At 42.6% G+C, this 144,179-nt stretch overlaps 1 protein-coding gene and 1 long non-coding RNA gene across 5 annotated transcripts; both read right to left on the reverse strand.

Annotated features, from left to right (window-relative positions):
- Nucleotides 1-28,122: 28,122 nt before the first annotated feature.
- GPAM (glycerol-3-phosphate acyltransferase, mitochondrial) lies at nt 28,123-91,738 on the reverse strand. Of its 4 annotated transcripts, none has more exons than XM_005566424.4 (22): nt 91,512-91,738; nt 60,943-61,040; nt 59,822-59,952; nt 58,609-58,731; nt 56,145-56,218; nt 53,771-53,884; nt 51,859-52,005; nt 51,135-51,231; nt 50,351-50,487; nt 47,029-47,128; nt 46,492-46,704; nt 44,570-44,683; nt 42,704-42,789; nt 41,902-42,017; nt 39,876-39,946; nt 38,809-39,073; nt 38,113-38,255; nt 36,547-36,624; nt 35,475-35,615; nt 34,079-34,268; nt 32,857-32,915; nt 28,123-31,917 (listed from the first exon to the last, which is right to left on the reverse strand). In XM_005566424.4, the coding sequence occupies exons 3-22, from the start codon at nt 59,921-59,923 to the stop codon at nt 31,801-31,803; spliced, it is 2,487 nt and encodes an 828-aa protein (XP_005566481.1). In that variant the 5' UTR covers nt 59,924-59,952; nt 60,943-61,040; nt 91,512-91,738; the 3' UTR covers nt 28,123-31,800. The 4 variants fall into 4 exon arrangements, with proteins under 4 accessions (XP_005566481.1, XP_005566482.1, XP_005566483.1 ...); XM_005566425.4 differs by lacking the exon at nt 91,512-91,738 and adding an exon at nt 61,795-61,866; XM_005566426.4 differs by lacking the exon at nt 91,512-91,738 and adding an exon at nt 61,751-61,866.
- A 1,987-nt stretch (nt 91,739-93,725) lies between these two features.
- On the reverse strand, nt 93,726-104,412 carry LOC135965191 (uncharacterized). The gene is made up of 2 exons (XR_010578094.2): nt 104,219-104,412; nt 93,726-94,307 (listed from the first exon to the last, which is right to left on the reverse strand). It is a non-coding gene; the product is annotated as an uncharacterized lncRNA (long non-coding RNA).
- Between the last annotated feature and the right edge of the window lie 39,767 nt (nt 104,413-144,179).

Genomic DNA, 144,179 nt, shown 5'->3' on the forward strand with positions numbered 1-144,179 from the left:
AGGGATGCACATTTTGGAACAGAAGCCCCCAACCAACTAAGTTAGACTCTCCGGGGCTCCCTGTTGATTCTCAGGAGGACCAGGGTTTAATAGGATTCCTGCAGGTCTCACCTAGAAGCCTGAGAACTTGAACTGCGCTTTGGGAAGCAGCCTTCATGGGACCTCCCCAGACCATCTTGCTGTTGCCCTGACCGACTTTTGAGATCGCAGAGGATTAACACCGGAAGCTGCTTTAGGTGCTGACACATCTCTTCACCAAGTTCCAGAAATGTGCACAAATGAATTTGGGGGTGGGGAGGAGAGGCACTGTAATTGATTTAAAAGCTGGAAGAGATCTGTGAGATCACCCAGTCCAACACCTTCTGTTTGCAGTGGAGGAAACTGACATTGCTTAGGAAAGAAAAAAAAAAAAATCCATGCTTGGTAAAATTTCAGCATCAGTTACTACTGTTTCCTTTTTCTTTTTTCCTATCTTAATCAAAATCATATCAAAAGAGAAGTCGGCAGGGGGAAGCTGTGTCTAAGGTGGTAGGAAGGTGAGGGATCTGAGAGCTGGACAGTTGAGACCAAGGCACATTCTTCCATCACTGGGGGCTGAAAGGGAAGTGGCAAGAGGGGAGATTTTAGGCTCCAAGCCCCCAGCCAGTGAATGAGCCAGTGACCCCTTCCCCCACCGTCAGAAAGCATCTGTGGCTCCTGCACAGTTCACAGGCCTGAGGGGACTGCAGCTGGCAGGGCTGTCAGCTATGAGCAACCAGGAAAATATCATTGGCTGTATTTTTCCATCCTTCATTTTGAGAAGAAAAAGCAAAACTGTTATTAACTTTGGGTTGTTACATAAAAGGGCAGATACTCTTTTTTCTTTTCTTACTCTGTCGCCCAGGCTGGAGTGCGGCGGCACAATCTTGGCTCACTGCAGCCTCTGCCTCCCAAGTTCCAGCAATTTTCCTGCCTCAGCCTCCTGGGTAGCTGGGATTACAGGCGCACGCCACCACGTCCGGCTAGTTTTTGTATTTTTAGTAGAGACGGGGTTTCACCATGTTGGCCAGGCTGGTCTCAAACTCCTGACCTCAGGCGATCAGTCCACCTCAGCCTCCCAAAGTGCTGGGATTACAGGTGTGAGTCACCGCACCCAGCCAAGAGCAGATATCTTTTATATTTCTTTTACTCATCAAGACTACCATCCAGGCAAAAAGAGCTTATGTTATACACACACACACACGCACACAAACACATTTGTACATACAGAGACCTGCAAAGACACTATATATGCACACACACGACACACATGCAAACATTCACACACACACACACTATCCAGGTAAAGACAACACACAGAAAGAGACGGACGTGTGCTTTTCTCCCCCCCCCCCCCAGGCCTACCTGCCCAAGGTACTTTTAGAATGGCATCTTAAAAGCAACCCATATCGCTTGCCAGGAATAGGAATCAGCCTCTGCCCTCATGGGATTTTAAATCTGGGAAGACAGGAAGGCAGCGTTTTTCATGCGGCTTTGTCCATATGTTTATGGAATACATGAGAATGCCGTATGTGTCCCATAAACATATGGACAAAGCCACATGAAGTAAAGTTGGATCAGCTGTTATCTGGGTTGGGTGTGTGCGCGTGAGGACTACCCTTTATTTCTATTCACCACTCTCTGCCTTCCTGACCCAGGTCTGGACTTCAAGTGAGTCCCAGAGCTCCCCACCCAAGGGCAAGGTAAGGAGATACTAACAGGCTGTTAACCTCAATCAAGAGGGATTCCCTCATCCTGTGCCCTCCTCTCCTCCGCACTGATGCCCCAAATTCCTTCAACAGAGACGACGTTCCTTGCAAAGCTACGGCTACAGCCAGGATTAGACTGTCATCATCCCTGAGGAAAGGAAGCTTTAGACTGTAATTTGTTCCCCTTAAGGAGAAGAAGGCACATTTTACTCCACATGAGTGCTCTGCAAAAATGGAGCTGGTTGATGGAGGTGGCAGAGTCGCCTCCCTGTTGCTGGAGGAACCCCCACAACAACAGATATCAACCAGAGAGAACCCACCACTGGGAGGAAGGACCAGGGTTGGCAATGCTTTGCCAATGCTCTTAGTGTTCAATGTGAAAGGCTGAGTCCTCACCCCAGTCTGGAAACCCATGGAGATCTGGCTCCTGCCTACGCTCTGCCACATCTCCTGCCCAGCCCCCTCCATCACCATGACCCCAACCCACTGACCTCCCAGCAACTCCTGGAACATGCCGGTTTCATGACCTCCTCATGCACAGGTGCACATGCCTTTCCCTCTGTTCAATGTGCTCTTCACATGAAGCTCCTTTCCTGTTTTCAGGTCTCAACTTTGATGGCCAGTCCTTAGAGGGGCCTTCAGGATCACTCTATTGAAAGCAAGCCCCCTCATTATTGCCCCTCGCAGCTTCCTACTTGACATCTCCTCCTCCTCCTCCTCTCCCCCATGCCCTCTTCTTCCTCTTCCCCTTGTTTCTTCTCCTCTTCCTCCTCCTTCTCCCCCATCATTAACCTAGCTAACATTGATTGGTTGTTTCCTACAAGTTGGGTAGAACTCTAAGCTTTCTATATGGATTATCTCATTTAATCTATTAACAACTCAATTGTCTGACTGATATGTCCCCATTGGGATTCTTGATTCCACACAACAGAAAGCAAGACTCTTTATGAAGAAACATTTACTGAAGAATATTGAATAGCTTGCAAAATCAATGAAACACCTGAAACTAATCAAGACTGGATGCCCAGAATCCCAGCCCAGGTCCATCCATAGGCAGGGCCTGGCAAAGAGCAAATGCCACTGCTGGATTTGGGTCACTATTGTCACCACTACCCCTGTGCCTAGAGACACTCACCGCTGCCTGCATCAACTCTGTCATTGCACCTTTGAGGCTCTACTTTCTCAAGTCAAGGTCCTCAGTGGAAGCACTCAGTGGCCTTAGCTAAGGCCAAAGGCCCTTCCTAGTCTGCCATGGGACTGAGATGTCATCTGGCATGAGGGCTGCTGCTGACATGGGTATATTGGAGACAGGATGTTCAAGTCACAATTTAAAAAAATCCTTCCCAAAACTGATGCCACTCCCACTAAAGAAATGTTGAATAAGTACTTTAAGACTCTCCCTTTGAAGAGGGGCCAAATTCTCAGGTGGGGCACCTGACTAGGGCACTGCACTTCTCAGTCTCATTCTGCTGATGAGGGTGGGCAGAGAAGTTTCCCAGAGGGACGTCTGCAGCCTGCATTCTCATGGACTTGTAGTTTCTGACAGCAGAGTCACATGGCTGAGCCTTCCAACTATTGCCACACAGTGTGATCTGGAAACCAGTGGCAGCATCCGCTGGAAGCTCGTTAGACATTCCGAGTCTCAGGCCCCACTGCAGCCCTCTCAAATCAGAATCTGCATTTTCACAAGATCCCCAGTCATTTACGGGCTCACAAAAGTTTGAAATGTACAGTTCTAGCGCTATGGTTCTCCCCCTCATCCGCACACTGAAATCACATGGGCAATTTTCACAAAGCATGGAGGCCCACCCTACTCCCAGAAATTCTGTTGTAATTGTTCTAAGGTGTAGCCTGGGCATGAAAATTTTGAAAAGCTCCCCAGAAACCCTGATGAGAAGCCAAAGTCAAGGACTACCTAGACGGACATGATCAAATCCAAACCAGGATAGCCTTGAAATGAAAAAAATATTCTTAGGAAAATTCTGTCAATCCAGGGAGTCATTTCTCAACATGCTCCCTCTGAGAGGGTCACAGAGCATCACCACTCACTAAAGGTCCATTCCCAGAGAAGTAATTTCATAAACTAAAGGGCGTTGATTGGCCATTGCCTCTCTGAGCTGCTTACTCTAGACCTTAGTGGTTTAATTTTTTCCTACAAGCATTCAAGTTCAATAAAGCAGCAAAAGGAGCCTCAGAGGCCATAGGGTCTAACCCTCTCATTTTACAGATAAGGAAACAGGCAGAGAGAGGAGCTGATTTTTCAAGCGTAATCAAGGAGCTCACCTCCAACATTTAGACCACACACAGCCTCTCAAGCAGAGCGTTCATGAGGAAAAGATGCTGGATGAGTGCGTGGTCAAAAGTCCATCGCCAAAATGTTTATTATTAATAACGAGGTTAAGCTTCAAAGCCAATCCAGCAGTGCCGGTGGCTCCCATGAAAGCCATTTTTTCAGTTTGTTCTCATCTAATTACGGGTAGGTACAGTAATTGGAAACAGGCTATCTCCAACGGGCAGGGTTTCAGGAAATGGAAATCTCTAATACAATTCTGCCTGGGTAGAGTCAGCATCCACCATTGCATGCAGCTGGAAGGAGGAAAAGAAAGCCCATTTCAGGATGGGTGGGGAAAACAGGCTGAAAAGACAAGATCGCCGAGGTCTGGGAAAATTATGCCCCCACCTCCCTGGATGGTTGAGCACTGGGCTCTGGATCCCCTCTGCCATGTGCCAGTGCTCCACGAGTTGTTACTACAATGGTTATTATGCAAGATCCCCATGGTTATGGTCTTGAAGTGACCTCATTGAGTAGGCACTGGATACTAGGTGCCAGGTACTGCACTAAATATGCTGTTCACATTATACTATTTAATCCTCAAAAATCTTTCTGTGAGGTAGGTACTCTCTTTTGACAGAGGAGGAAACTAAGGCTTAAAGAGGTTTAAGTTACTTGCCTGTAGTCCCACAGATAGGGGTGGATCCAGGATTGGGGCCCAAGTCCATCTGGGCACAGAGCTCTCCCCTCCACCATGCTACTCTGTCTACCTCTTCCCATTGCAACAGCCTCAATTCCTAATCAGGACCAGCCTGATCCTGGCAGGTGGAGGTCAGCAGAAGCACCAGGCTCCATTGGAGCAGAAGGGCAGGTGTCAGCCAGAGGAAGGTGGACATGGAAGGAAGGAAATGGAACACACAGAATAAACAGATGCCCCTCTCAACTGCTCAGGGAGTGCCAACAACTTGAGTTCAGCTGGCCCAGGAGCTGTGAGCCCAGGCATCTGCTTCAGTGTGTGTTCCCTGCACTGGGACCCCAGGTTCACCACCACTATTTGCACCATCTGGCCTTTGAGTGGCAGAGATTCCACCACCACTTGCAGCTGGGCATGAGCTGAGCTCCAGCAGATACCGTTTAACAGGTTCATGGCTCAATGGTTCCCGAGATGGATTACTCCAAGCCCCGTGTTCTGGTGCCAGATTTTCTGAGAAGTCAGCTGCAGGTGGCGTCTTATGGTTGCCATCAGCCTTGTAAACCAGACCTGATGTGTAGATCAACCTTTTCCCATCTGCTGCCCATCAGCTGGAGGATTGATTTCACAATATCTCTCCTCTCTCTCTTTCTTTCTCTCTCTTTCTCTGTCTTTCTTTCTCTTTCTCTCTCTCTCTCTCTCTCCTTCCTTTTTACTCCTTCTACACCTGTGCAGTTTTATTCTAAACAATCTCTCATCAGTTCAAAAGCCCATACCCCCTTTGATCAGTTTTCAAAGCCAACCTCACACATGTTCTGCCCTGTATTACATACAAACGTCAACCCAGAGTGACAATACTCTTTCTTGTCTGATCAGGGTGGTGGAATTTACATCAGCCAATTCAGATCCACCCGCCCTTTCCCCTGAAGTTGCCCAGAAGGCTCAAGAAGGTCAATTCAATGCCCAGGATTGATGGGGGCAGGGAGAAGGGACCACCTGGGCTGTGATGGCCTAGGCCCATGCAGGTCACCGCCAAGCCACCCCTAGTCCTGCCTGTGAGGGCCCTTTTGGCCTCATGGCCCCTGTGGAATCATCTGCTGTGCCTTTTCCATGTCAGGTGGTGGATACATGAAGCTGTTCAGGGCATGCTTTGTCATGACCCGGGAGGAAGCCGTTTCTTCTCTGAGGTCCTTTGCCTCCCTGGAAAACAGACAGCCTGCTCCGCCCTCAGCTCCCACAGATACACCTGGTGACGTTGCTACTTGCCCAGAGCTCAGCCTTGGGGACAGGAAGCCAAGCCCCTCTGGGGTCTCTCCATGTCGATACCTTCCCTGCCCCCCTCCAACTCCCATTCCTGCCTGCAGCCCTGAAAATCCTTTTCTGGTCAGCGATAGGGATGGGAGGAGGGTCTTCCTCTCATGCATTTCATGTCCTTCAAAATAATTTTTTGCAGACAGGAGTGCTCTTTGTCTGCCTGAAGATCTGGGCTACTGAAACTCTGAGGCCAGCAAGAATGTTCCTTTTTCATCCCCTTTCTGCCATCACAGAGAGGGGTAGGAAGACGGGAAGGTAGGAAGAAGGGGTAGGAAGACGGGAATGGAAGGAAGAGTTCTATGAGGGAAAAAGAAATAGCGATAATAACAACAATCAGATCACATTTTAAAAATATGATCCTGCCACAGGTTAAGAGGCTGGGGCTCAGAGACGTGAGGCGTCCTGCCCAAAGACACAGAGCAAATGCTTGTGGGAAAATTTGAACTGGAAATTAGCCTCAGGAATATGAACTATGGGAGATAATTTTGTTTGGTGGGTTCAGCTGTGAGTGAGAATCACCTGACCTCACACGGGAAATCCAACTTCAAGGAGAGCCTCAGGAAACTGGGAAGCAGTAAGTCTATACTCTTTGGAAACCATGTTGCAGGATGAAGACGCTAAGCTCAGAGGGGGTCTGCTCTCTCAGTTATCATTTATAGTCCACTTACTTCCAAAGAAATTGAGGTCACCCTTCACAAGGTCATGGCATCAAGACTAGAACCGATGCCCAGCTCAAGGTTCCTTCCTCCAGAAACCAGCCTGTGGTCTGTCCTCCACCCTGTTCACTCTGTTAAGGGAAAAGTTTTATCGTTTTCTTTTTTTTGGAAAGGGGGCGGGGGGAAAAGAGTCTCGCTCTGTCTCCAGGCTGGAGTGCAGTGGTGCGATCTCGGCTCACTGCAACCTCCGCCTCCCAGGTTCAAGCGATTCCCCTGCCTCAGCCTCCTGAGTAGCTGAGACTACAGGTGTGCACCACCACACCTGGCTAATTTTTTGTATTTTAGTAGAGATGGGATTTCACCATGTTGGCCAGGATGGTCTCGATCTCTTCACCTCATGATCCACCCACCTCAGCCTCCCAAAGTGCTTTTATCCATTTTTTAAAAAATCATTTGTAGCCAATTCATTCATGCTCCAAAAGTTATCCAAGAAGCCAATATGGTTGAGAGATAAATAAAAGAGGAGCCTGTGCCCAGGTGTGACTGCATGAGCAAGAAGTAATGTACTGGCCGCAGACCAGTACCAGTCCATAGCCTGTTAGGAACCGGGCCGCATATCAGGAGGTGAGCAGTGGGCGGGCAGGCATTACCTCCCAAGCTCTGCCTCCTGTCAGATCAGTGGGGCATTAGATTCTCATAGGAGCACAAACCCTACTGTGAACTGTGAATGAGAGGGATCTAGGCTGCACACTTCCTATGAGTCTAACTAATGCCTGATCATCTGAGGTGGAACAGTTTCATCCTGAAACTATCCCCACCCAACTCCCGTCCATAGAAAAATTGTCCTCCACGAAACTGATCCCCAGTGCCAAAAAGGTCGAGGACCACCAATGTAAATAAATACAGGGTCAACACTCATCTGGTCTAGCATGTGTGTGTGTGTGTTTGGAACCAATAGGCCAAGCAGAGATGAACCAAAGATACCAACCAATCTGACCAGTAGTTACTCTATTAGTCCTAGGAAAGTATTGGACAATATTATAAATTTTATTTTTGTCAACAACTGGAGGTACTGGAGATACGCTTAAGAATGTCATATAAGGTCCTACCCTCAGAAAATTCACATTTTTATGGAAAGATTGGCAAAAAACTAAGGGAAAAAACATGAAAATATATATAATAATTACATGTGAAAGATGGCACTGAAGAAAGCCAATGAGAGGCTGAGCTAGAACGGGTTGGCAAACTTTTCTACAGAGGGCCAGATCGTAAAGATTTTAGGCTTCGTGTGCCATGCGGTCTCTGTTGCAACTACTCAGCTCTGCCAATGTAACCTGAGAGCACCCAAGCCCACAGCTAGGGGAATGGGCATGGTCGTGTCCCAATCAACTTTATTTACAAACTCAGGTTGTGGTCAGATTTGGCCCTGTAGTTTACAGACCCCTGGGCTACAGCATAATGTTTGTGGGGTGAAATGGGGGCAGAGACCTATGTTACATGGATGGTCACAGAGGATGTCCCCCGAGGAGGTGACGTGTAAGTTGAGACTTGAAGGATAAGGAAGTGCAGCCGTGGGGACAGAGAGCCCCTGGTAGGGACGAGCTTAGCAGAGTGGGGCATCTGGTGGCAGAACAGAGGTCAGGGGCTGGCAAGGGAGGGGGTGGCAGGTAGTGGGCATGGTTCATGGGCCCTGCAAATTGGAATTTTCTTCCAAGTGCAACAGAAAGCTATGGACAGTTTCACGTAAGGAATCAGCAGAACTTGCGTGACTTTCATCTTAAAAATCTCACCTCCTTGAAGCTGCTTTGTAACATATAGACTACCTGGGAGACAAGGACGGCTGCCAGGGCCAGTCATGGGCTTCATGCAGCAACTGGGTGGGTAGCAGGGCTGCGGTGGCAGCAGGGATGCTGGCCAGAAGTGGGGCCTTTGAGATGTGGTAGGAATCAAGACTGCGGCTTGTGAAGGGGACATTCCTGGGCCATCTCCAGATTTCCTGGCTGAACAGGTGGGCAGAGCTGGGGATGCATCATTGCTGAGTGAGGAAGATTCCGATGCCTTAGAGGATGGAGCAGGTCACAGAAAGAGGGGGCTGGACCCCGTCACTCAAACCATCCATGGCTGTTCATTGTGTCAGTCAGTCTTAATTGGGCACCACTGTGTGCCCAGCACAAAGCTTCCTTGTAAGGCCTCACTTGGATGGAGTCGGACAGGTGAATGAGGTCACACACCTGCTATCTGTCCACGCTGCTACACCTTCCCACCCCCGAGTTCTCGTCTCAGGCTCCCAGACACCAAAGATTCATGACGGCAGCAAGAACAGAAGCGGGGGCTGCAGAAAAAGCAGTGACCTGTCCGGCACTGGCAAAGGTGTTGAAGAAGCTAGAAAGTTTTTTACAGTTTACGTTTTCCATAAAGCCGTGCAGTCAGCTCTGTGAGCTTTAAGGAAAAGCTGAGCCAGACGGACTGATGTAAGTGCCAGCCTCCCAGAGAGCGGAAGGTGAGGTTCTTGGCTTGCTTTTTGCTGTTTTTCTGAAAGAAAAGGCTCGAGGGAAGCAGGAACAGCACAAGGAGACATGGATCCAGGCCTGCGATGCCACAGGGGGACGCCCAGGGTGGGCTCTGGCAAGTCACGTGCCGCCGAAGGCCTCGGTGGACTATCTGTGAACTTGGAGTTGGAGCAGACGCTCGGCAGGCCTTTCTCACTCACCCTGACACCTGGCATCATGCCTGTGCAGTAAATTCCCTTTGTTGGGTGACGTCATTCACCACAGTTGTGGCCCAAAGGGTCTGTGGCCCTTGTAAATTGTGACCACCTGCCCTCTGTCTGGGAGCCGTAAATCACAGCACAGGGAGCTGAACAACCTTTCCTGCTCAAACTCAGGGCCTCCTTGCCAGCAAGCAGAGCCACTTCTGTCCACTGGCAGAGTCGTCCGGCACACAGTGATGAGCATCCAGTGCTTCCAAGTTTACAATGATAGCCATGGCCCTCCCTCATCAATATGATACGTCTGACCCCTGGAGACATGGCCTGAGTCTTTTTTTTTTTTTTTTTTTTTTTTTTTTTTTTTTTTTTGAGACAGAGTCTGGCTGTGCTGCCCAGGCTGGAGTGCAGTAGCCGGATCTCAGCTCACTGCAAGCTCCGCCTCCCGGGTTTACGCCATTCTCCCGCCTCAGCCTCCCGAGTAGCTGGGACTACAGGTGCCCACATGGGTTTCACTGTGTTAGCCAGGATGGTCTCAATCTCCTGACCTTGTGATCCGCCCGTCTCGGCCTCCCAAAGTGCTGGGATTACAGGCTTGAGCCACCGCGCCCGGCCTGCCTGAGTCATTTCTGATCTCCCTCCTCTTCTCTGCCAACCTCGCATTTGACCCTCTCTACAGCCTCTTCCCATGGGGCATTTTCGTTTATGTGTATATTGGGTATATTTATTCAGCAGTCATTTATTAAACACCTACTATGTGCCAGATGTGTAATTAAGGGCTGGGTATACAGGACAGACAAGACAGATAGGTGTGCCCACAAAGAGACCACAATCTGGTGAGGAAACGTGCCTCACAATTTATTCAAAATTACTACTTGGAGTAAGTGCCATGAGGAAGTTAAAACCAGATGGATGTGACAGAGAAGCATAGGCGGACCTGGTTTTGATTAGAGCAGGGTCAGAGAAGGAAAGGCCAGGAAAGGTCTCTCTGGGGAACTGGCATGTCGAGTGATTAGGAGGAGGACAGATGAAACGTGAGGGGTGGACAGGGCACAGGCACAGGCAGCAGGGGAGAAGGACCGGCACATGCCAGGCCTGGCAGGCCGTGTGAGTGGTTTGGGATTTCATTCTAGGTACAATGTTTCAATGTGGAATGCCATTTACGAAGGGTTTTATTAGATTCCTAGGGCTGCCATGCGAAGTAGCACAAACTGAGTGCTGGAAACAACAGAAATGTATTCTCCCACAGTCCCGGAGGGTGACAGTCTGAAATCAAGGTGCTGGCAGGGCCGTGTCCCCTCTGAAAGCTCCAGGGAAATCCAGGAAAAAATTCCCTCATGCCTCTTCCTAACTTTCAGCAGCTGCCCACAGTCCCTGGCATTCTTTGGCTTATAGCAGCACGATATGGTTTGGAGGTCTGTCTACTCCAAATCGCATGCTGAAATGTGATTCCTAATGGTGGAGGTGGGGCCCGGTGGGAAGTGATTGGATCAGGAGGATGAATGGTTTAGTAACGTCCCCTTGGTGAGGAGTGAGTTCTTGCTCAGTGAGTTCACGCAGGGTTTGGGTTTGGTTGTTTAAGACAGTCTGGGACCTCCCCAATTTTCTCTCTCTCTCTCTCTCTTGCTCCCACTCTCTCTGTCTGTCTCTCTTGCTCTCTGTCTCTCTCTCTTGCTCTCTCTCTCTCTCTTGTTCCTCTCTCTCGCTCCCACCCTCTCTCTCTCTTTTGCTCCCACTCTCACAAGGTGACCTGCCTACTCCCCCTTCACCTTCCGCCATGACTGGAAGCTTCCTGAGGCCCCTCACCAGGAGCAGATGCCAGCACTCAAGTTCCTGTCCCCCCTGCAGAACAGTGAGCCAATTAAACCTCTTTTCTCTATCAATTCCTCAGTTTCAGGTGTACCTTGACAGTCATGCAACTGGACTAATACATCACTCCAATCTCTGCCTGTCATTGTGTGTCGTCTCCTCATCTTATAAGAACATCCGTCATTGGATTTAAAGCCCACCTTCATGCAGGATAACTTCAACTTACTTACAACTGCAAGGACTCTTACTTCCAAATAAGGTCCCAGTCTGATGTTCTGGGAAGACATGAACTTGTAGGGGCGGGAAATCCCTATTCAACCTACTATGAGATTTTAGGCAGGGTGGGTATAATGAGATTAATGTTTCAAAAACAGAGTTCTGGTTGGACAGTGAGGAATGGATTCGAGTGAGGAAGAGAGGAAGCAGGAGTGAGCCAGGGCACTTGGGGGATGATGGGGGCCAGGCTGGGCTGGGGGAGGTGGAGAGAAGGGATAGACTTGAAATCTGTTTTGGAGGTCGAGGGGACATGATAGGCCCCAGATGGATGTGAAGGGTAAAGGAGAGGGGTAAAGATCGCCACCCAGTTGCCTGGACACCATACATACTTTGAGAGCATGAGACAAGCCCCTTCTTCCCCCAGCACAGACGAGGTGCTCACTAAGTACCTGCACGGTGATGGATGGCTCAGGGCAAACATCTCCGGTGCCAAAGCAGGTATCTGAGTAGTGGGGCACATGGCCTCTTTCTCCACTTTGCAGGCAACACCTCCAGGCTCAGTCTCTGACTCGGACAGGGGCTTCCACACAGCCAGAGAGGCAGAAGCTGACTTGTCCTCCCAGGTCCTCCCCCAGATCTCCTTCCTCTGTTTTCAGAGCACCCCTAGGAATCGCTGGCTGGCAGGTGGGTGAACTGTGGTTGTTGCCATTTCCATGGCAGCCTGCCCCCCTCAGACCACAGGACCTTCGAGGTAGAAGCCCAAGTTTATGTCTAACTTCACTGGAGCAGAGCTGATATGTGCTAAGTTATTCATAAATAGGGGCTGAACAACAGAAGGGAGAGGGAGGAGAATGCTGAATCCTCAGACCTGTTAAGGATCCTGACAGGAAAGACCCCACAGTCAAAATATGGGCAACAAAAGGAGGCAGCAGCAGGAAATTGAAGTGCAGACATTAAAAGAAATTCTGTCCATGCTGAAGGCTTCTTTGAAGCTTTGACAAGGAGAAACACTTGCTCTTTCCTCCTTGCCTGCTCTTTGACAAGCAGCCTTGAAGCAGTTTTGTAACCTTAAGAGGAGCCTGTGACCACCAGAGAGTGGAAAGCAGTGGTTTCTGAGAAGTGGCCCAGGGAGAAAAGCCTAAAGGCACATACACATGTGTGCACACACACAGGAACACTGGCACACGCGCGCGCGCACACACACACACACACACACAGAGCTCAGCAGGCTGCCTGTGATCTGTGCTTCAAGACACTGGCACTACAAAAACTCAAACCTAAATCAGCTCAAGCCTCCTGATTCAAGTTCTAGGTTATAGGAAATACAGGGGACAGAGGAACATGCTAAACAGGGCCCCAGGGATACAAACAGCAAATGTGAGGTATAGAAACCATAGAAAAGATGACCAGATTGTGTAAACAATTACATTGTAACGAAAGAAAGAGGGAGAGAAACTACAGCTCAAATGAAACTGCATGCAATGTGTGGATTTTATTTGGATCCTGAGTTGAACAAACCATCTGGTAAAAAAAAAAAAAAAAAAAAATGAGGCAATTGATGATTGAACACTGACTGGAATTACTGTTGATGGGTTTAGGTGTGATAATGGGATTATGATTGTGTGTTTTTTTTTAAGGAGTCATTATCCTTTAGAGCTGCCTGCTGAAATACTTATGGATGAAATGAGATGATGTCAGAGATTTACTATGAAATAATCCAGTGGTGGGGTAGTGGAGAGGGTATGGATAGAATGAAATTGGCCCTAAGTTGAAGATGGATGTTGGGATCATGGTACTTTGTTGTTCTCTCCACTTGTGTATATGTTTGGAATTTTCCGTGATGAACAGAAATTAAAAACAAAACAAAACAAAACAAAAAAAAACAAAATTCTACCCAACGGACTCCCAGCTCCACCACTGACCAGCTGGGGCCCTCCCAACAATTCCTGGCTTCCCTGAGCCTCGGTGTCCCCAGGGGTAGGGACTCCTGCCTTGCAGGGAGTAGTGTCTAGCAAGAACTCCATCCCTGTTCATTATTTCTGCTATTTGTTTATTAGTGTTTACTCTCTTGTTTCTCTCGGGACAGTCTCAAAGGAGCATCAGATTAATGGATTATCCGCCAACAGGGCGCAGGTATTTTTTTGCTTCCTCCAAGAAGCCTGCTTGAAACCTGACTCGGCTGAAGTGGGCGTCTCCCCAGGATCATCCTGACACTCTGCAGGGGCATCCCCCATTAGACTGAGCTGTCCTTGGCACCTAGCATGCCGTAAGCACTCAGTAAGTTCTATTTGACCAACCAAATGAATAAACTTTGCATCTCTGGCTTTTCAGGGTCCCACTTTGCTGAAAGAACTCCCAAAGATACGATGCAGAAATCTGCCTTCTCAGCATTCCTCTGCCTCTGCTTCGCTGTGTGGCCCTGAGCAAGAATCTCAACCTCTCTGAGCCTCTCAAGTCACCCTTCCTGATGGTCGTGCTGTGATAGGGAATGGATGGAAATCTGACCGTTGCCCATTGCCTCCCAGTTTCAGGTGAACCTGTCTTTGTAACACAACATTGCTTAGGGGTGTGGCCTGTACTGAAGCGAACTGCCCAAATGCCCAGCCTGAAGCAGCTCCCATGGCCTCAGTTTGAAAGGTGATGCCATATCCAACCCGCCCACTTCCCCTCTCTGCTAGATTCCCTTGTGGTCCACAAAGACTTTGCACGAAGTCCCCGGGCTCTCAACAACTTTCATCAATGAGGCTCTCATTGTGATAAAAATCATCCACCGATGACATTTAAGAACAAATAGGTTAACATTTTAGATAAGCCCATAACAAACGAACCCAATGAGGGACCCTTTTCAGACAGGGGAATTGGCTGCTGGAAACCACCAAGTAAGCAACGTCCTCTGGCTGCCAGAATTGCAGCTTTACCGGCTAGGAGAAGAAAACACAGCCTGCCAATGTGATTTTACCAATAGTCCAGCATGTCTATAACCCATGTCAGTATGGCTGAAAACCCACATAAGAACTTTGGGCAGCTCCATACCCAGGTGAGCAATATTCAGAGATGCTGGCGGTGACAATCACACGAACTGCAACCTATGCAGAATATGACACCTGCACCTGCAGCTGTGGAGACCTTCATGGATCTTGAGGGGCACACAGGCCCCAGCAGCTCTGGGTCCTCGACCCAGGGCACAGAAGAAAGGCCCAGCCCGAGGCTGCAGCTGAACAGTGTCTGCACAGAAGGGCACAGATGTTGGGGGGATTTGATGGCCAGTCCCCCTGGATCCTCCAGAGAGCTTGGCAGGCGACACCACAGCTAAAGGCCAGAGTGGAATAAGGAAAACATTTCCCCTCCCTTCCCTGGCCCAGAACAGCCTAGAGGAAAGGGCTTTGAGGGCCAGGAACAGAGCCAGCTTCCTGGGTTGGTTTCCTAGTTCTAGAACACTGGCAGCCCAGGTGGCTGCCAGCCCTTGTTTAATGTGGCTCTTCTGTGCCTGTCTGAATCCTTCCCCAAGCTTCCAAGACCAGCTCACTACCCTCTCCTTCCTCTTCCTCTCCTTCCTCCACACTCAGCATCTCCAGCCTCCCAGCCCTGCTCTGATCCCATTTTGCACACCAGCTGAGCCTTCTCACCCACTCACTGTTCCCGGGGCTCTGCTCCCACTCTGCAGAGCAGCTGCCAGGCCCAGTGCCCAGCACGCACACAGGTGCCGTCGATTTGGGGAGTGCCGACTCAGTGCACGGTCCAGTGAGGCCCTAAGGAAATAGGGAATAAATGAAATATGCAAAGACAAGCTCTCTTTCCCCAGCAAACTCTCCCTCCAGGGAGGAGGCCATAGGAACTGGAGGCTCCTGAGCAGGCAGACCCAGCTGCACATACCAGCTCAGGGGTCCCTCTGGTGCTCATCACAGCTGCCTGAAGTTCCCAGGTCTAGCTGGAGGTCCCACAACCCAGGACTCATGCTGGCAAACGTGGGGCCAGAGTTGGGTTGGGAAATACCCAAGGAAATGCAGCCCTATTGGAGCAGCAGAGGGGAGCAGGGAGCTCAGGGGATGCAAGGCAGGAGATTCCAGGTACATGGTGCTTGAGGTCCTGAGATGCCCCAAAACCTCTTCCATTCTCAGCGGTCTTTCCAGCCAGGTCCCAAAACTCCAGGCTGGATTGCAGGGTGCTGGTGCCCTCTACTGGATGAAATGGCAGGTGGCCTCACCTTGCTCCACCTGGAGCCCCCGGCTCCTCTACTGAGGAAGGATTCAAGTTCCCAGGCAGGCGCCAGCCCAGGGGATGACTGTGCAGAGCAGGACACTTCCTTCCAGCCCCAGCGTCCCTCCCCTCGTCCCTGCTCAACATTCCCCCCTCTTCCCACAGACCTCAGACATGAAGCCACACATTCTCCCTCCCACTCTCCCCCAGTTTGCTTTGCCAATCTGTCTACCAACGTGTGAAATTTACACTGTAAATGAATAATAAGGGATAATATGGTGGTCTTTTTAGGTGCAGCTGGCACAGTCTCTGTTAGGAGTGAAGTTCCAATACGGTGATTTGGGCATGAAAGAGGTGTTTCTAGGCAGAACGGGAGGCACCGCTTTCCCCTTCTGAGAGGAAGTCGGCCTCTATCCTACATGACTTGAAATCAGGAGCATTCCACTTTTCAAAGGCCACAGTGTAACCAGTGGACCCTAAAGGGGAGTGAGGGGGATCCTGAGCTCACTGCCTAAGCAACATGCGGGAGGACCAAGTTGGCTTGGAGTCCCCTAGGCACAGCAATGGAGAACGGAGGAGAAAAGCAATGAGCCGCCCTCACCCTCACTCTGCAGCCACTGGAGGCATCCCTAGGTGCTTCCAAGTACGCGGCAAGAGAAGCCCATCCAGACCCATTGGCATCCATTTCTCCAACAGTATCAAATCCCCGTGCTTGTCAGAGAGGTCACTTCCCCCTATCCCAGGAAATGCTTTTTTAGAGACACAACAGTGAATCAAGCACAGTTCCTGCCGTCGAGGAGTTGGGAGGCCATTCATCGAATATCAGATCCAACTGCCCATCTCACACTGCCCCTCCGGTGCTGTGCTGCCTGAGAGCTGTCAAACACATCACACTTTACCTCCCAGACTGCACATGGCCTCAGAACCCCTCCCTCACTGTGCTCTGGAGGCAGCCATCCTCCACCCCACCCCACCCCAAGCCACTGGAGTTTACCTCGACAGTGCACCCTCTCCCTGTATGGTGGAGAAGGCCTGCTCAGCTGGTCTCCAGAATGCCCAAATTCACCCACTTCTCTGCATCCGCACCCCAGCTACCAGCATCTCTTTCTGGACTATGGTTTCCTTTCCTCTCCTTCCGCTCAGGACACTATATACAGATCAGCGAAGGAAAAAAAAATGCTCTTTAAAGAGTCTTCATTACTTCCCTTCAATAGCTTCCCTACCTGGCCCTCTGGCACCCCTCTCAGCTCAGATGCTGCCTTCAGCCTTGATATGGTTTGGCTGTGTCTCCACCCAAATCTCATCGTGAATTATAGCTCCCATAATTCCCACCTGTTGTGGGAGGGACCCGGTAGAAAATAATTGAATCATGGGGGCGGTTCCCCATACTGTTCTCATGGTAGTGAATAAGTCTCATGAAATCTGATGGTTTTATAAGGAGTTTCCTCTATCGCTTGGCTCTCTCTCATCTGCTGCCATTTAAGATGTGCCTTTTGCCTTGATTGTGAGGCCTTCCCAGCCACGTGGAACTGTGAGTTCATTAAACCTCTTTTTCTTTAGAAGTTACCCAGTTTCAGGTGTGTCTTTATCAGAGGCATGAAAACGGACTAATACAAGCCTTCTCTGAGCTTCTCCACCAGCCCAGTCTCTTCCCACCTTAGGGTCCTATGCATGCCATCCCCTCTGCCGGGGCAGCCCACTCCCACCCCACTAGCCCCTTGCCAACCTGGCTCTTTCTCAGTCTTGAGGCTTGGCTGAAACACCACCTTGCTCAGATAAGGCTCCCCAGCTGGCACCCCACAACACACTACCACAGCACCCATGGGTTCCCTAAACCGCCCTCGTGGCAGACTGTGATTGTTTTCCTTACACTGTTTACTTTTAGGCCCATCTTGCCAGCTGGAACCGAAGCTCAAGGACAGCTGAGATGTTGACTTCATTCACCATCGTATCCCTGACATCTTGCCACACATAGTAGGTGTTCAGCAAATATTAGAATGAAGGAATAAATGAAAGGGCGCAGCACCATAGAAGCGATGCAGTGAGGGTTCAGAGCAGGAAGCAATCACTTCTGGGTTGGGGTGGAGAGTAAGATTTGAATATGCAGAAGTGAGGGATAAGAAACTGCAGAAGCAAAGGTACGGGATGGGGTGCGCCTGAGGAAGCACAGAGTGCAGTGAACAGGGAGGGCCAGGGAAAAGCAGGTGGTCTTGGAGGGCTCTGACAGTGATGGATGGAGGAACAGAAAGGCTCAGGGAAGACAGGCTGCAAGGCAGAGGTGGGCAGAGAAACTGGAGAGAAGGCAATAAAATCAGCAGAGACAATTTGACAGAGAGTGACCAGAGCCTGGACCAGCACAGGGGACGGGCGGGTGTGAAACCCAGGCAGAGGTGACAGGGCCTGTCTCCTGGCAGGAGATGGGCTGCCTCGGGTCCCCATCAATCCACATCCCTGTGCCTCTAGGCTGCAGACAGGAAACGGAGGCTAGATGGAGACCTTGGGTTCCCTGAGCCATGCCCATTGCTGCCATTTTTACCCCACTTCCCACCCCATCTGCATTTCTCTCTCTCCTTTCCTTTCCTCCACTTGAAGGATCCATCCTGAGGTCTCATTTCTGGCAGTCAGTGATAAGCTGCAGTTGCTAAGAAGCACCCCAGGAGGCGTCCACCTGGTCCCAGGGTCTGGGTGGAGGCCACACCTTTTTTCCAGGCCTGGGTCTGGTACCCCTTGATGAAATCCGACCGCCATCTAGTGGACAGAGTTGGAATGCGCAGTGTGGCCACACCCTGCATCCTGGTCCATCCAGGTGGGGCCTGATGCAAGCAAATTAGCATCGGAAAATTCATGACCAACAGGAAGGTTGAGAAGGCTGGTGAACCCCAAACCACTAGTCCTGCACACGGATGCCCCTGTTTAAGTCCAGGTGAGGCTTAAAGCAAGCAAATTAGCATCTGAAAATTCATGACCATTAGAAAGGCTCACAAGGGTGGTGAACCCCAAAGCACTACCCCTGCACACGGACGCCCCTGTTTACGCGGTGGTTTCAATACGCTGGCCAAAGAAGCCAGTGGACAAGTAGGGGTAGAAAAGCAGTGGCTTCTGCAGAAAGTGTGCAGACTCATCTCGAAAAGGGTAGGCCTCTTAGCAGAGCTAATGTGTATAAAGCGTTTACCGTGTGCCACGCTGGTGCTAAATGCCTCATGCATGTTCATTACTTCATTTGATCTCCTATCAGTGGAAGTGACTAAGCAAAATGCAGGCACAAGGTTCAAGTGGCTGGTAAGTGCAGAGCAGGGATTTGAACCCAGGCACCCTGAGCCAGATTCTGAATCATAAAGCTACAAGCCCCTGGACAGCAGTAATATGCGAAGGCAGTTAAGCCAGAAGGCATTTAGGTAGGAAGCTGCCCCCAGACCATGCACCAGACTCTAGCTGCTCGAAACTCTCGTCTGTTGGTAGTTCAGAGCTCTGTACTGGAAGAAGGCTATGAAAATGGACTTGCCCATGACCTTCTGGGTTGTGGCTTTCTATTATCCTGAGGCCCCTGATATAAGATTGGCCCACCCATCACATTCAACAGCAGTGTGTGCCTCCCCGCTTCAAATAGTTATAGCCCCTTTATGGTGGAACGGGTGGGTTTAATTCCTAAGGCAGATACACGGGTCCTGGGAAGTGGGCTTTACTTTTTTCTGGTAAAGTCCCACATTCTAGTGCATTACCTTCCTTCTCCTTCCCCTCATCTCAAAACCCATATCCAAATGTATTGGTGGGGTCGTGGGGTGGGTACTTAGTACACCCATATCATGAAATCCAGACATCCAGGAAGGAAATCAAGGTCAAGGAAACTTGAGATTCAGTGGAAAGAGCTGGAGTCTGAGTGCCCACTGACCAAGCTTCCCCTAAGAGCTTGAGGAGTTTCCAGAGACCCATTCTGCTTCTTTATCTGTAAAAAGGGAAGTGGCTAGTCTTGCCTGTAAAGCTGTTAGCCCAATGACTGGCAATTAGTTCTTGCTCAATATGTATTACTTTACCTTTACCCTGAAAAAAAACAAATTGTCCATCTGCTTTCTTTTTTTCCATTTTAAATAAACATAGGCATTTGGAGACACTGCTTTCTGTTTTGCAAAAGAAAACAGTGTACGGACGTCCAATAATTAACAACCCCTGACCTTTGGCCTGAGAACCAGGGGACAATTCGGTAGGGGGAGTGTGGCACATGAAAAGACACATGCCCCATCCAAATGCTCTCTGTTCACTGGCAACCCCTTACTCCACGCCAGGGCACAGACACCGGGCCGCCAGGTCTTCTTACAGATTTAACAAAAGCTAGAATTTTACAGAAAACTTTTCTGACATCTGAAGCATTGACTTCATTTCTTTGAAAATTTAAAGTTATCAAAGTAGCTTTAAATAACTAAAGCTACTTTAATTATTTACAGTAGTTTTAGGGATGTGATGTGATGGGTGGGCCATCTGTCCGGAGCTCACAGGTCACCACTATGTGTGGCCATGCACAGTCCTCGCATATTATCACTTAAGAGTTTTGTTAAATTTCACTGTTGGGGCCATGCACAATGGCTCATGCCTGTAATCCCAGCACTTTGGGAGCTGAGGCAGTCAGATCACTTGAGGTCAGGAGTTCGAGACCAGCCTGGACAACATGAGGCAACCCCATCTCTACTAAAAATACAAAAATTGGTCAGGCATGGTGGCACTCACCTGTAATCCCAGCTACTCGGGAGGCTGAGGCAGGAGAATCGCTTGAACCCAGTAGGTGGAAGTTGCAGTGAGATGAGATCATACCACGGCAATCCAGCCTGAGCGACAGAGTGAGATTCTGTCTCAAAGAAACAAAAAGCAAAAAACAAAACCATCTGGTGAACTGTTAAAGGGATTCCTGTCCCCACTCTCTGGTTCTTGCCCTTCCTTCAAGGCTCAATTAAAAACTCACTCTGATGTGAGACCTCCCTCAATCACCATCCAAATCTCCAACTACAAACATTGTTAGGTAACTTTTCTTGGGTAAAGTCTTGTGTCCCCTGAGAGCCTGAGAGCCAGAGGGCTGCCCCAGGTAGGCTGGCCCTTTGTATCTTCTGCCTTCTCTAGGCTCTGTGAATGAGAGTTGATGATGGTAATAACCCTCCCTGAATATTTCCCACCCTGAATCCTATTCTCTCTAACCACAGAAGTTGATCATTTTTCTTCCTGGCAACCAGCAAAGGAACCAGGGCAGTATTTCCAGATCATTCCTCATCACCAACTTCTGGCAGGGACCTCAAACCCGGAACTAGAAACGTCAGCTTCCCTCTCTCTCCCTTTAATTGTTCCGCAACCTGGAGGGACACTGCATTGGTTAGTGCAACTTAACAGTCTTTGGAAACACTAGCTGTTGACGTGGCTTTGTGGCTCGGCATCTTTTTCTGTTTTTGTTTTTGCTTTTTTTGAGATGAAGTCTCTGTTGCCCAGGCTGGAGTGCAGTGGCACGATCTCGGCTCACTACAGTCTCCGCCTACCATGCTCAAGCGATTCTTCTGCCTCAGCTTCATGAGTAGCTTAAATTACAGGCATGCGCCACCACGCCTGGCTAATTCTCATACGTTTATAGCGGAAATGGGGTTTCTCCATGTTGGCCAGGCTGGTCTTGAACTCCTGAACTCAAGTGATCCACCTGCCTCAGCCTCCCAAAGTGCTGGAATTAAAGGCGTGAGCCACTGTGCCCAGCTGGTACAGCATCTGGTGTGATGAATAGTCATGAGGCCTGTCTTAGCTTGCATCTCCCTAAAAGCTGCTAGAAAGACAAGTTTGCCTGCAAGTCATTTATGTGCAAGCTGATGCCAGGAAGGTCCAGTTAGGGATGGGACAGGGAGACACAGGGGGAAAAGCCAAGAAAGGGGTGCTCATGAGTAGGTCACCGATGAGGGCAACTGGAGCACCATCCCACCCACAGGGGCCCTCCAAAGCACGCCCCTGAGAGACAGAAACGGCGGGCTGTTTATCCCACAGCTCTCTGGGGTGTTGGCTCCCAAGCACCAGAGGCAGAAAGCAAGAACACCCCCTACAGAGAGACCCAGGAAGAGAGTGGGTGCGGGAACATCTGCGACTGTCCTCCAGGGTGGCTGAGGGGAGAGAGGTAGGGCCTACAGAATCTACTGCAAAACTCTGCCTCGAGAAAGTCCAATTCGGCCGGGCGCGGTGGCTCAAACCTGTAATCCCAGCACTTTGGGAGGCCGAGGCGGGCGGATCACGAGGTCAGAAGATCGAGACCATCCTGGCTAACACGGTGAAACCCCATCTCTAATAAAAATTCAAAAAAAATAGCCGGGTGTGGTGGCAGGTGCCTGTAGTCCCAGTTACTTGGGAGGCTGAGGCAGGAGAATGGGGTGAACCCAGGAGGCGGAGCTTGCAGTGAGCAGAGATCATGCCACTGCACTCCAGCCTGGGCGACAGAGCAAGACTCCATCTCAAAAAAAAAAAAGAAAGTCCAATTCCGTGACCGAAGCCCATCTTTACACCTAAATTACACTGCAAAGCACCTCACACTGGCTCAGCAGGTTTTGCTAGACATGAGGTCAGTCATTATTATTGGCCCTAATTAACAAACGGGAGAGATCAAGTGTGTGCCCGAAGTCATAAAACCAATTACTAATTCTACTTTGCAGACTCAGTGACCTTCATATGACTAAAGACCTTGCCAGGGGGCCTACTTTAAATAGCAAAGCATTTAATCCTTTAAAATCATGTTGTAATTTTTAAAGTTGATTTCCTTGGAGCTTTTTGGGAATTCACCTGGTGTTGGGTATCTCCTGTCTCTGTATGCCTGGCCTGGCTACAGTAACTCCATATTCAGTATCTACCAAGTCCTAGCCCCTCACAGTGCCATGAGACCCAAATGCCTGACAGTTGTTCTTTCAATCTCTACATTTCACCATTATGTAAAATTATTTTCTGGGCCCTGACAAGATTTTATCTTTAATAAAACTGAATTAAAACAGCAAGCACAGGCACACCATTTCAGCTGACCCTCCTGGTTCAAAAGATTAGAATAAAGAAGAGCAATGAATTGTCACGAAGAGAAAGAACTAAATGCAAGGTTGTTGCCAACAAAACTTAGGTTTCATACTGACCAGAAACAATGATTGTGTTCCATTGCCCATTTTAGATATACTCTCCAAATTTAATTTCCTGCTTTGTGTCTGCAGTGAGAGGGAACTTCTATGGGGGAATGTTAAGGAGGCTAGAAGGCTCCTACAAAACAGATTGTACGAAAATTCCTGGCTGGGTGTGGTGGCTCACGCCTGTAATCCCAGCACTTTGGGAGGCCAGGGTGGCTGGATCACGAGGTCAAGAGATCGAGACCATCCTAGCCAACATGGGGAAACCCCGTCTCTACTAAAAATACAAAAATTAGCTGGGCATGGTGGCGGGTGCCTGTAAGCCCAACTACTCAGGAGGCTGAGGCAGGAGAATCGCTTGAACTCGGGAGGAGGAGGTTGCAGTGAGCCAAGATTGGGCCACTGCACTCCAGCCTGGCAACAGAGCAAGACTCCATCTCAAAAATAACAACAAAAAAAATCCTGACCCGGAGGCAGAAAGACACTTTGTCTAAAAACAAACAAACAAACAAATGAAAAAACAGCTTGTAGTTTAGAGCCGTAAAGCATTAAGTAGCTTTGGCCCTGTTAATATCATTGCTGTCCCAGGACTGCAGGTTTGGAAGTGATCCATTTGGTGTCTTGGAGGGGAGAGGTCTCTCCTGACTGCAGAGGGAGGGGCCAGGACCATAGCCTGCACAGTGAGGGAGGACAGGGTGGAACCTCTTCCCTCAGCCACAACAGACAAGTGAGTTTTCCAACCCAGTGAACACAGTGGGAGACTTCAAAGTGAACCTGACTAAAGCTCGCTTTGTGCTCAAACCACTTCCCAAATAAGTGCCATCTCCAGATTCTGTTTCAAAGTTAGTTGTTCTCTCTTCCAGACATGGACCCGCCAGGGATGCTAAGTGATTCCACTGAGCATTTGTAAAACACAATGTTGAAGATCAAGTTGGAAAACCAGCCAACCGCTTGCCAACACGATGACCCTGAGAAATTGCTCACATTCAGGTTACTATCAGGGTTGTTTAGGACCATGAACAGCATGGTTTCTGGAGCACACAATAAAAATACTACCCTCTGCTAAGTTGCTGAGTGTGGCTCTGTGCCATAACAGATTTGTAATAAGCAGTAGCACATTCTGGCTATTCTCAACCTCAAAGGCTCTCCTCCCGCTCAACTCTGCGGAAGAACAGTCTAAGAGAGCTTCTGCGAAGCCCTTTGCTCACTCTCTTCCCCCATCCTAAGGATGTTTTCCCAAGCACTGCTTTTCCTGTGCTTTTGTCAACTGCTCCTAGATGAAGGTTCCTTGGGTTTGCAAACTCCAGAAAGAAGCACGTCACAATGATCAAGAGAAATGTGAACTCCGTCTGACCAGTCTTCAGCAAACTACTTCACCCGAGTTTCAGTTTCATCGCTGGTAGGATGGGGCTCACAGTACCCACCCCAGAGGACTGATGATACATACAAAGTGCTTAGCCCAGTGCCTAACAATAGAAGCACAAGTCAGTCCTAGATATGTTTGCCACACTGTTTTGCTGGAGCCAATTAACTTCCGTCCAGTCCACATCATTATGCCATTTGCCAAGCTTCACATCAAACACATGCATGGTTCGACTTTGGTGCAGGAAAACTGGGTCATTTTACTGACTTGTCCATGTTCCATTTGGCTGGTGTTGACTGGACTGTGTCAAACAATGTTGCTTCTGGTCTAGATTCTATCAACTTACTGTGTGAGCACTGGTAATTTTCTCTTCTGTAAAACTTGGAGGCACAATATCCTTAATTTCCCTCTGAAGGACCCATAAGCTTCCTCAGAGCTAAACTTTCTGTCCTATGATTCTTTGACATCCTAAAAAGACTGTCTGGCTAGGGAGAGACTGCCCCTCCTGGCACTAGCCAATTCTTAGAGATAGCAAAGGACTCAGCCAGGAGCCTACTTTGATATACACACTAATTAATCCAGAGTCATGCCTTCTCAATCTGGCCCATATACCCTCGTAAGCAGTATTCCTCTACCTAACTCATCCCAGGGACTGATACCAGCAAACTAGGGACCACTCCTATAGTTTAGAGCCTAATGAAATTATCCAGACTATTCAATTGTCAGTCCTAAACAGTTCACCCTGCTCTGCCCTGCCCTTCCCTCAGAAGCATCAATAAAGGCTCTGACCTAAGCCCCGCCCCTCGCTCCTGTCTTCTGCCTCCTGACCACCCGTGTCTTTCCCATGTGGCCCTGTGTGGTGTGTCCCATGCCTCCTGCCTCTACAACCTGTGAGGCAGGTTGTAGCAATAAATTGTGTCTCTTCTGTGGCCACACCTGACTGGCCATCACATGAAAGCATACAAAACACACAGTGGCTTCACACTTGCCAGCCTACAAAACACTTCCGCCTTCATTAAACCTAATTTCATCTTCAAACATCCACTGTGCATTTGCCCCTGTGCCATATGGAGAACCACCATGTCCACAGAAGTGATGTGACCAGCTCAGAGTCTGCACGCGCACAAGCAAGCCAGCTCTCAGTCCTAGGTTTACTGACCAAGGGATCAGTTTAAAGGACTGTGTAAAGCTCATACACAGAATTCAATTCGGGCAAGCCTCCTTTTCATAGACTGAGGGCTGAGAAGTACCTCGATGCCAAACTTTGTGGTGTAAGTCACCCAACTGCACAGGAGCTATGCCAGCATCTACAGAGATGGCTAGGCAGTGACAAGGTTCGAGGCAGCCATTTCCCATTGTAGAAACATCTCCAGGTACATAGAGGATTTAAGCACGGTTACCTGAAAGCCCAGTTCTGTCCCGTTTACTAGATCACTTTAATACGTCCTGGAGGAAAAGCCATTTTAGAAGGGCGTTTATCACCCATGCCCTCTCCCTCGTTTTTACTTCCAGAGTATACTGTGTAGAACTGTGAAATGCCAGATTTTGCCAAGGTAAAGTGTCTAGAGCAAGGGTGCTCAAACTTCATGTGTATCACAATCACCTGAGGACTTGTTAAAATACATATTGCTGGTCTCTGGGTTGGGGCTCAAAGTAGTTGCATTTCCAACAAATTGCCCAGGTGATACTGATGCTGCTTGTCTGGTAACCACACTTGACAATCACTGGTCTAGACAGAGCCACCGTATTCCATGGCTCCTTAAAATCCTCACTGTGGACCCCACACTGTTCTACTTTTCCCTCGTTAGGTGAAGGGAGTCAGCGCTCTCTTCACTACCACGCACACCTAGCATCGTGTAATAGAAGCAGGATGTTTGCCCACCATTTCAACAATGGGGAAATAATAAAGCAGGCAAATTGGGCCTCAAACCCTCCAAAAGTAGGAGAAGAAATGGGCTTTGTGGGATTCTGTCTCCAAGAGAGATTACTTGGGGACAATTGGGCTATTTCTGAGCTCTCCCCAACAAGTGCCAAGACTGGTTCAAGAAGCAGAAGTTAGACGTTTTATAGTGCATAAACATTTCCTTACAAGTAAACTCAAAGACTGTTAAAATTCTCAGGTGATAACAACCTGAATATATATTCTTAAGGTAGCCTCTTTCTCAATTCCAGCCAGATTCTTTGTCACTAGCAGCGGCATAGCCCAGGGATACGCAACAATATAGTCTATTATGCACACCTAGACTCTTCTAAGAGTCAGAGAGGGCATTAATAATTACAAAGAAAAAGGAGGGTATGGACGTAGGATTAGCCCACCAGTAAGGAAGTAAGGAACAAGGTGAAAAGCACACTCAGACATGCTACCTCTGCTCTTGCCTGAGGGAGTCACCTCACTTCTACTAAGTCCTGTGTGATGTATCTCGGCCATGTAGGTTGGGAACTTTCAGCAGGTAGTTGAGGGTGTGTCCACTTGTGTTCTTTCCTTTCTGATTGTCCACCAACCTGCAAGACAAAAGAGGCAAGACGTTTTCCCAGAGGGCTGGAAATTGCATTTGCCCAATCATTTACTCTAATCACCTGTCATAGGTAGCCCATTGCCAGCAGCAAATGCTAGCTCGATTTGATACACACTTTCTTTGACATGGGCACAGGAGTGAGTCAGATGTCAAAGGCTGACCCAGATGTTCTCATTGCCTAGTTAAACATCACCGGTCTTCATCAGATACTTGCCTCAAGCTCTAGTCCTGCCTAAGTCAGGTGACCAAGGTTAGCTTTCTCTCCCCTGGGATTGCCTACTAGCTCCTCCTGGAAGGGGCACCTAGAAACTCATCCTTTCATCCTCCTTTTTCCTAGGCCAAAAGATACGAACTGGCAGTTGCCAAGACAGAAATGGCCTGGAAATGCAATTTACTTGATCCATACATGTTGTCGGACCATCGTGTAAAAATTAGATGCTTTCACATAAAAATAGCAAATTCCAGATTATATTGAAAAAAATTTTTTTTCAAATCAGAGAACCAGGAAACACCACCAGGACCATCTGGTAAGGGATGGGAGGCAAGGAGTTGGAGAAGAACGGAGTCGTGATGGTAGACAGGAGACAACAGGGCCATGGAAACTGAAGGGGCAAGAGAAGCCAGGTGGGGGTGTCAACACCACAAGTGCCCTTGCACATGTCAAGGAGGTATGTTGGAATTTTACTCGCTAGGTGTGTAGAAGACAGCAAGAGCTTAAAAAGGAAAATAATAGGACTACAATTAGAGCGTAGACTAAACAAGAGATGAGACTTCAAAATTAACATCCACTTACCTAGTGGCTGTAAAAGTTAGAATTTAGCTACAATAAAAGGAAGGTAACCTTTGGCAGCAGCAAGAGAGTGCTAATGCAAAGAATGAATGTGCCAGAGTAGGGGCACAGTCACGGCAACATCACAAAGGAAATCAGAAGGGTTCAAGTAGAAAGTTTAGGGAGAGAGGCTGGCTGGAGAACGGATGGGATGGTCTTGGGCGTCAGTCAGTTTCACAGCCGCATCATGCATCCAAAGGACATGGACGTCATCAGCAGGCACACGTTTACCACTGTTCCCAGAAGGCACACTCTGGATATCAGGCCGTATTTGAGAACTTTCAAAGAATCCACAAAATCTGTGCTCTGATAAAAGAAATAATTTTCTTGTCAAAAAAGTAAACTAACATTGTTTGAGCAACTGTGATAAACTAGTGGAGAAAACACTTTTTATTAACTTAAATATGTAAAAATATAACAAAAAGCACCAAGCTTAAAGAAATATTTACAAAAACCCAAAGAATCTCTCTAGAATATGAATATTTACTAAATAAAAGGAGAGCAACAGCTAAGAAGCAGACCTACATCTCCAAATGCTTGATCAAATTTGGAAAGCTGTGGGTCAATAATAAAAGCATGTACTGTAGGTTCATACATTTATGTAAGATATCGTTAAGCATTTTAATAAGTTGCTATATAAAGTCAGAAAAGACTGATTGTTCGTATAGTGAATTATGTAGGAAACTGTCTTAAATACAAATCCAACACATCAAGAATATGTTCATTTTTTGGTTTATTAAAACAAAATTACATTTTCTGTGTTTCTTGCAATACATTAACAAGCATAAAAATCAATTCAGTATTTCCAAGTATGTTTCGCTCACAAAAATCACAGTCATTTCACAGTACCTTACAGTAATTCTTTTCACAACAGTCTTAACATTTCTTTATACAACAGGCAAATAGTTTAATACCTTCCATCAAGACATTTCAGAGCTTTAGATGTTCAGAAATAAGGTCAAGAATCTCTTTCAAATGCAATCATTAGTTTGTATTAAACTAAAATGCCAGATGACAAGTCTCAGGTTTCTAAAAAGAGTTTTAAAAAATAGGTTTACAGCCCATAGTAAGTCTTATAAACCTCAACGATAGGTCCTGTCACGTCTAAACACTACAACTGTCTGTGGGTAAAAATCTGCATTCAATTGTACAATACTTTCTTCTACATCTGAATGAAAACCTTATTAACCCCAACTCATCCATGTATTCTGATATGTTCAGTGAAAAAGCCAGGATCATTGGGGCTGTTCTTTCTATCAAAGGAAAGAGCTCCGATCACCTACAATATAATTTTCTGTGCTTATTTTCTTTAGGGGAGGAAATACACATCTATTCCATGCCACACTGGATGTTACAAAATGCATGTGAATTCTGCCCCAGTGCCATGTGTTCATTACCGTTTTGTCTCCTTAAAGAACTATCTAACAGTGTTTCCCAAAATGTTCTCCACAGGACAGTAGTGAGAGGTTCACAGGTATCCCAAAGGAGAAAAAGGTCCTGATGTCAAAATAGTTTGGGCAATGCTGGGTTGAACAGTTTTTCACTGCCAGATGCCAAGCCCTTACTGCACTAAAGTGAATTGTAAGTCTCCATGTGCAAACTTAGTTCCCAGCAACACCATTTCTATAAAACACTGATGAACATCTCACAGAGCACTCATATTACATGGAGTACTAAGGGAAATGCTTTTCCCGGTCCAGGTTACTGGAAATTCCACAATCTGGGCTTACATTCATTGTAATCCCAGAAATGTTTTCTCCATATACCCTCATGACTTTGTGAGATTTAACAGATTTCAGAAGGAAGACTCAATGCCGTCTCAGTTAACAGTTCTACACATTTCACACTAGTTTTTGCCTTGTTTTTCATGCAATTTTAAGAGTACATAAATTCCTTCCTCTCTTCTGAATCACTTAGGACATTCTCATTTTTAAAAACAGAGAGCAGTTGCATATTGCTTAATATTTTTTTTTAACTTGACTCACAGTCTTCCCCTGAAGGGCATGCATTTCATGTTATAGAAATGCAATAGAGTAAACTGTAATAAAATTATTTACAAGCACCTAGTTTGTTTAACCTTACATGGAAGCCATCACTGTTGGAAAACAATGAGAACGTATCTTTTAGCAAAACGGTGCTATCTGGAAGCTTTATTGTGAAGATGCTTTCTTTTTTGTTTTTTGTTTTTCGGTCATGAGGCACTGAAGAATGAGTTGTGCTGAAATTAACTCAAAGGTCAGCTTGTCTGGATGAGCATAACTTTGGTTGAGATTTTTCTCCCTTAAAAAAGATTTTCAAAGCACCAGTTAATTACAAAATGCATGCATATTTATCCTCACAGTGACTTAAGTGGTAAGAGAGCTAGCAAATCATACATTGCATTCCTCAAAGCATCTGATCAAACTTCTAGAAAACAAACCAACCAAAAGGGAAAATAATGCAAGAGAAGCCATATTTTCTCTGCTTAGGCTGGCGAAGCAGCAGCTCTTTGCAGCAGTGACAGGCAGGGCAGAGTATCCACTGGGAAGTGAGTCCCAACCTTGAATAATGGTGAGCTTGAGTAATCCTTAATCTACAATTTAAAGGATGAAAAAAAGAGACTAGTGAAATGTTTGATTCCCCACATAAGGAACACCCAAGACTCCCTGGGTATCCTCCAAATGTAGCCGAGAAAAGTGTTCTTCCACCCTAGTCAGTAAAATGGAATGCTAAAACGTGATTATCTCATTAACATCAGAGCTACTACAACTGACAATGACTTAACAGTACCTCAATTCCTATCAAGAAAAAATATCTTTTAAATGCAGAACTTGAGAGGGATCACAACAGCATAGCATTATTGCTACCAGTTTCAAACGTGATACTTCATACAATGTGAAATATCAATCAGCATCCCTCCCTCTCCCAAAACACACGTTACTCATGAGACACTATTAGTGTTTAAAACCCAAGCTTATAGAAGTACAAACTTAATTCTCAGTATTTTTATACTAAATTCAAAGAAACTATGTAACACTCATCTGGAAAAATTCTTAATTCCATAATATCTTAGAGATAAGCAACAGTAAACTGTTAGAAAATGTTTTAACATTACATGATATTTAAGAAATCACCATAATTTCCATAATAAACTAATAATTATGCTCCCTGTTCACAAAAGGCACCTACCAATTATGAACAGACCATTTTTCATAATTATTTACCACTACGTGGCATAATGGTTTAGGCATATAACCCATAAAAATTTGTTAAAAGTCATGGTTTTTCCTCAAAGCTAAAAATTCACAAATGCCTCTAACCATTACCAGTCAGTAGGGCCACCACATGCATATACTGGACAGGTTGTGCACGGCACAACTCAAGTGGGCACCAGTCACCTGGACTGGGGTGCAGTACACAATCTGTGTGCAGTACAGAAAGCCCTCATCAGTTGTGGCCAGAGCACTGTATTCTAACAGAGTCTGTCAGCTCAAGCTAATCAAGTTAGGAAAGTTGCTATTTGGTTGGAGGATTTCCAAGAAACAGCTGTACCCGTGAGAAGCAGGTATTACCTGAGGGGTAGACGGGGTACAGACATAAAACAGGAAGGGTTCTAAATATTTGCTGGTCATTTAAAACTCAATGGCACTTTTTTATATGAGCAAAAGCCTTCAACACCAGTTTTCTGGCCAAGTTTCCCTAGAATTTTGCCAGCCAAATTAACTTCCTGATGGTAACTATTTGATTACAATATCTCAGTTCCCGACCTAAACTAATACTGTCTGTTTTCACATACCTCTTAAAAACATTTTCTATATCTGACTGCAAAGGACAGCACAGTGATACCTGGGTGTGATATATATCAGTCCATTCATTTATAAAGCACTTGGGATAAAAGGTACTCCCATTAAAAATGTAGCTACTATTGACAAAGATAAAACTGAAAAAGAGTGAATGGATGACTCAATTATTTTTAAAGGAAGCATTAACCATTAACCAGATAATATACCAACAAATTACCCAATAGCACTAAGTATACCATATAAGATTCAGTTCTAGAACACAGCTACATTTCTGTGTCCATCACAGTAATTAGTCCTTAAAAGTTGTACTTAAAATGTCAATCTTTAATAAACTCCAAAATAATGTATTGAGATTTCATCTTGTAGTCTACGGATTGTGAGTTGCGAATAGAGGCTGAGGTCCCCCCAAGTGTTATCTGCAGGCTGCTGTGTGGATGCAGAGCTGGGAAGATCACAGATCCATGGAGGGAGAAGGCACTTGTCTTCCAGGAGATCACTGCGGGACAGGGCAGGCGTGACCTTGCGACGGCACCTTCAACTCTCGAGCCAGAAGCTGGTACCTACAAGGGACTCATCTCATGACCTTCATTTGCCAGCGGTGCCACACGTTACCTACAGCACCACAAAACTCAGAATATATTCTAGAAGTTTTTGCCGGTTGCATTGAGGTAGAAAAGTGCTGCTCAGTTCTAAAACAGACACTCTCTTTTGTTTGGTCTCCTTGAAAACCTAAAGAAAAAGTTTAGATTAAATTAAAGGCAAAAAATAAAAAATAAAAAATAATTTCTATCACCAACCTGATCCGTGGTTTCCTAGACCTCAGAAGGCAGTAAAGGCACACAAAACCATATCCTGGCTTTAAGTAAATGTATGCATGTGTGTGTGTATGAGGTGGGAGTTTCCAATGCAAGCAAGGTTTTCCTTTTTTTTTTTTTTTTTTTTTTTTTTGATGGAGTTCAACCAACATAACTATATTCTAAAATTTCAACCAATTTAACTGTACTCTAAAATGACTTAGAATAAAGTCACAAACAGTCCCTCACAAAAGGCCACTAGTATCTCTATGGAACTCACATTCTCCATCAATTATGAAGGTAAAGGACACCTGAGGATACTTCTAGAAATACTTGTAAAAATACAAGAAAGTAACTAAAAATCATATGGAATAATTAAGAGCCAAGATTGTGGTCCTAATCCCAAAGTCAAAAATCTGAAGCACCCCAAAATCTAAAACATTTTGAACGCCAGCATGATGCTCAAAAGACATGCTCATTAGAGCATTCTGGGTTTCGGATTAGAGACGCTCAACCTGTAAGTCTAAGGCACGTATTCCAAAATCCAACATTTCTGGTCCCAACATTTTAGATAAGGGATACTCAACCTGTAGCACCTTGAAACATATTGATACCAGTTATATATAGCAGTTTGGGAATAAATGTGAAACCAGTAAAATTCCAGAACATTCAAATAAATCTACACTGATGGGTTTCACCTTCAACATAGCCCAACCCATCCTACATGCTCCATTCCCAAAAACGCCTGTATCATTAAGCCAGCAGAAACTGCTTCTCTCGGGGTTCACCCCACCACAAAGGTAGCTCAAACAGACTCGATCTAAAGAGAACAGAAGTTAAGATAGCTTTTATACCATAAATGGTGGACACCTACCCCAATATCCTTAAACATTTTCACAGCATTCTTCACAAGACAGTATGTGGCACTCTCAGCTGAAGAGAGAGAATAAAACCCTGTCAAATGGTTAGGCCCAACAAATCATGACAATCCCAATAGCCACAGTAAGAAAGTACGGGGAGCTCGGAAGAGAATGAGGGCAAGTCAGCAGACAGGGGTGGGGCCCCACTTCCACCACTGACAACCTATGAGTTCTCAGCTGACTTGCTGTTACACCTACTTTGTTTAAACCTACTTTGGCCTATGTTGAGGTAAACAAGAAAGGGAGGGGGAAAGAAAAGAGGGTGTAGAGAGAGAAATGGGGAGAATGGAGGGAAATAGAAATACCTAAAACATCCATTGTCCAAGATTATTGTGAGAATCAAATGAGACAGCGTATAAACATTCTTTAAGCTACCCAGTGGTACGCAGATGACTGTACATCAGTGGAACCAGAGAAAGCACAGGCCTCGAGGTTACGAAACAAGATTTCTGATCCCAAGATCACCCACTAACTAGCAGTGTGACCTTCGGTATTTTCCTCAACTATAAAATGAGGTGATTAGATTAGATTCCTTCTGGCTCTGAAAAGTGATTCAAAGTAGTTTCAGCTCCAAACTACAACTGTATGAAATACTACTCCCACCCCAATCATATCTCCTACAACAAACAAGACGGAGCGCTGGCCAAGATGTGCAGCAAGTGAAACACACACTGTTGTGGGAGTACAAGCAGGTACTGGAAACTGTTTGGCGGTATCTACTAAAGCCGAATATATCTCGAGCCTACAACCAGGCAATTCTGTTCCCATATATATGCTGTATATAGGGGCACAGATGTTCACCAAAGACATATTCAAACATGCTCACAGCAACACTGTTCAAAGCAGTTGTGAACTGAAAACAACCCAAATATCCTTCAACAGCAAAATTAATAAAATGTGGTAAATATTTATACAAGGGAACACTACACAACAAGAACAAAGGAACAAACTATATGCAACATGTATGAATCTCAAAAATAATGTCACGTGAAAAAAGCCAGACATAAGAGTGTATAACTGTATCATTCAACTTATATAACATACCAAAGAAGATAATAGTAATACTCTACGGTGTTAGAGGTCAGGATAAGTTTGCATTTTTCCAATTTTCTACAATTAGCAAATTTCTGTAATCAAAAAAAATTTTTTAAAAGAACAAATAGTGACTCAACATACCATATACTGCAACATTTCTTTCTGTTCTGGTTACTAGGTATTTGTGCAACTTTTGCAGATATTCAGGTTCTGGAACAGGGCCGCTAAAGTTGTGAACAAAGATGGCAGCAGAGCTGTAGGCCTCCAGCAAAGGCCCAAGGAGTCTCTGTAAGAAGGTGATAAACTGCTGGTGCTCCTTGGATTGGCTCACCTGAGTGTGCAAAAGCAGGAGATGAAGTCATGAGGAAGGGACAAGAGACACAAGGCAAGAGGACAGAGGACTTTCTCTGGAGAGCCAGTAACGTGAGAAGATGGCCACTCACATCAGCACTACACGAAAGCGGACCCCTGCCCTTCATGCAGAGAATCTCTGCAGGAAACAACTGCTGGCTTTCAAACACATTCTTTATGGTAATCATTCACTTTTTTATAGTATATGAGGCTTGTGTTCATTGAACAGCCACCTAGAAGAAATTTTCATAACTGAATGCTATAATTATGATATGCTATCATCACTGAAAATAGCTGCTCCTAAGACTAGGCCTTCCACAGTTTGAAGCCTGGGCTCGACAGTCACTCAAGTCTGCAAAACAACCAATGAGAGACCATTAAGATCAACTCATTCCTTCTTCAGCACCTATTCCCTGCCTCCCCTAAATGGCCTTTGCCCACAGTCCAGCAATGTGGGGAATGATGGCCACCGTGACGGGGGTACTTTATGGCCGAGAGGCTCTCACGGTACCTACCCAAAACACATGGGTTCGGTGAAGCCCCTCTGGAGTGTGAAAGCAAGATCACTGCCCAATCTTAAAACTACACTAGTACCACCCAAGTGAAAAAGAAGACAATTTCTAAATGTCAAAAAAGAGTAATCCACTTAGAGTATTCAGAAAAGATGGGTCATTATTACTAAGTTCTAAAATTATAAATTAGACAAAATTGATTTTTCTAAATCAGGGACTTTTTCTTAATCTAAATTTTCTCCTATAATGGTATTTGTTTTAACTGACAGCAAAGAGCTCAATATATGAAATTTTGGGAGGGACAGCAAGAGTGACTCAAAAAGAGCAACCAGGCCAATGGCAGCTCAATAGCAAAACTGCTGCCTCATGAGGGGGTGCAGGTGTAGATAAACAGGTATACACCTGTATATTTCATAAAAGGATGGTGAAAGTCTCACCTATGACATTCATCTTCCTGACTTTTCAGACTCTCCTTTCCTTTTCTACTTAAACCGAATAATTTAAGGTATTAATTCAACTCAAACAGTTTGAGTGTCTTTACCACACAGAAGGCACCAGAGCGAGTTGGGGAGTTCTTTAGATATGAAGACATCACCAGGGCTCCAGCTGATCTCATTGCAACATAAACCTCAACATATCCCTGTAATATCCACCAGAATTCTTCACCAAAGTACCTTCAGGTAGCAATCTCGCTGTTCCTCCCCAAAGTCACTGTCTTCATCTTCTTCATCACTTCTCCAAGACAAAGGTTCAGGAAGCTTCTTGTCCCACTGCTGCTCAGCAAGACTAGGACTGATATCTTCCTGGTCATCGTGCTAGGCCAAGGAGACAATGGATAGTAAATAAATATGCACTGGCACACAAACAACTGCCCAGTGGAGCCAGCACAAGGCGGTCCTCTTCTCTGACCCTTCCTGGCTCTTCTCTGTTTAGCCATTCATAACGTCAATCCATTTCCCTTCCAAACTCAAACTCAGTCGGGAGACAGCAGGGAACAAAAGAAAGGGCAGGTGGGAGGGGAGAGCTACCAGAAAGATCAAATAAAAGTACCCCCACATATTCTAAATTGATATCTACTTTTCCAGGCCATCCCCTCTACACTAAATCTGCCAAAATTAAGATAGAATCTCAAAAATGAAAACTGCAGATGTGCAAGCTACAAGCATACTGATAGGTGTAACATCTCAACTTAGCATACAAATTTCTGGATGTCACAGAATCAAGTCAGGATATGTTTTAGATAACACAACTTACAAATAGGAACCAAAATATTAAATAATCCAAAGGACACTTATTCTCCCCATTCTTATTTTTCTCTTCTCTACATCTGAACATGACTGTATACCAAATGTAATTATTGATTTGTTTATTTATTTATGAGACTGAGTCTCACTCTGTCGCCCAGGCTGGAGTGCAGTGACACGATCTTGGCTCACTGAAACCTCCACCTCTCCGATTCAAGCAATTCTCGTGCCTCAGCCTCCCAAATAGCTGGGATTGCAGGCGCGTGCCACCATGCCCAGCTAATTTTTGTATTTTTAGGAAAGACAGGGTTTTGCCATGTTGGCCAGGCTGGTCTCGAACTCCTGACCTCAGGTGATCCACCCACTTTCGCCTCCCAAGGTGCTGGGATTACAGGCGCATGCCACTGCGCCCGGCCAATTATTGGTTTAAATAAGTGGTAGAAAAGGGAATGAAGAGCAAGTAACTTCATACAGACAAATAAAGGAAAGCTCTTTCTCTTACCTCTGCCACTGTAAGAATGCCATACTGGATAAACTTTCCTACTGTTTCATGGCACACTTGGTAAAATGTCTGGCAAGGCTGAAAAGAAAAGTCATTTAGATGTAAATGCCACCATTTTATACTTCTTTTTTTAAAGGCAGAAAACATGGTATAAGGTAGCTGCCAAAGCCTTCCATTCTGTTACCTCCGTCACCCCACTGAGCAAGTCCTGTGATTCCCAGTGCCCACCGTCTTGATACACACATGGCCATGGACAAAGCCCAAGAAGAGACCTCTGTCACTTCACTGGCAGAGCACCCAACACTGCACCACCTGCAAGGGGTACTCCTGAGCTCAATTCTCTCCCCACACCCACAACGCAGCAAATCCCCTGAAGACTGCTTATCAGCCCCCCACCACCTACTTCTTTTACTTTCTAAGACCGTTTTTTTGCAATAGTTATAATAAATACCGTACACAAACATGGTGATTGAGGAAACACAACACTGGAATAAGTAAACAAAAACCAGAGAAAAGCCAAAGTCAGTCTTCGAGTCTTATCCGCCCTCGTCCCTCCCATCCCACCACCCACAGTTCATGCAAAACAGATTCCCCAACAGGACCACCAGGACACCTCACCCAAAGCACGGTGTGGAGGGGCGGTACTCCTAACACATGCCCTTATCTCATCAACATCTCAAGACACATTCATACAAAAGAAAATATCGGAATTCAAATAAAATATGAATTCTACATGTTGACAATTTTGAGAAGAAGGAAATCTACTGCTAAATACATATGTCTCATGATAAATGCCTAAGTGTTTGGGTATATAATATAAATGCTCATTAGTACTGCTGGGCTTTGTTTTCCTCGTTTGTAAACTGAGAGGGGTTGAGCAGATGTTTTTTTTTTTTTGAGATGGAGTCTCGCTCTGTCTCTCAGACTGGAGAACAGTGGCACAATCTTGGCTTACTGCAATCTTCACCTCCCAGGTTCAAGCGATCCTCCTGCCTCAGCCTCCAAAGTAGCTGGGACTACACACGCGTGCTACTACACCCAGCTAACTTTTTTTGTATTTTTAGTAGAGTCAGGGTCTCTCCACGTTAGCCAGGATGGTCTCGATCTCCTGACTTCATGATCTGCCCGCCTCAGCCTCCCTAAGTGCTGGGATTACAGGCATGAGTCACAGCACCTGGCCGAGCAGATGATTTTTAAGGCTGCTTCTAACTCTTAACATCTGTGGTTTCATCATCTACAGGTGGGTGCGTTAATTATTTACAAACCACTGACCCAGTGGCTCACACACAATACATGCTCACTAGCTTTGGATGTGACTGCCTGAGAACATTGAGCAATCTGTCCTATCATGGCTCATACTGCAGGACAGATTCAGTGGAGCAGTGACCCAGAGAGCAAACCAAGATAGTAAATGACATATTGGTTTGGTGGTCACTGAAATCCAGGAGTGGAATATAAAGTATCAAAAATGGGCCAAACGTTCTCTAACAGAAAAATACGGGGATTATGTTTTCACGAAAACGCTCAAGAAAAGAGACCAGGCAACACTGAAGAGTCTTCACTCACCAGTGAGATGGTGCCCTCATTGGAGAGAAGGTAGCACAGGCTGGCCGCCTTCCGCACCAGCTGCTCCTGGCTGATCAGGTTAGGTGGGGTGCCAGTGGGCCCCCCTAATCCCCTCTTGTTCAGAACTGCATAAAGGCTGCAAGCTAAGAAAAGAAAAGCAACAATGAAGTTGCCAGCTCAAAGTCTCCAAGAAAAACTTCAACTGGCTCAAATAACCTTAAGAGATTAATACATCAAAAATAATGGCCTGTATTTCTAGAAATTTAAGTAAATCCCACAAGATTAAATGCTTATGATTCCATATGATCCCAACTGCATCAAAACCCTTCTCCAAACACATAAGCCCCCTCTTCTCTCCTTCTTCTCTTTTCTCTTAATCACAAATGAGGCCCTCCACTCACTTTGCTGCCCTGTATATGTCTCATCTCAGTTAGATTTTCAGCTCCTGGATTGCAAGACACTCTACCTCTCCTGAGAAATAAGGGTAATATTATACAAATGGTAATTCAGTAATTACTCATTGTAGTTATAAACAGTGATATAACAGGAGATTACATTTTCATTTGAAAACTAAAATTACAGCCACATTCCCTCAAGCAAGGGGCTATCACCCAAATTAAAGCAGATACCACTATGTGTTTTAGGCTTTTTTATTTTCCATGAAAATTACTGAAAATATTTCAAGGACTGACATACCTATGATGGCCTCCATGATAAAGACATGAAGTACCCCATTGCTGTAGAAGTTGAGTTCGAAGACTGCTGGGACAGTTGTGCTGGGGGTGATAAAAAACTCATCGTTCCTGCTAGTGTGAGTGATTGTGACGCAATTTCCCAGCAGCTGTATGGCATGCATTACTACATCTTCTGAATTTCCTGAGAACCCCAGGTCAAAATCACGAGCCAGGACTTCCTCTTTCATCACAAAGAAGTCTTCCACCAATGTGGAGAGATCAATTCCCTAAAGAAAGAGACAGAAATGGTATCATGACAGTGGAAAACCTACTTTCCAAAAAGTTGGGAGGTCAACACTCCAAGACTTTCTTCTTGCCTTGGCTTTCCTGCAGCTCACTGCTAGCACAGAGAGAAGTAGGGCCAGAACACCAATGCAGAGCGAGTCAGAAAACTGCTTAAAAAGCTGGTCCTCCAGGAATGTCAAGGTATTACACACGCTAGTGAACACTCGAGCCATGACACATGATATGCACACATAAGATCACAAGAGAGAGAAAAAAAGCCATCTGCAAGTAAGGAGTGCTTATTTTTTAGCAAGATTTCCTTCATTTTAAATATTTATCTGACAAATATTTACTTGGTGCCTATATATATTGGCACTGCGTTTGGTGTTGAGAACATGACTGAACAAGACTGATGTGGTCTCTTCCATCATAAAGTTTAGACAAATGTATTTTGGGAGGATAAACGGTGGGTTCTAAAATGTCAATCAATTTGTTTGGAAAGCATTTGCTATCAGAATACATACCACATGTTAATGAAATAGATCTTATTTACATTAACAGTATTAATCAAGCAATAGCTTTGTACTACATATATTAAGCAGTCTGTTTTGTTTTGTTTTTAAATATAGATTCTTCCTCCACCAAGTTGATAAGCTCCTTTGGGCAGGGTCCTCAGCTTATTTTACTGTTTACCTCATGGTACTAGCCATGAGTGGGCCAAATTTGCCCCTGAATATGTATCTGAGCAGCTAACAAAACATCCTAATGCTTCCTACTTAACTGCAGGTGACATTGCAGACATACCTGCCTGTGTCTGTAGAGGAGTAGGCAAGCCACAATGTGTGTGGACATAATGGCACAGGACTTGCTAGCAGCTGGAAGGCAAACACAAAGCTTTTTTTAGTTGCACTTTTTACAAATATAGCTGAACTTTTTTGAAATACCTAAATTTTAAACAAGAGTATTTAAAACTGTAAAAGTCGTCTATCACATTTCCCATAAGTGTGATTTACCAAAAGGAAGTTATAATATTACAGTGTTCTGGTATAATGGAACGTCATTAGAGATCACTGTTCATCATACAACAGGCTAAGACAGGTCCAAATTCAATCCAGGCCAATGGAATTTAGTTACTGAATGACAAAGAGACACTTTTATTGAAATATCAAGACCCAAAGTACAAGCCTGTTTGAGTTCTACAGGATCTCCCATTTCCATATTCCTTGACTTGCTCCCATATAGTCTATTATAACTACAACTCCACTTCACTCTTCTTGCTGGTATTCACCATGTTAAAATGAAGGTGTAGTAAAAGGATAACAGCTGACTTGAAGTCAGAAAAATCTGGGCTCAAATCCTAATTAACTCACTAACTAACTTCATGACTTGGGGCAAATTACTTGAATTCCTGGCCTCACTTTCCTCACTGGTAAAATGAAAATACTACTAGCTCATTAGACTATGTGAGAATAAAATGATTGGCCCGGCACAGGAGCCACAGTAATGGGCGCTCAATATATTTGTATTTCCTCTTTCAACCTGACCCAGACGTAAGAAGGAAGGGCACAGAAACACATTTGAGAATGACTACAGTGCACACCCCTACAGTGAATTTGCATAAAATTATAATTATATAAATCAAATCTGAGAACACCCATGGAATGATAATCTGAAATCACGATAACATTTGTGAGTTTTCTAAGGTGACAATACATTTATGAACACTTCATTCACTACTTGTAATTGAAGTTGTCTCCAGTGTTTAAAAAAAAGTACTCAGTACTATATGTATAGCTATTAAAATATTTATAAATAATTTTTAAATATGAATATATGTGTTACAAATGGAAAGCTGCACAATACAAAACTGTAAAAAATATTTTTAGAGACTACACAGCAACACCCATGGTTATTTGGGTAGTGGGTTTTCGCTATCTATTTCATCTTTATTTTCCAACTTTTCGACAATAAGGTATTATTTTTCGTATCCAGATTTTAAGCCAGAGAGAGACACAATCAAACGTGCTTGAGAAAGAATCCTCTGACCCAAAGTCAAGCAGGAATAGGAGCCTCCAGAATGGGAGGAGCCAGGTGAGGGAGGGAGGCCTCCCCAGTAGCATTGGCAGGAGGCGCTGAGAGTATCATCAGTGTCCTGGCCCAGAGAGCAGCAAGAAAGAAATCACCACTGGGCTGAGCAGCAAAGAACCATCGTGCTGCCTTGGGATTTTAAAGCAGCCTCCACAACAGTACACAATTGTACAACTTGGAACTTAGAGAAGACTGATCCTGCAGTGAACTCACACTCCTCTCCAGGTTCACTTTAATTATTTGTGTATAACTATCCCACTGACAAGAACATAAGCTCGTTGAGTTCAGAACCATTAATTATTCATTTTGTATTCTCCACGGCTAAGGCAAAGCTTTATACAAGGCCACTCATATTTGCTGCATTATAAAAACTCTACGGGGTCAAAGCAGAAATGGACATGCAACTATAAATCTAGACGTTGTACCACAAATTAGTTCAAGCAGTTCAAATAAAACACATTAATGAGCAACAGAGGCAACAAATCATTTTAATAATAACTATCTTTAAAAAGCACAACAACTACCACACGAACACCTACAATTACCAGACACTGTATAAGATGTTTAACTCCAATTACCTCAAATCCCCATGGTATCACCTTCTTTCTAATAACTTACCTATCACCACCTGTGAATTAATAGAAGTGGAAACTAACCTCAGCAGATTTCAAAACCTGTATAGTTTGCACCACACCATGATGAATCTAAATTGTAGAATTAAAGAGTCTGGTATTCTACTTACTGAATAGAATATGCTCAGCCAGATTTGCAATCAACCTCCTTCGTAGGAATTCATCTGTTGCATTTCTGGACTCATTAATGGATGTGTCTCTACCTTCATCAGCAGCATCATTGGGTCTAAAAAGTGTTTCAAAAATCAACCCACAACCACACTCTTTTACAAGGCAAACTATGTGGAACTGATCTTTAAATGAATTAGATACTTTAAATTACTATATATTTTAAATTTAAACCACACATAGATTATTTCTATGGGTTATTCTCCTACATAATAGACTATATTATGACCTGGCCAAAAATTGTTATTTAGTTATGACTAAATAGTCTCTTGGTACATCACTTCCAAAACCACTGGCGGAAAGAATACATAAAGCAAGATGCCAGATTCTAAAACATTTCTGAAAATTCAACACTTCCACATATGAAAGGAAAGGCTTCATATTCAATTTATCTAAGTTAAAATTCAATTTGAATTCTGAAAAATTCAAACAGCAAAATCCTTTTCTATGGTTCACTTACATACAATATGCATAACCTACTACCACAAAAACTCAGTTCAAGTATTCAAAAAGCATAAATCAAATAAGAACTCCTATATAATTCACAAAATCAAAAAGCTTTTATAAGCAAATAATTAAAAACTTCCAAACTAATATGAAAACATGTCATCTCAATATTCCTTATTGGACCAAGAGAAAAGTTACTTGAGTAAAGAAGTGAAAATAAGAATGTGCACATTTTTAATAAGGTTAATCTATGCAATACAAGAAGTAACAGATGTTTGATAGCTCTACAAATTTTACCTTGAAGGAAGTATAGCTGGTAACAACGCTTGCTCCAGAGAAAGTGGAGCAGACACCGGTTTCTGACTTTGGCTTTCTAAATATTCCTGGAGAAAAAAAATACAACATGATCATTTACCCTCACTTTCACATCAACATATAAAATGTAATTTCATCTTCCAAAGGTTAAAAGGCAGTTGTGTATGAAATAAGCCATGCTATAGAGCATGGGAAATACTTTCTATATCTTAGACTATCTTCAGAAGTCCAGAATGATTCACAGATTGTTGCTAAGCATGAAGCTGAACTTAAGAACTGAAGACACAAAGAATAGGATGCTTAAACAAAATCATTTTAAAATTAAAAGAAATTTTTAACTTTTCTCACACATCGTCATAAAACTGACATTCTTAATATCATTAATAGTGATGATAGACATTATCATACTTTAAAAAATCTGGCAACCCAAGAACCACATTATTTTCAAAAGAACCTCAATCTAAAAGCAAATCATAACAAGACAGAGGAGCTACGTGACCATTTAAAAAATAAAGAAAAAGAAAAGAAATGATGAGGTTCTAAAAGATCAAAGCATTCAAGGCCAGCAAGCATCTACCACAGCAGCTGGAATCTCTTAAAGTTAAGCCAGGAAGTAGAATAAAAGGAGAGGCGGGACCTTCTGCTCCTTATCCCTGGGCTCCCTACTTCGGTACCCATTCTTCTCCTTCTCCTTTACAATTTGAATATCTTAAGAATTTAAAACAGCAAGGGCCTCAGGGACCTGCCAGTCCCAGACTTTCAATGAGGATGGCACTATCCCTTAGGATGTGTGGTACTGGATTCTACACAATAAGACATAGCATCATCCTGTCAAATTTGCCCAGCTTTGGCTGTGCAAAGTGGCTCACACCTGTAATCCCAGCACTTTGGGAGGCCGAGGTGGGATGATCACCTGAGGTCAGAAGTTTGAGACCAGCCTGGCCAACATGGTGAAACCCTGTCTCTACTAAAAATACAAAAATTAGCCAGGTGTGGTAGCGGGCACCTGTAATCCCAGCTACTTAGGAGGCTTAGGCAGGAGAATTGCTTGAACCTAATGGGCAGAGGTTGCAGTGAGCTGAGATTGCGCCACTGCACTCCAGCCTGGGTGACAAGAGCATGAAACTCCATCTCAAAAAAAAAAAAAGTTACGCAGCTTTTAGGGGAGGTGTTTGGAAAAATTTCCCCTAAAGGCAATTTTAAAACATAAGATATAAATACATATTATAAAGGCACATGCAAGATTCACATGAATTTTTATTTTTTTACAATTATTTATTCGTTTATTCATTCATCCATCTCAAATTTTTTTTTGGCTTTTGGGGTTTTTTAATTGATATATAATAGTTGTACATATTTTGGGGTATATGCAATATTTTGATACCTATATACAATGTGTAATGATAAAATCAGGGTAATTGGGATAACCATCACCTCAAACACTTACCTTTTTTGTGTGTGTTGGGAATATTACAATTCTTCTCTTTCATTTTGAAATATACAATAAATTACTATTAACTAAAATTTCCCTACTGTACTATCAAATACTAGAACTCATTCCTTCTACGTGTTTTTTGTTCCCCTTAGATGGTCATGAATTAAAAAATAATAATAATAGCAATAAATATTGAGCCTGATATCTCCCAAAAACAGATACTCACTCTTCTTTGTCAATAGGCAAATTTTGTGGAAAAATTTAGGCAACACCACCTTTCTCATAGTCCTCATTTTACAGGAGAGCAAACTGCAGCCCCCAAGTCACACTGAGAGGTGCTGTTAGATTCAGCACTGGAGCCTCCTGACTCCAGGTCGATGCTTCAACACGGTTTCATTTCAGCAGACACTCACCTTTAAGGAAAACGGCTGTGCAAAATCCACTCGGACACAACCATAGTTTTTTCGTAACATTCTAATAACACCTCTTGCTATACTCCACAGGCTCTCATTCTTCTTTGGCTTGCCCTAAATTCCAATAGTGATAATGACATGGTGAGAAATAAAGCCAACACATACACAAACATTCTATTATCCACAGAATAACTTGTTTTATGGAAACTGTAAGTTCATCTTGAAAAAGAACAATGAATGAAGAAGGAAAGGAAGCAGTCATTAACTGTGGCCTGTCAGAAAATGTTTAGTCTTCAAAGATGCTCAAAGATGTAATCATGTCATTGGCAGATGGAATTCAGTCAATGAAAAACAAAACATTTAATACTATTTCATTTAGTATCATGTTCACACAATTCACAAAAATACAATTGCATACTAATCAAGGAAAAATATGACATAGCCTGGAAAACTGTTCTGTAGTTCTTAAATAAGAATAAAACATCGAAGAGGTCATTTATCTGAGGTCTGATGATCACCAGAGTCTAAATGTCTAATATTAGGCAAGTAATTGCAAATCCAGCCTCACAGTGGCCTTTGAACTGAGTATTCACTCAGTAAACACCTAGTATCTATTACATATAAGGCACAATGGCAGGACATGTAATGGACACAGACTCAGATATGAACTTGTGAGACACAGTCAGGATGAGTAGGGTATACATCAAGGACAGATTCACAGAACACAAGGAGAAGAGTGTCATACAGATCACATCACTTAATTTGTAAGCCTATCACTTAATTTCTAAAGCCTCTGACTGTCAGATGTCCTTGAATTTCTGACACATCTGGAGCCATAAGCTTGAAATAAGTACCTCACCAAAAATTTCCACAATAAATAAGAACAAAACTAAATTCCTCTTGAACTCTAACGGCTGACTGGAGTGGTAAGCTGGTAAAACCATTCTGATAAAGTGGTTGGCAGTACCTACTAAAGCTGAAAATACATGTTTTAAGACCCATCAGTTCTTCTCCTAGGTGCATACCCAACAAAATGAATGTATATGGTCATCGAGAAAAAATATACAAGAATAATTACAGCCAAACATCTTGTTAACAGTAGAATAAATTATGGTATACTCATACACTGGAATACTACACAGCTATGAGAAGGAATAGACTACATGCAACAATGTGGATGAATCTCACAAACACCTGCTTAAGCAAAGGAAACCAGATGCGTACAGACCACATATTATCCAATTTACGTAAGTGCAAAAATATGCAAAACTAATCCAGTCTATAAGAAATGAAATTAATGATTAACCTTGAGGGGATGATGACAGGAGAAGCACGAGGAGGGTTTCAAAGGTCCTGGTAATATTGTTCCTTGATCTGGGTGCTAGTTGCATAGATGTATTCACTTTGTGATAATTCAAGCTACATGCTTATGATTTATCTACTCTTTTGTAACTATTACACTTCAATAAAAAGGTATACTGAAAAAGTCATTGCTACTTCTCAATCTGTAGGTGTTTTTGCCACTATGACCTCACAAGTTCTTCATGCCCAATTTAAAATATGCACATATTCATTAAGCCCTGGGGAGAACAAACCACAGATAACCTTCCACAGCAGAGATTGCAACGTGGTGGCAAGTCTTCTCCCACTTTCCAATCCCATGACCAAGGTCGTCACTGATAAATCTAACCAGGTCACTTCTGCCAAGCTCAGGAAAACACCACATAAGCACTACCAATCAAGTTAAAGACAGGGCATGAAAGCTACTCACCGTGCCCATCCAATCACATTTCATACAGTGCTTTAAACACAGGGAGTACCGAAAAAAAATTCTTAGTTAATTCTAAAAGCAAATCTAAATTCTAAAAGTTAAGTCTAAAAGACTTGATAAGCAAAGACGACTTTTGTGTAGGTATCCTTACCAGTTGTTCGCCATTGTAGTGACCTTCGATAATACGATCATAGGAGATTCCAACAGGTATTATCAAGATGTCTGGGATGACATTGGTAGATAGAGTATCTACCACAACTGACAAAAGTCCCGCCCGAGCACAGGAGGTTTTTCCACTCCTAGAACGTGTGCCTTCCAGGAAGATCTCCAAGAATTGCTGCTGTCGAAGTAATTCAACTATATGCTGGGATATAAGAAGAAAGTAAAACACGAATTCAAGACCACTCAACTTAGAAAGAGCTCAGAAAAATTAAATCTTTAAAAGCAAAACAGAAAAAACTATAACTTGACTACTGACAAAGTATCTTATTCACACTAATAAAGCAGCTCCTCCAATGCTATATTTTGGTAATAACAACAATAACAACAAAAAATTAACAAACTCGAACAATAATCACTCAAATTTCTCAGAGTAGTGTTTAAAAAATCTCAACTCAAAAGAGTCCTTTTTCCTTCCACCGTGATAACCAACACAACGGCCCTAAGGATAATTAGAGCTCACACATACCCCATGGAGCAAAGCTCTGTAGAGAACATCTTTCCGTCCATCTGGTGTTTCATCGAGCCTTCGTCGTATGAAGAAGCCCCCAAGCTTATGGATCAAAGTACTATAAATTCAGAATGCATGAATTATTTACAAAGAAAAATGTAAAAAGAATACTCACATTCCAAGTTAATTCAAAACATTTGCCAAATGGATACAAGCCCTTATGTGCTGCTTGAGCAGCTGACAGTAAAAATGCAGGCATTTTTTTCATTTTCCACATTATTGACATGTTTCAGTCATTTACATTGTTCATCAGTCTTTGGGATATCACTGTGTATAATGAGCCTCTATTACATCTGTTCCAAGCCAAAAGGAGTTTGCATGATATATTACCCGTAAAAATGATAGTATAGATTTTAAGAGGATTACAGAACACTTCTAAATTTTAAAATCCTGCCCAGGGTCTCAAGACACTGACCCTTAGACATTCTGAAATTTGCCCATGACATCTTTACTACAAAATGAATATGATGTTTATCACGAAAGCTCCTTGGAGGAAATTTTCTCAAATAATTATTGCTTACAAAGGGTCCTTGTGAGACAAAAATAATTTTATCCAACTGAAACCACACATAACCATCTTTCCAAAACATGCAACAAAAATGTGCTTCCTTTGCACACACACAGGCATAAAACAATTCTTTTCCCAACCCCATGTCTCTTTCAACAACACTAATTGTGATATGAAGTTGAAACTAAGTCAATCTTTCCAAACTCACAGCCTCCTATTCTTTTCAAGTAGAGTGATACTAATATAAACATTAATATATATAGTTTTGGTATCCTCTACAGCAGGAGTCCCCAACCCCAGGGCCACAGACCAATACCGGTCCCTGGCCTGTTAGGAACCAGGCCACACAGCAGGAGATGAGTGGCAGGCAAGCAAGCAAAGCTTGCTTATTTACAGCCATTCCCCATCACTTGCATTACCCTCTGAGCTCCGCCTCCTGTCAGATCAGCAGCAACATTAGGTTCTCATAGGATAGGAGTGCAAATCCTACTGTGAACTGCAAATCTGCCCATGAGGGATCTAGGTTGTGCATTCCTTATGAGAATCTAATGCCTGATGATCTGTCACTGTCTCCCATCACCTCCAGTTGGGACTGTCGAGTGATTCTACATTATGATGAATTGTATAATTATTTCTTTATATATTACAATGTAATAATAGAAATAAAGTGCACAATAAATGTAACATGCTTGAATCATCTCAAAACCATTCTCCCCACCCCCATGGTCCGTGGAAATTGTCTTCCATGAAACTAGTCCCTGGTGCCAAAAAGAGTGGGGACCACTGCCGTACAATAAATATAAGGAGGCCACAGTAAGGTGCTGCCAAAGCTTAGCATCACTCTTTGAGAGTAAAACTCTGCAGAATAAAATGAATGAGATGAGCCATCCACAAAAATAACACAGGAGAAGTGGTTTGTGAATGGGTAGACTGTCATGTAACAAAAGAGAGCTGCACAAAAACAGACTGGGTTATCTACAGCCTGCTGTGTCTGAAGGACAGGTGAGCTACACAATCGCTGGCATAGGGTCCATGAAAGGGAAGTTAGATTACAAAAACATTATCAGTGTTTATTAAGTAGTTCCAAGAAATCCTAGTTGAGAACCAAATGTGAAGGAAAAAGGTACAGGAAATATTCTAATTACAAGAGAAGCAAGGCTTCTCTAGAGCCCCACTGGAACATTCTTCCCTCTAAGTCTGTGCCCACCAGAAACTTCCTGATGACTTTCTAATTCGGTTTCCCAGGTTCCTTGGTTCTGGGAAGAGGTCCCCTGGAGAGCAAACACAGATATTCTAATTCCTGGAAAAGCACATCTACCCTGTAGGATCATATCACACTGTATTACAGCTAGCCGTCTGTCTACATTATCCATTAAGCTATGTGAAGGCAAGGACTATATATTTTGTTCTCTCTTGTCTAAAGCACAGCTGGATAAATATCACTGACTGCATGAATGCATGGCTTCTCTTCAGTTGGTCACAGGAGTCTGGTTAGCTACAGAACTCTGAAAGCCTATAGAACTCTGAGCCAAGGGATTAAGAAGGAGTTCCTTAGACTGTGATACTGAGGACATAGCACACAAAGGTGACAAATGCCATCTTGTGAAGCTCCACCTGCACAACCTGCCAGCCCACTTTCCTTCTAGTCTCTTTCTAAATTCATGCTCCTCTTATCCACTCTCTACCTACACAGTTGACCTTAGAGATGCTTTGTGCTTTCACGTTTCAAACTTTAATTTCCCAAACCAGCTCAACCAGTTCCTCACCAATTCCTTGTTGGTGATCAGACCTACCATCTACCCAGTTTCCTAGCTGGTAAACACCTGGGAATCTTGCTCCTTCCTCTCCCCCTCTATTGAGACCCCATATGGACTAGCATTGGGTCTTATAAATTCAAGCTACTAAATACTTTTTAAATCTATGCCCTCCTGTCCAAAAACAATACTATACTTTTAATTTAAACCTTCATTATCTTCTGTCTGAACTATCCTAATGGAAGCAGAATTGATTTCATTCTTCCGAATCCAGAATGACCTTTCAAAATACAAATCTGAACGTGTCATTTCTCAATTACGGGACAAACTCTAATCTCCTGGCTTAGAAATTGTTTTGATCTGGCTCTACTTATGCAGCTACCACCTCCAATCTCTGATCCTTCCTAATGCATCCCACATTCCCACCTTACCAAATTGTCCACCACTTCCCAACCATATCATGCTCCTGTATCTCTCCACATTTGCACATACCACTTCCCCTAAATGGAACACATTGAGGAAAACCTCTAAAAAACCTTTCAAAAGGTGAAAACCTCTAAAAGACACCTTTCCCATGATATTGCACTTTTTAAGTGGTTCTAGCTCCACTAAATTATGAGGTCAAAGTTACAGGTATGGTTATCTTTTTATCACTAACCCTTCTCCCACTTCACTGCCCCCTCCCCCACCACACAACTCCCTACTGCTGAGCCTGGTCTGGTAATTTGCTATTTTGCCCTTCTAACTACCTTTTATCCATTTGATAAATAATGCCCATAAAGTTTAGGTAGCCACAGTTCACCAAGTATCCCACATAAAAGATATAAATAATGATGATAGTCTTAATGCATTTTTGCACTCTCCACATTTTACACAATAAATATATATCACTTTTATAATAAAAGAAAAAAAGCTAATGTCATCTTTACAATAACATATCGAAAGGTATAATTTAAAAAACAAAAATTCAAAACATAGCCTTTTTAATTCCTTAAATTCCAAAATAAGCTCATCTTACCTGAAGATTGGGATATGGAGATTATTGCCTGAAGCAATGTATGGTGCTTTGATGTTATGGCAGAAGAGAATGAAAGTGAGCAGCAGATAGTCAATATGGGATCTATGAACTGGTAGAAACAGAAGCGGCAAATTCGTCTAGCAAAGGAAAAAATGCCAAATTTAAAATTCAAATGTAAAATTCAATCACACTTTGCAACTGCATATTTGGCTAGAGTCACTCAAACACTGGCTAATCAGTGACTCACTCTTTAAAAACATTTTCCAATAATAGGAACTTCCTTCAATGTAATACTTTTTGAGCTAAAAATAAAAGCAACTATAACAACAGAAATAAGTTGGGGGAAGAAGAGCAATCAAGAGTTCCAGTTGACTTATACCCTTTCTGAGAAGCAGCTCTACTGATATAAAAAGAGCACAGGTTTTGGAGTCAGGCTTGGTCTGTTTGAAATCCAGGACAAGTCACTTATTACCTGCCACTTGAGACAACCTATTTATCTATCTGTGTCTCTATTGCTTCATCTACAAAATAGAGATTGTTCTACCAGATTTTCAGGGTTGTTGCAAGGTAACTTACAAAAAGAATCCTGCATATTGCTGATAAGTACTCCTGTATCCCATTTCTCCTCCCCAAATACACAGCTGCTGAAGTTATCACAAAAGAGGGAAATCTTCCAAATGGGTTGAAATACATAACAGTACACAAGAGAATATTTCCACAAGAACTCTAAAATCACTCTAGAAATGAGGGGAAAATGGGGTAACAGATTCACAGAAATTCTTGCCTCAGTTGCAGCTTTAACCATCTCAAGTTGACCTTTGTGAATTTGAATGTTCCAAAAGAAGCTGTTGAACAGTTTTAGCAGCACCCACCCAGTCAGTCTGAAACAAAGTACAAACAAAAAAAACCATAAATGAACACACATATATTTTTACATACAAGCATACACAGTTATTTCTGTCTAAATTTATGGACCTACAACCTAAAATTTCTTATAAATGACTTTGTGTGTGTGTGTGCACACGCATGCATGTATATCTGAATTGCTGAACTAGAGCTAACTTTATATATATATACTATTACAAAAGTATCCATTTATTATAGACTACAATCATATTTCACTCTAAAAATATTTTATACTGCAGAAGCAAATGACCAAGGTGAATGAATATTTAGTGAGCAGAATGATCCCTCTGATGTACACAAACCACTCCTTTTATGACTCGGATATGTGAAAGTTGATTCACAACTAGTCTAGATGAGCAGATGTTAGTAGTAATACATTGGCTGCTATCAATTAACAGAGATGAAGGCACCTTCAAGCCTACCACAGTGCTACTTTGCATGAAAGCTGAAGAAGAATTTAAGAAGAGTTTAACTTAATATCAGGATTCATTGAAACATCTTTTGGACAAAGAGAACTGTGCTAGGAAAGTTCAATAATTCAGTCTTATTTGCTCAAATCAGCATGGCTGTGATTGAAAGCTTTTTGTCTGGCCTTTTAATACCTGATCATTGCCGGTGAGACAGTGGCAACCATTTCTTGAAGAATCCTTTTAGCTTTCTTTTTCACTTTGTTAACGGCTTTTGATTGCTGCTGGGCAGAACCATCAGGGTTTAATTCAGCAGCCACTTCTGCAATTGCCTCTTGTACTCTGGTATGAAAATGGAAAAGAGACAATGTAACTGATTCTATACTAAATTCTGTATTCAGTATTTTCTAAACTGCAGCTGTAAATCACAAAACAAAATACATGTTCTCTTTAAAATGTGGCAACATGAAAGAATAAGCTCAAGCTAGAAGTGCTCTTTCTGGCTATCTACTAAATATTAAGAGTATTATATTCCTAAATCAAAGAATCTCTGAGGAATCTGGAAAGTGGACTTAAGAATTTAATTCAAATTTACTGGGTGACAACTATGTGCATTTGAATGTTCCCACTGAAGTGGGAGGGACATGAAATTGTACTCTAGCAGAAGAGAGAAAAAGAAAGGTTATCCCTTTAGGCATACAATTCAGAGGTATCCAAAAGTCTACAACCAAATTAATGTGTGGTTTTTCTTTTGAAGACTTAATTTACTTTTAATTTGTATTCTGACTCCATTAGTAAAAATATATGTAAAACTCTGGGAGGGACCAAAAAGGGACACAAATATTTACAAAATTTTTCAACTCAAACCAGTAGTTTTTAAAAGGCACAGCTCAAGATCAAAAGAGCACAGCATGGAATCATAAGCAGTGAGATAAAAGGAAACATTTAATCCAGTTTTATAAATCTTCCAGCTGACTTAAGGCAGAAAGTATGAGGTTCAACCTCCTTAAACCACTTCTAACCCAGTTTCTAGTCAAAACATCTGTATGAAACAAACATACTTAAAGGTTTTAACAAGAAAACAGAATATATAATAACCTAAGAGTTTCAAATAATTGTGTTTTATCCCACTGGTGTTGATTTTAGACTAGTGAAGTACAGCAAAATTCCACACAGCCCCATAATTCACTAATACAAAAAGACCAATACCACAGGACACTGATGCCCCCCAAGTCTATTCCCCAAAAAGCATTCATTGCATTCTGGCCAGGAATGTTTCTACAAGTCATTACCATGACTGATGCACCTCAATTATCAACTACTCACTCATCCATTCGAAAAGTATCTCTTGAGCACATACTATGTGCCAGCATTGTTCAGGCCTTAACAAACGTAACGAAGAGTCTACAAATGACACTTGTGAATTCAAAGCAGCCTTTTAATTCACCCTGATCTCCTGCTCCCCAAATCCAGGTAGATCTCTAAAACTGGCCACACCAATGAGACCAGTACTCTAGAATCAATATGCTAGAGTATGGAAGTTTGGAACACCTTCACCCAAACTCCCATACTCTAGAATATTTATTTCCCCATTCCACCTGAGTTCCAATCAGTCTTTCCTATTGTAAGCAAGCTCCTGTGAGAGCAAAGGCAGTATCTCATTCTGTTAAGATTTCTAGCAATGACTTTCTAGTATAAGAATTTGTACCTAGGTACTCAGTAACTGGCAAAAATATCAAATTCACTTCTCTTTCGGCTATAACATAGGAAATTCAATGTCTCCAACATTTATATTACAGAAAACAGAGAATTCTGGAAATATGTGCATCTCTGAACTTCTATTTGCCTTTCATGTTTTAGAAACCCATTTGATTATTAATCCATAACACAAGACTGCTATTCCCACATGGCACTGTCACCAAAGCATCTATTGCCTGCCCTTCTTTAGTTTCCTTTGGAGCTTAACATTTAATGTTTGGAAATATGAACACTTCTTGAGACACAGTCCCAGAGAAACTAAAGGTTACTAAGGAGAATTACTTCCCCCTCCCACTCCTACCGCCCATCCCTGCCATTTCCCACCTTTACACCTGTGTCCTGCCCTTACCTACTGCTGTTCAGCACATTTTCAGTCACATTGGTGGCAAACATGCCCTTATGCACATCTCGCTCTTGAATAAAAAGAACATAAGAAAGGCGTCTTGCAAGCCATCCCCGGTGTCTGTGAAAATGATTTAGCAGAGAAGTATTAGAGGTAAATCTAAAACAAGTTGTTTAAATCATAAACTAATTTTCCACCCATAAAAACAAAGCCTAATGTCATCCATTTCTGAGATTTAGGGTTCTCCTACAGCAAATTCTCCTTAGTAGTTCAGAATGTTGTGCAGCCAATTTTATTCACGTACTCTCAGCTAAAATTGAAACTTGGAATTTGTGTATTAACGTTTGAATAGTGTTACTGTGCTGAATAACCCTAATATGAAAACAAAAATGAAATAAGAACATCTGGGTTTATTAATACCATTAAAAAGGCAAAAATGTTTAATGCTATATATAAGCTATATCTATTCTAATAAACCATACAGTTTATAATTATAGCTATGGGCTATAAAAGATACATTTAGAAGTCTTTTCCTATGATTAAAGGCTAATTTTTTGTTATTGTTATAGTTTTTGTTTTTTCCTAAGATAATTGCTGACTAATTGAATTGACAAGGCTGATCAGCTGAAAGAAGTCAAGCATGATCTAAATATCTGTACTCTGGGCTAACAAAGCCAGAATTTTTCACTTTTTTTCCCCTTCACATTTTAAATATACCTGAGGGATAGAATATATTCCTGTCAGTTACAAATTACTATGAGGTATTTAGATGGGAGGATGGAGAGACAAGTTTCAGAATAAGAATGCTACAAGCTTTCATTATGTAATAATTTGAAACCATTTGTAATGATTACATGATATCGCATTATCAATTCATTAACTCTGAAAAGACCCAGAATGCCCTCAATTCTGGGCAAAGAAAAAGTAACTTGAGAGAGAACTGTTTATGAATGACTTATTTCTTCACCTCTCCTTCCTGCCATTCTCTTTTTCTTCCTCCTTTGTCTAAATCTTCCAAAAATTTGGCCCAATATATTAAACATTAATCCTAAACTCTTCCTTCAGCCAACATTTTCAGAAATATTATTGGAATGTACAAAGTCCAAGCTCTCTATGTAATCCCTTTGCAACTGACTGAAAGAATTGTGTGTGTGTATGCACATGTGCATGAGTGTGACAGTGACCGAGTGTGTGACTCTGTACGTGAATGTGTAAAAATGTTTTAGGCTTTGCTTCATTTAATATACAGAAGAACTAAATAGCTGAACATGCAGCTTATTTCACTGAATAGTTTCATACTGCTTAGTCATCACGGCAAACGCAATTTTCCTTAACTGTCTCTAATTGAGGGCAAGAAACAAACCTCTTGGCTTTCTATATAAAATATCTACTTAGATAAGGAAGACTCTATGAGATCCCTTTTCTTAGGATCTTATCATCTAATCAAAAAAAATTCAATGGACCAAAGTCTCTCCCCTCTTTTTTAAATTTAAATTTAAACATACATTTAAAAAAGGGAGAGAGACCAGCAGCCTGGGAATGATCTGCTCATCTTAGACCTCAGTTCTATTTTTTAAAGTTTACTATATATGCAAGTATTATCATTCTCATATTTGATCTAATCATCAAATTATGAGAAGTAATATAAGGGCTTCAAGCAGTTGATTTCTTGCACTAATTTTCATAGAATTTCAAGTATTTCTCATCATCTGAGCCTATCTGCCTGCCTACTCCAGGTATCTATTTTTAGAATTACAAGGACTGCTAGCATTTGGCTACTGATTCTCTTGCCTCACAGATACTCACACAACCTTTCGACCCTCCTTCCTTGTTCCCTGGCCTAGAGTCAGATAAAACAAAGACCTTTTTCTCTCACCCTGGTGCTTACAAGCCTATCCCCAAACGCCTAGAGATTTTAAGAATTCTAAGTCAAGTCTTGGGTAAACAATAACTCAAACGACATCTGCTCAATACAGAAAATGTCTTCTAACACCCTACAGATTGGGCAGATTTCAGTAATTTATACTTTTTTTAAAGTATTAAATAGTCATAATAAATCATAAGAGATTCAAACCTACCAGTCTCCTCAGACAAATGTTTCCCACATTTTGGCATACTTCATATGCAAAATCAATATAAGTCAAAGAAGTGACATCTACACTCCCCTGAAAATATTTTTAAGTACACAAGTGGTAACAGTAATAGTTCTCTCTGTGGCTATACTGCTTCCAATTTTCAGATAATGTCTGTCTCTTGTGTCAGAAACTCATATTCCATTAACTCTCAATAACGCAAAGCAACTCAGCTTGAAGTGTATTAACTGATTATTATGAAGTTTTTCTTTTGAGATGTATTAAAAACACAAGAAATTTATTTTTACCTTGTGTGAGTTTCATTGATATAAATAACATTCCGCAAACCCAAAGACGGGATACTGGGGTTGAAAAATCTGTCCTATATAAAACAAAGTAAATGTAGACATAAATAAACAACTAGACTGATGAAGAGCTCTCATTACAAGTTCTTGACGACTTTAATATCAAGCATAAAAACAGACATTGCCTCAAAAATCTAAGTGAAGAAAAAAGTTTTATTGAAAAGTACTTTTTAGCCTTCAAAGAAAGTCATAAACTCAAAACTAATCTTTAAAATCTTAAAACCAGCCCGGTGCAGTGGCTCACACCTGTAATCCCAGCACTTTGGGAGGCTGAGACAGGCAGATCACCTAAGGTCAGCAGTTTGAGATCAACCTGGCCAACATGGTGAAATTCCATCTCTACTAAAAATATAAAAATTAGCTGGGCGTGGTGGCGGGCACCTGTAATCCCAGCTACTTGGGAGGCTAAGGCAGGAGAATTGCTTGAACCTAGGAGATGGAGGTTGCAGTGAGCCAACACAATGCCATTGTACTCTAGCCTGGGTGACAAAGCAAGACTCCGTCTCAAAACAAACAAACAAAAAACCGACAAACAAAAAAAAACACCTTAAAACCAAAGGAAATAGTACCCCTTCCTGCTTGACTCCTCATCTCCACCCTGAAAGAAGTGAAGCTACAAGAATGTCAGAGATTTCAGGTTTCCCAAAATACAAAGACCATGCTAAGGACCATGCAGTTATTGTTGCTTACTAAATCTCCCAAAAATCCTGACACATAAGAGTTATCACCATTTTCTAGGTGAGAAACTAAGGCTGGCAGAGGTTTAGGATTCAATCTTATGTCTTGATTTAAAGAGTATGGTCTTTCTATTACACCCAAATAACTGTCCACTTAATGAGAAATCGCATGTCTACTGGTCACCATCTTTACATGTGATCTTGAAAGATAATCCAGAGATAGCTTTGCTGAAAAGAGAGTCTATAGTTTTATCAATATGGGCAAAAAAGTAACTGTTCCACACTCAAATGCTGAAAAAGCACAGTGTTCCCTCAACAAAAAATATAAAAACACTTAACTGTAATCTCTTTAAAGGAAAGGAAAATAGGATTTCAGAGAAAAGATAGCAAATATCATAAAGTTACCAAAAAAAACTTTTTTAAGCAAATTATTTTAAATGATCCTGTCATGGAAGTAATTCAAGATCAAGTTCAACTCCATCAGGTACTCTAGTAGGGCAAAAATCACTTGTCTGTTGTACCATCTACCCTTACTCCAAACCATCACCACCACCAAATATAGCCTCTGACTTAAGAACACTTTGCAGTTATTGTTTTAAGCATTCAAAATTAGAATCAGACTAGATATCAGATTTAAAAAGAAAATGACATTCTGTTTAAATCTTGATTTCAAGTGGCCTATTAATCTGAACTAGCCTTACTCCTAGGCCAGAAATTTCTGTGATCCTTGAATTCTACCAAATTCTTGCAACAAAGTACTTGTGGTTTAAAAGAAGCAATATTTATAACAAGACGTTCTTCAGCAGACCTGAACATTTAACATAAACTGCTTGGGTTCCACAAAAATCTCTCCCATGTTAGTAAATCCCTTGAGATCAGACTCAGAATTCTACTTTCTGCCAAGCCAACCTTGAGCAGAAAATTCACACAGCACAATTACCTAGCCACACAAGTGCAACCTCTATAAACGGCAGGCACTTAAACGGCAGAATTTCTACATCCTGGTAACTGGATCCCAGAGAAAGCTTAACATCAAGAAATGACTTTTAAAAGGCAATTCTACTGCCTTCGAACACAACCACATGAAATTCTATGTTCCTGTGCTAACTTGTCCTTCTCTTCAACTACCACCGAAAACATACCTCTCACCCACTCAACTCTTCTCAAAGACTACACTGTAATGCAAAAGATATTGCATGGCTTGTGTTTTTTCACCAAAATACAATCAACAAACCCATATACACTCGCTTAAATCTTCATTCTAACATTTTAGTGACAATCCTTCACTATCACAAAGTCAACAGACACCTTCCATTAGCAAAGGCTCAGAGCAAAGTCACAGCTTTAACTTCTTACTCTGTCCCATTATCTCTTTCTTATCTTGCTAGGATTTTAATGTTAAGTGCTAAAGTTCAACAACTAAAAGTTCATGAAGGTTCCCACTAACTCCTTTGAAGACTTAACTGAAAGTAAGATCTACTCTCCCCCTTAAAATCCTACTAAAACCTCAAAAGAACTAGAATGTTACCCGGTATCAATTATGGGACCAATATTTACTGAATAAATGAATGGAAACAAAAAGTGTGTCAACATCTTTACTTGAAATATTTAGTTCATAAACATGGGTCTCTGTTCTGAAAGTGAATTTAGTCCAATAAGACCGCCTACTACAAAGTTGGAAATCATATTTTATGCTGAGTATTAAGGTCCATAAGCAGTAAGGTTCTTACCCAGCTCTGGGGAGTGCAGGAGTAACAACATCTTCCAACAAATGGCCTTTTCCGACTCATTAGGCTTTCTTTCCATTTTAAAGTTGCAGATCTGAAGACAGTAGGTCTAAAACCACACTCACCCTGACAAATATTAAGGAAAAAAAATAGTTTATAAATGGCAAGAGAATACTTGTCTACTTGATCTCAAAAACTATTTTGGACAGAAGAAAAACTTCTGGCATATTCGGAGTGATTTTCATTTAAGTACTCCCTCCATGATCAACACTTGGATAAAAGCTTACCACATAAGCAAACGTTGAGCACCCAAGCATAGTAACAGCTACACACTGAAAGCAGTATTCAAAAATTTAAAAACTAAATTGTAGAAGGTCAAACAGACTTCTGATAGCAAGATAAATAAATTCAGACTCCGGGATCTCTAGTCTAACAATTAACCTTACCCCCTTTTAAATCACACAGTCCCACTACAGAACATGAAGGCCTTACATAGTGAGCAAGTTTTTATAATTTTACTTTAAATTTGGAAAAAAAGGTAAACTTATATAACATTCCTTTATCTTATTAAGGGAACTTAAAGACCAGAATTTAAATTATAGCTATGCTGTTCAATTAGGGTCAAACCTTGCTCTTCTATTCTAAAAATGCTTAACTTTGAGCTCAGTTGCTCAAATCTCTGTTATACAGATATAACATTCTCAAAATTAAGCAAGAAAAAAAAACCCCACTATTTTTTATATAAAGACAATTGAGACAATATTTAAAATACATCACGTTATACTGAAATAAGAAAAACAATCCAAGAAAATGTATGCCTTTTGGATTGAATTCATACTATACATTCCTATTTTTAATTTTTTAAAGTTTATTTCTATTATAAAATTCATGCTTTTTAAGTATAACTCATGGAAAGTACATACCAAGAGAAAGAAAGAAACAAAGAATTTCTTACCCAACCCAAAACTACTACTTTTTTTCCTATGCAAAATGATTGTTTCATTTTCTAACATCATCAGTGTACATTAATTTCCTAACCATTTTTTCTTCCCAATATAATGCCATAAAAATTTTTATTAGGCTTCATAAACTTACCAGTTTCTGTAGCTATTAATCGCGACGTGATATTATGTTGCTGCCAGTATGTGCACCTTCACAAACACCACTGAAGTGAACATTTTTAGCCTGAATGCTTTTAACGCTATCCTAAACTTACCCATTCCTCACTTGTGTGCTTACATCGACCAACACTGTATTCTGATGAATTCGGCAGATAAGAAACATCTATTGTACCAAGGGTCAGTGCAGATTCATCCATGTCACAAAGTGTAATTCCCAAATCATGTGCTATAAAAAATAAGTACCACTTAAATTAACAAGGAATCAAAAGAGTAAATACCAGAACTCAAAATTCTGATTTCTACATTACTTTGCTCCATGATGGGATAGCAAATGAACTGATAGACTTCTACCATGTTGAGTCACAAGGTAAAAACTGACTTTGATGTGTTTATATGAACACAGTTAGGCGGCCCTGACTAGAAAAAAAAAAAAATCAGCATTTGCATTCTAAGACTTCCTGAATATATAAGGATACAACATTGTATCCTTTGTATACACACAAAACAGCTACGAATAGTATCCAAACAAAATATAGTATCCAAACAAAATGGTTTCCAAACAAAATAGCTATGAATTGTATCCAAACAAAATAGCTATGAACAGTCATTTGCAAGTGAAAATAAGAGCTTATTTTTATTTCGTTTTTGTTAATAATTGAATAGTTCCTGGCAGAATGAAGGCATGTTTATTTAATTAAGGCAATTAGGGCACCCCTTAAGTTCCCCTACTTAAATTGAATTAAGATTTTAATTTTCTTGTGATGTCCTAAAAGAAACATTTTCACTTTTAATACAAAGGTAATACAAAGCTACAAAGCTCTGAAAGAAAAGCACACTATTTTGAAATATCTGATGTATAAGTTTTCATCCTTTTCGATAAGCTTTTTTCCACCCTAAGGAAAAAGGTTCACTAAGAGTAAACTCCTAAAATAGATATTAACCCCAAATAGAAAAACTTTCAAACATAGTCTCTAGCCTTAAATTATTTTTGATTTTGCCTGTTTCTCACCTGGCCTAAAATTATTCCTTTAACATCCTGAAAAGTCATGTCTAGATTAATAGTGTTCCTTTGGAAGGCATATTCCAATCTCTTTACAATCCCCACATGGGTTTGCTCCAGTCACTGCTATTCTCGGCATAACCACCTATGTTCTTAACAATTTAACATAAGTACTATCTAACATAACAGGCTAGGGGAGAGAATAAACCAATGCACCTGGGATGAAAGTTCTTCTGTTTCATAACATAAAACTTCAGGACTCAGCTATCAGTTTCGGGTGCAGAATGTCCATACAACAGGGGAGCCGCTGCTGCCTGAGAAAACGAAGAGAAGAAGGGATGAGGAGAGGACAAAGAGGCTCGCTTGTGCCAATAGGAGGTCCACGTTTTGCACTTCCTCCCTCCCCACAGTTCGCTCAAGGTCAAGGAGTAATAAAGAAGCAATATCCCAGAGGCACCAGCCAGCATGCGCTGAGGGAAGCTGACTGGAGGATCTGAAAAGGACAGAGGCTGGAAGACCGGCTCTGAGGTTTAAATCTTCCACTGCTTACCATCTGTGTGATTGTTTTATTACCATAAGCTGGTTAACTTCTATGCCTTGGTTTTCCCATCTGGAAAATGGGCAGAATGATAGCTCTTACCTCCTGGGTTGCTGAGAGGACTGAATAACATAAACAAAGGATCTAAAACAGTGTGTAACACACAGTGAGCGCTCAGTCCAATCAATGGTGACGCTGTCATTATCTCCAGCATACCGGCTCCTTTCAGAGCACCCCTTGCTGCCTCAGTGTCCCCCAGGGACCCAAGCGGGCTGGCTGGCGGCGCCTCCGCGCGTGCAGATGCTTAGGGGACTGAGTCCATAAGGACTCCAACCCAGAGGAACCCATGCCCCAGTCTGGTCCCCCTAGGAGAGATGAATCCTGCCCCCACCCCTGCACGAGCCCGACCCATTTCTCAGGGAGAAGCCCGGAAAAGGGGACACGACTGCCCCAGCAACTTGCAGGTCCCGCACCAGCTCCACGCACTTGTCCCGGCGCTCCCGGCCAGAGCAGCCTCTCGCAGCCCACACCTGCTCTCGCAGTTCGCACCCTAGCAGCTCCGGCTTCGGCTGCTGCAGCACCCCGCACTTCAAGTCCCGGCCAATGCCTGCTGCAATGGCGCACCATGATGACGCAACCGGCGCGTGGAATTGACGCAGGCCACCGGCGAGCCAGCGCCGGGGGTAGGGCCCGGCCTGCGGGTCTCGGGGAGCGTGCGTGGATCCGAGGGTGAAGTGTGTGTACTCGACTGTGCGTGCCTGTGTGTGGCTAAAGATAGTGTGTGAGCGCCTGGACAGATGGTTACACTGCCTAGGCCATGCGTGTGTGAGTGTGTGTGGGTACCTGATTCTGCTTTGTGTGAATTCAGCTTATCTGGGAGCTTGTCCCTCTTCCAGGCTTTGTTGGGAATGTGCGCGTGGGCTATCAGGTTATGTGTGTGGTCTGAATTTTTATGAGATCTGTAAGACTATGTAGGATTTATTACGAATGGGAGAGGCAGGGATTGCAAATGGCCATGCTGTGTAATTTCTACAAAAGTGGCTGAGTGCCTTTTCCTTTAAGGAGGAGAATGAGATATGTAAAGAAGCAAATAAGGTTTGTAGGATAAAAAGCCTGAGTTAGGAGAAATAAGGACTTTTTTCCCCCTTTGGACTATATGTTGCACACCATAGTGAACATAGTAAATAATGTATTATACAATTCAAAATCGCTAAGAGTACATTTCAAAAGTTCTCACCACAAAAACAGGAATATCTGAGGTGGATATGTCAATTAGCTTGATTCAGTTATTCCACATTGTATTAAGTCATAACATTGATTTGTACCCCCTAAATATATGCAACTATTTAGTTAATTTAAAATATAATTTTAAAAAAATGACTTGAAGGAGTCTGAGTTGAAGTTGGCCTACCTTTAGCCCTTGGAACAAAATAACACTGACCATGAAGTTCTTTCACAATACTTGTCATGCCATTGGCAAGGCCAATGATTATCAAGAGCATTAACAATTTAGAAGGAAAAATAACCTTTTTTATCCGGGGGGTGGTGGCACACACCTATAGTCCCAGCTGCTCAGGAGGCTGAGGTGGGAGGATTGCTGGAGTCTGGTAGGCAAGGGGTTGCAGTGAGCCAAAATTACACCACTGCACTCCAGCGTGGGCAACGAGACCCTGTCTCGAAATATAATAAATAAACTTTTACATGCACTCAAGCAACAAACATTAAGTATGAACTAGGATCTGGGAATACAAAGATGATTAAGGCATATGCCCTTCCCTCAAGCCTCTGCTGCCAGTCCTTGTCCCTCATATACTCACTAATCCTAATCCCCTATTCAATACAAATCTTCGTGCATATCCACCTGGAAAAAAATCATCTACAGCCCCTCATAGGACAAATGCCTGAGCCTGGAACACAATAAGGCCTCCACAGAGAGGCCTCTGCTATTCCCTCTTCTCCAGCAGAAGCCTTTTACTTCCTCTCTGGTTGTTCTTAGACAAGCCATGGGCACTCATCCTCTTAATTCTGCTTATACAGTTCTCCCTGAAACTCCACAGTTCCTTCCTGAACTAGTTCTTCAAGCCTTCCCTAATCTCTCCAGCCCTCAATAACCACACTCTCCTGTGACATCTCAAATATATACTACAATACCACACCTTGGATCTTTCTCAATTTCTGTCAAGTCTTCTAGAAGATTACAAACACATTATGTCAGTGACTTGCCTCAGTCTCTTAGTTAACACCAAAGTCTCTTGTTGTATAGTAAGCACTCAGTACTTATTGGGGCTAAGGAACAATAAAAAAAAAAAAAAAAATCCTTCTCTTGAATTTTTCATGCCTCTGTGTATAAATCTTGAACTTTCTTATGCCTCGGTGTATAAATCCACCCCAAAATGCAAATGTTCTCCTCTTTTGCAACAATCAAAAACAATGGGAGTTTATATTCATATTTTTTAAAAGATTTTGAGCTTCTTGAGGTCAAAGACCCTGTCTTTATTCAACCCACACACATAATCTTAGCAATAAGCACACACTTAAATACTCAAGCACTTTATGCTAACTAGAGAAAGATGAATTTTAACCCCAAAACATTATGAAATTTTGTATACAGGTTATTGGCCCATGACAAGGAAAAAAAGAAAGAAGGGAGAAAATAGGGGAAAGTATTAGGGTTTGAAGTAACTACTATAGAGAAAGTAACAACAAATTCACTAGAGAGAATACCACAGGAGTTTTAAAATGTAAGCCAAAGGGGAAAATGGATCATCTTACATAAAATTCATTCATAGGCCACTCTTCGGTAATGCCTGTTTGTTGCACAGTCGTTACTGAGAAGCTGATGTACATTGCAATGTCAGGTGTTTCATGTTACTTAACAATTGTTTTGGAAACAGGTGACACCCTTGGCAATCTGTTTTATGAAGAGAGCCACAGTCATTTATAGCAATCCAGTCTAGCCAGCTAAGATGGAGCAACAGGACTGAATTTACTCTCCTGCCTAAAACAACTAAAAACAAAAACAAGCAGGCGTTTATAAGACAATGACTTTTAAACATTGTGCTGGACAGTGGTCCTTGAGGAGGGAAAACAAATGAGGTGGCCCTATGATTGCCTTGATTTACTAACTAGAGGGAGCAGCACAAACAAGCTAGGCAGACTCCCTGAGTTGAGGAGATGGAACTGGGAGAGCAGGGAGGCCAAAGCAGCTGGAACTGAGAGTTGTGTATCAGCAAGGAGAAAGCTACACAGAGAAAGAAGGAGCTGTGGAGATCTACAACAGATCTTACTCCAGTCTTCTGCTTATTAGAGCAGGTGTGTGAGGAAGCTACCTAAGGGCAGGAAATAATCATGTATGAACAAAAGAGAGAGCAAGTACTAAAGCTTGCACAGGGTAGGAAATTAATTCTGCTCCCACAAGGCAGAGTAGAAAGGTACCCAGCTGAACCTACAGGACCAGAAATAGTGCCTGATCCTGGCACCCACACTGGAAAACCTCATAATTCACAATTCAAATGGTTTTGCTTCAGTAGTGGGGCAAAAGTAGCCCTAATGTAAAAGCTACTCTGATTCTATCTAAGAAATCTTAAAAGCCAGCTACCAAAGGATTAAGCTGTTTTTAAGAACAAAGTGTCCGAGAGCAAAGCACAAGAATATTTACAGGAAATTAAAAATAACCAACACCTAATAAGGTAAAATTTGCAACATCTGGAATCCAATCAGAATTATCAGGCATGCAAAAAGAAGCAGGAAAGTAATGAGAAAAAAAAATCAATGAATTGAAAGCATCCCAGAAATGACAGATAAAATAAGAGAACAAAGACATTAAGAAAGTAATTATGACTGTATTCAATGTGTTCAACAAGTAGAAAAAATAAACTGAGCATGGGAAGTAGAGATGTGAACAATCTTAAAAAAAAAAAAAAAGACACAAACATCTAGGAGATAATAAAACCACTATCTGAGATTTTTAGCACCCTAACACACACACACACACACACACACACACACACACACACACACACACACGGGATTAATAGGTTAGACATTACTAAAAAAGAAACAGTAAAAAACTTGACGGGAGGATAGGGCAGGAGAATGGCGTGAACCCAGGAGGTGGAGCCTGCTGTGAGCCGAGATCCTGCCACTGCACTCCAGCCTGGGTGACAGAGCGAAACACCGTCTCAAAAAAAATAAATTAAATAAATAAATAAACAAACTTGAAAGCATTGTGATAGAAACTATCCAAAATGGAACACTGAAGGAAGAAAAATACTGAAAGTAAAAGAGTATCAGTGAGCCTAGTATACATGCAATTGTAGTCCCTGAAGAAAATGAGAAATATGACATAAGAATAGATTAGGGAGGACAGAAAAAAGTATTTGAAGGAATAATTGATGAAAACTTTCCAAATTTGACCAAAACTATAAACTCATAAACCCAAAGAGCTCAACAAACTCAGTAGAAACATGAATAAAACCATACCAAGAAACATCACGATCAAAATGCCTACGACCACTGATAAAGAGAAAATCTTAAAAGCTATCAGAGATAAAAAAAATATATATATATACACATTACTGTACAGAGGAACACAGATAAGAATGACAGCAGATTTCACATCAGAAAAATGCAAACCAGAAGGTGGTGGAGCAGTATCTGAAGTACTGAATGAAGAATCTATCACTCAAGAGTTCTTTTATATTAATATATAATATGTACATTTTATATGCTTTATATATATATATCAAAAGCAAACAAAGTAAACATATTTTGACATCAAATTGCCAAAAGAATTCATCACCAGCAGGCTAGTTCTGTAAGCAATGTTAAAGAAAGTCTTTCAGGCAAAAAAAAAAAAAAAAATGCTATCAGATGGAATTCTGAATCTATGCAAAGGAATTAGAGCTTAAGAAACCATAAATATGTAGGTAAATGATTTTTCTTATTTTTAAAACCCTTTTATTTTAATTTATTTTATTTTATTTTTGAGATAGAATCTTACTCTGTCACCCAGGCTGGAGTGCAGTGGTACAGTGGCGTGATCTCGGCTCACTGAAACCTCCTCACAGGTTCAAGCAATTCTCATACCTTAGCCTCCCGAGTAGCTGGGATTACAGGCACCCACCACAATGCACAGCTAATTTTTTTCTGTATGTTTAGTAGAGTTGGGGTTTCACCATGTTGCCCAGGCCGGTCTCGATCTCCTGACCTCAAGTGATCCGCCTGCCTTGACCTCCCAAAGTGCTGGGATTATAAGAGTGAGCCACCATGTCAGTCATTAAAACCCTTTTAAAAGATAATTGCTTAATGCACAAACAAAAACAATATTTTGTGGGGCTTATAACATATGTAGAAATAAAATGTATGATGACAACAGCACAAAGTCCAGGAAGAGAGAAGTATTCCGTTGTAAGATTCTTATCTTATGCACTAAGTGGTATAATATACTTGAAGGTAAACTGTAATAAGTTAAAGATGTATACTTTAACTCCTAAAGCAACTACTATGAAAGCAAAACTAAGAGTTATTGTTAACACACCAACAAAGAAGCTTAAGTTGAATTTTTAAAATGTTTAATGAATTCAAAAGAAGGCAGTAAATGATGGGGGAGAAAAAAAAAGAATATACAGAATAAAGAGAAAATACATGGCAAGATGATAGATTTAAGCTCATATAAGTATTCACCCTAATGAAAAGGCAGATATCGTCAGATTGGAAAGAAAATGAAGATCCAATGATATGCTACCTATTTAAAAACTTACTTTAAATATTAAGACAAATAAAAGTAAAAGGTTAGAAAACAGTATGCTATACTAATGCTAATCAAAAGAAATATAGGTGGTTATATTAATAACATAATTTCAATACAAAGAATATTATCAGAAATATAGAGGATCATTTTATAATGATAAAAGGGTCAATTCATAATGAGGACAAACCGATTCTACATATTTATTCCTCTGATACAGCACTTCAAAACACATAAATCAAAAACTAATCGAATTGCAAGAAAAAATTTTAAAAATCTACAATTGTAGTCAGCCATTTCAATATCCCTCCCCCAATAACTAATAGAACTGTGGGTAAAAAATTAATAAAGATGTAAAAGGCTTGTGCAATACTATAAACCCAACTTGGTCTAATTGACATTTATAGAACACTCCACCCAATAACAGGAGAATAAACATTCAAGTGTGCACAGAACATCCACCAAGATAGATCACATTCTGGGCCATAAAACAAGTCTCAATGCACATATAAGGATCCAAATCATGTAAAACATATACTCTGAGCACAGTAGAAATTAGAAACCACTAACTTAAAGGTATTTGGAAAATCCTTAACTATTTGGAAACTCACATACTTTTAAAAAATCATGATGTAAAAAAGAAATAAAAATGAAAATTAGTAAGTACCTTGAACCAAATGATAATGAACACACAATATATCATGTTGCTAAAACAGTACTCAGAAATGTATGGTACTAAAGCACCTATACTAGAAAAAAAGAAACATCTCAAATTATTGATCTCAGATTCAGCCTTAAGAAAAAAGTGTAAATTAAACCCAAAGTAAGCAAAACAAAAACAGAAAACAATAAAGGGCAGATATCAATGAAAACAGAAAAATTTTTAAGTAGGAAAATAAAAAGCAATTGAAACTGAAAGCTAATTCTTTGAGAAAATCAGTAGAGTTAATGAACCTCTAGCCAGATTCATAAGGAAAAAAGAGGAGGACACACATTATTGGTAATAGGAACAAGAAGAGTGACAGCACTACAAATTCTATGTACACAGTAATACAGTCTTTCATTACCCAAGCTGGTTGCCTTTTATTTTCAGGGTGGTGTTACCAGATGTTAGATTTCCTGTCTTCATAAGGAGAGTCTGATTAGATCCTATAAAAATCTGGTCCTACCCATTGTACCAACAGAGAAGCTATTCGCTCTCTGTTTCCCTCTCTATGATTTTGTTCAGGACAATCTCCTGGCCAACTCTGAAAAAATAATGAATCATAATACTTAAGCCAATTATGAAAATGGGGCACACACTGCATTTGTGATAGTAATGCACATGTACCTCTGTGTACACTGCATTTTGTTTTGTTTTGCCATTTTCCAGATTTTCAAGGTATTTTAAAATCTTTGTTCTGCCATCCTACATATTGACCAGTATACCTGCTACATTTTAACATGGCTCATTCTCATGATGAAGCTGCAAGATATTATGATCCTTAATTTACAGATAAGAAAAACGGGCTCAGAGTAATTAAATAAATTGCCCAAATCAACCAGACAGAAAGCAACACAGAAGGGATTTGAACCGAGGCCTTTCTCATACTAAACCTCATATTCTTGACAATAATTCATGCTGCCTTCCTAATAGTCCCTGTTCAGAGGCTCCCCGTCAGACTGATCCAGATTCATTGACCAAACTTCCCTGGGTTCATTTGTTCAAGTAGCTGCAGGTCTACCTATATATAATAGCATTGCTCTACAAGAATATTGTAAGGACATTGTCAACTGACTTGCCAGAATCCAATGATAAAGTATCTATTAAATTCCCTTATATAAAATATAATGATTGTTCTGTCAAGAATTTTTAAAGGAAGTAGCTTGGCATGAATTATTCCTACTGGATCCATACTCTTCTCATTATGGCCTACTTTTCCTTGGGCTGCTATTGTTTATTTATTTATTCAGTATACATTTATAGAACATCTACTTCATGCCACCCATGCTATTGTAGATACAGCATTGAACAAGACAGCACCATACCTCCTCCCTTCAAGCTTATAGTCTAGAATATTTACACTACTCCTGTTTAATCATTATTTCAAAAAGTTTCAAAAATCAGCATCAAGTTCATTGACTTGTGGCTTCCAGAATTCACTTCCCTAGTTCCAGCTGATTTGGGGCAGTCACTGAGACCTACCTGTTCAAGACGTATTTCCACCCTCTGATTATATTCAGGGTGATCTCTTGTCTAGCTCTGAGAAAAGAATGAATCAAGGTATCTAAGCCAATTATGATCATCTTGTTCCCTAATACTGCAACTATCCTTATAGCCAAGAAGGTCACATGACCCAGTTCTGGGCAATGTGAACTGAGAGCAAGGCAAACTGAGGATTCCTGAAGAAGTTTTTATTTCTTAGTAAAAGAGGACACAGCTGGCACTTCCTTTTTCGTTTTTCTCCCATTTGCTACATAATTCAATGTCCAAACTCAAGACACACACCTCTGGATTTTGCCAAATCTCTACCTGTGTAAGCCATTACAATGTTGTCTTTCGTTACTCTTGGGTAAATACATTCCTGATTGTCACCACGCATGTTCATTTTAATGAAATGGGCAGCTTAGATCCTTATTGTAACACATCCCAAGCCCAGTTTATTTAAACAATTAATCAAAAACTTTTTTACTGCCTACCTATACTCTGTGAGGAGGATACACTCTAGTCCCTGTTTTTAGAAATTCAAGATCTCATTGGATAAAATAAAATATGCACAATTAAATAGCTGCAAATAAATACATGCATTTCCTATCATATTTGAGCCTGGATCTTATTGCTAGAATGACTCAAACATTCTTTAAAAATAATAAAAGAGAGAGAGAATGTCTAGAAATAGTCCCTACCAGTGTATCACATGCTGAGGGGTGGCAGTGAAGATGACCTTAGATTCTGCCTTTAAGTCTTTCACAAGGTCTAGAGATCAAGACCATCCCAGTCAACATGGTGAAACCCCCTCTCTACTAAAAATACAAAAAATTAGCTGGGCGTGGTGGCACGTGTCTGATATCCCAGTGACTCAGGAGGCTGAGGCAAGAGAATCACTTGAACCCAGGAGCCAGAGGTGGCAGTGAGCCAAGATCGTGCCACTGAACTCTAGCCTGGGCAACAGAGTGAGACTCCATATCAAAAAAAAAAAAAAAAAGAAGAAGAAGAAGAAAGGGTCTTAGGCCAGAAGAAAAGGAAACCCCTCTGACTTACTTTTACCACACTTATGGCATAAGAAGGACTTCATTTTGACTGAAACCTGCCTCATCAGGAAACCAATCAATAGACTAAGCTTCAAATAAGAGACGTTAAAGGATGACTGGAATAGCATGGTGCTGGCTGGAAATGTCTGTAACGGTACCCCACACTTGGATTGCTAATTGCGTTACCCATCACATATATATTGGTTTATGAAATCATAATTCAGAACTGAATAATTCAGAGAAGCAAATAATGAATATTCTTCCTTCTTTTAGAGAAGGCAGAATCTTCCAGAATGCTTCACCAAGAAAAGTGGGCCCACACTACAGACACAGACAACTATTTCCTTAGTCCCAAATGATTGCTCCCAAGCTAAAATATTTGTGATATTTCTTCTTACATATACACCTGCTTCCAAGTCTTAAAGAAGACGGAACTGTGGTCAAACATCATGGCTTATAATCATGTAAACTTCCTGGGCTCAAGCATAAGGTATCCTGGGACCTCTTTCTAGAAGGGAGAGTGAGGAGGGCAGAGCCAAACAGAAGAGAAAACAAGCACATTTTCCTGGACATTGAAGTTAGTTACAACGAGACATAGTGTTCAAAGAATGCACCAAGCCCAGGTCCAACTCAGACATCCTAGAATGGAAAGGGTCTTTGTGACGAGGCAGGTTAGAGCAGCAGTCTCTCAAGATGGTCGTCAAATACACTGGAGCCAGGCAGTAAGCAGCCAGGCTTCTGGGAGATCTCTCTGGTCATGTCCCACCAGATAGGGTACATGACAAGGTTCAGCTCCCCAGGAAGAAAGCACGGTGGGAACTAGGTAGTATTCCATGCCTCCAGCCACTAGCTGCGCCACTGGGCAGGGCACCAATTCTAGAGGGAAACGGGGGCCCTGCGTGGGGTAACTAGCAGAGCAGGGTAGTTAAGAAATTAGCTTGGATGTCTCTTAATTTGTAACTACTGTTTGCTCATTTTTAAGGAATGAAAGGTATTTTCCCTTCTCCCAGGAGCATAGCCAGGCTCTGTGGTTTAAATCCTGAGCTTTCCTAAGCCCTGGAAGGAGGCTAAGTCATTGCAATTAACTGCCTTTTTGTGATCAAAAGCAAAAAAACGAGAAGCTGCTCGGGGGGTTGGTATCCAAGAAGACAAATTCTAAATGGGCCTTTATTTTCTCATGGACTCAAGCTGGCTTGTGGGAGGAGAGAATGTCCAAGAAAAGAGTGGAGGCCAGGATGGCTCAGGCATTGAGAAGGGACAGGACTCAGGGGTCTGATGGTGGCTCAGCTCTGAGATCCTTCAGATGCAGAGGCTTGGAGGTGGCAGGGCTTCAAAAAAGGGTGAAGATGGGGGGACTGTGAAGAATGATAGTGTAGCACCTTGGAAACCTCAGCGAAGGTCCCAGTGGCTGAGTAGGTCACGAAGGGAATGGAACTTTGAGTACCACGCAGAGCCCAGGCAAGGTGCAATGGGGCAGGTAACCAGCCTGAGCCAACCCAGGACCTCTGCTTGGCTTCCACACAACACAAGCAACAGGGTAAGGAGTAGGGGTAGAATACCCCAAATTATCACTATTGCCCTGCAAGAGAACTTTGACATAAGCTGTTTAAAGACAGAGTAATACAGTATTCATTCGTTCAACCATTCATTCATAACACAGACTGAAAGCCTTTTTTTGTGGCAGGCATCCTGCTAAGTGCTGAAGATATACAGATGAAGAAGTCACACACAGATCCTACCCTTGTGGAATTCATGGTCTAATGGCCTATGGTATGTAGGGATGGAGACAGTAAGAAGAAAGATAAACAAACTTAAAATCACGATGAAATTTTTTTTAAGTGCAATAAAGAATCCAAACAGCATCCATTCCCGAGAAGAAGAGAGGCGGTCAATATTGGATAAGGCGGTCAGGGAGGACTTCTAAAAGGGGAGAGGAGTTACACTGAGGCCAGGGTGTGAGCAGGGCTGGGCCAAGACAGGAGGCCAGAGCAGACCTTTCCAAGAAGAGGGAAGAGTACACGCCAAAGCCCGGAGGGAGGGCAGAGCTTGGCAGAGAGTGAGAACTGAACCAAGGCCAGTGTGGCTGGAGTGGATAAGTGAGAAAATGGCAGAGGGAGGAATTGGAAACGCAGGCAGACCAGGTCTTTGTAAGCCATAGTAAAAAGTTTGGAAATTTCAAAATAAAATTCTGACATGTGTCATAAATGTCATGGAGGTATGTGAATACCCTTTACCTTGTAAGATTAGAGAAGGGTGAATCAAAATAGAAGCCTATGTCTATGGACTTGGTCAACCAGGGAGAGAAGAAGTGGGCAATGCTTCAGGAGCTATGTTGTATTCACGGGCCTGCCTGCCTGGGTGGAATTGGCAGCAGAGCATCTAGGTAAGGAAGAAAGTAAGTACGTTTTGTTAGCTACCCTTTATTGAGCAATTTCTATGTGCCAAGCACTGTTCTAAGTACTTTAGAGGCATTTTCTCAAATAATCACCTGTGCCAGTCATGGTGCCATCAGGAAAAAAGAACCCCTTCCAGACAGTTCACTAGTGAGACGTTAATACAGAAAACTACTTAGAAAGGTCCTGGAAGAGCAGAGAGGACAAAAGGAGAAGGGTGAGGCCCAGAGATCAGCAGCAACACAAGATCATTGCCCTGCCTCAGGCTGGAGTGGCAAAGACGGGTGTTGACAGAGCCACGAGCCATCACCTCATAGGCTACAACTGGGACCAAGGAGGGGGTCCTGCCCAGGAGGAGCCAAAACCATGGAGCCACCACTGCTGAAGGTACCACCTGAGAAAGAGGGAGACACCATGACTTTTATCCTCTCTCAGCCAATTGGGGCTGACCCAAGCTTCAAGGAAGCCTGAGGAATAAGTTTGCAAGGGGGCGTTGTCCTAAGATCTAGAGTAGAGCAGGGAAGGATGGGGAATAGATCTGAGGGCAAACAGGCAGATGATGGACCTGTCCTCTCAACAGCCCCGTGGGTTAGAAACTATTGTTACTCCCATTTTTCAGATGGGGAAAACTGAGGCACCAGGAGAGGTCAGAATCTGTAAAGTGGCAGAAACGCACTTTGAATTCAGCGTCTCCCTGATACTAAAGCCCAAACATACAAGGGCTGTATTATTCAGCCAGCCTAGGCAAGAACATGGCAGTTAGAGCTGGACTAGCAGATCCCAGGTCTGAAAACACTATGATAATTGTTTTTAGGATTTGCTTTGGAAGTGGCTCTAGTTCTTCGGTGATCCTCATCTCAGGGCTAGGCTGCCAAAACCTTATGCTTGGAAAACATACTTCTTGCAGATACTTTGGGGACAAAAGAGAAAATGCTGTTGCTTTGAGCTTGGATCCTGGCAAAATTTGTCCTAAAATTTTTGAAACTCATATGAACCCTTAAAGTTACTTTGTTCTAGGAAGAATGACTCTCTATCAGTCAGAATGGGCTAGGTTATAATACAGTAACAAAAGTCTTAGTCTTGAAACAACAGAGTTTATTTCTTGCCTATACTACATGTCAACAGCAGGTTATTCTGGGACTCTGCTCATAATGGTCACTGAGGAACCCAGGCTGAGGAAGGTTCCATGTTGACAGATACCTTCGTGTTTGCCAAGGCTGGAAAAGAGAGTGGAGTAAGTTGTACACTGGCTCCTAATCTGCTTTGCTGGGTAAAGAAGTATAATCCTACCATATATCCCAGATAATTAAACATTTGTGAACAGCTCTAATGACAATCATACCACATCAATGACAGTTCTGGTTGGGCTGAGATAAACCAAAATCCTAATGTAGAATGAAGAGACTTAGGAGCTTCTAACAAGCCAGGCTACACTATATAACATCATAAAAACTTGTCTTTGCTGTGCTTAAAATTGCATCTCTGCAGACGCTATGTCTTTCAGGAAAACCTTTTGTTCCTAAGTATTGCTTAAGACCATTTCCCTAAAAATCACCATTGGTTCTTAAAAGATGCTGTCCAAGATGGCTTGGGGAGCTGAGATGCTGGCTGGAATGATGTGAAAACAAAGCATCTTGCCGTCTGGAAAAGAAATCCTAATGTGGACTAGATTCTAATGTGGACAAGCCCAGACTCATTCCAAGCTTTCTACTGTTGTATAACCTGACGGCAGATTATTGGGTAGGGATGGCTTGCTGAGCAAGTCGCGGCTCTGGGTGTAAAGAGCCAGGCAGTCCCTTGGCTTTCACAACCCCATGCTCTCCTGCATTTCTTTCTACCCACCTAGATGTTTTCTCTTGGCATGTTTTGCTGGCTCAAGTCCTTCCTTCATTCTCACTTCATACCATCTCCTCAGCAGACGAAGAACCTAGAAGTTCTTGACTTCTTCCTACATCCAATAGAACACTAACTCTTAAACAATTGTACCTTTTAAATAGCTTTAAACTCATCATCCCCTTATCTCCCTCTCCACCTGCACTATCCTAATCCAAAATATCACCAGCTTCACTGGGGGGCATAAAAACTCACTGCCTGGACGCCCCACATCTATTTCTGCACTGGCTACCCATCCAGATGTCCCATACGCATCAGTCAGACCGAGCATTTGAAAACGCAGCGTGCCAAATGCACCACGCCAGATACCCCCATCTCTCTCCCTTGTCACCATTCCAACTGACTACAATCCTTCCATATATTCCTTACAGATTTTAGAACAAAAACTAAAGCCTGTAACATGTGTCGAATACCTGGCTCAGTCCGCCCTTGCTAATCTCACCACCCCCTTGTCCTTCCACGTACACTTTCTCTCTCTGACTCCAGTCACCCTGGCTTTCTTTCACTTCCCCGTCAAAGCCAGGCTCTGCCCTTCTCTGGCATTTGCTCTGCCTGCAGTGGTCCCCACCACATCTCCTCTCCAACTCATGCTTCATAACACAGCTCGGGACTCATGACCTCATGAAAAACTTTGTGGACCCTTCAGACTAAGGCAGGCCCCTTTCTTAAGCTTCTTCCCCATAGGAATGACCACAATTATAACTAAACATTTAATTGTAGAATTAATCATTTAATATCTGCCCCTCTCTCTCTCTCAAATGGCATTCTTGACTTTTCCCCTGCATTCTTAGTGCCTAACAGTACCTGGCGTAAAGCAGATGCTCAATATCTATTTGTTGAATGTCTAAGCATAAGACATGATTAGCTACTTATAAAAGGAGAGGATGCATGGCTGTTATAACTATCAAGAGTCCTGAACAAGGATAGCCTTAGGAATAAAAACATTCAAGGAGGGATGTGTGAACCACAGTTTGGGGGCTTATCACTTTGTAACTCTTAGAGCAGGCATGCATCTAAGGTAGGCAGCGGAGTTCCCATCTTCTCTCCCTGACCCCACTCCTTGGGTCAGAGTAGAGGAAACATGTGACTACAAGGAAGACTAGACGCCCTGATCTCCAGTGTACGGGGTGGTCTACACAGAACAGAATGCCACGATCTAGAACAAGGCCAAGCAGAGGCTGGGAGGTAAACACACATATGTCCAATACTCTTGAAAGAAGGAACTTGAAAAGGCTTGAAAGGGAAAAACTAGGCATGGCTAGAAGACTTATTTTTATCGTTCCTCCCTCAGAATCAGTCTTTGTCAAAAGGAAAGAATTTTCCTGAAGAGGAGAAGCTGAACTACTTGGCAATTGGATTATTCTTTTTCCAATGAGTTCAAGGTAAGGTAGAACCTCACTCATTAAGTATAATTGAAAGGAAGATCAATCTAAGTTCAACTAAGGCTAATTTTTAGAATACTTCTAAAGACATTTAGAATTTTTAGAATACTTCTAAAGAAATCTGACATATAAAAGCTCAAATATTTTCCTTTAGAAAATTTATTCTCTTGGGTGTTCTAAACATACTCTGTGTAACTGTCTTTGGCTTTTAACTTACAGATTTCCCAAAAGAAAAGGCCTCCAAAGTAAAGAGTGTTATCAATCTAGTTTCCAATTACCTAAATTACCTTACATAAAGCAAAACTTAAGTAAGCATAGCAGGATTATTTGGCTATGGTTTTTACCACATCTTTTCTAACTAGCAGTCATCATCATCTTACTCCATACAATATTTGATGTTTATTACAAGGATGATCTCCAACATGCAAGTGAGATATTAGAGAACAGGCTTTTCATAATCTAGGATTGCAAGGTGCAATTTCTTCTTCTAGCCCCATTTTGTTTTACTACTGGTTGGATGGATCACAGAGACCAACACTTCCCTCACCCCATTCCTTTTGCACATGTGATTCTGCTTACGAGATAACAAAACACCTTCCCCCTTTATCAATCACATCATAGTTATTTCTCCAGAGGCTCTCACTTCTTGGCCAGTGTTCCTACTTCACCTCCATAAAGCACTGGACACAGGTGTAAATTAAGCACACATACATAAATTGTAGAATTCCTAGTAACTGCTATAGGTAACCAATGGGTTAAATAAATCTTAATATGGGTTAAATAAATCTTAATATGGGTTAAATAAATCTTAAAATATCAACTCGCCATCCCTTGGATCTAGGCTGGGAATCAGGAGCTGAACTTTGAGAAGATGGGAGAACAATGGGCAAAGGAGGTAGTTTCAGTAGTGCTTGGCGATGCGTAAGCAATGGGTTAGTGTGAGCTGGAGTGTAGAGGACAGGCCTCCTCTCAGCGCTGTGGTAGGGGGAGCAGGGTGAGGGGAGAGAGAAGCTGTGAAATACTCAGTCTCCTCTTCCTGTTTCATCTAGCTAAGATGGAAATTTAGAAACCCCCTTCTCTAGGGTAGCCATAGGTATTTAGAAATATATTAGACAAAATATTCATTTCTCTCTTATCCTGAAGAAAGAGTCCCTCTGAAAACAAGTCTCCAAAAAAGATTCCCTCTGCAAACTGCACACTGTTCTAAAACCTTATTCTCCTTAATTTTTGCCTAACTTTCTAAACATGGGCCATAAATAATAATAATAAAAACCAACACAATAATGTTGGTTTTTCTCTAGCTTATTTATAAGTGATGTTCTTAGAGAATAGTTCGTTTAAATTTCAAGGTCACCTGCTCGTTAACTGTTGAATAAATATAATCCAGGTAAAGAATGAATTATATCTAAAGCTCCATCAATTGATCAAATCCTGAATGAATGAAATTTTAACCTCCCAGAGATAAAGTTTCATTGACTTTAAGCTCCACAAAGTTGTGGCATGCCTTAGGTAAACAGTCTGAATTTTTTTGATTGTGCTAATAGTTACAAAAATAAAATTGCCTACTTGGTTAGTAAACCTATTTTATAAGCCACAGTGACTCTTAGCCAAATTCTAATTAAGCAAATCAGTTAACTGGCTCTCCTCTGTATGTGACCTGGTACGGCATTCTTATTCACAAAAACAGAGGTGGCATGTATAGGAATCCTGTTATTAATTTGGTATGTACTTCAAGATTACAACATGGCTGCCATTTACACATGTCAAAATGATAATTATTCTGAACCATTAATTACAGCTCATCAAACTACACTGTCCACAATTGTGAAGGGTCTTGGAATGTTTAAAGTAAACTCAATTTATGGTTTTTATCTCACTGTACCTCATTTTCCTCATCCGTGAAATAAAGCTAATCATAGTACCTACTTCATAGTATTATAAGGATTAAGAGTTAAAATATGTAAGGCACTGAGACAGTGCCTGGCACAGAGTGGGTACTATGTAATGCTTGCAGTTCCTAGGAAAATGTCCGGTCCCCTCAAAGACCGAAGATTCCACTGGATCCAGATATCAGTCCCACTTGCTTTCACAGATCACAGCCGGTAATAGGTGTATTTCAGAATCACAGGCTTCTCTGGATTCAACTTCAGCACGTTTTTCTTTTCCAGGTATAAACTTACATAGTTTTCCTTCAAGGACTATACTACTGATTGAGGCAGCGAACTCTATAAAGCAGTAAGTCCTCATTTTTTGGCATCTGGGAACACTTCGATAATCTGATGAAACTCCAGTCTCTTTCCCAGAAAAAAATGCACATGTAAAAATTTATATTCCATTTCAGCAGTTTCATAACCTCCCTCCAAGGTCATTCATGGACCCTAGATTAAGAATCAGTGTTTGTACCCCAGATTAAGAATCAGTGTTTGTAGTATAACTATTATGGAAAACAGTATGAGGGTTCCTCAAAAAATAAAATAGAGCTACCATGTGATTCAGTAAGCCCACTTCTGGGTGGGCTTACTGAATATAGTTTACTATATATATATAGTAAGCTATACTATATATATATACTATACTATACTATATATACTATACTACATATACTATATAGTATATATAGTAAACTATACATACTATATATACTATACTATAGTAAGTATATATATATATCTAGTAACATACTATATATAGTAAGTATACTATACTATAGATATGTAAGTAAACTATACTTAATACTTAATTTCTGCAAACCCAAGGACTGAAATATATGTATATACTATATATAGTATATATTACATGTAGTATATGTATACTATATATAGTATATATTACATGTAGTGTATATATATACTATATATAGTATATATTACATGTAGTGTATATATACTATAGTATATATTACATGTAGTATATATATACTATATATAGTATATATTACATGTAGTATATATATACTATATATATAGAGAGAGAATAGTTTTCCTTCAACAACTATACTATTAATTGTTTTTGAGACAGGGTCTCACTGTTGCCCAGACCGGAGTGCAGTGGCACGATCTTGGCTCACTGAAGCCTCGACTTCCCTATCTCAAGCTATCCTCCCACCTCAGCCTCTCGAGTAGCTGGGACCACAGATGCATGCCACCAGGCTCAGCTAATTTTTGTTTTTATTTTTTGTAGAGACAGGGTCTCACTATGTTGCCCAGGCTGGTCTCAAACTCCTGGGCTCAAGGGATCCTCCTGCCTTGGCCTCCCAAAGTGCTGGGATTACAGGCATGAACAACCATGCCCGGCTTTGTAAGGGAAATATTAATTACTATTAGTGAGCTAAGTACTTCCAATAAAAAGTTTTGCTGATGATGAAGGAGATGAAGAAGGAGAATAAAGAGGAAAACAACCAGAGGAGGAGAAGGAGTCATTCAAAATGGATAAAGGTAAGCAAACTGAAGGGATACTTTTACTTCTAAGTGAGCCACAAGTATGCAATAGTGTTTTGCTACTGTGGAATACTGTGTAGCTATTATTAGCAACTCTGGAGGCAGTTTGAGCAACTGATTATATCTAAGGCCTGCTTTTAAACCTTAAACAGGTAAAATATTGTTATGGAGTTCTCCACACCTGTTCAATGATTCAGACATAAAAGAAATGCTAATTATGAGAACTGAGCTGTGAATTCTGAGTGACCCTAGGGATAAAATGCTTATCTGGTGGTCTTATGTTGCTGGACATTTATTAGAGTTTTGAGATTACATTAACTGATTTTCACCTTAAGTGCTCTACCTCGAGAAGCATTAAAAGCTTCTGAAAAGGAATTATTTTAAAGAGGTAGAGACATAGGCCAGAAGATCTGTCTGCTGAATCAGGGGGCACTGTGAGGAGAAGAACCCAAGTAGGGTGTGAGGGGTTTGCCACAGCCAAAAGCTGCCACTTTGACCAGGACTCATGAGGACCCTACTCATTCCTCTGTTCAACAGTGGCCAATGCCTGAGACCAAAGAGGATGGATGATGATACTTAGAACAAAGATCATAGAATAAGGTCAAGGTCCCACTTACATTTCTGCCCTTTCATGGTCTCAGCTTGCATCCCTGCCTCTGAGCCAATTATTTTTTCAGGAATTACAAGCTCTGACATGGTTTTGCCCCTGCCTACCTCTCGCCTCTGGTCCTCTATCACTCTCCCTTGCCTTACTCAACCCTCGTCCCCAAGGTCATCTCTCTGTTCCTGGACCATCCCCAGCTCATGACTGGCTCAGAGACTGTGTGTTTATGGTCCCTTCTCCCAGGAACATTCCTTCTTCAGACATTTGCGTGGCTGATTCATTATTATTTTTAGATCTTAACTTGGTTAGCAACTTTCTGTCCCTTGCCTTGTCATTTTCTTCTATATCATCCTATTTATTTTATTTATAGCACTTATCCCTCTCTGAAAATAACCTGTTAATTTTTTTTCTTGACCATTGTCTATCTTCCTCATTAGAATGTGAGCTCCATAAGAGCAGAAACTTTCTACATTTTAGTAACTGCATAGCCCCCAGACCTATCATAGAAAAAGCACCAAATATACATTTGTTGGATAAAAGAATGAAAGATCATCAGCATAGCTACCATTTATTGAGCATTTACTCTGTGCCAGGCACAAGGCTGTAGGTTTTTCAATTAACTCGCACAACAGCTCTCCAAGATAGGTATTGATCATCCCCACGGTACAGATTAGGTTTCGCAGAGAGGTTATGCAATTTTCCCAATGTCACAGCTAGCAAGGAACCAAGACTTGATTTGAACCCAGATGTATCTGACTCTGACACTCATTCTCTAAGTCAAAATCAGCACTTTTTAAAAAATCAATGGCCAGATAGTAAATATTTTAGGCTTTGTGGGCTATATGGTCCTGTCCACAACTACTCAGTCCTTTTGTAGCATGAAAGCAGCCTTAGACAGTATATAAGAAAACTGATGTGACTGTGTGCCAATAAAACTTTATTCATCAAACAGATTTGATGAATAAGCAGCATTTGGCCCAGGAGCCATAGTTACCAATCTTTCCATTAAGTCATTGTTCTATATATGCTATTCTAGAAAGGGGTTTAAAAATGAGGGGGTGAGGAAAAGAATAACATTCAAATGTGTACTATGTTCATGGTGAGCCCTCTTTTAATAAGTAAGACAGCAGGTAGATGACTGTTACGTTTAAAAAGGCAAAATAGGAAATAGAGTTCTAATAGGAATTATGACTCCACTGATTCAACCTTTTGACTGAATTATAACCATCACTTAAGACTACAGTAGAGTTTAATTCAAATAATTTATGACATTTTAAGCAAGGTTCCATTCACATTGTAGTCATGCATAATTTTACACCATAAAAAACCTACATAAATTTTCATCTCAAGCATGTCTAAAATAGTACCAAGCCACTCTGTTAAAAATTCTTCTTCTTGGCCGGGCGCGGTGGCTCAAGCCTGTAATCCCAGCACTTTGGGAGGCCGAGACGGGCGGATCACGAGGTCAGGAGATCGAGACCATCCTGGCAAACAGGGTGAAACCCCGTCTCTACTAAAAAAAAAATACAAAAAAACTAGCCGGGCGAGGCGGCGGGCGCCTGTAGTCCCAGCTACTCGGGAGGCTGAGGCAGGAGAATGGCGTAAACCCGGGGGGCGGAGCTTGCAGTGAGCTGAGATCCGGCCACTGCACTCCAGCCCGGGCGACAGAGCCAGACTCCGTCTCAAAAAAAAAAAAAAAAAAAAAAAATTCTTCTTCTTTCAACCATGGACCCTGAACACCTCAGTCTTTCCTTCTCAAGCAAACTTATGAGTCACTGGCCAAGGGTAAAAGGCAAGATATGAGGTCTGAGCCAGCCCAGAGAAATCTAAAATCTCGTTTGGTATTATTTGTGCTCAGCTGTTTAGTAATTCAGAGTGGTTCTTAAGACCGAATATCAGCACTGAAGCAAAATATCAACTCGCCATCCCTTGGGTCTAGGTTGGGAGTCAGGAGCTGAACTTTGAGAAGGTGGGAGAACAATGGGCAAAGGAGGTAGTTTCAGTAGTGCTTGGCGATGCATAAGCAATGGGTTAGTGTGAGCTGGTGTGTAGAGGACAGGCCTCCTCTCAGCGCTGTGGTAGGGGGAGCGGGGTAGGGGGAGAGAGAAGCTGTGAAACACTCAGTCTCCTCTTCCTGTTTCATCTAGCTAAGACGGAAGTTTAGAAACCCCCTGCTCTGGGGTACCCCTGGGTATTTAGGAACATATTAGACAAAATATTCATTTCTCTCTTATCCTGAAGAAAGAGTCCCTCTGAAAACAAGCCTCCAAAAAAGATTCCCTCTGCAAACTGCACACTGTTCTAAAACCTTACTCCCTTAATTCTTGTGTAATTTTCTAAACATGAGCCATAAAGGTTTGAGCAGGAAAGCAGCCCCAGCGTGGGAGAACTAGCATCTGAAGGGGAATCTGGAGAGGGGGAATCTGTCCCAGCTCTGCCAACAGCCAGCACCGAGGTCCTAGTTGCTAAGGCTTTCCCACTGTGGCCCTTTCTAAGCCTGTTTTCTTGTCAGTAACAGAATGAGTCAACCTCATATTTTTCATCCACCCAAACTTCTGCTTTTTGTTGTCTGTTTAACATGTTACATTCATTAGTGTTGAGTTACCATTTAAGATGATACATATTATTAACAATAATGGATTTCTGGTGAGCACTTAGTATTTACCAGAACTGTGCCACGCGCTCTCCATACACTCTGTTATTTAATTCTCATAACTATCCAACTCGAGAAAGACCCTTATGATTACAGACTTCTCAGAGATGATTCTGAGGTTCAGGAAAAAGAACTAAGTTTCCCAAGGTCACACAGGGAGTAGGTGGCAAAGCTGGGATTTGAGGCAGAGTCTGTTTTTTAAAGAACTACACAGTCTTTATGTTCCTTGGAGCCCCTAGTCAGTTTCTCACTGAGAGGAGGGTGCAGCTTCAAACTCCCTCACCCCGAAATCCTTCTCACTGTGACATGAGGACTCTCACTATGCCAGGCTACCAAACACCAAGGTCTTTTCCGTGGAGGAGATGGCACAGCAGCTGCTGTCAATATCCAAAGCATGGTCTTGAGACACTGAGAACCCATGCCTAATCAGTGCCTCCAGGAGGAGCATGCAGCTAATGCATGTGGGTAGAAGGTCCCTTGTCCTCAATTCCTATTGCCATTGTCCTGCTCAAGCACACAGGTAGAACAAGGCTGTCTACAAATCTCCGGTTATTAGAGAATTTTTTTTTTTTTTTTGATAGGAAGAGACAACCCTTTCAAGGATGGCCCAAGTTCAACAATCTGGTGACACAAGAGATCTGGGGGCTCTTGTTGAAATAGACAGTTGGGGATTTTAAGATGATATACCAGCACTGGCTTGAGAAGGAAGAGGGTTGGGGTGGGTAGGGGAAGAAGAGTAGGTTGTAAAGATAGAACAATACTGGCAAAAGTAATGATTTTCACAGATCTGAATCCCTCGGTGGTTGGGGAAAGTTTAATTATTGCGTGTCTACTATGATCTGTTGCTTTCCTATACACTGGGCATTAGATCCTGACAACAGTGTGAAAATATGATGTTTTACAGATGAGGAGATGGAGCTCACATGGCTAGTAAGAATCAAAACAGGGATTCTATCTTCTTCCCTCTACCTCCATGCCTGTGCAAATAATTCAGATTATCCAGCTCTCATTCAGATTTTCATGAAGTAGATGCCCCTTTCTCAATAGAACATCTATTCACGTTACAAAGTCTAATACAGTGCCTAGCACAGAGTAGAAGCTCAATAAAACAGGATGCATTAACAACTCTAAGTGTGGTTTCTCCAACTCAGGTAGAAATCATCTGCTCCAATAGTTCTCAACCAGAGATGATTTTGCTCCCCAGGGGATATTTGTAAATGTCTGGAGATATATTTAGTTGTCACAAATGAAGGGAGGGGTACCACTGGCATCCAGCAGTTAGAGACAGCACACTGCTAAACTTCCTATGATGCACGGGACAGTCCCCACAACAAAAATAATTATCTAATGTATAGCACCTATAGGGCCAAGGCTGAGCCATTCAGATCCAGCCTAACACATTCTACAGCTAAGGACACCCAAACCCAGAGACATAAAGAGACTTGCATAGGTCCACACAGCTGACAGAGCCTTGGTGAGAAACACTGCCTGAAATCTTCTACAATGTTCTTGCCCCTGCATAAGCAGCCAGTGCAGGTTCCAAAGGAACACAGTGTCCGCCTGCAGGCCCTGCTGCCCACCAGCTTCATGCTCCGTCAACTTCCTTTTCTTAGGGAAGTAAACCAAACACAATGACCAAGTCAAAGGAATTTATTTTAATAACGAAATAGGCAAGCTAAAATATTAATAATTAAGTAGTCGTATTAGGTCATGGTAGAAACTGCCAGAAACATTCTCTCTAAAATGTGTATTGTTTGCATTATCATTGTCACCAACAACCATGTTTGGCCTCTTACGTGCCAGGAGATGTGTTGGGTCTCAAGGGAGCGACAGGCAGAGGGAGAAGGTGTCCACCAATATCACGCACAAGGTATATCCTTGACTTCAAGAAGCACTCAACACAAGCATGAGAGTCTCTTTTGCATTTGCTGTCACAGAAAGGAGGCAAGATTGCAAACATGGGTCAAACAAAACGCTCCTTGCAGCTAAATAGCTAAGCACTGAGGTCCTAGCATGACCTGTTTATTTTAAACAATGTTTAACACAGGAACTTTCAACTATAGCCCAAGAACTTGGACTTTGCCACTTACATTCTTGGGATTTGGCTTGCCTGGTGGACGTTTCGTTGCATCTACCAAGCTTGTGAGAGACTTCCAGTGCCCTGGACATATCTCAAGTGTCAGAATAACCACATGCATCAGGGGACTTCATTTAATCACAGCAAAGCCAATGATCCCAAGATCCCCTAACAGAAGCAGGCAGATGGAGAACCCCCAAGATTCAGCTACCATAAACCAAGGTACTGGCATCTTTTGCAGCAGTCTCTAAGCTGCATCTAAGTGGAAGCTGGTGACCTGAATTAACACCACTCTGAAGATCAACTTTTATCTTGAAATATCAATGAAAAATTAAACATCCTGATAACACTGAGTACTAATGGCTTTTATTTCCATTGCAACTGCTTTCTGAGACGGATAGTTTCCCCTTTAGATTTTCATGACTTTGGCCCAGAAAGTGGATACTTGAGGCATTAAACATACAGGAGCCTGGGACGCCAAGAAAACAGTAGTTTCTATTTAAGGATTTGGCTGCAATAGCCAGCTAAGTGTCTTGGGGAAGTGAATGGAATTTGAATAGATCAACTCTGCTACTCTGCTACAGGCTGGGAAATCAGAAACTAAGAAGGATATCCCAAGGGCTCCTGCATGGGTTTAGGCATGAATGTTAGCCTCAGTGACAAGCAGCTTTTTGAACAATGCTTCCTGGACTCTGAGCTATTACAGTGCAGTAAACCAAGGGATACTAACTTTTTTATTCTGCCCAGTCATAACGTTAAAATTAAATTAAACATAAATTGCCAATCAACAAACCCCATCATTTGATAAAAGAAATAATGCTTTAAAATTCCAACAAGCAGGAAGGAGAGACTCTCAAAACGAAGGGAAGTTCCTCAAATTGACTACATTCACCCTAGACTGGAAAAAACATCATAAGCCAACAGCTATCTGCTGTCTGTAATGTGGGTGCCATGAATGCTAAACAACCACTGGCACTGGCTGGAGAAAAATCAGATTTGAGACCCAGCTAGAATGGAGACGGTGTTCAGGGCAGGGACAGGGATTGGGGACAGGGAGAGTTGGGAAGAAACACATTGCACTGTGAATATACCGCACTGCTCTATGGTCCGGTCACATTTTCCACTCTGTAATGCTGCACTAAATTGCCTGTTTAATTACCAGTCTTTTCCACTGGGCTGTGAGTTCCTTGAGAGCAGTGACTACGCCTTGTTGCCCTGATTCATGGAGCTAATCAGACATGGGTCAGGAATGATGGTGTAGTCATGCACTGAAGGAGCGATGGTGAAGCCCCAGGGACACACGGTGCTGCTTCACAGATCCATAAAATTGGAGGATTAGAGAGCACATTTTCTAGTATCTAATAGTTCATGTTGTTCTGTCTGGGTAGTGGAAAGGGCTCCAGCCCGCCTTACCCAGCAGGCTCACCCCGAGCATCAACCCACAGGATAATTAAAATGCGCCCCAAGGGGAGCCTGATGGGAGTCAGAATTGCTGTTGCCCCAGCCTGGGGGGACCACTGAGCAAAAGTTCAGCTCCTGTCCCATGGTGCCTGCAGATGTCCAAGTGGAAGCAGAGCTGATGGTGGGGAGAAGCCAGCCTCCTGCCTGCGGCTGCTTCATAGTCCCCCTGGTTTTCCCATAGCCAAGTCCTAGCAGAGCTCTCATTCCCAAGGTTTTCAATTTTCCCAGGCCCCTGTTCCTCATAGTCACTTTTTGGAATTGACTCAAAAAAGGAATGACGCTGTTACTAGCAGCCTTCAGGGTTCATTTCTACAGCAACCACCCCTTTCCTGCAGAATGTCCAGCCCAGAGAGAAATGAATGTCGCTTTCTTTCAAGACTCATTTTGGGTGTTTTTATGGCCAATCTGATTTCTGGCAGGATGCTAAAGCCCATAACACAGCGACACTTCCCGCCAGCCCCACAGGGCATGGGTAGAGTTTGCACGCAGAGCTCACTAAGCAAGTGCACCCGGCAAGGAGGACAGAGTGGGGAAAGGGCTCCTGCCTGCCTGTGCCTGGAGAGCCCAGGAGCCGTGATGCAATGTTTTAATTAGCACTCGCTCAGTCTGACATCCAGGGTGCCCGTTTTACATCTGACATGCTGTGGCCATTGGAGAACCCATCACCACATGGTGGGAATAGCAACGCTGAAGTTCTGGGAACTGAAGGATGAGAGTGAACTTTTCATTGCACATACACTGTCATTTTCCTCTTACAAGCTGTTGGGGGTAACTGCCCTGGGGTACAACTTCCTATTCAACCTCTCTTTGGAAATGTTCTTGATCTAGCATAGCATCTCTGTCCCTTTCTTAATATTCAACTCTCTAGCACTCGACCATCAAACAGGGAGTTTTCAAATCCTGAATTCATATGGAGAAAAGTTGTGTGCCCTGAAGTCTCATGCCTACCACAGTTTCCTCACCATTATTACTCTCTTCAGGCATCGTCGGCTAAAATGCCAGTGCCCCTGTAGGTCCCACGAGGTCCCATGACCAGCTAGCAATGGGGGTATTGGATAACAGACAGCTGCAGGCAAGAGTGAGACCCCAGGTAGGGAAGAAGAGATGGAGAAAGAACGCATATGCTTCTGGAGGTCAAGGGGACAGCCCCCCTGCACCCCACCCAGGAAAGGTGGGAGAGAATTGAAGATGCTGACATCCCCATTCTTTCAGGGCCCTGAGGCTAAGCATTTCCTTTCATCACCCTCTGCAAACTTAGCCTCCCCACCACCTCCAGAGTTTCTGCTCTGTCTGGAAAAAATGCTAACCAGCCATTTGCAAGAGATGTCACTAATAAGAGCTCACAATAGACACTGTGTGCTGTGCAGAGGGAACATGGTGCGCCTGGGGGAGGTCAAGTGGAAAGTGTTGGGAGCATTCATGGGCAGCCAAGGAACAGACCTAGGCTTATTCTCAAATCTTCAGCTCCCTGCTGCCCTCGCAGCCTGCCTGTTCTCAGAATTTCACCATCCAAAGAATCCCACCCCAGGTGCGTTAATTGTCCAGACTGGACGTGCAGGTGCTTGGAGAGGAAGGACACAGAGAACTGGGTCTACAGGAATGCCATAGTTCCTGGAAAGGGGCTTAGAGAGTTCTTCTGATAGGAGTGACCCCAGGGGAGTGAATACTGGGCTCCAGCTGGGGGAAGTAGTGGGGAGGTGCTGAGAGAAAGGGGATTCTAGAAGACAGAACTGGCCACCTCTTCCTCCTGCCGTCCTTGAGTTTGGGCCTAGCTTCTCTCCACCAGCAGAAGCACCTGGGGAAGAAGAGCCCAGGATAGGGAGTCAGAGACCCTCGTTTCACATGGATCTAACCTGCCATCAAATTATAAAATGCCAGAGGTGGGCAACTCAGTCTTAGGAATCATTCAGTCCAACTCCCTCATTTTATTCTCACAGACTCTGAGCCCCAGAGAGGTGCAGGTCTATGGCCAGGGCGGCAAGTATTGAGAACTTCCTGCATTCTGGTCAAGGCAGGGTATTAAGGGTTCAAATCCTGTTGGTTCATCAATGGGTCTTTTCTTGACTAGCTCCCACGCCATCTAACTCGGTCCTCTGTTCTTTTTCTCATCACATATGGGACTGAGCTATTTGTTTGTGTGATTTTTTAAATGTCGGTCATCCCCATTCAACTGTAAGTTCCACAAGGGCAGGCAGCTTTCTCAGCTTCATTCTCCACTCTACCCGCTGTGTGGCTCACACACAGTAAGCACACAACCGATACTTACTGAACACAGAATCTGCACTCTCAAAGTAACCTCTTGAGAAAGTATTACACCCATTTTACAAAGGAGGAAACTAGAGCTTGGACAATTTAAATAACAAGTGAAAAACGCGAGATTCGGCTCTGGATTCTAATGACCCTTTTCCTTAGGCTGTCTGCTTTTCTAACAAAAGATTAACAGATGTATGAGGGTTTCTTAAGCTGGGGACCTTGGTTTAGACTTCTTCAAACATGATGTTCTAGAACGAGATGCTCCAAGACCATTCCCTGAGAGAAGAGAAGAGGAGGGGCCACTTGGAGACTGAGGGCTGCTCAAAGCAGGTGTCCCCAGGCAGGTGCCCCGTCTTGCCTAATCAGGCACAAATGTGGAGCCCACAAGCATCAGTGGTCAGAAAAGATGTTAGGTCAGGGGTACAGTCAAGGAAGAGGGGGCTGAGGACCACTAAGCAGGGAGAAAACCCCAACTCAGTAACTGGGGAGGCAGACAGACAGGAATATCTGTTTGACAGGAATATTATTAGGTTGGTGCAAAAGTTAGTTCTGGTTTTTGCTGTTACTTTTAATAACGGAAACCAGTCATCAGGATGCAGTGAGCCCAAAGCTTAGGGTCTTGAGAAAGTCCCTGGTTGATGGAAAGGGCAAAGGCTTGGAGGCTAGACCAGCCTGCCATTGAGTCCCAGCTCTAGCACTTACCAGCTTGGGCATATTCCTTATGTTCTCTTAGCCTTGGTTCGTTCGTCTGAAACACAGGGTGGTGGTAACCCCTCTGCCTCACAAGGAGGAAATATGAGATCAGCCAGGGCAAAGCACTCAGCCTGGTGCCTGAGATACAGTCAGCTTCCAGACAAGGCTAGCTTCATTAAGCGTTTACTTCAAGGCTGGAACAAACTCCAGATATGGAGCTCCTCTTCGTGTTGAGGCGAGAGCCTGTAAGTGCTTAACCCTGGCTCCCAAGGCAGGTGAGAGGGACGGGAAAGCTGATCTTGACAGAGAGAACAGAGCAGAGCTGAGAACTGAAACATCTCAGCTCAGGGTCTGTACTTGCTAATCACTGTATTCTCAAAGCCTTGCTCATAGCCTGGCACATGGCTGGTGCTCAGTAGGCCCGGCTGAATGAATGGGTCCAGCCGAGCATGTGAAACAGTTACAATGTTTTTACCATCAGCCTGCTATCATTCATTCGTTCCTCACTGGCTCATTCAGCCCTAGAGTGGCCATCGTGACATAGATGTAAAAAAAAAAGGGCTCTGAAGTCTGCCATTTACTTAACTTACAGTTTGTTCAATCGTTAAATGGGTTGACACACACCTCAGTGACTTCAATGGCTCATTGTGGGGACTGAGTTAATAAGATAAAGCCCTTAGGAGAGTGCTGGGTATATAGAAGACACTCCACCAATGTTAGCCATTATCACAAGAAAGAGCCTACTGGGTGTCACAGATTCCTAGGCTCTGGGGTCCTGGCTGGGAGTCATAAAGGCATGAACCCTGCCTTCACAGCTATCAGTCTGGCGGGGGCAATGGATCAGGAAACAAGCAATCGTAAGACAATGTGGTTAGTGGTCCAGTAAGGGGAAGTTCAGGGGACCCTAACCTCATAGCAGAAGTGGATTTACTCAGAAAGAGTCCTGACTAATCTCCTGACTTGGTCAGACCCGGAGGCAGGGTAGGGTGAAGAATGCTTTAAGCAGACAGGATAACATGTGATAAGGTTCGACCACGGTGGGTCCAGAAAACAGAAAGCGTGTTCCTGTGGTGAGGCAGAGGTAGAGAAGGAGGAGAAAAGAGGCCCAAGAGGCACACAGGATCCAGACCATGCTGGTAATGGCAAAGGGAGAAAATGTTCCAAAAGAGCAGAGAAGAATCACATCCAAGAAGTATAACCCCTTGCGTCGGGCTTGTCCTCCGCCTCTTGGCAGTTTCCATAAATGTATGAAGAAGAGCATGAGTCATTATGACAAACTTCTCGGCCCTCATACTCTGGATAAGCTCAGGAAATCCCATGGGACCCCTGCAGAGAAGGCTCCCTGGGGACCACAGCAGTCAGCACAGGAAGCATCTCCACCGTCCTGCCGGGGGATCCACGGACTCATTCCACTGCGGCTAACAAAGCAGGGACTATCTGGATACCAACACTGGGAATCAAGACAATATAGACAGCCACAGAGAGTGGAGGGAGGAAATGCGGTTGGCATGGTTATTTTTTAACCTGAAATGCATACAGGGAAAAATCAGTGTTAAGAATACTGACATACTGTAAAAAACATTCTTTTCCACTCAGTACTAAAACAAAAGTATTGATTTCCTTGGTTTTGCGTCGTATCTTCCCCTCTGCTGCCACCTCCAGCCAAATCTAACAGAGAGAATGAAGCCTGTCTTTTCTGCCGTCTTTGATCTTCATTCCAGACGGTTAAATCCTGCTGGCCCCAAATGGAGCCCAGCTTTCCCCTACAGTGAGAAAGTCCTTTGATACGAGACTGTCTGCCCGACCCAAGCTCAGAAAACACCCCCGAGTAGGGAATACAGTAGGGATGAGAATGAATATCACCCGTTAAACACAGATCTTAAAGGGGGAAACAAAGTTTCCTAAAAGAGGTGCTCAGCTCCTCCTCTTTCCTCTGTAGCCAACATCACGAGGATTGGTACCAGGATCTGTACTACTAAGCAGAGCCTTTGAAGGCCATGTGCCGTTTGCAAATCAGATTTAATGATGTTTCAAGCCAAAGCAATTACATTTTTCGTAAAGTGTCCAAAATCCTCTGAGGATTTGGGGGTTCTGAGCCAGGATGGAGGATTACACGGAGGCCAAAAGACTAGCAAAAACTCGGGAAGGATTTCATGAGGAGCAAATGCACACAGGTGTGAATGTTACATCACAAAAGCGCTTGCACCTCTTTTCAGCTGCAAACAACTATGCCCACGAGCCTCAGTTTTGCCTTAGCCATGGAATTCCATGATTCTGAGTTCTTGTCTTTGACTTTCTTCTTCCTACTGTGTCTGCCTCTCCTGCATTCCACGCTGCTTCTCTGGCTTCCTCGTCCTGCCCCCATGTCTCATGTCATGACATCCTAAGAAATTACTCCATGACCCCCAGGTTTTTAAATACCTGTATCCTTGACTTGGTGGTGTTTGAGGAATTATTTCCAATCAGTCGATTAGCAAAGGTGATGGAGACTCTGGAGAAGACAGTCCCAGGCTGTGGGTGAATAAGAAGCAAGGTCTACTTCCTCTGGGTGCCCCTCTGCACGGCCAGAGGCTGACGGACTTTGGGTGCTCCACAGTAACCTCAGAAAGAGTCCCCCCCGCAACAGCAAATTCTCCCAGAGCAGTTTTGAAACACCACAGGAGGAGGAAGGCTCTTTAATCAAATAATAACCAGTCAGAGATAAGGCCTGCTAGGCTGAGCTTGGCCAGCCAATCACAGGCTTCCTTCCGACTGCAAGGACAAACAGACCCAGGCTTCCGGAGTGCATTTCAGGGCTTGTTACAATTTAATGATGCAACAAATGGTGTCTTCTTCGCGTTGCCTGGTGGGGATTTTCTAACTGGGAAGTGAAGCTCCAAGCTCAGTAACCTCATTCTCGGTGGAGGTGTCCGCAGCTTGAGTGTTCACGTGGGGCAGGCTCCTGGCCTGGCTGTTTCCAACTTGCATTTCTCACTGCTGAGGGGAAGGGAGGCTTGAGTGGGGCTGAGGGGGGCTGGGGTCCCCACAGGGTGAGTCTATTTGATGCCAAATGTGCAGCTCACTGACTGTAACCCTGAAACGGTCATGGAGAGATGATGGAGATGCTTTACGTGCATTTCCTGTTTGTCTTCAATCAGTCATGACTTTGGTCTTCTGTATTTCTTCATCCCCTTTCCAGCTGCTGCCGCCCTCCCCTTTCAAAGCTATTATTGCTCTGTTTGGCTTATGAAGAAGTCTTGTAAAGAGAGTAGGTTCTGGGGACTAAGAAGGTGTAGGGGCCAATAAAGGCCCTTGGTAGCCCTGTCCATGTGACTTTGAACACTGTCAGTTGCTTCCTGTTTAATTGTTGCAAAGACTAAATGCATTAAAACTGTCTCTCCTTCCTGTGAGGCTCTTACAGGCCCCGTAGACCGGTAGGCAAACCCTCAAAGGGTCTTGATGTATTAGAGTTCAATATTTAAGCTCTTAAGCTTAAATACTGAACTTAAGGGGAACCCTCTTGTTAGGTAAATATGCATTCATGCAACAGTTATTTATTTTGCATCTACTCTGGTAGAGATGTGCTGACTGGGGGCACTGAGGTGAGTTAAACCTGGCGCAGTTCCCTGCCCTCCCGAAACAAGGTCAGCACAGGAGGTAGCAGTTTGTGAAAGAAGTCCTGAGTGCAGTGGAACCAATGGCAGGGACTGGTGAAGAGGGCTTGTCATGAACGGTATGGGCCTGTCCAAAGGAACTACAACAAAACCAGTAGTGGTGGACAGGAAACGGATCCAAGTCAGAGGGACAAGTACAGTCAAAATATTCTCCAAGGGGACCCCCTGCAGGGCTTCTACTAGGGAAAGAAGGAGAAAAAGCAAAGGTGTATATCTCGTCTCCTTTTTTATTTTTATTTTATTTTATTTTTGTTTGTTTTGAGACAGAGTCTCACTCTGTCCCCAGGCTGGAGTGCGGTGGCGCAATCTTGGCTCACTGCAGCCTCTGCCTCCTGGCTTCAAGAGATTGTCCTGCCTCAGCCTCCCAAGTAGCTGGGACTACAGGCACCCACCAATGCACCCAGCTAATTTTTTTATTTTTAGTAGAGATGGGGTTTCACCATGTTGGCCAGGCTGGTCTCGAACTTCTGACCTCAGATGATCCTCCCATCTTGGCCTCCCCACGTGCTGGGATTACGGGTGTGAGCCACCACTCCTACTGGGGAAAGAAGGAGAAAAAGCAAAGGTGTGTATCTCCACTCCTTTTAAAAAAATATTGATATATAACGTCTCGTTGAAATAAAATGCACACACCACACAATTTACCCGTTTAAAGTGTATGTGTAGTTCAGTGATTTCTAATACAGACACAGAGTTGTGCGGCCATCAGTAGAATGAATTTTAGAACATTCCATCACCCCATGAAGAACTCCCTTCCCATTAACAATCACTCCCAACCCTGCCAACACCTCCTCCAGCTCTAGGGAGCTACTGATCTACTGTATGTCTTCTACAGATCAGAAACCCCTACTCTGGACATTTCCTATAAATGCAATCATAGGATATGTGACCTTTGCAGCAGTTTTATTTCTCTTAGCATAAAGTTTTCAAGGTTTACTTCATTTCTTTTTATTGATGAATAATATTACATAGTATAATAAAGTTTTCAAGGTTTACTTCATTTCTTTTTATTGATGAATAATATTACATAGTATAAATATACTACAATTTATACAGATACCCACCATTCATCTGCTGGAGGGCATTTGGGTGGTTTCCATGTTTTGCTTTGTTGTTTTGTGAAATCATGAATAATGCTGCTATGGACATTCATGTACAAGTTTGCATACCCTTAGAGCCACAAATTCACAACCTCATAGCAGGGAAACAGGAAAGAACAAAGCAAATGAGAGAGCTAGTCATTGAAGGGCTTCTCTCCCGCCAGAAGTTATGATGTCACAGCAGCAGCCGAGTCTAACATTTACACAGATTTTCACAGTGCATAAAGCACAATTATACATTCTCGCTCATGTAACCCTCCCCACAACTCTAAGCAAAAGGAAGGTAGTATTTTTATTGTCATTTCAAAGATGAGGTCCTGGAGAATCAGAAACTTTAGAGTAACTTGCCAAAATCTACCCAGGCAGGAACTGAAGCCAGAATGAAGTCCTATGTTCTTCCTACTTCAACTCTTCACATGAAAAACAGGTCTTTATTCTTCTCCTAAATATTCAGTCTTGGCTTCCTAGATGTTTAGTTCAAGAGAGAAAAAAAAAAAAACGAAAGAAATTTAAAAGGGCTTCATCATTATTTATGGAGAAAATGGCAATTAGGCCGACAAATAGCTGTTATGTTGGCATTTAAAACATTTTTACCTAAGGCTCAGAAAGACTGAATATCTTACCTAGAGGCACAGAGCTAGCAAGCTGGCAATTGATGATTCAAAGGAAGATAGAGATCTGATTCCCAGGTACAGGTAGAATCAACTTGCTTCCTTCCTAACAGCCTACTGAGAGCACTGCCTGGCCTGTTTAAGTGAGAGGAAGGTGAACTCTGGATGGAAGCACTGCAGGTGGGGTAGGCCTTGCTGAGGAGAATGCCATACAGAGCAGGGGACACAGAACGGGATTAAGGATCATGGGAGTCTTAAGATGCAGGAGAAGATGGCTACAAAAGAGAGAAAACAGAGTGGCTATGGAGAGATGGAGAGGACTTCACTGAAAGCTGGCCAAGTTCTCAGCTTGACCCATTGCCAGGAATGTTTTATCCAAACCCTTGAGGTCACTAGATAAACAATAAGACAGATGTAATGGGTAGGATGGTATAAGAAAAAAAAAAAATCAACCAGGTGTTACCAGAAAGGGGTCCTGATTCAGACACCAGAAGAGGGTTCTTGGTGCTAGAAAGAATTTGGGGCAAGTCCGCAGAGTAAAGTGAAAGCAAGTTTCTAAGAGAGGTAAAGAAACAGACAGCTATTCCATAGACAGAGCAGCAGCACGGACTGCTCAACTGAGTACACTTAGGGTTATTTCTTGATTATATGCTAAACAAAGGAATTTCCCTTGCTAAATTTCCTTGCTAAATTCAGGAATTTCCCAGGAAAGGGGTGAGGAGTTCCCGTAATTGAGATTTCATCCCTTTTTTAGACTACACAGGGTAAATGCCATGGCATTTGTAAACTGTCATGGCACAGGTGGGAGTGTTTTTTGGCATGCTAATGCATTATAATTAGCATATAATGAGCAGTGAGGATGATCAGAGGCCGCTTTTGTAGCCATCTTGGCTTTGGTGGGTGTTAGCCTGCTTCTTTACTGCATCCTGTTGTATCAGCAGGGTCTTTGTGACCTGTATCTTGCCCCAACCTCCTATCTCATTCTATGCCTAAAAACGCCTAACCTCTTGGGAATTCAGCCCAGCAGGTCTCAACCTCATTTTACCAGCCCCTGTTCAAGATGGAGTCACTGGTTTGAACGCCTCTGACACAGGGACGACGAGTGTGGTGACTGAGAGCGACAGCATCCTCCCAGATTCTCAGCACCTGTCCAGTCCCAACCAAAGCCCACAGCCCTGGCATAGCAGCACCAGAAAAGGACCCTCCCAGAAAGAGGCTAAAGCCATAGGGGTAGAGAGGAGGCTGAGCAGGCCATGTGCACACAGGTGACAGGGCCTGGCCACAGGTCATGCCTGAGATGGAGATTCCAATGCAAAGTGCTTTCACCTGGGAGTGAGGATGATGGAAAGGACACCTAGGATGTGGAAGTACCCGAGGTCTGGAATCAGCCAGGCACCTCACAGCCCCTGGATCTTGATTCGTGGCACCAAGATCCTGCCAACTTCATTTGATTTCCCTTTAATTTTCATTACTTGCAGAACTCAGTACACATCAGGCAAGTCACTGTCAGATTGACTCCAAAATCCATAATTTTTCTATCATTTCATGCTCCCACTTCTAAGAGAGTTCTTACATTCATTTTCTTTCTGTCTTTCGCAAGCTGCCACTTAATACATTTTCCCTTCTGTGATTATTCTAGCACTACCAAAATCACTTGTGTTTATAGCATGTATGAAACCCCCTCTGCAAAAATTTTATAACAGTGAGATTATGACAGTCAAAGAGATCTGATCTAACCAACCCCAATTTGCCTTTAACCTCCAAAATGCCCTTAATCATTCCTGGGGTCTGGCCAAGTGACCTTTGGGAGACATTTAATTTACAGTTTAAAAGATAGCCCTTCCCTAAAACTAAGCCGCCTTTGTAAAACTAATGACAGACCACCAGGTTAGAAGAATGAAAGGACCCTGAATTCTGCTAAGGTAAACAATTACCAGCCATTATTCTGGAGGTCACAAGATTTGCCACTTTTCCAATTACTCCTACGGATAACATTGCTCTTGTAGAACCTAAGATTAGCCTTTTTAGATGTCTCTTCAGGTTTTTGACTGAAAAATTTCTGACTACTGATGGCTCCACCCAGACAGTCAGCTGGATCTGTGGCCCCACCCAGAAGCAGGCTGAGCAGGCAGGAGGATCATTTTCCACACCCCTATAATTGGATCCCCAATCAATCAGCAGCACCCATTCCCTGGCCCACCAAACTATCCTAGAAAAACCCTGGCCTCTCAATGTTTGGGGTGATGGATTTGTGTAATAGAATTCCTGTCTGCCATTCTGCAGGCTCTGCATGACTTAAACTCTTTCTCTATTGGCATTCTCCTGTTTTGATAAATTGGCTCTATCTGGGCAGTGGGCAAAATGGAACCATTGGGTGGTTTCATACATGCATCTAGAGCCATACTCACATATAACTGTGAGAATACATCTCTCTGTGCACATGTATTCATATGCATGTATCTTCGCTTTCAGCTATCTGTGTTTTGTTGCCTTCAGAGAAGGGTGTGAGTGGCTTTAGTTTTAATTTCCTCGAGGTTAGGTAAAAGCCTGTGTCCTTGAATAGTGGGTTTGTGGTGATCTTACTGTATGTCATCACCTGAGTAAAGAAACTGCTCCTATAATGAGGGCAATTACCTTGCTGCAGCTATCTTCTGAGTATTTTTCTCTGGGATGATTCTTTCCTCCCAGAGAAGATTTGTGGAAACTTCCATCAATGGTGTTACCCAATGATGTGTACCACTGATGTGCATGTCATGACCAAACTAACCCATCTTCGATTTGGCTTTGATCTGCACTGCCAAGGACAGATCACAAATACACATACACACACACACACACACACACATGTCAACTTACATGGGGAGATTATATCACAAATTCAAAAGTGTCTTAGCACCAGGCAGCCAATGTAAACTAGAAAACTGGGTTAGATGTGATTAATGAGAAGTAGTGGGGACTGGGGTCAAGTGGAGAATATATATCACATCCAATGGCATCTACCACCTCCAGTCCAATATTGCCATGGGAAAATGTAGTCTCAGTGTGGTCAGACCTTTTTATCTTCAAAGGAGGACAGAAATAAAGATTTTAATGTGAAATCTGTTTTCTTTAATTTGGTAAACATTCACAGATATGAAATACTGTACAAGCCAGAAAGCACACACAGATTTCAAGATAAACTCAGTCTGTGGGCTGTCAGTTTTTGCCCCCTAATGTGGACATAATATGCACTTGCATACACATACCTACCTACTCTTGCACAGTGACCAAACATTCTAAATAGACTGTGAGAGTGAGTCCTTCAGGTGACTGTGGGTTTATCTCTCTTACTTCTCAAATCTAGAGTCATCAAAGTGTGGTGGGAGGACCCCTGTATCACTAGTCTTCATGAACTTAATAAGCATACAGATTCCTAGGCACCACCCCAGAAGCCCTAGGGACAGAACCTGAGAATCTGCATTTTAACAGAATGTCCAAGTAATTATGATGCCCACTCAAATTTAGGAGTCACTGGTTCTAAGTCCTGAAGAACTTTGAGTATAAGATAAAGTGTTTGAGTGTGTCCTGAAAGCCCTGGAAAATGTCTGAAAATGACATAATTCAACTTAGGTTTTAAAAAGATGGCACCAATTTGTCATTGTATACCCCCAGAACAGTGTGTCTCAACATGTGGTCTTGGCCACGGTTGCACCAGAACCACTTCAATATCCTATTGAAAAGCAGATTTCTATGCCCTTCTGAGTCACAATTTTTCATATGTGCTATAATCATAATAGGGAATATGACTATAGCTAAATATGGACCAAGTACTTCATATAAAATGGAGATAATAACCCTGCAAAATAGATACCAGTATGTTCATTTCATAAATAAGAAAATGAGACTCACAAAGGTGACACATGTAGTAGTATTCTCGATATATTTCAAAAGAAAAACAGCATCCTTATCCTTCAGAGATACCTACCAAAATATTCACCAGTAAAATGATATGATGTCTGCAAATTTGTTCCAAACTAATATGAGAGAGGATGTGGGTGACGCTAAAGGTGAAACAAAATTTGTCATGAGTTGACAATTGTTGAAGTTGGGTGGTAGGTATATTCCGGTGTTTATAATTTGTTATTCTATATTTTTCATATTTTTCTAAATTTAAATTTGTTCTATTTTTTATAATGAATGGAAATAAAAGACTTCCTTCCTACTACTGCATCATGCATTGCAGAGCTTTACAAATATATGTTTGCTAAATGAATGATTTTGCCCATTGTTTGTGCCTCACCTGAGTATTAGCAGGATTCCAGTCATTAAGAGTCCCACACAAACCCAAACATATTTCTATAGATTTGTTTTTTTAAATGACTCATCAGTGCCTATAACACCCCTCAATATCGTAAGTTTGTTTATGGCAAAGAACCCACCTACTGGCTGTACCTGGCACAGAGCCTTGTACTTGGTAGGCATTCGATGAATGCCAGATGGGTGAAGGTGACTCGTGGGCATGGGGTAGGCTGAAATGACTCAGAGCACCCTGCACACATGCCTGTCATCATACCAAATGGGAACATCCCAGGCTTTCCTCCCAGGGTCCCTCTTTGAAGCATGGCACACATGGTTCCTGATAATTTCAGGCTACTCCACTACACACCCCCTTTTATTATTGCCTTATGCATATTTGCTTGTTCAGGTTTGAATGTTTGGTCTTCCCAGCTAGATCATGAACCGCCTTGGGGATGAGAACAATGTTCTCTCAGATCTCTGTAGCCTCCAGCCCTAGCACAGAGCCAGGCCCAGCCACACCATTTACCCGTGGCGTGGGTAAATAATCCATGCCATGCCAGCCACAGAGGAGCACTGTTTAGATTCCCCTTCAAGAGAACCTGCTGCAGGTGCCTGGTTGACTGACAGCCTCTCGATGCTGCCCTGTTGACTCCACCATGCCATTCCTGCCAGGGCCACATGTACCCCAGGCCACTCCTGGTCAGCAGCTGAATACAATGGGGGCATAAGAGCCAGGTCTCTCCCCTTCTCCCCATGTAGCCTTCTTCATTAGTCTGGCAGCCTTTCTCAGAGCTGCCCTGTGGTCTGGGGCTCCTCTGACCCAATCCTTCCTTTGCTCTCTCCTTTCACAGGGCTCAGGCCTGCACCATGGTCCAAGGCCTACCTAATTCTGCTCCATTTCCTTTCATCCTTCACAAGCACCTCCCCCAATAAATCTTTTACATATCTACTCCTGTTTCAGCATCTTCTTCTAGGAGGACTCACACTGTTGAATACATGAAGTGCCTGAGATCCAATAACAACCAGGGATTTCCAAGCTCCCAGTCTTGCACATGAAACAAATTCTATCGATCTCCTAGCTTACAGCTAAATATGTGGTGTGTAACTCTTATCCTAAAACAAATTAAATCAACTTTCCTACACCAAACTAGGACATTCTATTTTGAAGTCACATGTTGCAGTGGAATGAACTGGGGGCCTTAGGGAACCTATAAAGTGATACCTGGCCTTGTGACCTTAAGCAAATTACTTCTTATGGTCCCTCACTTCCTTTATTCTTAAAGTAAGGCTACTAGGATCTTCCTCCCTCCTTCATGGTGATGTTGGATATATTTATGTTTTTTAGAAGTACTCTAGGCCGGGCGCAGTGGCTCACACCTGTAATCCCAGCACTTTGGGAGGCCCAGGAGGGCAGATCACAAGGTCAGGAGATCGAGACCATCTTGGCTAACACAGTGAAACCTCATCTCTACTAAAAATACAAAAAATTAGCCAGGCATGGTGGCGGGCGCCTGTAGTCCCAGTTACTCAGGAGTCTGAGGCAGGAGAATGGCGTGAACCCGGGAGGCGGAGCTTGCAGTGAGCCGAGATCGTGCCACTGCACTCCAGCCTGGGTGAAAGAGCGAGACTCCATCTAAAAAAAAAAAAAGAAGTACTCTAAACTGCCCTAAGACAGAGTTGGCCAACTTTTCTGAAAAGAACAAAATAGCAAATATTTTAAGCTTTGTGGGTTATACAGTCTCTATTATAACTAATCAACTCTGCCGTGTAGCGCAATAGCTGCCAAGAATAACATATAAACAAAGATGACAGCAAAATTCTATTCAAATAAAAACTTGTGGTGGGCTGGACTTGGTCCCAGGGCTGTAATTTACTGACCCTTGCCCTAGAGTCATGGACACTTAGGGTTGGAAAAGATAACAGGCATCACGGGGTTTTGGGTAACTAGATCCTTCCTCTGACATTCATCATAGAACTGACTAATCCATCAGGAAGCACCTTCCCGCAGAGCTCAGAAGTGTCCTCGGCATCCTTCTTGACACAGGGTGACCAATCAAGCTAAGATGACATGTGTAGTGACGTCTATCATTTCCCCTTGATTTGTTCGCATCCCACACTCCCCAAGTGAGAAAACTGAGACCAATGATTCAGTAATAATGAAAATAAGAGTGTTTTGAAAAGTATAAAGTATTCCTTCAATGTAAACATTCTTATCTGGAGCTAAAAAAAAAAAAAAACAACCCAGCCATTTAAAATACAATTTAAGTAATAATAAGTTATATTATTTCATACACAATGATCATGATTATTTTTTGCAGCAAGAACAACTGGACCCAAAGTGCCATTTTCTCATCTCCTGGAAAGCAGGGATTCATTCTTTTAGTATGTACCGATAAATGTCTGCCTTGTTTCTCCACTGGCAGAAAATGAGCTAAGCTTTCTGGCCTTAGGTTGCAGTCCAGGAGGCAAGGTTTAAATTTCCTCCTCTGCAAGACACAGGTGATGAGAGAGGGTTGCAAGCTGTCTTAGATTCCCTCCAAGCAAGTGTCTGTATTCAAAGCAAAGCCTATCATAAATGGGACACACAAGGTGTTCCCTTGGCCTCTCTTCTCCTGGAAGCTGTTTGTCTTTATGTTTTGGGAAGGCAACCTTGACCTTTCCTCTATTCAAACTTGTTGATCAGAAAGATCAAAGCCTTTCGAAAGATCAAAAAATGCAAGTACTAAGGACTAAAAACATCCTTTTCTGCCCCTAAGAATCCAAGGACCCTTATGAATATTAAATTGATGAATCTTTGCCATTTGAGAGTCAACCACCCCTTTTGGAATCCAATGACAGTCATGGAGCTCTCGGCAGGAAAGAGGCATGTGCCATAGTCACCGCAAGTTCTCCAGCCTCCAGGATCACCTGTTTGTTTATATCCAAACAATGATAATCCCAGACCAGTGAGTATCACAGTCATTTCCACAGAATGCACATAGCCTTCCCATTATGCGGAGCGCTTAACATTCTAGTCTGAAGCAAACGCCTTAGGATGACTTTGCCTGGTCAGGGCCAGCCTGGTGATCCCACGTGCCAGCCTCGCTCCCCAGCAAGAAAGTGGCCCCAGGGATCTCTGCCAGAATGGGGTGGATGGCACCCCAGCCTGGATTTCAGCTTCTGGTCTAAAACCAGGATGTGCTGCCTTTTCACAATGTGACACTATCCAGATTCCCCCACCATACACACAAGAACCAATTTGCCGACAATTCCAAAATCCCAGAGGAGAGTCCAGCACTGGATAAGCCCCTCTAATGGCCTTGCCTGGGAGCTGCTGGCTCCTGGAGGGAAGAGTTCTGAGGGTGGGGACCACTGAGTCAAGTCCTGGAAAGCCATGGACTGGGGTTCAAAGCTTCTGGGTACTGAGCACCTAGTCTGTGTGTGACCACCACATCTAGGTGTGACCACCACCACCTTTCCATCCCACAATGCCACCGTCCTACCTATGCCAGCCAGCCTGATTCCACTACCAGGATGTTTACTTGGGGAAGCAAAGGGAAAAGAATATTCTAGGGAGTCATGGGTTTGTGGGAGTCTGAGTGGGATCCTCTGGCACTGGGATCTGCTACAGAGCAGTTCACGGTCCCTTTTCCGTAAGTAAAGCCCTCTCTGACCTCTCCATATAAAATGTCAGCTTCCCCTCGACTCCCCACCACCACCCACCATCTCTGTCCCTGCTACCTTCTTTCATTTTCCTCCGTTACATGAATCATCATAAAACATTACAGAGCTCATTGTCTGTCAACTATCCCCCTCCACTAGGGTGTCAGCTTCTTAATGGCAAGGATGTTTTGTTTTGCTCGCTGCAGTGTTCCCTTCATCTAGAAGAATGCCTGGCACAATATATATTTATTAAATCAATATAATGAATAAACAAAAGAATCACAAGTACTCTTGTTTCTAGAGCCTGGCTCAGCCCCACCTCCTCTGGGAGCCTCCCCTGACTGCTCTGAGGATCACACCATTTTTCCCATGGTGCTCATTTATTTTGTCAACAAGCTTGTATTGAGCACCCACTATGTGCTAGATCCCAAGCTAGGCCCTGAGTTTACAGGAGAGACCAAGCAAAGCCCTTGCCCAAATAGCTTGCAATGTAGTTTAGCACATAAAAGGCATCTAGTTTGGGTTTCCAATTGCTTCCTGATCTTCCAGGGATCAACGAGCTGCTAAAGGAGGGGGAAGACTGACATTGCCTGAGCACCCACTATGTTCTCAGCATGTGATATGTGCTTTTCTGGAACCAGGTGGTTTGCCCCTGAAGAGAAGGTCCTCACTGGGGAGAGTATGAGAGGAGAAGAAGTAGGACTTGCAGAGCACAGCAATCAGAACACAGAGGCTGCAGGGAAGTGCGAGCCACTTCCCACTGGAAATATGAAAGGAGGCTCAGAAGAGACATGGGGAAGGATCAGCAGGCCTGGTGTGAAGAAGCCTAGTCGCACCCTGTGTTGGGGTGATCGGACCCAACACCAGGCCGTGGGGGCTATGAAGTCAGGCGGAGTCAAAGGAATGAGAAAAAGCAAGAGAGAAAGTGGGACCAGGGAGCCAACGCTACTATGGAGGCTGTGAAGGCCCTGAGCTCTGGGAGCCCACGCTATTTATTGGTGATCAAACAAAGAAACAGGTGGTGAGGATGTGAAGGTTGAGAGAAAGTGATGCATCAAGCGAATGAGCTACAGCTGTGATGGTTTAGCATTTTCTTTGCTGCATATTGAACATGTTCTGCTACTTGAGATAATGGGAGTGCTAGAAGCAAGGAGCCAGCAAGTCTAGACACATTCCAGAGGCCACAAGGGGTTTTATGCCCTGAGCCCTGGATTCCATCCAAGCCATGAGGGGTTTTATGCCCTGGGCTTAGATTATGGTAAGGCAGGGCAGACTTCTACCCTTCAGCACAGAGCTTGGTGTTCCAAAGGCCACGAAGGGTTTTAGACCCTGGACCCCGGACATGTTCCAAGACTCTTTTACATCATGTCAGACATGCAAGCCCTGCCTCAGCTTCTCTCCCAACATTCACCTTTTCTCCCAACACCCTGACCCCTTAGGCATGCCACTCTCCCTCTCTTAGCCATTTCCATTTCAGTAAAGGGCAATTGTTGGCCTAGGTAACCTCTAAGGCTCATTACATGAAGACATCTATGATCCTTTCCAATCAACACAGCATCTTCCTCCTTTACTTCCTGTGGACTCTGTCCTGACCCCTGAGTTTAGAAAATGGCTTATGACAGTTAATGTGATCTTCCCACAGAGGGTCCATTACACCTGACCTTTGATTTAGGCAAAATGGTTTGGGGGATAAAGGAGCATGAACGAGCTCAGTGGTTTTCACTGTTCTGTTCTTTCCAATTAACCTTAGAGCCTTCTCGCCTGCTCTGCCCTCTCTTGGGACCTCCCGATCCTGGAGCCCAGCCATAAGCTGTCTTGGTTCTTCAGTTGCTGAAGCGACTCACCTGATTGGCTGTGAGGTCCAAAGCCCACTAGGCCCCTGTAGTTATCAAGAGGCCTCCCACAGGGCTGAAGTCAAGAAGACTGGCCCCTTGAGTATCTTCTCTCTCATCATGCTGGTTCCCATCCCTGAAGAAGATGGACCAAGCCAGGCAAAAGAGGGCATGTGCTGAAGACATGCACTGAGCAGTTGCCTCTCATCTTGCTGTGAGTGGCTAGGCAGAGGTTAAAGTTTCCTGTCCCCACCCCCTCCCATTGCCCAATTGTCCACAAGGAAAATCACATAGCAAGTAGTGGGTGGCTTTTGGAACCACAAACAGTCCGGATCAATTTGTTCTAAAGGCTCATTGAGCAACCACATTGCCCTCTTCCCTCTTGCCTGTCTAGCCATGAGGCTCCCTGCTGAGCAATTGCCTGCCCAGACAGGCAAGAATGCCAGCTCCTCAATTATAAGGGTCTGGATGCACAAAGCATAGCTCAACTAATTGACCACATCCCACTTGCAATCACGACAAGACAACATGAATTGAATCATAGTTTCCTCACTAATCATTTCAAGGTCTTTCTAAACACAATCTTTCTTTCAAATGTGTTATCTCACCACCAGACTGAGTTATGTTGCTAGGGACAATAATTAACTGATGGATGACAGGAAGCTAAAAAATATTCTTTAAACAAAAGAATATGATAGTATCATTTTAATAGCTCTGATTAGCATTTTGATAAACAAACAACGTTTTGTATTTGTGGATTCTGTAAAGATGTGTAAATCAATAATCTCAAAAAGACTTACATATTCCATAACCAAGACATCAGAAAATTAAAATCAAACAATTCAATTACTAATGTTTATTGAGTATCCACCATTCACAGGGCACTGGGCTGTGGGTTGATACACAGATGTATAAAGCTCAGTTCTTGACTTGGAGATGGTGAGTTGGTCACTTATCGGGGTTTGAGTACAGAAAAGTTTTGCAACTTACATAAAAATAAAGGAGTGAGCTGGGCATAGTGGCTCATATCTGTAATCCCAGCACTTTGGGAGGCCAAGGCAGGAGGATTGCTTGAGGCCAGCAGTTTGAAACCACCCTGGGCAACATAGCAAGACCTCATTCCTAAAGAAAAAACAAATTAGCCAGGCATGGTGGCATGCACTTGTAGTCCCAGCTACTTAGAAGGTAGAAAGATCACTTAAGCCCAGGCATTTGAGGCTGCAGTGATGCACGATAGCACCACTGCACTCCAGCCTGGGTGAAAGAGTAAAACCCTGTCTCAAAAAAATAAAATAAGTCCTGGCATGGTGGCTTACCCCTATAATCTTAGCACTTTGGGAGGCTGAGGCAGGCAAATCACTTGAGGCCAGGAGTTCAACACCAGCCTGGCCAACATGTTGAAGCCTCGTCTCTACCAAAAAAAACAAAATAGCAGCTGGCCGTGGTGGTGAGCATCTGTAGTCCCAGCTACTCTGGAGGCTGAGGCACAAGAATTCTTGAACTGGGAGGCAGAGGTTGCAGTGAGCTGAGATTGTGCCACTGCACTCCAACCAGAGTGACAGAATGAGACTCTGTCTCAAAACTGAATAAATAAAATAAAGAGTAAGAGAGTGAAAATTCAGCCAGATATGAACTTCCACTGAAATAAATATCTTAAATATGTAACTTGCTGGATTAGGCATATTATTGTGAACAGGACCCTCCTAAGTTCTAATTTGACAGTTGACAATTTGGCATGGAGCATGGAGAGATACAGGACAGACATGAATGATGTTAGATTTGATAAAATGTCATGCCATCACAAAATAGTTTGGAGAATATTCAGCTGCAAGTAACAGAAAACCCACAAATAATGGCATAACCAAGTATGAGACATTTTTCTCACTCATCAAGAATTCCAGAGTTAGACTGCTCATAGGTGGAGAAGTTGCCATGAAAATCATCAATAATTTCTACTATTTTCTTTCCATATTGTCCTCTGCTTGTAGATTTTGTCCTCATGTTTTCAAAATGGCTGCAGCATTCCAGGTGTCATGTCCACATTGCAACAGGAAAAATGAGAGAAATACAAAGGACAAAAGTCTTCTCTTTTGTAAATGACTGTCTTTTTATTTGCAAAAAGAAGCCTTTCTCAGAAATCTACTTTCATTTCATTGACCAGAACAAATCACATGGCCACCCTCAACTGCAAAGGAACTGGGTATTTTTTAATTTGCAGGCTCCATAGTAAAGGAAGGCAAGGGAGAAGGCGATTTAAATAGGTTTCACTGGACCAGTAGAATTTGCCATGTATTTATCACATAATAATCATGTAGTGTATTAAATTTACTTGATTTTACATTACAAAAAGCTATTTTTCTGCCCCACTGAATGTACAACTTGGCTCTACTTGCTTTTTTTAAATTAGGTTTTTAGATAAAAATATTATGTTTTTAAGAATATATTTTTAAGGAATAGTTGGGTACAAATTTTGTAGTGATTATCTCTCAGTGGTGGGATTATATGTTTTTAAAATTTATTTATCTGTGCTATCTAGTTTTGTTGTTTTGTTTTATTTTTTTAATTTGCCATAACAAAAGTGCATTGTTTTATAATAAGAATGCAAAAAAAAATTTCACAAGAATGTTCATGACTCATTATGGTATATTATCAAATGAAAAAGCAATGTGTACGATGTGTTCCCAATTTTCAGAGAGCAGCAAAAGCCTAGAGCGATGCCTCTGAATGCTGGGAATATATTAATAGATTGCTTTGATTTTCTTTTTCTGCTTTTTGGTATTTTCCAAATTGATCACAGCAAAAAATATTAAAAACAAATAACAATCGTGGCCTATGCAGCTTTCCACCTGGACTTGGAGGAAATGAAGTCTTCTGAGCATAAACTGAAAAATAGAATTTGGGGAATAAAAATCACACCAAAAAGAGAGAGAGAGAGAGAAGAAAGAAAGAGATAAAGAAAAAGAGGAAAGAAAGAGAGAGAGAGGGAGGGAGGGAAGAATGGAGGGAGGGAGGAAAAGGAAGGAAGGAAGAAAGGAAGAAAAAGAAAATAAAGAGAGGGAGAAAAGAGAAAGAAGGAAAGAAAGAAAGAGAAAGAAAGAAAGAAAAAAGAAAGAGAAAGAAAGGAAAGAAAGAAAGAAAGAAAGGGAGAGAGAGAGGGAGGGAGGAAGGAAAGAAAGAAGGAAAGAAAGAAAAAAGAAAGAAAGGAAGGAAAGAAGAAAGGAAGGAAGGAAGGAAAGAAAGAAGGAAAGAAAGAAAAAAGAAAGAAAGGAAGGAAGGAAAGAAAGAAGGAAAGAAAGAAAAAAGAAAGGAAGGAAGGAAAGAAAGAAGGAAAGAAAGAAAGAAAGAAGGAAAGAAAGAAAGAAAGAAAGAAAGAAAGAAAGAAAGAAAGAAAGAAAGAAAGAAAGAAAAGAAAGAAAAGAAATTCTTCTGAAGAGGCCTTGTTTGTTAAGACCAAAAGGAAAACAATAAAATGCTTCCCTCCTCCTTGTTTCCTTTCTCTAAAAGCAGTTTCTGCTGAGAAACATTAAACCCCCTTAACATTCTTCAGGGGATTCTCAAGTCCAAGGCTCAGAGCCGGATAGAAAGAGGGTGTTTGTTCCTTTCTGGTGAGTCAGCTGTGAAACATGGCCCTTTGTTTCAACAAATATGGCCACCAGAAGTGGTCCTCTCATGGCCTCTTCTGTTTCCAGGAGGCTGAGAGACTGGGGAGCAAGATGTTTCCTTTGCCTTTCAGACAGACCATTCCACACAGAAATTCAGCAGTCATTTCCTGTCTCTTATTTTTTTTTCCTCTTTCCAATACACACAGCTTTCTCCCAAAAAGCAAGAGGCCATCTACAATTCTCCTGAATTCGCAGAGCCAAAGGCCATCATCTCAAAGGCCTGGAAAATGAACGTCTAGGTAAAGGGTTCTCCTACTGGGTCAATTTCAAAAGCAGACAGTCCATTCGTTAGACATTCATTCATTCATTCACTTATTCATCCATCCATCCACTCAACAACAGCGCCTGGCGTGAGGATACAGTGAGAACAATGCAGAGTAAACATGGCCTTCTGGAAGCTTACTTGCGAAGGCAGGGTGGTAGGGAAAGACAGAGAATAAGGAAAAAGGAAGCACATCAGTAAATAATTTCAGGAAGTGAGAGTGTGATGTAAAGGATATAAAGCAGGGTAAGGTTCTAGAGAGCCACAAAGGAGTAGGTGGGTGGTCAGGAAAGAGTCTTTGAGAAGGTGACATTTGAATTGAGACTTGAATGATGTGAAGGAGGGAGCCATGAGAAGTTCAGGCAGGGCACAGGCAGGCAACAGCAGAGTTCCAGATGGAGCAAGTGACAGGAGGTGAGCCCAGAGAGGCAGCATGGAAGCACAGGGGCTTCGAGGCTGCAGGAAGGAGTGTAGATTCAAGAACAAGTGGTTATCTACAGCATAGTGGGGATCAAAAGCCAAAGGCTGCAAGCAGCTATGCATTCACGCACAAGCACCTGTTTCCCAGTTGTGTCAGAGAAGATTAAGGATGAGAGTAAACGTGTTCTGCTTTATCAGAGCTTCTAGCCTAGACCAGGAGACAAAAATAATGCCTAGTGCAATTATGGAACAATTCGGAGCTAAGTCATGTGACTCTAATTTATATAAACACATTTGCAGAAGGTGAAATCAGCGAGAGCAGAAGCAGTCAGAGGATTGCATGGGGAGAGAGTGGGCTTGACCTAGAAGATAGGAAGTATTACATCAAGGATGGCAAAGGTTAGACTGCACACACCCACTCCTCCTTCCATGGCAAATACATTTCACTATTCACAGCTCTCTTTCCCACTAACCTGGGCCCCGAAAACCTTCTCAAACTAGCATTCCAGGCAGATGCCCACCCTCTCCCCGCCCCCTCCCCCGGCAGTTAATCAGAGTTAGCAAAGGAGGAAAAAATGCAGCCTAAGCCAGACACAGTGAGTCAGGGAATTTGGGGAGAGAAAGTGCCTCAGAATAGCTTGTGTGAAGGGCTGGAGGTAGGAAGGTCTGGGGCAAGTAATTCAATGTGGCTGGGGTTACAAAGGCAGGGGCAGAAGGGGCTGGAGAAACAGATGATCACAGATGGCAGTGGAAGCAATGCAAAGAGTTTGAACTTTCTGTTACAGTAATACAGAAGCTTTGAAGGGCTTAAGCAGGAGAGAGAAGTGACCCTGGTTTCATTCCCAACATTACTCTTAACTTCCCTGCCAAACAGGGAGTGCATGAATTAGGAGGCTGGTGCAGGAAGCCAGGACCTGGACTTGAGGGCATCAGTGGGAATGGAGATAAGTAGGTGGCCTGAAGCTATTTGGGAGATGAAATGGTTCAAAATTAGTGATTAGCTCTCAGGATAGAGAAGAGAGTAAAGAATGAAGTCCAACCCCTCAAGTGAGTCCACAGATACCTGCACTGACAAGCGAAAAATGAGAACCGACTGGTCCGTGCTTTCAGATCTAACACACCTGCAGGAAGCCAGCAGTGCCTGCAGCTTCTCGAGATGATGACATTCCCACTCTGCTGGGAGCTTGACATGCCAGTCATTGAGCCTTTTCTCACTTCTGCTTTAGGTCTCAGGCAAACTATGCAAAATGCTTTAAGTCCAGGGCATCTCATTTTTCATAGCAAAGAGCAGTGACTCAACCTTTGAAAGCTATTTGCCATTTTAATTTGCCGGTGCCCCACCTTGGCAGAGAATAATCCAAATGTTCAGAGTGGTTGAGGGCGTTATTCCAGGTCACATAGCAAGTTGGAGATGAGTAGAGACTTGGAACCAAACATTCCCAATTTATTACACTACTTGCTGCCCAGGTTCTGAATAAATCAAGCACCTTGAGCTATGCCACTGCCCTCCTTAGCCTATGTAAGCAATGGTGCCAAGAGTAAGAGAAAATGTGGTAGCCCCCATTCTCAGTGTTGTGTCAGCTCCTGTATAGTCAATCCCTTCCTCTTAATGAAAGAACCTCTGGGTTCGTCTCTGGAGCAATGGGTGGGTGGGCAGAAATCCACATCTCTAGACATCCCAGTTCCTCCTGGACTCTATGTCTATTCTTGACTAGCTTTCAATAACTGGAAGAAGGTGGAGTGGGGCATGTTCCAATTCTGAAACACGACATTTGAACAGCACCTCTCTCCTGGGAGTGAGCCCTAAAGTGAGGTAGTGCCTGGATCTCATCTTTCATCCTGGTTCCCCTCAGCAGGCACCTGAGCCCCTCCTGTGTGCCAGGCACGCGTCAGCACTGCACACCTGTTATTTAAATGCAATTTTGCTCAGGCCTCCGATAAGCACTTTATATGGGAGAGGAAGGAAAAGGTTTTTTAATGCTTGCCTTCTTCTGAACTCAACCCTGCTAGAGTTGATCTCATATGAGGTATGCAAATCCAGGAGCACTGAATTGCTGTGAGAAAGTGAGAGATGAGAGCTGGGTGCAGAGGCTCATGCCTGTAATCCCAGTACTTTGAGAGGCCGTGGCAGGTGGATCATCTGAAGTCAGGAGTTCGAGACCAGCCTGGCCAATATGGTGAAACCCCGTCTCTACTAAAAATACAAAAAGTAGCCTGGTGTGGTAGCAGGCTCCTGTAATCCCAGGTACTCAGGAGGCTGAGGCAGGAGAATCGCTTGAACCGAGAGGCAGAGGCTGCAGTGAGCTAAGATCATGCCACTGCACTCCACCCTGGGTGACAGAGCAAGACTCTGTCAGGAAGGAAGGAATGAAGGAAGAGAGAAAGAAAGGAGGGAAGGAGGGACGGAGGGAGTGAGTGAGGAAAGGAAGGAAGGAAGGAAGGAAGGAAGGAAGGAAGGAAGGAAGGAAGGAAGGAAGGAAGGAAGGAAGGAAGGAGGGAAGGAAGGGATGAGACATTAGACACCTGGGGGGTGGGAAAGCAGGCAGTGGGATAGGGAAGCTGGAGCCTCAGAGGCTAGGAAGGCCCCAGATGGGAAATCCCCATTGTGGGTGGGCCCAAAAGATGGACAGTGAATATGATGAGATGGATAATATAGGCCCTCCTCCTCCCCCACATCTGCATTCATTGATTCAACATTGATTCAACGAACAGTAATTAAACACCTTCTGAAGTGTTCTGGGTACCAGGACTATAACAGCAAACTCAACGGACCAAAATCTGTTCTCCTGTAGTTGATACTGTGGTGGCAGAGACAGATGTTAACAAGGATATCAAATGTTAGGTAGTGAGACAGGATGGAGTGACAGCCTGAGTCAGGAAAGGCGGCCCACAGAGCGGGTGGTATGTGAGAGGGGAGTGCTGTCAGGGGAGGCCAGGGAAGGTGTCAGGGAGGTGAGTTTTGTGTGTGTGTGTGTTTGGTTGGGGGGTTGTTTGTTTTTTGAGACAGTCTCACTCCATCACCCAGGCTGGAGTGCAGTGGTGCTATCTCAGCTCACTGCAACCTCCGCATCCCAGGTTCAAACAGTGATTCTCGTGCCTCAGCCTGCCTTGTAGCTGGGACTACTACCGGTGCGCGCCACCACACCCAGCTAATTTTTTGTTGTATTTTTAGTAGAGATAGGGTTTCTCCATGTTGGCCAGGCTGGCCTCGAATGTGCCTGGCCTCAAGTGATCCATCTGCCTTGGGAGAAGGTGAGTTTTTATTAAGCACTGAGGGAAATGAGGGAGCTAGCACTGCAGATGCCTGGGAGAAGAGCCTTCCAGGCAGAGCAACAAAAAAATGCACAGTTCCTGGGATGGGAACATGCTTGGAGTATTAGAGAGAGAAACATCAAATCCACGGGTCAGGAGCAGAGTGGGCGGTGACAGCAGGAGGGGAAGAGGTCAGAGTGGTGGCCAGCCAAAGACAAAACTGATAAGCTTTGCTTTTTGGGTGTTGCGGTTAGAACAAGGTCAATCCATAGGGACAAGGGGGCCAGTGGACTTTGAGGGGACATGTACTTTATATCTGGTCTCCCTCATAACACTACAGATAAGGCAAGCGAGGCTCAGGAGGGGAAGAGGAATTGTCCAAGATCACAAGGTTAGGGTGGTAGAAGCTGGAATCCATCCTGCAACTGATAGATTAAACCTCTGCTCATCCCACTACAGTTAGCTAAAAAGTGGGCAGTTGGGAAGGAGAAAGAGAGTCAGACACAGAAGTGTGTCTAGATAACAGCTGTGCAGCGCTGATGCCGTACCTGGCACACAGTAGGTGCTCAGGTTCCTGCGGAGTGGAACCAAGATGAAAGATGAGATCCAGCTGCTACCTCACCCCACACTCACGCCCAGGAGGGAGGTACTGTTCACATGTTATGTTTCAGCATCTGAACATGCCCGATTCCACCTTGTTTGAGTTATTCAAAGCTAGTCAAGGACAGGAGGAGAAGTAGTGTCCAGAGGATTGGGGATGTTTATAGAAGTGGTGGATCCCTGCACACTCATCTATCTCTCTAGGGCCAAAGCCCGAGGAATAGCCCAACCCCCACATAATCGTAGGATCTGAGAGTGGAAGGGACTAATACTTAAAGTGATCACATATCCCTCTTTGCATGGGACAGGCCCAGTGTGCTCCTGTTGTCTTGCAGAATTATTTTAAGACCCTCTTTCATCCTGTAACACAATCCTGGTTTGGATGATAAATTATGTACTCACCCTACTGGGCCTCAGTTTATAGAGGACCTGTGTGACAAGGTCTGTGATATACTTTAAGATATTTCAGCTTAGATCGTAAGATGTGTATGTGTTTGTTTTAACCTAAGCCCTAGGGTAAAACAAGGAGTAGTAACTCACCTACATGTGGTTAGTTAACATTTGAAGTATACTCATCAGGAATATACACTTCAGGCATTGGTTAGCATTTGAAATGATCTAATCAAAAATGGAAGCTACAACCAGCCCTTCAGTCAGAGACTTTATAAACAGTTATGATGAATGTTAGAAAGAATTTTTCCTTAGTGGAATGAAATGATGAACACATGCAGATTGCTAGACATATTCAGGCACTCCTGCTCTTGCATGAACAGAATGTGAGAACATAGAGAGCCCAGTTCTGTAAGACAACAGGAGCACACGAGGCCTGTCCCATGCAGTAGCCTGTACTCTCTGGAAAGCCACCCTGGGCTTAAGACTCGTTCATAGGAAGGTTTTATTGTCTGATTCTGAATAGGTTATCTGATTCCTGCTACAAAAATATTGTTACATTCATCTAAAGAGAACCTTTTATGCAAGATGCTGAGGAAAGACATCAAAGGACAGAGAACTGAGTCTTCATCAAGCTTACATAATTACATGTGTCTGTTTGCTAATAAGCAAAGGTACATGTGGTGGAATTCCAACTGAGATTTGTTTTCTCTGTGACCTTACCTGTAGATCCCACCCATATCTACTGAAGAACTAAAGAATTGTGAACAATCCAATTGTCTTGGCTCAGTTTACAACACCTGGGAAGCTGGCAAGGTCCCAGAGGAGAAGGAGCCACAGGCTATGTCATACACACCAAAGCAAAGAAGATCTTGGGGAGCCGTACAAGAGCACCTCAGGGAGAGAACCCTGTGTACCCAGAGGGTATGGAAGCTTCAAGGAGAATTCTTGAGCCAGTGGCTGTGAAATGGGACAGCCCAGCTGCCTCCTGCCTGATGGTCTCCCAAACCTGCATCTGCTGGGAATGGGGTTATCTCAGAGGCTATCAGTGTGTGTACATGATGACCCCGGAGACACATACACTCTTAAGCAAAAAAGGCTAGGAAGCACTGAATTGAGCATGGTAGGGTTCAAAACAGGAAGTTAACTTATTTATACCTCTTTGTATTTTTTTTTAATTTTTGTGGGTACATATTAGGTGTGTATATTTATGGAATTCAGGAAATATTTTGATATAGGCATATATAATAGGTAATAATCACATCAGGGTAAATCACATCACCTCAAACATTTATCCTTTCTTTTTGTTACCAATAATCCAGTTATACCCTTTTAGTTATTTTTAAAATGTACAATAAACTATTGTTGACTATGGCCACCCTGTTGTGTTATCAAACACTAGATATTATTTATGCTATCTAACTATATTTTCATATCCTTTAACATCCTTACTTCCCCCCAACACACACACCCTTTCCTGCCTCTGGTAGCCATCATTCTACTCTTTATCTTCATGAGTCCAGTTGTCTTCATTTTTGTTAGCTTCCACAAATAAGTGAGAACATGCAATATTTATCTTTCTGTGCCTGGCTTATTTCATTAACATAATAATCATCAGTTCCATCCATAATGTTGCAAACAACAGGATCTCATCTTTTTTATGGCTGAATAGTACTCCATTGTGTATATGTACCACATTTTCTTTATCCAGTCATATGCTGATGGACACTTAGGTTACTTCCAAATCTTGGCTTTTGTGAATAGTGCTGTGATAAACATGGGAGTGCAGGTATCTCTTCAACATACTGATTTCCTTTCTTTTGGGGTGATACCTAGCAGTGGGATTGCTGGATCATGTGGTAGTTCCAATTTTAGTTTTTTTGAGGAACTTCCGAACTGTTCTCCATAGTAGTTGTCCTAGTTTACATTCACACCAACAGTGTATGAGGATTCTCTTTCCTCCACATCCTCACCAGAATTTCTTACTGCCTGTCTTTTGGAAAAAGACATTATAACTGGGGTAAGATGACATTTCATTATAGTTTTGGTGTGCATTTCTGTGATGGTCAATGATGCTGAGCATCTTTTCATAAACCTGTTTATTGTTGATATGCCTTCTTTTGAGAAATGTCTATTCAGATCTTTTGCCTATTTTTTAATCAGATTATTAGATTTTTTTCCTGTTGTGTTGTTTGAGCTCCTTATATATTCTGGTTATTAATCTCTTGTCAGATTGATACCTTGCAAATGTCTTCTCCCATTCTGAGGATTGTCTCTTTACCTTGTTGATTGTTTCATTTGCTGTGCAAAAACTTTTTAACTTGATGTGATCCCATTTGTCCAGTTTTGCTTTGCTTGTCTATGCTTGAGGGACATTACTCAAGAAATCTTTGCCCAGTCTGATGTCCTGGAGAGTGTCCCCAGTGTTTTCTTTTAGTAGTTTCATAGGTTGATGCATTCAATTTAAGTTGAATGTTCAAATTAAGTTGAATTAAGGTGGTCACCACCACTGGGACTGTGCTGGGCCAGACCCAAAGCCAAGCCAAGGACTGAGTCTCACTCAAGGCCCGCAGTCACCATTGCCTGACAACTGACTATGTGCACTCAAGGCCCTAGGGCTCTACAATTAGCTGGTAGCAAATCCAGCCAGCCTTGTGTCCTTCCCTTCAGGGCGATGAGATCCCCTTGGCACTGGATGGGTCCAGGGTTGCGATCTGGGAGCTAGCGCATAGAGTCAACAATCTTAGGAATCTACCTGGCTCTCTATTCTACTACAGCTGAACCAAGCCACATGACATAGTCCTCTCTGCTCTTTCCTCCCACTTCCACAAGCAGAAGAGTCTCTTCACCATGGCCTGCACCATCCCAGGCCCATGGTGAGGACTGCCTGGCTACTACTGTGGTTCACTCATGGCCCAAGGGCTCTTCAGTCAGCTTGTGGTGACTTCTGCCAGGCCTGAGTCTCTCCCTTCAGGGCAGTGGGTTCCCCTCTGGCCCAGGGCAGATCAAGAAATTCCATCCAGGAGCCAAAGCCTGGAATTGGGGATCCCAGGATCCCACTTGGTGGTCTACTTTTCTATAGCCAAGCTGGTAACCAAATTGCAAGACAAAGTCCCCTTTCATCTTCCTTCTCCTTTCCTCAAGCAGAAGGGGTCTTCCCCCACAGCCACCACAGCTAGGCATGTGCTGGGGTCACACCCGAAGCCAGCACAACTCTGAGTCTCACCCGAGGGCCATGGCAAATACTTCCTGACTACTACTGCTGATTATTCCGGGACCAAGGGCTCTTTAGTCAGCAAGTGATGAATTCTGTCAGGACTGGGCCTTTCCCTTCAAGGCAGTGGGTTCCCTTTTGACCCAGGGTATGTTTAGAAATATTGTCCAGGAGCTGGGGCTTGGAATGGGGGCCCCAGGACTCTGCCTGATGCCCTATTCTACTGTGGCTAAGCCGGTATCCAAGTTGCAAGACAAAGTCCTCTTTACTCTCCCATCTCTTCTCCTGAAACAGAAGGAAGAAGTACCTCCCAGAGCTGCAAGCTGTGCTGCCTGGGGTTGGGAGAGGGGTGATACAAGCACTCCCTTGGACTCCCTGGCTTATATTCCACTAGGTCCCATGCAAGCACAGCATTAGGGCTTGCCCAAGAATTACAGTCTGTGTGGCCTATACTGCCTTTCAATTTTATTTAGAACCCAGAGCACTTTAGCCCATGATGGCAAGGCTTGCTGCAACTCAGCTTCTGACCACTGCGATGGATGATTTGCCTGTGGCTAGGACTAGTCTAAATGCTCTCTCCATGGGTGTTGGTTGGGTTCTGTCTGGTGTTTCTTCCTGCTGTGACAAGGCTGCAATGAGTCTCAATGCAAATTTCCACAATCACTGCATTCTCCCTCCAACAAGCACTCAGATTCTCTCTCCGCACCACATGGTGGCTGCTGGAAGATTGGGCAGAGGTGGTGCAAGCAATTCAAGGCTGTCTTTCCTACCCACTATAGTGCCTCCTTCCTTAATATGATATTAAAACCAAGTACTGTGAAAAATCACCTGATTTTTGGTTCTTATGAAGGTGTTTTTGTGTGTGGATAGCTGTTCAATTTGGTGTTCCCCTGTGGGTGGACAATTGCTGAAGATTTCTATTCAGCCATCTTGCTCCACCTCCCTCCTGTACCTCTTTTACAACCTAGTTTGTGAACAAAGATTCATTCCTGTTATGATAGTTATCATTGATCGCTCTTTCACTCATGTCTGCATTTATTCAACAGCATTTATGGCAGGTGCTGTTGTAGGAGTTAGGGACACTACAGTGAACCAGAAAAACAATCCGGAAGTAGTAGATACACGGTACATCCGCGTGATGAAATATTTAGCAATCAAAACAAATGAAGTACTAATACATGCTACAACATGACTGAAACTTGAAAACATTATGCTAAGTGAAAGAACCCAGAAACAAAAGACTACATATTGTATGATTCCATTTCTATGAATAGGCAATTCGATGGAGACAGAAAATAGATTGGGAGTTGCCAAAGGATGGCGTAAGTTGAGTGCAAGTGAAGAGTGACTTCTAATAGGTTCAGGGTTTATTTTGAGGATGATGAAATGCTCTAAAAATAATTGGGCTGATGGGTTGCACAACTCTGTAAATTTACTAAATCCACTTACTTATACACTTCAAATGGGTGAATTGAATGATAGGTGAATTATAGCTCAATAAAGCTGTTAAAAAATATTACATTTAAAATTTTTAAGATTAAATTAATAGATGCGGACATTTAAAAATTAGTAGATACAATAGTAGCTACGTGACCACTGGGATTATTTTCGTGTATTTAGATTTTTTTAACTTTTTTTTCTGCAGAGATGGGGTCTCACTATCTTGCCCAGGCTGGTCTAGAATTCCTGGCCTCAAGCAGTTCTCCTGCCTTAGCCTCCCAAAGTGCTGGGATTCCAAGCATGAGCCACCATGCCCAATCAGGATATTTGTTTTAATATAATTAATACTTCTGCTAGTGAATCATCCGGAACGCAAAAGTAAGTGAGGCATCAACTGACCCAGACTGAGCTCAGAAGCTCAAGCTCAAATTGAGAAGGCTGCCAAAAAAAGAATATATATAGTGTGTGGATTTTCTGGGGCCTTTATTGTCCCCACCCTTTTCAGTTTCCATTAATCTAGAGAAGTGAGAGTCAGCAGATTGGATGAAATTTCCTGAACCTGGAGCTATTGAGAAAATTCTTCCTAAGCCTCCTTGAGCGCTGGCAGGCATGGTTTCTTTTGGTTCTCCAGAGACAGAGCCCAAAGCAGGCCCTTGGAAGCAGGTAACCTGTTGGGAAAATATCCAGGAAGCAGGAGTGAGAGACCGCAGAGAACGCGACCTAGAGCGGGGAGCACCTGTTAAGAGGACATTATCAAGCTGATTCCCATCTTGGGATATGAAGCCCAGACCTTCTGGGCACCATGTAGAATGTAACTTTATTTATTTTTATTATTTATTTTATTTATTTATTTATTATTTATTTATTTATTTATTTATTATTTATTTATTTATTATTTATTATTATTATTATTATTTTTTGAGACAGGATCTCATACCATCATCCAGGCTGGAGGGCAGTGATGCGAATAGAGTTCACAGTAGCTTTGACCTCCCAGGCTCAAGTGATCCTCCTACTTCAGTCTCCACAGTAGCTGGGACCACAGGCACACACCACTATACCTACCTAATTTTGAAATTTTCTGTAGAGATGAGGTCTTGCCATATTGCCCCGTCTGGTCTCAAACTCCTGGGCTCGAGAAATCCTCCTTCCTTGGCCTTCCAAATGCTAGGGTTACAGGTGTGAGCCACTGCACCAGGCCAGAAGTGTCTTCTGAAGGACCTGGGACAGGCATTTATCCCTCTCCAAGAACATTAACTGCCCCCAGCTCTGGGTGACACCTACAGGTGGCTAAGTGGGTTCCCTCAGTTTCTGAGAAAGCTCTGAGGTCGAACCTGGCACTTGAGATGGGACACACTGGAAGTAAGCAAAGAAGTGTCCACCACTGCTGACCTGCAGTTAGAGGGGAGACCCAGAGGTTGTAATGTGGGGCACAAAAAGAGTCTGCTTCATGGGGTGTGGGATCCTGGGGGCTCACTGTCTAGAAAAGACACACATGTCAGGAAGGTGGGTGGGGCTAGGGCTGACCTCAGTACCCCATGAACATGACCAAACCACTGGGGAAGGAAGACAGCATGTTTCAGACATTGCCTGTGCATTGCTTCCTTCTCTGCTTGCAGTCAATCCTAAAAACATAAGAGAGATGCTCTTCTGTTTTAGCAGAGGAGAAAGCTTGAAGAAATGACATAAGCTGCCCAAAGTTGCTCTGGAAGAATATGGCAAGGTAGGGATTCAAATTTGGAGACCAACCTAATCACAAAGCTCAACTAATATTTCTGTATTTTGTGGATGACACATTATAAAATATGTTTTCTGTAGGGGCTCAGATTACACACACGTATATATAACTAAAACTTTCATAAAATCCTCCCACCTTGTGGGTAATACACTCTGATGTTTAGTTCCAGTCTGTTTTTAAACGCCACTTGCAACCATTAAACTTATTTCACAATTCACTAATGGGACACATCCCACGATATGGAAAGAATACTTGATAACTTATTTATTCAATTACTTGTGAGGCACATATAGTGCCCATCCAAGCCATTCCCCATTAATAATAATTGTCATATTATTTTTAGTCAGCCCTCTCCTTCAGTCTTGGCCAGTTCCCAATTAAATGCTCTTAAAACTGGGTCAGTTTTCTTTAGAGCGCTAATCTTAAATTGTACTTACATATCCCATTTGTGCGGTTGTTGATTTCTGCCTGTCTTCCACGAATGGTAAGTTTTACTCATGGTCAAGTCTACTTTGACTCACCTGTCTCCCTAGCACCAGCAGCATACATAGTATACAGCAGGTGCTCAGTGTTGGTATAATGAATTCATTTTAATAAAAGTGATTGGTTTGAGGTCACTACTCTCAGATGGTTTTTGTTTGTTTGTTTTTTGTTTTGTTTTTGAGATGGAGTCTCACACTGTCACCTGGGCTGGAGTACAGTGGCACGATCTCGGCTCACTGCAACCTCCACCTCCCAGGTTCAAGCGATTCTCCTGCCTCAGTCTCCCAAGTAGCTGGGATTACAGGCACTCACCACCACACCTGGCTAATTTTTTGTATTTTTAGCAGCTAATTTTTTGTACTTTTAGTAGAGATGGGGTTTCACTATGTTGGCCAGGTTGGTCTTGAACTCCTGACCCCATGATCTGCCTGACTTGGCCTCCCAAAGTGCTGGGATTACAGGCGTGAGCCACTGCACCCGGCCTGCCCTCAGACGTATTCTTATCTCTTTTCTTCTTCACACCTCCATGAGTGGACACAGGGAGGTGGGTCAACTGCTTGACTTCAAATGCCGCCTCCAAATCCTATAAGCTGCATGACCTTCAGCAGGTTTCTCATTCACACACACAAAAAATAATAGTGACTTACCTTATGGAATTATTGTGAGAATTAATTGATAAGAGCTCATTGAACAAAAATAAAGTGGGGATGGGAATAAAGAAAGTTTACTGTAAAAAGCCCTGAAATGAAATATAGTCAAGTGAAGCAGATGTCGTGTATTGAATCGTGTCTCTCTTGCCAAAAAAAAAAAAAAAAGAGAGAGAAAAGATATATTGAAGTCCTAACCTTCAGGACATCAACATGTGAGCTTATTAGGAAATTGGGACATTGCAAAAAATAATTAAGATGAAGTATACTGGAATAGAGTGGGCCATTAACCTCATATGGCTGGTGTCCTTATAAGAAGATGGCCATGTGAAGACAGAGAAACACAGTGAGAACACCACGTGATGACAGGCAAGATCGCAGTGATGCAGCCATAAGCCAAGAAATGCCAAGAAATGCCGAGGACTCCAGATAAACCACCAGAAGCTAAGAAGAGGCACTGTCAAATTCTCCTGCAGGTTTCAGAGGGGATACAGCTCTGCCAACACCTAGATCTCAGACTTCTCGCTTCCAGAACTGTGAGACGATCAATTTCTGTTGCCAAAAATAATAACCTCAATGACGATTAGTCATTATTATCATCATTCTACAGATGAGGGTAAAGTAGCATCTTTCAGACCCAAGTGAATTAGTTAACATTCATCCTTTAGGGCCTGGGGCTGGTTTCTGGGCTACACCTTTTATATATTTCAAATGCACACTCTAACAATACAACAATTCAAAATTTTAATTATTCAAACCCTTCCCTCAGGTAGCAAAATCCAGTGGCTAGCAATTATTGCAGCATCCTAATTTAAGGACTGTTAATAACATGTAAATGTTCTATTCTTACAAACATACATTTTAAATAATCTCTTCCAATCATCAGGCCTCCTAAATTGTCCTTCTTAAACTTATCACCTGTGACATTAAAAATCTCTTGACCAGGGAGAAGCAGGCCCTGAAGAGGAGTTGTGACAGGATTTAGCAAAGACCTGAAGGTGGCATGGAGGTGACTGAGGTTAAGGAAGTATTGCCCCTTGTCATCAGATCTTACATTTCCCAGACAGGAACAATCATGCCTTTTAGGGTCTAGAGTTGACCCCCATGTGGGTGTGTGTTTGACCTGCAGTGAGGTGTTACCCAGAAGGGGTGAGAAGTCCTCTTTGAAGTAGGAGCCACAGAGTTGACCTGACTGATTGCTAGTTTGGGCCCCTCCTTCCATATAAAAGAGACACTGCCCAGGTCCCCCAAGCCTAACAATGTGGCAATGTGGACTAGTGATGGAGAATCCAGAGTGTGACTTAGACCTGAAGTTGGCTCCCGGCTCAGCCACTTACCAGCTCCCTCACAGGTCTTCATCTATAAAAAGTGAACAAAAAGAGCTCCTGCTTTATCTCACTGCTGTGAGGAGAAGTGGACTTGATGGGTGGATGAGCTAACACAGCACAGGGCACATATAAGCATTTGTAAAGCTTTGCCTTCTCTTCCTATATTATTATTGTAATTATTATTAACATGAGTATTGAAACCTCAGGTTAACTTTGACACTTTGACTTCTTCAGTTCCCAAATGCAATTATTTTCTTTTTTTCATTTTCTTTTTCTTTTTTTTTTTTTTTTTTTGAGATGGAGTCTTGCTCCGTTACCCAGGCTAGAGTGCAGTGGTGCAATCTCGGCTCACTGCAACCTCCACCTCCCAGGTTCAAGTGACTCTCCTGCCTCAGCCTCCCGAGTAGCTGGGATTACAGGCACCCACCATCACGCCCAGCTAATTTTTGTAATTTTAGTAGAGTCAGGGTTTCACCATGTTGGCCAGGCTTGTCTCGAACTCCTGACCTCAGGCCATCCGCACACTTCGGCCTCCCAAAGTGATGGGATTACAGGCATGAGCCACTACCCTCGGTCCAATGCAATCATTTTCTAGGTGCTATTGATTTCATTTCTGCAGAACCTCCACTGTCCCCTTCTCTCCATTTCCATCCCTTTCATTGCTTCTCGCCTGAGTGCAATTGGGGCCTCAGCACTTGTGGTCCCTCACCAGTGGTTCTCTAACTTTGCTGGACATTAAAATCATTTAGGGAGATTTGATTTCCCCATGCCCACCACAGACCAATTACATCAGAATGTGTGGCCATGGACAGCGGTACCAGTATGATCCAGGGGATTCCAATGAGCCTGCAAGGCTGAGAAGCACTGCTCAGTCCATGGCCCACACTACTGCAAGACTGGCCTTCTCAGAAGGCAGCTCCACCCAGGCCTCTCCCCTTCTGAAAAACACTGGCGTCCCCCTTCTTTTTCAATTCAAAAGAAATCTTATTGCTGGGAGAATCCATCAATCTTAATAGTTCCAAGCCCTATTTTAAAAGTAAGTTCACTGACTCTGCCTATGTTAGCAGTTTTCCATTTGCAGAGTATGTGGATTGACAAACAGGTACTATGAATTCAGTAACACTTTTAAATGAATGGTGTTTCTTAGTCATCACTACAGAATCTCCATATACTTGAAAAATAGCACATATTGAGAACTGTTGTGCCACTTATGTATACATAGACTCATTGACTTAACCCAAGAACCCCACAGGCCCCAGGGTCCATAGCCCACAGAAACTGCTAATTATGGTCAAGGTAAAAACTTCATTGAGCATCAACTTGAAGCCATAAAATGGTTAGATAGGTTTTCTAAGGCCACACAACCAGAGGTGGAGCAGGGAGTTGAGCCCCAGTCTTCTGATACCAAGTTCAGTGCTGTTTTTACTGCAGAAGATTCTCAAGACTTTCTATATCTGTCCCAACACACCTGGTATGGTTTGACTCTGTCCCCACCCAAATCTCATCTTGAATTGTAGTTCCCATAATCTCCACATGTCATGGGAGGGACCTGGTAGGAGGTAATTTAATCATGGGGTTGGTTACCCTCATCCTGTTCTCATGATACTGAGTGAGTTCTCACAAGATCTGATGGTTTAATAAGGGACTTTTCCCCTTATTACTCAGCACTTCTCCTTGCTGCCACCATAAGAAGAAGGATGTGTTTGCTTCCCTTCCACCATGATTGTAAGTTTCCTGAGGGCTCCTCAGTCATGCTGAACTGTGAGCCAATTAAACCTCTTTCCTTTATAAATTTTCCATTCCTGGGTATGTCTTTATTAGCAGATGAGAACAGACTAATCCACCATTTCTTTTGATTTATGTGGCACCATCTCCCAACAAGCACAAATAGGCCTAATAAAATAGATCCTGTTATAGGACCAATATGTTTATATGCCCACTGTGTAGTAAAAAGCCAATTACACAGAGACAGTACGGTTTGCAACAGAGAAAGAGTTTGATGATTACAGAGCACCAAGCCAGGAGATGGAAAGCGATCCTCAAATTCATCTCCCCAAGGAATTCTTGACTGATGTTTTTAAGGGGATTGTGGAGTGGAAGGAGCTGGAGAGTTACGGTCATTGACTGATTTGGGGAAGAGGGATGAAATCATCAGGAAACTATTTTTTGGTGAGTCAGTTCCTGTGAGGTTCTTCAGACCAGATGATGTCAGTAGTTTCACTGGTATGCAGGACTTGAAAGGAATATCTCAAAGGGAAAACTTAACATCTCATAATGTTAAAGTTGTTATCTATAGAACAGTTGAGGGGAACTATAATCTTATAACAGGGTGTACATGATTCTGAGGCAATAGGCTCCAAACAGCTATGAGGAAGCAGGTCAGAAAGCAAGCTGACCTAATGATTAATGAGGAATTTGCTGCAAGCTTGGTTTATTTACATATCTCCCCCTCCCGTCTTCCCTGATTTTATAAGGTTTATAGGGGCGGTTTGAATCCCTCACACCATAACTTCTTGTGGTGGCAAGAATGATGGTCCCTAAAGATGTCCATGTCCTAATCCCCAGAAAATGTAAAAATGTTACTTTATATGCCAAAAGAGACTTTGCAAGTATGAACAAGTTTTGCATCTTAAGATAGGGAGATTACCATGAATTATCCACATTGGCCAAAGGTAATCAACAGGGTCCTTATGAAAGTGAAATAAGAGAGTCCAGGAAGAACATGTGTCAATGGAAACAGAGGTCAGAGTGATACAGGGCTATGAGCCTAGGAAGTCAGGCAGCCTCTAGAATCTGAAAAAGACAAGGAAGAGACAAATAAAGAGCCTCCAGAAAGAACACAGTCCTGTTGGTACCTTGATTTTACCCCACTGAGACTAATTTTGGACTTCTGACCTTCAGAATTGTAAAATAATAAACTCGCATCATTTTAGACCACTGAGTTTGTGTTAATTTGTTACAGCACAACATGAAACTAAAACACCCTTGTATACACCCCTTCTATCTCTACATTTACAAATGAGCTCTGCCTCTTCACCTCACATCACCACTTGTTAAAATGCTACCCGACTCCAGAGTGGAGAAGAAAAACTTACAAAGGAAAAATTACTTAAACACCCAATACATGTGTAAAAATATTACAATATCAAAAGGGAGTGTAGTGGTTAATAATACTGAGGTCTTCACAATCAGAGCTGCATTTTAGTTCCAGCTCTGCCACTTTAACAGCTATGTGATTTGGGGTAAGTTATTGAACCTCTCTTGGGTCCTTGTGATGGTCTTTTGATGTACAACTTGTCCAGACTACAGTCTCCAGTTGTTCCATCACCCCCAATCCAGGTGTTGCTGTAAGGTGTTTTGTGATTACAGCTCATAATCAGGTGACTTTAAGTAAGATAAATTATCCCAGATAATCTGCATAGGCATAATTTAATCAGTCAAAAGGCCTTAAGAACCGAACTGAGGCTTCCCTGGTGAAGAAGAAATTCCATCTCTGAACTACATCTTCAGCCTGTGCCTAAAATTTTCAGCCTGCCCTTCCAGGGCCTGCCCTACAGATTTCAGACTTGCCCAGCCAGCACCCACAATTGCATACAGCCAACTCCTTGCAATAAATCTCTTAATATATATCACATACTTGTTCTGCTTTCAATTGATACAATCCTTAAGCTCTAAAACTGAGATAATAGCACCTACTCACAGGACAGTTGTGAGGATTCCATGAGATAATGCATGGAAACTGTTTGGCGTACAATTAATTGCTAAACAAATACTTGGTATTGTTCTATTTTGTTTGTAATAACCTTGGTAGACTGCCACGAGTTCTTTCCCTCATTCTGTTCCAACCTCCTTGCCATGTGAACAGCAAGGAGCGTGCTCCCATGCTGATACTATGTCACCTGGTTTAGCCAGTGGCATGTTAGCAGGTGCTATTCAAGCAGAGATTTGAAAAGAATTTGTATCTCAGAACTCCTTGCCAGCCACATAAGGAAGCCCTTGATGGATGATGAGAGGTACATTATCCAGTCACAAACTTCCCTGCCCTTGTTACCCATAAGCAGCAAATCCTTTAAAAGTAGAGTCCTTATCTGATAGTAGCTGCATGAGTGACCCCAACTGAATTTAGCCCAAATTTCAGACTCACAGATCATTAGCTAAATGAATGGTTTTCTTCATAAGCCACGATTTTGGGAATGTTCTGTTATACAACAAAACTAACTGAATCAGGAATAAAAGTGAGATTCTTTTTAAACCTTTCAAATTGGAATTTTCCTTTTTGGTATCAATGACCATTATTAATTTGGGCATAGGAAAACAGATCTTCTCTTAGATTTCTTGTGGGCATATAAATTATTACAACCTTTTGAAGGGAAGTTGATTAATAGGTATAATATGTTTGAGAACTTTATGTACATATTCTTTAATCCAGTAATTCCAGTTCAATAATGTATTATAAGAAAAGAATTAGAAATATGCACAAAGGTTTATGAATAATGATGTTTAATGAGGTGAGCATTTTGAATGGTAAAGTGGAACTGTCTACATAATAGTAAAGAAAACAATAAATTTCCAACAATGGAAGATTATTGAACCACTCCTGGTGCAATATAATTGAATACCAAGCAATAAATAAAATTAACATTTCAAAGATTAGTCTTAGAAAATGCTCATAATTTGTTCAATGAAAAATGATACTGTAAACTTGTGAACAGTTCGATCTAAGTTTTATACTGTGTGTGATTGTGTAAACTGATTGATTATATAATTGTACAGGGGAAATTGATTCTATAGGGGAAAGAAAAAGAAAACACATCAAAATATTAATAGTGATTATTTCTGGGTGTGGGATTATTGATGGTTATTTTATATTTTGCATTTTACAACATTTTTGTGATGAACACATATTATATTAATATTTATTACCAGAACAGTAAAAAGACTTTAGAAATTCTATCCATTCTTGAAAACCATGTCAAAGGCCAAACCACCAAAGCCTTTAATTATCCCTGATTGGGAACAAAAGGAACATCCCCTAGTGATTTGCTCCTCTCTGTGTTGCTTATGACATGCCTTGTATTGCAGTTATTTCTTTACTTTTCTTATCACCCAACCTTTATGGTGAGTGCTTCAGGGTCGTGCTATATTTGCCTTGAATGTAGAAAACACACGTTGCATATTTGTTAACTAAAGCTGTATTGGATGATTTGTTGTGATACCACATTCAGAATATGCCCCATATCAGACTACTTCTCCACCTCAGCTCTGGTCCCTGGTACCATGCTGACCTCATGTCTTACGACTTTTTCCTAACTCACAGTCCAGCCATACCGGCCTCCTTGCTCTCTTCCATCTCCCCATACAGGTTCCTGTCTCTAATACTTTGTGCTTCTTGGTATCGCTGCCTGAAAGGACTCCTCCCCTGTCATTGGTGTGACTTTTTACTCTCTAATCCTCCTTCAAGTCTTTGCTCAAATGTCTCCTTTACCTCCTAAAACACAATGGCAAAACTTCAAATAACCCAACTTAAAAATGGTCAAAGGACTTGAATAGACATTTCTCCAAAGACAACACACAAATGGTCAACAGGTATATAAAAAGATGTTCAACGCTGCTGAGCATCAGGGAAATGTAAATCAAAATGACAATGAGATATCACCTCACACCTATTTGGCTATTCTTTAAAAACAAAAGATAAGTAGTGGTGAGGATGTGGGGAAATGGGAACCTTTGTACACTGTTGGTGGGAATGTAAAATGGTGTAGCGGTTGTGGAAAACAGTATGGCAGTTCCTCGAAAAATTAAAAATAGAACTATCATATGATCCAGCAATCCCACTACTGGGTATATATCAAAGGAAATGAAATCAGTATGTTGAAAATAAGTCTCCAGTCCTATGTTTATTGTAGCATTATTCACCATAGCCACAATAAGGAAACAACCTAAATGTCTATCAATGGATGAATGAATAAAGCAAGTGTGGTATACACACATAATGGAATATTATGAAGCCATAAAAAAGAAGAAAATCCTGCCATATGCCACAACATGGCTGACCTGGAGGACATTATGCTAAGTGAAATAAGTCAGATACAGGACAAACACTACGTGATTTCACTTATATAATGTATCTAAATGTGTCAAACTCATAGAAACAGAGTAGAATGGTAGATGCTAGGGGCTGAGGGAGGGCAATGGGGAGTTACTATTTAAGAGGCATAAAGTTTCAGTTATACAAAATGAGGAAGCTCTGGAGGTCGGCTGCACAACATTGTGCCTATAGTTAACTTAAATTTTTGTTGATGGGATAGATCTCATGTTACCTGTTCTTACCACAATTTTATATATATACATACATATGTCTCCCCTTCTCAGCGAGGCCTACCCTGAACCCCACTCTCCACCCCTAGAACTTTCTTTCTCCTTCTCTTGCTTTGCTTTTCCCTATAGTTCTTTTCACCTCTATATGTTTCACTTATTTGCTGTGGTCCACCTCTCTGTTAGGAAGGTCTTCATCAGAGCCCTGCACAGAGGAAGAGCAGGCACTTGATAAATATGTGCTGAATCATTCATGTCTCATGCCACAGCCACTGTGCTTGACTCCTCTTGCTTGACTCTTAGGACATAGCTCCAGTTCCAAGTTTAACTTGAAACTTTGAAAGGCAGTGTCTTTCAAAACGAATAATGTTCAAGTGGCAAAGTTCAGTTGCAGCAAAGCATTATTTGCTCACGTGAACATCAAGGTTTCCAAAGCCTTGTGACCTTGCTTCTCTAAGACCCAGAAAGGGGAGTCCTGGACATCAAAGGAACCCATGAAGTGTTACCGACAATCATTCCAGCGATGCTGAAAGTCTAATGTTTTCAATGACCTCTGGCCTCTCACTTGAGCAATAAACTCAACAGTGATTTTCCTCTTCAAATTTTCTTTCCCTAGTCAGACTAACAGGCACACACAGAAGCATGAAAGGATGGTGAAATAGAACAAGGCTAGACCAAGAACTCAGGGAGCTAACTTCTAATCTAGCTTTCTCCACTTCATATCTGTGAGTATGGGCGAGTCCCTTACTATCTGAGCCTCAATTTCATCATTTTAAAAAAGAGAATTTAATCTAAATCATCTCCATATACCCCCTTTTGTTGCTCTGAAATGTTAATGTCCCATGAAATGCTAAGTCTCTGCAAAGAGGATGCTAGAAACATCCAAGATTGCATTTCCTCAATTCCTCCATGTGAATCCTGTCGTTTTTCTTCATTTCTTTTCCCCGTATAAAACTACCTTCTGTCATATCCCAGGGCAATTCTAATTATGAGGTTCTTAAGAAGATCTCCTGAGCTTATTCCATCTCTAAACTGGAATAGGCCTGAAGACCTGTTGGGGCTCTGTGAGTACGAAATGCACTAATGTGTACAAACCATCTGTCTCAGTGCCGGCATATAGCAGGCTCCTGGTAAATATTCATTTTGTCCCTTTCATGTCCTTTTCAGGGTTCTATTCTGATGAGCCCAAGAAAAGAGAGAATGCATGAAATCATTAGCCCAGCCTCCGTCTGATCACACTTGCCATCTCCATCTTCAGAAATGACAGGGCAGCCGCCTTGCCTTGGTCCATACAATTCCCCCAGGGCTTGGTCAGATCACCATGGTGTCAACGAGCATTTTGTGGATCATTCCCAACGGCTTTATTTTTTGCAACATATATTCTCTCATGTAATCTTCAAAACAGCCCTATGAACTAGCTATCATATTCCATTCTACAGATGAGGAAATTGAGGAACACGTGTGGCTGAGGGTTATCACAAGCTGGTAAGTGACGAGTTGGGCACTCAAAATCGGGTTTTCCAATGCACAACTCCTTCCTCCTTCCCAAAGCTGTAGAGTGAAATGGGTTTGAAGGAATGAGTCACTATCTGAAAATGCTGGGTCGACATGCGCCAAGTTGGAGGAGTTAACATTGGCCTGGTCCCTAACATATTTTTCCGTTAAGGGGTAATAATGAACAAACCTTAACCTGTTAAGCATTTGTATGCACATAGTATTACATCTGATTTCTAATTTTTCCAACAACTCTGAAAGCAAGCTGAGCTCAAAGAGATTAAGGAACCAGCCTGAGGATACCCAGGCAGTGGCTGGTAGAGCTGTGGGCCCTACCCAAGTTCCTCTGGCTCCATGGTTCCCCCTCCCCACTCTGCAATTCTCTCTAGTAATGTCAACTATTGGGCCCTCGGGGTGAGATTTTACCACCATATCATCTGAGTACCTACCCTGCACAGAATCCTGCTTACCCCATCTGAGTCTCTGGCATAGGAACCAACAGCACGAAGTTAGCCTCAGCTCCACCTCCCGTCACCTGAGCACCACCTGAGCCCACCAGATGCCCTCCCTGCTTCAAATGCATAAGATTCTCATGAGCTTCCCTGCTCACTAGGCCTTGAAATTGCCATATTTTGCATCACTCTCAACACTTCCTTATGGACAAGTGATACCTTGAGGGCAGAGCTTATGTGGGGTATGTTTCTGTTTGCTCATGGCAGCTGGTATAAAGCCTTTCTTATAAAATCCTGAGAATAGATGGATTTATGCTCAATGCTTTGGGAATTGTAATGAAGCACGCTGTGCATGTTTGTGCATCCTTGCATGGAAGAGGCTATGAAATTTAAGGGTTGAGTAGCAAGAAACTAGGTTGTGAGCAACTCAAGAACAGGAACAATGTCTGATTCAAGGTCTAATGCTTAGGCCAAAAGCCCTTCCCCTAGCGCTTAGGACCTCAATGAACAAACAGACTTCAGCAAGTCCAGTAACCCCCTAAACATGTATGTAAATGTTTTTGAGGATGTTCATTTTTACACTTGTCTGCCGCAAAAACCCAGAGCTTTCATTTAATCCTCAAAGCCTGTTAAGACTCACTCTCCAAGTACACAGTAGATGCACACTCACTCATACATCCAACATATGCTAAATGAGCACTTCCTCAGAACCATTTGCTCTATGGATTGATGAAGGAAGGAAAAGAAGTGTGCAAGGTGCAGCCTTTTATAGTTGGATTCATTTATTTCACTGGTTTTAGTTAAAGCTTTTGGGGTACTGTTAGGGGGTCAAGTCCTTCTTCCCAATTAGAGTCCCCCTTAAGTCATTTTAAAGGCTAAAATTTAAAAGCAGCAATATTACACAAGCTTCAGGCTAGAAACTGGGACACCTGAATTCTGATTCCAGAGTTATTACTGATTAGTCAGAGTGGCCTTAGGCAAGTCCCTGAAAGCAGGTGGTTTGTGACACTTCTCAAAGTCTGCCACAACCCAATGACAGATGACTTTTCCATAGGAGAAAAAAATTATTATTTTTTTATGTATGGAAAAGTAAAATATAACCATAATTCATAAATTCTATACTGACATGTTCTGGAAGATTCTAATACCACACCCTCCATCCCTCTATTCCCCTATATCCCTTACTCACCCATGCCTCCCCTGTCATTTCCACCCAAGAAAGCATGTGAGCAGGTGAGGAATAGTGATTCCTCCTAATTTAAAAGTGAATTGTTTGCAGACATGAGCACTTTGATGGTTGTGTCTTACAGACTCCTGGAACATTCCTCCCAGGATGTCATGAGTCTTTGGAGCTCAAGAACCTCAATGTAGGTGGAGAGATCCCTGGATTTAGAGTCAAGGCAACTACAGAGCAAATCTCAGCTCTGCTTATTGGCTGTGTGACTTTGGGAAGTTAGATGATTTCTCTGAGCCTCTGTTTTGTCATTTAAAAAATGGAGATGACACCCGTTATCTCACAGGGTTGTGAGGGTTAAACAAGGCCTAGGGTGGAAAGGGCCAATTAGCACTGTGCTCATCCCATAAATAATGAATTTCAGTGTTTTTCTACTAATTACTTTCTCTGGACCTCAGGTTTCTGGTCATTAAGGTGAAAAGGTTGAATTAGATCAATGTTGGCAGGACCTATATTGGTTTCCCTCACCTCCTGACTCCAACATGGATCCCAGCTACCTTGGAGGTGAGGAAAAGAGAGGCTGGGCACGGTGGCTCACATCTGTAATCCCAGCGCTTCGAGAGGCCAAGGAGGATGGATCACTGAGGCCAGGAGTTTGAGACCAGCCTGGCCAATATGGTGAAAACCCATCTCTACTGAATATATACCAAAAAAATTAGCCAGGCTTGGTAGTATGCACCTGCAGTCCCAGCTACTTGGGAGACTGAGACATGAGAATTGCTTGAACCGAGGAGGCGGAGGTTGCAGTAAGTCAAGATCACGCCACTGCACTCCAGCCTGGGCAACAGAGCAAGACTCTGTTTAGAAAAAAAAAAAAAAAAAGAAAAGAAAAAAAGAGACAGAAACCCTGTTAGCAAAACAATACATCAAAGATTTGCCACTGAGTTAGCCAATATTATCAAGGGAAACTTTTTTGCAGATACTTGTCTCTGAAGGACAGGAAAGGTCATCCTTCACCTCTGTAGCAACCACAAAGGAAAAACTGAAAGAAGTGGCCTGTCCTGGCCTTCCAGGCCCCACAGATAGAATTAAGCAGTTACAAATCTTTGCTTCTCCAACTAAGGGACAGGTATCCTTGCAGGAATGCAGCAGGAGCTAGGGATGCCCGAGGCATGAGAAAGCCAGCTTATCTTGCTGAGACACTGGTTGTATTGCAATTTTTAAAAAAATTATTTTTATTTTTATGCCGTTTTTTAAAATGACAATATAAAACTTTATATTTTGCTTTTATTTTTAAAAACACAGATACATTATGATAAAACTGCTTTTATAGATTTTTAAGACCAGGGTGGGGAGGGGGCATAACCCATTCATATATTCTATTATGAGGTAGAAAAGTTTAAGAAACACAGGCCAAGATGGTCCCTAACATCACGTGTGGTTGTATATCTGTGCCAGCTCCAGGCCTGCCTCTCCAAACAAGACTATGGGAGCTTATCAAAAACAAATAACTAAATTAAAATATAAAACTGGGTCAGAAATTTGAAGTTCACCTTGAAAAGAATTAGCTCAAACACAAGCAAGCCAGGAGCAGCTGAACAAACTAAGTGCTCCCTGGCACAGGCTGCAGGGTTGCATGGTCCTGAGGGAGCATTTCCACTTTGTGCCCAGGACAAAAGGCCTTCATGGACATCACATGGACTGAGGCAGGCGCCCTTGTGATGTTGCAGGCAGATAGGGAATAGGCCAATCGTTTTTATGGTGTGTAAAAGGAAAGCAAGAGCTATAAGCAATCCCGTGGACAGAAAGGTCACAAATCAACTAAACATCAAGAATGATGAAATTCTAATCATTTCTGGATACTGCCTACATGTTGAAAGCAATTCATTTTATTGCATAAAACTGGAGAGATGCAGAAAAGCATAAACTAGAAGTAAAAATCACCCATGATCTCTTTGCTCAGAGAAAGTAAAGGAAGAAGTGTTAACATTTTGTTAACTTAAATTACACACACACATACACACACATATCTGTTTAGCTTAGACAGATAAACAGATATGTGTGTGTGTGTGTGTGTGTGTGTGTGTGTAATTTAAATTTGGGATTATATTATACACAATGTTTTGTTACCTATTTTTTCATTAGACATTAAATTATGGGCAGTTTTCCATGTACTTATTCCGAAAAATTATAGTTTTTGTTTGTTTGTCTGTTTATGTTTTAGACAGATTCTCACTCTATCACCCAGGCTGGTATGCAGTGGCTCAATCTCAGGTCACTGCAACCTCCACCTCCAGGATTCAAGCAAGTAGCGGGGATTATAGGCACTCACCTTCACACCCGATTAATTTTTGTATTTTTAGTACATACTGGGTTTCACCATGTTGGCCAGGCTGATCTTGAACTCCCAACCTCAGGTGATCCACCTGCCTTGGCCTCCCAAACTGCTGGGATTACAGATGTGAGCCACCACGGCCAACCTAAAATAATAGTTTCTAATAATTTCATTACAATGCATTTTATATCTTATTATTATATATAATACATATAAAGTAAATTATATAGAGATATCTCAATTATGCAGTTATATACACATTTCAATATTTATGTATGTGTATGTATACTTAATTTACTTAACCAGTACTTTTGGAAATTTATATCTAAATTTTCACCATTACAAACAATGACAGTAACAATAGCTAATATTTATTGTGTTAAGCACTTTATAAGGATTATCTTATTTCATTATTTCACAAGAATGCCACACACTGGGTATTATTGTCATCTCCATTGTACAGATGAAGAAATAGAGGCAAAGAGAAATGAAGAAATTTGCCCAAAGTCATAGAGCTAGTAAGGGATATAGCCAGGATATGAACCCAGGCATTCTTTTAATCACTGTGAAATCTGAATTTCAGTTTCTTCATTAGTTAAAAAACAACAGCAACAACAAAAACAAAAAAAAACTTTTCAGCACACTGGTCTAAAAGGTCCCTTCCAACTACATATTCCAGTTAGTCCATTTCATCACTAAGAGAGATACGACAATATAACAATGGTAAAAGCGGAGGCTTTAAAGCCAGACTTGTCTGAGCTTACAATCCTAGTTATACTACTTACCAGCCTTAACTCTTAAACTTTAGTGTTCTCTTCTTAAAACCGGGAATGATAGAGGTGTTTACTGGGCTGCTTTGAGAAATAAATGAGATGATGCTTGATACATGTCTCAAACAATCCTCATAACTAGTAACACTTAGAAGTGACTTTTAGTGAAAGCACTGTTGCCAATTTAGCCCCAAACTTTCTTCTAGTAATGCAATGGCAATCAATGAGGCCTTTGATAAAGGATAAAGAGTTCGGTTATTCTAGAAGGTTGAAATGAAGCCAAACAATATCCAAGTCACACTAGGAACCTCACCTGCTTCAGGCCAGATTTGACAATCAGGCCCCTCCCTCAAGACCAGGTACTGGTGGGGAGAGTCCTCTGGCCTCCATGAGCCCAGACTGGCCAGTCACAGACCCACAGGGAGACCTGGCCATATCCAGGGAGAAGTCCTTGCAGAGGGTCCCAGAGGGGCAAGGAAACCAGACTCTAGCATCATCTGCTTCTGGGCCAGGGGTGTGAGCACAAGCAGGCACCAATCATGATCTATGCTTTCTCAAAGGTCTCTGGAAATTTCCAACTATAGTCTGCTTACAAAAAAAAGAAAGAAAAAAAAAAAGGCTGGTTTTATTTCTAACCAGTAAGAGGAAGATACTCTTCTCCTTGGATATGTTCAAACTCCTGGAATTCATCATCCCAGAGGGGACACCAGCCCCCTACACAGCCAGGCATTTAGGTAGATGGTGTCTCAAGATAGCATCACATGTAAGAAATGAGGCTTCACTCTCACCATCAAAGGGACTTTTCCCAGGAGACAATGCACTAGTTGCTGATCTACCTACAGGGGCAGGAGCTGCTCTGCAACCACTGCTATGGACACTGGGCAGACACAGCATTGCCAGACCTTGTCGCTTTTCAGGTCAACTTAAAAGTTAAGTGATTATATGAAATCTGCCAATTTTTAAATGTTGGCTCAAATTCATAAAACCCTAAAATGGATTGAATCAACCCATGGCCTGCCAGTCTATAACCTCTGGTTTAGGGAATGTTCTTCCAGAAATACTCACAAATCAGGAAAGTAGTAGGAAACGACCCTGGAAAGGAAGGAAGGAAAGAGGAAGGGGTCATTACTAGCAGAATGGAAACACTTAAGCAAGTCAGGAGGTGTTCATCAACAGAATACAACAAAGAGACTGATTAATCCAGTAAAAAGGATGAGGAGAAAGGAAATAAAACTGGAAGCATAACTTAAGGGAGATCACTGGGAGACCCAAATATTGGTATCTGGAGATTTTATTTTATCCTGGTAATAATAGGGTGCCATTGAAGATGTTTGAGCAAGGGAGGGGCTGACACTTGGCTGCGGGAGGGTTATACAAAATCAGGCCTGTTTTACCAAAGTGTGAAAATCTCTCTCTCTCTCTAACAAAACGAATACACACGCAATCAAAGGAAGAGCTCTGGAGGGCTGCAGCACTTTTTGCGGCACTGGGTCAGCTGAAACTTGAGCCCAAATCAGCTCCACTGATACACTGACTTGACTTTGTTCTCTTTTCCCAAAACCACTGTCTTGTCGTTCTCTCACTTGCAATGTGTAAGCTGCCTCTAATGAACCACCTTGAAGTTATTTAATATGAGTTTCAAAAGTCCTGGGACAATGAGTCATACTCCATGGAGGATGCTATCAGCTCCCTTGAAATCCCAAACATAGAAAAATGGGATTGCCCGGTAGGATAATGGTTCCAGTGTACAGAAAAGGAGGCCCTGGTGGTGCATAGTTAAAAAATAATAACAACAGCACAAGAAAGGAAATAGGTCAAAATCTTAACAGAGTTTGACTCAAGAGGATGTAATTCTGTGTTTCTCTGCTTCTTTAATATTTTGTACATTTTCTAAATACTTCAGCAATGATCAGTATTACTTCTGTAGTACGAATAAATAAAAACACAAAGGGGAAAGAGGAAGAGGGCAAGAAGCACAAAAGGAAGAAACTGAGGGTGGTAAAAGGCTAAGCAAATGTCTCAGCCTAACCTCAGCCATGCAAACCAGCTCAGTCACTGTTCAAAGCCCCTCTCCACTGACCCCTCCAAGAAATTGCAGTCCGTACAGTGGTCTAACCAGCAGCCTTTTCTCAAGATAAAAACACCACTAGCCACAGGTGGTGGCTACAGAGCCAATTGCCACAGAGCCAATTAACAGCTTCACTGTTAGAAATTGCAATCTCTAATAGTGCCTTCCATGCACGTGTGACCTTGTAGTTTTGAAAATGCTTTCACAACTTCCACCTACCAGTCTGTCTCTCTACCTAGTGTTAGTAGCAAGAAATGTCATTAATTTACAGGGAGAGGGAGAGGGAGATGTGGCATAGTTCCTTACGAGTAATTAGTGCTTTGATACACAACTGGTAATTTTTCAAAACATCTTGTGAATGCCTCTCTTCTGACTTCACCACAGTCTTATAAGAAGTGAAGTGGAAATGAATGACCAAAGAAATGGAACCATTTGCCCAGGATCAGATAGAGAGTTAAGGGAAGAACCAAAACTGGGGGAGAACCTAAGTGCCTCCAAAGTCCAAGTCCTTCTGCCTCTCCAAGGGTAGACCACACTTCGCTGTAGTTACCTTGGAGGTGTGCACACAGCCATAAATGGATTTCCTGTCAATTTTAACCATCTTTTAAATCCTCTGGGGAGGATAGATTTTCATAGCTTTTTAAATCCAACTGTAAGAGAACAGAGAGTTGGTTTCAAACCAGAAGCTAAAGTAACGTGAATGGTCTGAGGTCACGGGTAAAGCGATGGAGTGCAAAGGCCAGGGCGTGAAACTGTGGAACTATCCGGTATCAACAATACTTGGAACAAATCGCAGGCCTGACTATGCAGCTCCCAAGTTCCTCAAAATCAGGTTACTGGATTACTTACTCTGTTTTGTTTTTTCTTTCAAAAGAAGAAAAAAATCATTGCACTATATTCTCCCATTAAAAAAAAAAAAAATCTTGCAGCTATGCCCATATGAACACAATGCCGAGTGATCCCAAAATATCACCACTGTTATTGGACCAGCCTATTGGCTCACTAAGTCACTGACAGAGCCCTTTAGTTGCAAATTGTTAATGAAGTAGGGAAATAGTCAATAACCAGAAAATCACTAAATAAATTGGGCCTGTAAAGACAGAACCAATTAACATGAAAGCGAATGGGAATGCAACCAGAAAGATACCTCCAGCCCCATGTCCCAATACTGCAGGTGGAAAGTGGTAAGGGGTTGGCCTAAATTTCTCCTACAAGCTCAGATCCAGCATGTTCTTCCGCTTTGAACTGGTTTACCAATACTGAGAAGACATAGGCTGGTAAGACAGAATTGATGGATGATTAGTTCTATAGGATGTGATTTAAAAGCAAGTAGTATCAGAAAAGTCTTTAGTATCAGAAAGACTCACTGCAGGGCATGAAGCACTTTGGGACTCGAAGCACCCAAAATCTTGAAGGCAACTGTGCTGGCATCATGAAAAGGTAGGCCATCAGCTCCCCATACATAGAGAGTCCCTAAGACCCTCACCTGCAGAAGCTGGAAGGACTCAGATAAAAGATGTCATCTAAATGGTTTAAATGTCATTTAAAGACTGAGTCACTTATCCACAGACACAGAGGTGGGTCTGTCTCACATTCACGCCCTGGCTCCTAACCATCCACGTGGCCCCTCCCATCATTACTGAAACAATTGCATCATATTCATGGGCTAAGGCAATGATGCTTTCTCCTGGTATGAAAAAGACTCGGACTGCAATCACTGCATTTTATGTCATCATTTAACAATTATTTAGTTAAACGCCAGGCACAATGCTGGGTGATGGGAATTCAGCTGTGGACAAGCCAGAGACAGTTCCCTGCCCTGCAGCACTTACAGTATAGTGGGAAGACAAGAATTCAACAAAAAATAATAACATGACCATTAACACAAAGTTAACACCTCAAAGGTGCTCAGGAAATGAAAATGCAGGGCCGGGCGCGGTGGCTCATGCCTGTAATCCCAGCACTTCGGGAGGCCGAGATGGGCAGATCACGAGGTCAGCAGATCAAGACCATCCTGGCTAACACGGTGAAATCCCGTCTCTACTAAAAAATAACAAAAAATTAGCCAGGGCGTGGTGGCAGGCACCTGTAGTCTCAGCTACTCGGGAGCCTGAGGCAGGAGAATGGCGTGAACCTGGGAGGCAGAGCTTGCAGTGAGCCGAGATCATGCCACTGCACTCCAGCCTGGGCGACAGAACAAGACTCTGTCTCAAAAAAAAAAAAATTATAATGCAAGTGCTCTTTTTTGTAATTAACTTGGACCAGCAGTTCTCATAATGTTGTCTCCCAGGCTCTTTGCATCTCTAAGATTGTTTCAGAGAGTCAGTGAGGTCAAAACTGTTTTCATTACAATACTAAGATGTTATTTGCCTTTTCCACTAGAGAGACATTTGCACTAATCACACAAAAGCAATGATGGGTAAACTGCTGGCGCCTTGGCAGGAATCAAGGTAGTGGCGCCAAACCAAAAGAGTAGTCGTAATTGTCAATACAACATACTTGTAGTTTTTAAAAAAAGCTGTTTTCACATAAGAATTTTCTTGATGAAGCAGCAAAATTTATTAATCAAAATAAATCCTGACTCTCAAGTAAATAACTTTTTAATATTAATATTGTATATGACAAAATGGAAAGCATGCATGAAGCATTTCTGCTACCTATCAAAGTATAATAGTTATCTTGAAGTAAAGCACTAAGATCATGTGAATTAAGGGGTGAGCTAGCCACTTTTTTACGAAACAACATTTTTTCTTGAATAAACAATCTACAGAGGAGTTATCACTGTTCAGACTTGCATCTTTGGCAGACATTTTCTCTAAAATGAACAAAGTGAGCTTTTCACCACAAGAAACAACTGACCATGTCTGTTGCCAACAACAAAAGTTGAACTTTCACTAGAAAACTGGAATTTCCAAAGTCTAGTTCCACCATCGTGATCTCAATACTCATTGAATTTTCTAATTCTGGCTTTAAGGCATGTGATTTCTAAAAATATCTATAATGAAATGTGTTAACCTTTAGAAGCTCTAATAACTTAGTGAACCAATATTTTCTGAAAGATCAATGCATGGTATTATCAATTCTGCATGAGCAAAAATTCCATTAGAGTGCAACAAAAACCAATGGATTTTAGTGTTACAGAGTACAAAAAGTTTATTGATACGGTTTCGGATTCCACATTGCTACTGATCTGTAACATAACTACTATATGTTGGCCAGGCACGGTGGCTCATGCCTGTAATCCCAGCACTTTGGGAGGCCGAGGCGGGCGGGTCATGAGGTCAGGAGATCGAGACCATCCTGGCTAACACAGTAAAACCCCGTCTCTACTAAAAAATAAAAAAAAAATTAGCTGGGCATGGTGGCGGGCGCCTGTAGTCCCAGTTACTGGGGAGGCTGAGGCAGGAGAATGGCACGAACCCGGAAGGAGGAGCTTGCAGTGAGCTGAGATCGCACCACTGCACTCCAGCCTCGGTGACAGAGCGAGACTCCGTCTCAAAAAAAAAAAAAAAAAAAAAAGTAACTACTCTATGTTGAGTTTTGGTGTAGTTATCAAAAAAGAATGTCTACAATCATCTAAAGAAAATCTAAATTTATAGTTTTTCTAACTATAAATCCCTGTGAAGTCAGATGCTCTTTGTATATTTCAACCAAAACAACATATCTCAAAAGATTGAATGCAAAAGCAGATATTAGAATTCATCTGTCTTCTACTAAGCTAAATTTTAAAGACACTCATAACAATCCAAAAACAGTGGCATTCATGAATTTTTTGTTGTTTTGGAAATACATAGTTATTTTTTATTAAAAATACATTATTTGTGTTAGCATTTATGGGTTAAGTATTGCTATGTTCAAATAAGTAAATGTTTTTAAAATTCTCAGCTTTAATTTCTAATATAGTTAAATATCAGTGTACATAGCCCACATAACCCAAAGCCCTCAACAATCTTTAAGAGCATAAAAGAATCCTGAGATCAAAAGGTTTAAGAAGTGCTACTGACTTAGATCTCTATAGTCAATACTAAGATTATTAACAAGACGGGTAACTGCCTGAATACTTAGGTGTTGCCATTCCAAGGCTTCTCACTTTTTATTTATTTATTTATTTTTTGAGACGGAGTCTCACTCTGTCACCCAGGCTGGAGTGCAGTGGTGCAATCTCAGCCCACTGCAAGCTCCGCCTCCCGGGTTCAGGCCATTCTCCTGCCTCAGCCTCCTGAGTAGCTGGGACTACAGGCACCCGCCACCACATCTGACTTTTGTATTTTTAGTAGAGATGGGGTTTCACTGTGTTAGCCAGGCTGGTCTTGATCTCCTGACCTCGTGATCCGACTGCCTCAGCCCCGCAAAGTGCTGGGATTTACAGGCGTGAGCCACCCCGCCCAGCCTTATTTTACTCATTTAACAAATATGTATTAGCTTCCAGGCTGTGCTAATATAATTATTAGCTAGCATTTCTGCTAATAAGACTAGCAGAACTTTTTGCTTTCCCTTTCATGTTACAAATTGAATTGAATTAATAACCAGTTGAATTAATGCAAACCTCGAGCCACACAGCTTAGGGTCATAGTCAGGCTTCCTTAGGCAAGATCCTGAGCTTCTCAGCTGCACATTGAGGATAACCATATATACCCAACCTCATATGACTGTTGCAAAGAGTGAATCTGTCAATGCATGAAAAGTGTTTATGATAGTACTGACATAATAAAGGTTGCATAACTATCAGCTGGAATTGTGATATTATAAAATAGCTTGCTATCACTGCAATTCAAATTTGTAAAATATCGTACAATGGCATTTTTATTTTGAAGAAGAAGAAGTAGGGCCTGTCTGAATGTCCTGGACCTACCACTCTAAGGGTCTTGCACACTTATGACCCTCTCTAAAGGAAGGAAAGAACAAAATTCTCTTATACCTGATCAGCATACTTTATCCAATTTGAACATGGCTCTCTGATCTCAGCTGATTGGACCAGGGATCGAACCACCTATAGGCCAGTCAGCAACCACTGAGATAGCTGTCTTGGCAAAAGAGCTCTGCCAATAGGGTACTAGCTGACCAAGGAGATCCTCCCTTGGGGTGAGACCACGAATCTACAGAAGAGCTCAGCAGGCACTTCAGTGGGCAAAATGTCTGCCCAGGGCAAGAGAAGATGCAACAGCTTTAGGTCAAGATTAACAATCTCTGGATAGATAATCTCAAAAGTCCCTGTCAGCTTCGACAACCACTGACACATCCAGCCTAGAGTCCCAAATTCTTCTCTGCCTTTCCCCTGAGTCTGAAGCTCAGCATGCTGAGGCCTGAGGCTTGGCTGCCTTGGGTCAGAAGACCCAGTCACACTGCAACATGTAAAGTCTTTACACTAAACCCTGCCGACATGATCTCTACAGGGCCTGCTCTTTAGAGTTCATCACTGGAGGGCAGGAAAGGGAAGATGGGCCCCACATAGTCAGCTGCCATCAAAGCAATCTCCACACTGTCTGCAGATCTTCTGTTGGGCCTGGGCCCAGGAGGTAACTGCTGATGGACACTTCTAATGAAACTGGGATTGGCAGGCATAGCCTTGCAGTGTTTCCAAAGGAAGCTGAGGTGGGAGAAATAGGTGACGAAGAAAAACAGGCAGAGAACCTCAGTACTGCAAAAAGTACATCCTAGGCAGTACAGCAAAAAAGATGGGGATGATTGGAGAAAACCTGGCTTTTCATGATTCACATTGCTCATTTCAATCTTTGATTCGAACAATTAAGATCATTTTCAACCTTATGTAAGGTGCCCTTAATCACTCAAATATCCCACTTTATAACTAGATTGCTGCCTTAAAGCCCTTCCTTAAAGAAAATCTGCTGCCACCCTTGTACATAAACTAGTTTTTCCAGCTAAATCACTGGATTAATTAAACAGAGCCCCTACACAGGCTTGGGAATCCACTGTGACGTTTTCCTCACCCACAGCCAGTGTGCACGGATTAGTGAATTCAAGAGCTGGGTGGCAGGTCCAAAGGCTATTTGTTCTCTTCCTGCCAAAGACTGAGGTCTGTGTGATCAAACCTAAAGGTTTTCAGGGAGTAAGATACCTAACCATTTCTGGAATAAAATCAGGAAAGAAGTTATTCTTCTGATAACCCAGAATCAATGGGTTGTTGTTTGTGAGCACAGCCTTCTCCAGGGCTTACCATACAGTGTTAGGACATTCTGGGACCCAGTGCATATGCTCAGAATTGTCCAGATTCTTTCTGGATAATTCTCTATGGGGGCCTTTGAAATCCAGGCCAAAGCCTTTACTTTTCATTTATTAGGGAGTCAGTTAACAAGTATTTGCTGAGTGTTTACTGAAGGTTTTCAGGCTGTGAATTGATAAGGTCAGAGCTGTCTTTTAAGAAGACTGATCTGTCAATAATTTGCCTGGTCAGCTGACATCAAGAAGACAAGACACATACAAAGCACAAGACACATACAAAGCAGCCATATACATGATGCAGCCATATACATGATGTAGACAACATAAGTTTTAAGTTTAGAAAGTTCAGAGTCCCCAGAAGTAGGGGGATCTGAGATGGCTTCACATAGCAGGTAGCCTTGAGCTTGTCATTGAAGAATGGGTATGAATTGTCTGGATATGGAGACACAACTCATTCACCAACACTTAAAAACATCAATACGAAATCCCCCATCATCCAGTATCCACCCCCATAGTCTGTAGAACACTTTGGCTCTTAATATTTCTCCATTGCTCATGTCTTCTGATTTCCAGAGTGATCTGGTTCCTAGTTTCCATGCGATGGCCTTCAATCATCTGCAACTACTCCCCATTTCCAAAGGCTCTGGCAAGAAAGCAAGGACCTCTAGCTTCAGAATCTTTTTTTTCTTCTTTTTTTTTTTTTTGAGAGGCAGTCTCGCTCTGTCGCCCAGGCTGAGTGCAGCGGCGCGATCTTGGCTCACTGCAAGCTCAGTCTCCTGGGTTCACGCCATTCTCCCGCCTCAGCCTCCCGAGTGGCTGGGACTACAGGCGACCGCCACCATGCCTGGCTAATTTTTTGTATTTTTAGTAGAGACGGGGTTTCACCGTGTTAGCCAGGATGCTCTTGATCTCCTGACCTCATAATCCGCCTGCCTCAGCCTCCCAAAGTGCTGGGATTACAAGCATGAGCCACCGCACCTGGCCCACTTCAGAATCTTTTATATCCTCTCCCATGGGTCCATCACAACCTTGGGTCTGTGGCTTTAAGCAAATGGCTGGAAAATAAAACCATAACTGTATATTTATATTACTCTAGCATTTTGCCATTCTTCTAGCTATGGATCAATTAATCCATTTTAATTACCATTTCCGTCTAGTTAAAGCTTCAGGCTTTAACTCAAAGAATTGCATTTCGGAAATCAGAAGGCTGATCAATCCATTGTATTTTAATTATTACCATGTGAAGAAAGTTTGCAACATAAACTTACTGTTCATATTTTCCTCTCTCAAATAAGGAATTATAGATGATACAATAGAAAATATGCTATGAATTATAACTCACTTTTGCTTTCCATAATCAAAACTATTGCTTTTTAGTCTTTAAAAGCAGTTGGAGTGCCGTAATACATACCTGTGTAACTTCCCGTTTTCAACTTTCCCCAGAATACTTAACATAGGCATTGCAATTCCTCAAGGTCAGAAATGCTCAATAGTTTTAATTAGCATAATTCTCCCTGCTTATTAAACAAATGAGACTCACATACTTAGGGTCAAGAAGAACAGAAAAATGAAACTACTCAGAATTTGGTACAAGAAATCATTTAAAACTCATTTAATCACAGTGTCAAGCTTGCATTTTGTAGAGAAGGTACTGATGGAGCTGTAGGATTTTGAAAATACTTTCACCCCTGATCTCAAGATGCAAAATTTGGTTCCTGGAGCAAAGAAAACATTGGCAAGTGTGTGCAT

The sequence above is a fragment of the Macaca fascicularis genome, chromosome 9 (genome assembly GCF_037993035.2).
Source record: "Macaca fascicularis isolate 582-1 chromosome 9, T2T-MFA8v1.1".
Lineage (NCBI taxonomy): Eukaryota > Metazoa > Chordata > Mammalia > Primates > Cercopithecidae > Macaca > Macaca fascicularis.

Coding starts and splice junctions, on each gene's coding strand:
- GPAM (XM_005566424.4), bottom strand. CDS start 59,923: ATGGATGAATCTGCACTGACCCTTGGTACAATAGATGTTTCTTATCTG. Junction 44,684..46,491: donor ACTACAATGGCGAACAACTG/GTAAGGATACCT, acceptor ATTGGAATTTAG/GGCAAGCCAAAGAAGAATGA. Junction 34,269..35,474: donor AGCGAGATTGCTACCTGAAG/GTACTTTGGTGA, acceptor TTGCACACTCAG/GTGAGCCAATCCAAGGAGCA.